Here is a 144,179-nt window from a genome sequence, read left to right as displayed (position 1 = left end):
TGCTCACATCATGAATATGCCCCTCTGCTCACTGCTTATGAGACACATTTGGGGTTCTGTGTCCAGTGCTGGACTCCTCAGTAAATGACAAGTATGGACATACTGGCAAATGCAGCAAAAAGGCACAAAAATGATGAAGAGACTGGGGAAAGACTAAGAGACTTGGGGTTGCTAAGTCTAGAAAAAGATGGAACTGGGGGTGTTTTGTCAATATCATCCAAAGGGGACTAAAGAGGGAACCAGATTATTCTCAGAGGTGCCCAATGACAGGACAAGAGACAATGGGCATGAACTGAAATACAGAAAGTTCCATCTGAACATTAAACACCCTTTTTATTAGGAGATTGGCCAAACAGGATGCTCAAAGATGTTGTCAAGTTTCCATGGTTGGAGATATTCAAAACACAACCCAAACACAACCCAACACACCCCTGAGCTATCTGATTTAGCTGATCTGTTTTGAGCAGGGAAGGTTAGACTAGATGGTCTTGAAAGATCTATCCCACACTAATCATGCTGTAATTCTATGATTTCTTCAAGCAGATTCTAGCTATAAATAATCCTAAAACACAAGAAAACTTGAAAATAAATTGAAGATTTAAAACCCTCTTCTGTTTTCTGGGCAAATCAGCTAGGCACAGTTCTTTGTAATAGTCCCATGGTTAACTCTAATATTCCACTTATATCTTCAATACAAAAGATAGCCAGTGTCAGGACTATCTTCAGACCAAGTACCTTGTTTCCACTCATAATTTAGCTCAAGTACCCTGCCTTGAGTATTACAGCCACCCTCAGGATAAGCCTGGGCAATCATGTAACCTCACTCCAGCACAGAACTGCCACACTGTGCACAGAGGGTGAAATCCAGGCACTTGGCAGCTTGAAGGTTGAGCATCCTATCTGAAACACTTCATCTAGGTAAGTATTCACCAGACAAAACCTAGTGGTACAAAACCTAAGCTAGTTGTCTAGATTCTCACAGTTAGTGGAGAGAAATAGGTTACCTCTCACTCCAAGGCAGATGTCTAAACCCATTAGATGTGGCATTCTTTAGAAGTGCTTTTTTCCCTCCATTGCCTATAAAAATATTCAGAATAATTAACTCCGATAGAGATGTTTATAACATAGATGTCTAAAATTAGATAAGCTGACTCTTGCTTTGTCTGTCAAGGCTCATGAACCAAGGTGACAAGTGAGCCTTGGTGTCTTGCTAGCTTGCTAACTACTCTCAGCAAGCCAGTATCGTCATTAAGTCATCCCTGGAAGTACCCCGGCAGTAACATGACTAGGGGCAGTATCTCACTTATCCTAAAGCCTAGTGTCAGCTGCTTACACACAGCAATATATCAGTACAACAGTCCTCAGCAGTGAATAACCTCAGCTACTTACCACCTAGATGTATCCTGTCTTTTCCATCTACATGAAGAGAAGGGGATGATTTTCTTGTTCACCAACTTTTCCAGTATTCAGAGTCAATTTTTTTTCTCTGGTGCTTAATGTCTCTTTGAACTAAGGCAAGTCTGTCAAACTCCCATTCCTAAATATTCAAGTCTTAGGCTTCTGCTGAAGTTAATGTTGCTGTTTTCCTTGGAAGCTTTGAAGGTCAGAGGACTCCTCTAACACATGTAATCCTTAAAGCTGTAAGAGAACAGTGTTCCTCAGAACTTGTACCATTAGAAAAAAACTTTATTTCACATCTCTGTGAATTGGTCTTGCACAAATATTTTATGGTCAAAGACAAAAAAAAACAGCTGTTTAAATTAAAGGAATCATGGAGGATTTTAGGTAGAGAAGGAAGACCAAAGCAAGTGAGACGTGGCAGATAAGTGCATGACATTCTTGAAAGGGTTAGTCCAGCAATTAACCGGGGACATAAAAGCAACCATTATGCAATTTTATGTCAAATTATTCTCAATTAAGTGTCCCTGAATTTAGACAGAAAGAGAAAATGGAATTAGACAGCTTCCATAGACTAGGTCTCTTTAAAATTATATGTTTGCGATATATATCTGCCAGACACGCTTTCAGATCTGTCACCTCCACTAGTCCACAAGCCAACAAAACAAACACATCTATTAATAATTTAAAAACTTTCCACCGGAAGCTATTTTCAAGACAAACATTTACAACTTGTAGCAGCCTTTTATATAAAGTCCACCCATTCCTATCCTTCTCAGCATACCAAGGGTAGCCTCTTTATAGAAATCTCTCTTCTCATGCATACGGTGTCATACTGAAAATATACCCATTTCTATAGCATTTTTCCCCATATGCCTTCAGTTTGGAAAAGGCTTTATGAAACACCTTTCCAGATAACCTTCATATACAGTCACTTTTCTACTGATCCTTCCAACTCCTAAGGATGTAGCGTAGTTTCTTAACCATGAGCTTTGACTCCTTTCCAGATCATAGCTTTCTATAGCATTGGCTTCTTTCCTTATAGAAAAGACTATAAGGTACTTTTGGAAAGCAAAGAAAATATCTTCAAACAATCTCTTGATTTGCTGCAAAAACTGTTCTGCTCCTAGCCTGTCTTTATTTCTGGTCATGGTACATAGACATTTAATTATTTTTGCTGTATATGTCAACCAAATAGGTTTTGCAAATGAGCTTCAGTGTACAAAATGTCTGCAAAGTATTATATGTCCTTTGAGCTTTATTTTTCACTGTACTAAGATACATGCAATTGTACCCTCTACCTGTACTAGGTGATAGTGGCATCTCATAAATGAAAGTAGTGGGAGTTTTCCAGTATTTTTCAGGCTAAAAACTTACTCATTATCAAGAAATGGTGCAGCAAAAAGCAGTTTTGTAGGAAAGCAGAATTATTTAAGTGAAAAAAAAACATAGACTGCAGTTGGCCCCTGTGGGTTTATTTGCAAAGAGCCTGACGCCAGCACCGCTTCCAAACCCTTGGGTGCTGTTCCTGCAGAAGCATGGCTTTTTCTCTGTGTTCCAACTCTTCATATTGCAAGCTATAAAATGTTCAGTATCTGCAAACATTTCCACAGATAAATAAGCAATTCAGAAAATTATAAATAGCTCCACAGTGTGAAGACTCCATTATTGACCAGTGTCTAACAAGAACCTTTTGCAAGCTAATTTCTCAACACTTCCACACCCCTTGCTACTTATACATTTCCTAGGTACTCAAAACTATTGTATTCCAGCAAGACACACCAGAAAATTCTCAATTTTTCTTTTGTTGTCAATGCTTTCTTTTATTTTGGATGAGCTAAGAGATCTCTTTGAGTGTCAGTAAAATAGGGAAACTTACTGTTCAAGGAGATAGACATGGAAAGAAAGGAAGAGCAATTTCCTGAAATATAATTCCTTCTTAATTGTTAACATAGTCAGAAGCATATTCTTCCTCTCTTTCTTGGGAACTATTGAAACAATAATAATTTCCTATCTCATTATTTAATTCAGTTAATTTTGTAGAGTTTTTCCTGTGAAAAGCTTTTGAATAAGTTTCTCAGTGAAAGGAGTGAGAAAACAAAAGAATACCTGAGTCATTTTAAATAGCTTTTTTGTTAACAGACAAGGATACTCTATTTTTTTACAAATATGGAAGGTTCATTTTGTCTCTGTAACACATGACATTTCAAGAAGGAAAATTAAATCTCTGACTGTCCTGGGTTCAGCAGTAGCAGTCATTTTTCTCCTTCTTGGTAGCTGGTGCAGTGCTGTGTTTTGACTTTTGTCTTGGGAACAGAGCTGATAACAATGATGTTTTGGTTTGGCCAAGGACTTTGTGAGTCTCATGCTCTGCCAGGGAGGAGGGGAAGCCGGGAGGAAGCAGAGACAGGACACCTGACCCAAACTGACCAAAGAGGTATTACATACCACAGCACGTCATGCCCAGCATGTAACTGGGAGTGACCCAGAAGGGCTAGGTCTGTGGGGTTGGAGGAGGTATGGGTCAGTGCTTGGTCAGGCTGGGGGGGGGAGCGAGTTATCAGTCGGTTGGTGCTGAGGTGTTGTGTTCTCTTCCCTTGTTATTTCCTTTATCATTATTATTATTGGTGGTAGCAGTAGTGATTTGTGTTATACCTTAGTTACTAAACTGTTCTTATCTCAGCCCGTGGGAGTTGCATTCTTTTCGATTCTTCTCTCCATCCCTCCGGGAGTAGGGGGAGGGCAAGAAGGGGGGGGAAGTGAGTGAACGAGTTACCTGACTGGGTTTAAACCACGACACTGACCTAGTGCAATTCTTATGGAAATTACGTACTCATCTGAAAGGGAAGATCTTCTGTGTCTTAGGTGAGTCTTAGCTGTTTCCAAGTATCCAAGAGAATGGTTCCTCTAACTTGAGTATTTATGTAGGTGATAGCATCACTGTATCAGAACATTTTGCAAGCTGTAATATCTTTTTTCAAACTGCATGTTTTTCACAGAGTAGAATCTGGAATTTTCTTAGTCTTAAATCAGTTTCCTAATCAACATTTCTTTTTGCTCCCATGGGCAAAAATGATGCTTTAGTTTTCTGCTCTGACAAGTGGTACAGGAAAAGGACTAGAGAAGGGATGTCCATGTACTGAACTCTGAGCACTTCCATGCAAATACAATTACTCAGGTGAACAGGTAAGCTGTGCTTTTGTATAGAGAAAGAAAAGAAGTAAATTTAATACATTATATATTTATGAGAAGTCTGAAAGAATAGTCCTACTTTGTCAGTGTACATTTTAACAGAAGCTAATATAAGATTATATTAGATCTGTATAGCATTCACAATATGTAGAAGTGTTTCATGAGACCAATATTTTGTTAATTGCACGTTAAACCTGAGTTTTTTAAGCATGTCCAGTCGAATTTAGGATTTTTGATCTGTTTTACTATATTCAGCTTCCAGTGTATTCCTCTTAATGCAAGAGAGACATATTTTTTTTATTTAGGTAATAAAAAATATTAGACCTCCCTGTATGTGATAGCTTGTGTTGAAATAAGGAAAATGCCAGCAGCATGTGCAGATAGCAAGCTTCCAGTAGTACAAAGTTACTGTACATGTAAACCAAGGATTACATGCAAGCAGCGGCAAACTGACCATACGCAAAGTGCTAAGTCTGCATGTTCTCATAGTACAGAGACCCTCTCTGACAGTTCAAGGGTAGGTAATGGTGTCAGGCTCACTAAGGACCTTCAGTGTCCTGGGAAGTGTATTCAGATCCCTTGTGCTGTGACAATGTGAGCCAGACACTGGGAATCTGTCACTTAAATAACCAGAAGAGGTAGGTGTAGCATGCTCAAAGTGTATTAGTAGCAGATCTAGGACAAAAACTTGACACCCCTCAGTCTCAAGAGAACACCTCAGTTACTCTGAAGTCTCTGAGCAGAGCTGCAGAAGTGCTGAGGTTTCTCAGTTTTCACCAGTTTTGGCATGGGATGTACTGAGGTAGCTCAGTATCAAGTTTAAGGCTGAGTTTTCAAGACCAATTCAGAGATACTAAGATTTCTGAATAATCCTTTTCCTGGGAAATGCCTATAATTTAAAACTCCTTCTGCATGCTTTTCTCAGCTAAAAGAATCTTTCTGATTCATGTCACTTTTATTTGTGACCTGAGGATTCTGTTGGAATCCCATTTCCTTTTTCTGTGCCATTAGTGCTTAAAACAGTTTTTATGACTATGTTCCTGTTCAGGGAGCATTTTGATATAATACCCTGTTGCAATTACATATCAACAATACATATGTATTACAGGCAGATCCTGCAAATACTTGGTATGTATAAACATGAGAAACTGAATTATAGCAGTTAGCAGCTGCTAGATAATTACTTGTGCCAAAATAATTACCCTGTTTATTTTCACATTTGAAGTGACCAGGAAAAATGGATTGAGATTCTTTCTTTTCTGTCATCTGAAGTTTGCCATCTGACCTTTAACTGGGGCTGATGCACAGAGAATTCAGCTGGTGCAGTGGTCCAGTGTTTCATTGTCTATTACCTCTGAAGGACCTAACTTTTATCTATCACAGGTCACAGCTTGGTGACTTCACCTAAGCCTTGTGGGGATGAAAACCTGTCACTCATATGTATTGTGGATTTTGCTTCAAAACTACTGAAATCAAACAAGCTTAGGGAAGGCATCAATTTCCAAATAAGCTGCGATCTCTAAGCCTGAGAGTTTGCGGTTAATATAACAAATGAGCTCCTTAGCAGAAGTTTTTTACTGAGCAGAGTAAAAGAGGTTACTTTCAGAAATAGCAATGACCATTTACATAAACTTTTAGAATGTCAAATTTAGTGCAAAAACAAGCAATAGGTTTTGAGGCCAAAAATTTTAATACTTAGTCAACCAAGTGTTATTTTTTCTGGCAAGTATTATGGCCTCCTCTCTGATATCACAGAATAAGGAAGGGGATGCAATTTCTCTTAACTGTGAAACCAGTTTTTTATCCTAAATTTGAAAAGAAAGGAAACATTTCCATCCCCAAAGAGCATCGTGATACAAGCCCAGATGCCAGATCACCAGTGCCTCTAGTCTAGTGCAAATTGAACATGCTTATAGTTTAATTTTGTAAATATTCTTTCTAATAAGTAATAAGGAAGAGAGTCTAAGCAAACTAGAGAAATACATGGTTTATGACCGATTTTTCTACAAGTGTCTCATGTATCATTAAGCAAACAAAAGATGTTCTTTGTACCTTAGAACATTGTGATCATAGCTGAATAAAAAGAGACCTAAGATTGCTCTGCCCATCGTCATCTCAGAGCAACACAAATGAGAAAATTGCACCAGGGACCTGAAATAGTTAGAAGTCATACAGCAAGATTTATTCTTTCATGATTAATGCCTGATTTATGCTACCACTGAGCTTCTAAAGTTGAGATGACTCCCATCAAACTAGTCCAGCTCTCTTTGTACTGTGCTTTCCTGTATTTCAGATTACAAGAATAGCTGAGACACCTGTGGTTTCTTAGCACTGATTCAGACTGGTATTTTCCCCACTCTCTTTCTCTATAAAACAGAATCAATATTGTAATCCACCTTGACGGATTTCCAGATTGACCAGTTACAATAATACATGCAACAGTTGGTTGAGCTATTCTGGGTACCAGTCAATTACCATGTAGAATTGAATTACAATTTATTAACATGTAAGAAAGTTGTTTAAAAAATATTCTAATTTATTATTATTACAGGCCACTTGTCTAGGCAAAATGATTTAATCAAAAGAGCTTTTTAATCATGAGGGAAACATATTTTCATCAAAGTAAGCAGCACAGTTTAATTAAATAGAGTAGAAAGCCGAAGACAAGTTCTGAAATGTTATCATTTGCTGAGGCTCCAGGGGACTAAGGAAATCCTTTCAAAAGCTGACCTTTCACAAGGAAAGCCCATTTGAGTATATATCTATTTCTTATCTCTACATGACAGATTTATGCAGGTAAGTGCCTGCTCCTGAGTTGAGAAGATACTTCATCAAGCATTATTATTTCAGTCATTGGCTGACAGATCCAGAGTCTACTGTTGTAAAAAAGGCATTATTCCATGGAAGGTCATGAAGGATTAAAAAGCCTTTACTTAGTACAGATTTCAGTTCAGGAGATTGTCTGTTAAAATCACCACTGATAACAGTGAATTATTTGGCAACAAGAATCAGGAAATATGTCAGTTTAGACCTACTGATGGTTAAAAAACATTCTGCTTAGTTTCATTTGTCTACAAACACATGATGAAAGACATGGTGCTGCATGTAGTGTTGATTTCAACAAGGCATATCATAAAGGATGACAGCTTCTCTACAAAACTACAGATTTTAGAGCACAGATACATGGATTTATGTTTATAGCATGACCCCTAAGGTAATGCCGGTTCCATTATCATCATTCACGAGCTTTTATGCTGAGCATATCAATTGCTATAAGAAAGCGGATGGGGTGACATCATTAAAGATAAATCTCTTACTCTAGCAAGTCCTTTTTTTTCTTGATACACTGGGAGAGAGGCCATGACAGCCTTGGCTGTGCTTATATGGAGTCTTCTGGACTTCCCACCTAATGTCCAGTAACCCAGCATACTGTGACACTTACCTAGGCAGACTACACACAAGCATCAGTGAGTTTCCTGTGTCCAGACACATTTTATATCTGACACTTTATAAAGATAACTCCAGGATTGTGTCCTTTCAAGGCTCTCCATTAACCCTTGCCCCATCCCTGGCAGTGTTCAACGCCAGGTTATATGGAACTTGGAGCAACCTGGTCTAGTGCAAGGTGTCCCTGCCTGTGGCAGGGGGTTGGAACTAGATGATCTTTAAGATCCTTTCCAACCCAAACCATTCTATGATTCCATGATTTTGTGCTATTATTATTGCCTTCCTGTACTCAGCTGGAAAATCTCTATCATCATACACTGAATTTTTGTTTATAAAGTTTTCTGGGTTTTTTTGTTTGTTGATTTGCTTTCAGAAATCTCCTTTTCTGTAATTGTTGATCATTTAATTTTCAATGACTTTGTGCTCTTATTGAATATGCATACATTATTTAAGGCTCAGCTTTTGCTTGAGCATCATGGTAAGGTATCATCTGTGGGCATGGCTGCTTATTTTTGCTGGAGAACAGGAAGAGAGAAACTTTTGGCAAACAGATACTTGTTTAAAAGTTCCCATCTTTGATTCCATTGGATTGGAGTGCTAATTAAACCAGGCTGTTGATTTTACTTTGGCTGCATTTCAAACAACATTCAGTAAGTCCCAGATCAACAGAACCATTTTTGTTGCTATTGTTCTGTTGATGAGAACAGAACAATCAAAACAAATAAACAAGCTTTTTACTTACCATAACAATCATCTCTTTGCAATCACAAAGTCCACATCTCTCAGAAGTAACTCTGAGTTAGTCTTACTGCAAAAGAACTTGCATTCAAGAGCTGGTAAGGAAGGGAGCGGTACTAATGACCATCTTTCAACAGAAACATGAGTCTAACCTCTCATTTCTATTTCTTTAACTAAGGACTAATGAAGGGAGAGGGACACAAAAGCGATTAAATATGAAAGCTTACAAAGGAACTGTTTGTAGCAAATCAAATTGCTGTGCGTACCCTGTTTATTGTTTGCATTCTTCCTGCATTTTTTTAGGGGGAAATTGTTTGTTGCAGTGAGCAGCATTCGTTCTTAAATTGTTTTCTGGCAGTCAGCAAATGAGGTTAAGACACAGCCTCTGATGCAGGCACAGAGGCATCTTACCTCTCTTCAAATATCTACAAAATAAAGACATTTATCTAAGGCAGTTGTTTAAAAGCCTTTTTAGTAAGGCCGCTGATTATAGTAGAGAATCGGTCCTCTCTATGAAGTTAATAATCTCTTCCCCATGTAAGCATCAAAAATGCATTACAGGTGCATATAAGGAGTGCCCAATAAGCCTGAAAAAATGAGAAAACACTGATGAATGAACCGTATGCACTAAAAGGACATTCAGTGCAGCCATTAAAGAAGATCTGAGTCTGGCTGGACCATATTCCACCTTTTGCCCATTTTTGTGAGCTCAAGCTGATATTGTTTTACTGTCAGAACCAGGAGTAGTGAACGCAGCTCAACTTCTTCCTTCCTATGAATTACCAGCATTAATTTTGCAGCTCTTAATATGTAATTTTCTAACTGAACACAAATTTAGGAGAAAGTTGGAAGCCGAATGGATGGCTACAGGAGTGTCAAAAATAAACTGCAGAGAAAAGGGACAGTTTAATTTTTATTCCATTTCAGTCTAAGAGAAGGAAACAAAGTGCTCTGTCCAGGCTGATATGAAATATGAATGTGAATTTTTAGAGATAAAGCTCAGAATGAAACCACAGGTACCAGTTACAACTATTAATGCATGTTATACCAAGACAGGGTATATCCACCTCTACTACAAAACTGGTTAATTTCTCAGTACTGTGCCTTCCTAAATAAAAGAAATGGGTGATCCTAGAAAAGAACTCTGATCCTAAGAATTTATCTCTGGTCTAAAAAATTAGGAAAATATATCCCAAGGCAATACCAACAGCAACCTCTCCCCACAAAAAAAAAAAAAAAAAAAAATAAAAAATAAAAGCCCCAAACCAAACAATCCATCAAAAACCCAAAACAAAACAAAATTGTTTGGGAGAGTAACCTCTTCTACACTAACCTCAGTGAATTCAGTCTGGTAATGACATTGTTCAGGCTTGTCGTGTTCCAAAAATAAAGGCCAAAAAAAAGTGGATGAGTTCATGATGATAATAGTAAAAAAACCCTCATTCTTCTCTTTTGCTTGTTTTCCACAGCAAATCAGTCCTATAAATGTTTGCATGTATTCTGAAGAAAGCATATAGTCATCCTTAATCATTATTCCCCTTTCCCTATGATAGAGCTGAAGCAAGAATGTAAAGTCTACCTACCCATAGTAGTCATATAAGTAATAGCTGAAAACTAGCTCCACCTAGAAGGCACAAGTTGAAATGGCAGAGATGTAAATTCCCACTCAAAAACCAGCAGCTTGGTAGATAGAGGTATTAAAGCAATAAAAACCTTCCTTCAAAAGACCCTCAGATGATGCTCTGATCAGAAAGTTGAAGAAGGATGTGAACAAAGCATGAGTTGTTACCTTCTGATATACAGAACCAGTCTCCTACCCTCAAGGAGAATAAGTATCTAATTGGCAAGAAAAATGGGTGACAGAGCTGGAAAGATGGCAACCTTCTTGGTTTTGTGACATTGTCAAATCCTCTTCATATTTGAAATCCTTTCATTTAAGTTAAACCTAAAAAGAAATATGTATTTTCTTTCCAAATTAAAAACCAAACAGTTAAGAGTTACATAGTGTCTAATTCACTTAACATTAATAGTAAAGACAGCTGTAAAATCAAAAATCATTCCTGATAACACAAAAGTTAAAGAAGAAGAGAATCTGGTTGCTTGAATATGGAAATTGCCTATGCTACAATACTTAAAAGTGAAAACTTGCTTGGTCTTTTCCAGTCACTGACAGGAGATAGTTTACAGAACTGCATACCAATGATAAAACCTTAAGAGTTTGTTGTAGTTTCCCATCTGGCTTCTTAACTAATTTATGGTCTACCCTGACACTCTTTAATATTACATTACCTTCTAATATCATCCTTTAGAAACCTAAAACTAGTCTCTGATGTCTTGAATAGCAAAGCTATTAAAAATTTAATAAAATGAAACACAAATATAATACAATTAAAAAATCCATGTTGCACATTAGCACAACACTGTGGAATATAATCAAATTTAAAACAAATTAAGAAATATGTATTCAGTAAGGTGTCTTACAGTTTCAAAAGAATTTTCTGTAGATCATGCAGTTTACAAATATAAATGATTCAGTGACATCTCATTAGAAGACACAGCAGAATCAGTTTCTTATCAAGAAGAAGTAACCTAACAGCTGGAATGCCCCTCTGCTCTCTCTGTGGGTATAGAATATCACTTGACTTCTACATGCCCTAGCCACAGGAGTACTTATATTTTCCCATTCTTTCCTGCTTATTTTCCCACTCTTTCCTGCTCATTTTCCCACTAATTTCTGATAATTTGCTGGAGACTGTACTTTTGCTGATATTTTGATGTTACAGTCTTACACAGATCAGCTCAATGCCCTGGTTTTATTTTTATTCTTATTCTGGTCTTCAAATCTGTGACGATGCAATGACCAATAACCAAAATCATAGAAACATAGAATAGTTAGGGTTGGAAAAGACCTTAAAGTCATCCAGTTCCAACCCCCCTGCCATGGGCAGGGACACTTCACACTAAACCATTTTACCCAAGGCTCTGTCCAGTCTGGTCTTGAACACTGCCAGGGATGGAGTATTCAGAACTTCCTTGGGAAACCCATTCCACTGCCTCACAACCCTTACAGTAAAGAATTTCTTCCTTTTATCCAATCTAAACTTCCCCTGTTTAAGTTTTAACCCGTTACCCCTTGTCCTATCACGACAGTCCCTAATGAATAGTCACTGAAAACACTCTGCTTCTCAGATGTTGTCTTTCAGAGAGTGACTCCTCCCTGGGATATTGACTCCAGTTTTACCTAGGATTTTTAGGGATTCTTTTGATATGTAAAGAGCCTGTCTTATAACCCTCTGAATTTCTGTGCTAATTTAGGAGCTATCTTTACAGCATTGCTCTAGCTATTTGGTATCTGTAAGAATAATAGAATACTCTTCACTTCCTTAAGAACAAAGCCCCTCAATGAGAAAAAAGGTAATTTTAAGTGATCTTTTTTTTTTTATTTCTGTCTGCTTATTCTCTTATAGAAGCAGCTGAACTGTCATTATAAACCTACATTATAGCATTTTGGAAAATACAACAAAAGTGTGTTGGTACAAGCAGCAGCCTTCCTTTTGATTTCTGCTTTCCTTATACAGCATGACTTCTAATAAGAATCTTTTCGTTGCTTCACTGTTAAAAGTTTCCTATTATAAAAGCATTATTTAAGCAATATTTTTTGATGAACTTGGCAGTGTTAAGTTTGCAGCTGTAATCTATGAACTTAAAAGTCTCTTCCAACCTAAATGATTCTACTATTCTACAGTCCCACAATGAGAGTTGTGTTGAGAAGTTTTCATAGAAGTGATACCCAACATATTAATAGACGAAATGTCTAGCTTGGGATTCCATCAGGGGTAGTATCATTGATAGCGCTGAACTGTGCTTTTGGTCTACAATAAAATACTAGATACACCTATGATGAGAAGCCTTTAAATCTTTTAAATGATCTTACACATCTTTTTTTGTATGCCAAGGTTTTCATATTTCTAACATAAGAAAGACATATGGCAAAGTCCCTCAATAATTATAACTGTGTAATAAAAGGAGATGTAATTATAGGTTCTGCATCCAGATTTAATGTATTTCAGGCTGTCCTGGGTTCAGCAGTAGCACAGGCTAAAAAGATATTACATGTCCTTAAACATCAAATGTTTCTTCATTCATTTATGTCTATATCTAGTGAAATAGACATCCTACAATGGATACACTTATTGTGGCCAAATCTGATTCTACTAAGCCCTGTTCTTGTGTTCAAGAAAAATGCCAGGAAAATTGTTCCCCAAAAGAACATCCCCACATGTATCTTATAAAAAAACCAAAACCTTTTGTTCTCATTACAAGGCAGAAATTTTGCAGCCTTCCCTCATCCCTCCTTTCATAGCCCCTCCCAAAAAACAAACCAACCAAACAAAAAACTACCTCAGTTTTGCTGTCTAATGAAGTGCAAGTTCAAGCTTGTATATGGATCTGCTGATCGCAGCTATTGGTCTGAATCAGTGAAACAACGCTGTTCACGCAAACTTGTTGATCATACTTCCATCCTGAATCATGTTTTTCCGGATATTATTAGTATATGTGTATATATATATATATATATACGCATATGTATATATGCATATGCATACATCTTTTGAGTCTGTTATACTTATTATAGTCCACTCCTTCAAGTGTTCTGCAACATTGTTGGTTGGAAGTTTGCATTTTTCCTGCAAAAGGAAAATTTTCCAGTATTCAAACTAACCCAGATACTTATACAAAGCAACAAATATCTTTACAATATTAGTAAAGCAGTGAGAGTTGGCAATGCGGCTATTCTTAAAGGCCTTGCATAATGGACCCCAACAGCACTGAATCTTCTGAATTCCGCCAAAAGCAAGTAACACAGCATTCCTGCAAATAGCACATTCTTTCTCTGCAGCAAGACTAAGAATTTTTCCTATAGTTTGCATGGTCACTTGCTAAATCTGTTATGACAGACTATTTATCTCAGTCCAAAGCTTTAAGACCTTTGGATCATTTCCCCATCTCCAGACATTTTGATGATAAATCCACCATACCTAGCAAGCATTTTATAGCACCATGGAAAAAAAAAAAAAGCAGGTTAATTTCACAACTGCTGCTTTTGCTTTAAGCCAGTATCTTATTATAAATGACCAGCTGAGACAGGTATGTGGTGGCTTTGCATCTACAGAGTGGCACTTAGGTGCCTAAAATAAGTGACCTCATTTTCAGAGATGCATAGCATCAACACCTCCTACCAATGGTAATGAGAGCTGTGGTCTCAGCACTTTTTAAAGTGAAAAATTTAATTTGAAACAGAAACTTTCATGCCTATATAGGGAGCTCTCAATGCAGTTAGTGTGATCTTAGGTGGAAATAGACCCACATGACATTTTATGGCTGTTTTTCCATCTATCAATCAGATGGTCTTGAATACACATGGACCCTTATCTAATTTGTTGTTTTATAGCAATACACTGCTTCATGTTCTCTTCCAGTTGAGTGTGCAAGTTTCAAGTTATTGGCTGAGTAGTAAAGATCTGTATTTATCACACCAATAAATCTTTCAGGTAACTTGTGCCCTGAAACCAGAGGTGCTAAGAAACTATTCAAATGCAATTTTTTTTTTAGCTGATCTAATTCCTTAGAGCAAAGTTTTATTCCTTAAAGTTATTTCTTCCCAGTCTTAGTCAGCCCTTTTTCTATGTGTAGAATGTGTTCTGTCTTAGACTTTTCTATTGCCCTTTAAAGTGTTGGGAGGCAGAACAGTGTCAATAATATATTGTAGTCTTTGACAGGTGTTGATTTCCGCGCGTCAGGTTAGAACCTCATTGCAATTTGGGTGCAAAGTGGAGCCAGTCAGAGGCATCTCTTTCCACTGCCATGAACCTGATTTTTTAAAGGTATGAATAATTCGCAGAAAGTAATGTTGTATTCTCCAGCATGGAACATTTTGTTCCAAAGTGCTGCTGTTGCCCTTATCTGTCCTGTAGGGAAGCAATCCCTTTTCAGTTTTCAACCATGGACAAAAGTTTACAGCATTAGAAGAAAATGCATGTGTTTATATAGAGAGATACTCTAATGTATTTTTGCTTTTATCTCTGGCATAAATATATGGTTTCCACAATCGTGGTATCTTAGAAGCTTTTATGGGTTTCCCCTTATATCAACACTGGGATAAAGTGATAATTTTTGCTATTTTATTTGCAGGAATGGAAAACACAGATAGAAAGGTATTTAAGGTCACAGCTACAGCTTTAACTAAATTGCTAATTTGCGGAGACGGGAAGTAACTTTTGTGACATGAAGGTTCATATCAATTTTGTCTTACTTCAAATGTCCAAATATATAAATTTAAGTTAATTTTTAAGCTACTTCTGTAGTCAATGAAAAAGAAAGTAAGTAGGACTAGTTTCTGAAAAAACATTTGAACCTGGCTTAGCTCTTTGAAATAGCATGAAACATCCTCTTAAGATGCCTGTAGAAGATCTTTGTCTATATAAAAAGATCAGAAAGTTACTTTAGATTAAATTCCTGGTATCTGGTTTGCTAAAGCAAGTAGTTGCATCCAACTCTGTATGTACGTAGTTGGAAATGCACCTGAAAGACTATATTGGATATCTGTCAGGTATATTGTTGTACACAGGGACAACGTTAATGAGCATGTCTTGAAGTCCACAGATGCACTGGAAGATAATTAAAATGCCAGCATACTTGTATCTTCTTTTCTCTTGCAAAGAAAGACAAGCTGGAACTCAAGTATGTGAATACCAGTAAATAAACCTCTAGCAAACTTGCTTTTCCTGGAAAAAAAAAAGCATTACTTGAAAGGAGGCTTATTTTAAATATGTAATTCTCCTAAATGTTAATTGACTGCTGGATTTCAGGGAAGTGGGAGGCATAATTCATGCACTGGATTTAAATAGAGAAGATGACTGACTTCTTCATCCTTTCAAGTATTTGCAGTGTGTTTTCTCTAGTTCCCTGATATCAGCCAGGAGAGATCATAAGGTGTTATTTTAAATAACCCAAAGAATGTTTATCAATATATTGTTAGGCCCTTTATGTATAAAAATATAAACATATCAATAGAAATATTTTTAATCTATATAAATACATACCAAAATTGTCTAGCCTGAATATTATATTACATCTTTATGAGGATACTGTGTCCCTGCTCAGGGTAGTAATCTTACCTGATTTTTAACCATCAAACCCTTGTAATTCAAAGAAAGCTAATGGTTAGGTTCACCCAAAGGGCTCTACCTAGCTTCAGTAGTGAAATTCTTCACATCATCTTCATTATCTCTGTGAGAGAGGTAAAATGAATCATCACATAGAGCTGCATTTTCTCTCCATTGGCTTTTGAGGATTCTTTGAGGATTAATTTAGGCTAGATATCTAAATGAAAAAATCCTTGGAGCCAGTTGAACCATTATAACTTCATCAGCACCCACCCTTGAACAGGGCAGTATGGATTCTTCAAGACAGCAAGAGAAGGAACCTAGGTTGAAATCTTGCATGATTCCTTCATATTCCTTAACCCAAGATCAGCTGACTTTACCTGTGAGAAATCCAAATGGATTTACACAGTACAATTGTACACAGATTTTCATAAGGTCAATCACTTCACTTAACTGGAAAACATACACGTTTCTTAACTCCTCGGAACAGGCAGTGGCCTCTCAAAGAACAGCACCCAATTCAGACAGTGCATCCAGAAACTCTCTTTAATACAGCTGATATATCTGAAGCAAAAAAGAATGAGAAAACAATGGACAATGCAAAAGACTAGACTTCCCATGTTGAAATTCAGTGTCTCATATTTCATGCCTGAGGTAAGTAACATCATTCAAATACTCAGATATTTTCATCTGGAAATCGAATAGCTTATACAACTTTAATTTTGGATCCTGTCCAGTTCTAGAGATACCTATATATCCATTCCTACACCTATCATAAAGCTGCAGAGGTATACATATTCAGTCTGAGTTCCAGGATCAAGGAGCAATTTCCAGATGTGAAACCACAAATCCTTTCCCCTAGTAAAGCAGAACAACTAATCACATAAGTCAAGATTTACTCTCCAACACCAAGGGTTTCTGTATTTAGCTCTCATTCGTCTTTGACAGGTCCACTTAATTAGCTTATCTTCCATTATCTGTCAAAGTCTGCATAAATTTTAATTTAAAATTTATTGTTTAAGTAGATGAACCATAATTGTTCTTTTCAAATCTACTTGTAAAGTGAAGTTTGATTTTAAATATGTTTGTATTCATGGCTTTTTGCTACTTTAATTAGGGGAAATTAAAAAACAAAAATCCAAAATGTTACAGTTCGTATGGTAATGGGAAAATGTGAAGGATTTTTAAAAGTGGCAAGTCACTAAATGGAAGGACTATAACCAGTAATAATTCCAACCATCTTAACAGTGTACTCATCAAAGTTCTGTATCTGAAAATGTTATACAATGGACGTAAGTAGTGTTTCACCATTTTAAACACACCTCTAAAGTCTTCATAAATGATGATGAAAAGCCTGTTCTTCACTGGTTTCTTGCTTTTCCCTCCAGGGAATCTATAACTGTAATTACGAGGAAGTGAACTCTCCTTTACTATGCAAAGCTTGTCTTAGGTACAGTGTGGGCCTAGCATGCTCTAGAGAGTTAAACTATTGTTGATGGCGCAGCTATTCTATTTTAAACCCCCCAGTAAATCACTTCTTGCTTTTCTTGATTACTTCAGACAAACCAATTTTGAAACCTATACAGAGTTGTTGTGCCTCTGTGGTTAAGAAGTTGACTTTCTCTGGCTCTCATAAACTAATGGCCCTTAGTCATTTTTGTTCATAACACTGGATTGCCTAATTGACTGAGGGCCTTATTGAGAATTCCCATAATGATTGCCAAATTTAGCTTTCGTGAATTCTTCCGTCCATTGACTGTGTGCAGAAATAGAGCTCACAGCTCCACTGGGTTGCAAGCAGCCTGAATGACTCACCAGCCTCTCTGCCACTCGTGCCACAGCAGCTCACGACCAACAACAGGCAGTGTGAACATTCCTCTAGGCTGGGTCACATCTGCAAGTGGAAGTGTGATCATGTCAGAAGTATATAGGTACTCATTCACTTCTGAGTTATACAGTCTCATGTTTCTGGTCTCAATGAGTTTTGCTTAGCTGGAACAAGAAGAGACAGGTAAACATCAGAAGAGATTGCCTGGGAAGTTGGGTTATCTGCAGCCTTAAAGATTCATAATCCCAAATTAGATGGGTAGATGTCATCAATGATGTTGGTGTAGCTGGTACTACCAGAAGGAAAACGTTGTGCTGGGGGACCTGGGAGGTCCTTTCCAGCAGAGCTTTCTATCAGTGTCTGATTCTAGTGCCATTCACATGAGTTTCCAGACCATAGTTAATTGCTTGCTGCAGTGACATTCTCCAAAGGCAGAGAAGAGCTACCCTTAGGTCTTTTTGGAAAATCATTTCCACAGTACAGAGCTATAGCACACACACAGATGAAGCCATTCCTTTTTTATAAAGTCAGTTTCAACATTTCCTCAATGTATTCACCTTCCTTAAATTGTATCAGACAGGCTGTGTACCGTGTTTTGAAAGTTGTTCCAGTGAAGCTAAAATCAATGGAACAATTTCAGGATAAGGGTTTGTCTGACTTGTATCTAGAAGTAATTCAGTCTAGTTCCTTGAATTTTATTGTTTTTTCCTTATTAGACTATCAATTCTGCAAATCACTTTAATTTGAAAAAAATAGATTTTGCCAAATACATTGTGTTTGAATTTCTCAGGGTTAAGAATTCCATTAATTCATTACACTGTACAATTACACTGATTCTTGCTTAAAAGTCAGCATAACAAATTCCACATTACTAGCTTAATAAAACAGAAATTAACTCTGTTTCATTATCACTGAAAGATATCTTGTTCAAATGCTCAGAATAAGATTAAAGAATGAAACGTGATTTCTTCTGTGTTTCTTTTTTTTTCTCTCAATATATTATCTATTATAGAGACAATGTTTATGTCCTAACTGTTCCTGGCAACTTGTAAAGTTTGTTAAACTTTAGAGATAAAGTTTGGAAGAGAGAACAAGTTTAGGGACCAGCCTACCCTACTTGAAGAAATCTCTTCTAAAACATGGGTCACAGCATAGAAAAAGTTTGGTTTCTATTGCATTTGATTAAAGCCTAAGGAAAACATCTATGCTCATTTTAACTTCAAAGACCTTTGTCACACTGAAGCTACATAATTTTCATGAAACTGAAGATAACCCCCCAGAAACAGGCAACCGGCAAGCAGGCAGCTTGTATTTTTGATTTGTAGATAAGCTTAAAATTCACTAGTCTATCAGTGAGTTCAAGATATAAACATAGTTCTGTTTAAAGGTGGCAGGTTTTTTCTTACATTTAACCAAAAGTCATATATTTCAGCTTCCTAGAGATACTGTACTGCTTCATCTCTTCAGGAAAAGATATGGTAGAAATAGCATGTAATTTAAGTCAAAGGCCTTCTGAAATTATGCTTTTTCCTCCAGCTAGGACATGTTAGCAAACACTGACAAATAGTACCCCTATTTTTATGCAGACCTGGAAATCAACTTCTATCTCTTTAATACAGTACTGAATAAAACTGTGAATTAATATAATGCCTAGAGGTCTTTGAGGTCAGAAAAAAGTTATTTCCATTCCAACTTGACTTCAGTTATTTCCACTCTGACTTGATCTTTAGTAGTTTTAAGTTTTTGTGACTTCACATTCTTACAGGACAGAAGATTCTTTTTCACAGTCTTTACTGAATATTGAATTATTATTATTTATCACAACAAGCCCTACATCTTGCTAATGTTAGAAATGCCCAGGTGATTAGCCTTGAAAAAGAACATTTTGAAAGCAGTCAATGTTCAATCAACTACTGTCCTCCTATAACTAAGCTTATTCATCTCCAGAAAGCTCAGAACATGAGGTATCCATGTCTGTCATGTAAATATATCATGTAAATGGCAAATATTCACTATTCTCTCTGGGCCAAAGTAAACAAACAACATCTGAAAAACAGTAGTGCACAGGTTTTAAATTAAAGAAATATCTCACTAGACCAAACCTCATTGTAATGTGTTGTATGTAGTTGTGAAATGAAGATGATCACTTTTGGTAACAGACTGGTTCTCCATACTGGATTATGGATTGTTCTGCAGCCATAGACTATTAAAATGGATCGTCAGGGCCTGCCAGCTCTTATTACAAACTAATCCCCAATTAGCATCTTTATTCAATTTTAAGAATAATGAAAAAAATCAAGCTAGAATAACCACTAAATGGAAAAACAAGTTCATTTTAATTAAAATGCAATAGCATTTTTTAAAAGCCTTAAACAGAGGGGGGGGTGGGAAATTCAATAGACATTTATTTTATTTGGGAACTTCAGAAAGGTAATTAAATAAACTAATTTCTTTTGAGTCCTCCCTGATGATCTCTGAAAGTCAGGGCATGGTCTGTACTAGTGTTATCATCAGATTAATTTAACAATATTTGTATAACTAACATGTGTTCCTAGAATCCTGATAATAGAATCAACAAGGCTGTGGCTTTTGGAAATGTGTCCAACCTGTAAGGCTGTGCAGGGTTCCAAGTTTATTGGGATTCTTTACTTTTACAGGTATGGATTTTGGGATTTCTGCTTTCCAATACGTTTTGCTCAGGCTACGCTTTAATATCTTTGATATTTAGGAGGGATTGTTAGCCCAATAGCATTTGCAGAAATTTGAGAAAACAAGCTTTCTTTGTTTTTTACAGAAATGTGATTTTAATTTATTGGTCAAACTTAAATCAGTCTAAAAGTTGTGTGTCCATAAGCTGGAGTAAATTTGTGGTGATGTAATACATACATATATGCATATACACATATACACATATGCATATACACACATGTATATATATAAAAATGAATGTGTATTATAATAACATTAAATATTTATTATAATATACAGTCATATTATACATGGATACACATACAACCTACATGTCCATATACAAGTGTGTGTGTGAATATATATTTATCATAGAATAGTAGAATAGTTACACTTGGAAAGAACCTTAAGATCATCCAGTTCCAACCCTTTTGCCATGGGCAGGGACATCTCACCCTAGACCATGTTACGCAAGGCTCTGTCCAACCTGACCTTGAAAATATATATATATATACACATACAGATATATATATGCAACACAGTCTGCTGCTTGGCCCTTTGTGACAACACCTGAGATCACATTTATCTAAGGGACATGAAATCTGAAGAGCAATTACAGATTTCACAGGTAACTGTACTCTATATTGGCTTGGGGTTAACAGCTGATGGGGTACTGACCTTTTCAGAAACTCAGCATTTATTTGTGTTACCTGTTTGGTATACAGTTGGAATTCATCTCACTGCATTTAAAACCCACACTGTATATTCAAGGCAACCATCAAAGGTTTCTTTTATATTCAAAATACAGAAAAAATAAAAACAAACAAACAAACAAACCAAACCCAACACACAAATCTCCCACCAAAACCAGCACGTATTTTGAACTTGCTATTTGTCTTATTTATGTAACTTGGACAAATCAGACACCCATGATGTCTGTACCTCTTTGTCAATCATCACTGGAAATTCAGAGTGATTTGCTTGGTGGTAGATGTCTAAGCGAACATGAGGTAGTCCCACTGCTTTTCTTTAATATGAGAGCTGGTCCTTCCAACTGCTAGTGCAATGCTTCATTCAAAGCCTTTTCTAGAAACTGCTGGAAAAATTATTAAATAACTATTATCATCTTGGCAATTGGACCCAGATCCCTAGCAAGAATTTGAAACCTGTTTTCCATTATCTACCTTTGGTAAATATTTAGAAACCTCTGCCTGCATAGGAAAAGGGTCTCCAGTGAATCAGATTCTTTTAATCAACATTTCCTGACACCACTCATTCCTCTGCTATGCTGTCACAGCTGTAGTGATGCAAGCTGCTTTTTGTTGATCTCTTTGGTAATTAGTTTTTGAAGGTTAATCCCACTAGGCATTCCCTGTGTCAGCTTGGAGTTTAATGACTTTCTGAGCTTTAAAGCACTGTGTGCTGGAGATAAAATATTGCACAAAGTTTAGGTCTGTCTGATCCTCCAGCATGCTGACCTGATCAAATTCAGATAATCAAACCACCAGGTTACCACAGTTAAGGCAGTGCGGTTTCCCTGTCATAGGCTCCTTTCTGACATAGGAGGAACCTTAAGGTAACCTGTGCATGCAGCCACTTTCTGTTGCTCACTGAAAATAGAATTGGTCAGATAGAATTGGTTTTTTTTATGCAGATCCAGATCAAAGTTAAACCTTGATTTCCAGCAAGGACTGAAATTTGTTTGGAAACAAAACCCTGCTCTTAAAGTGCCTAGGATAACACTATTTGGCCTTGGGGAGTGTAATAGGTGACAATGCTGTCTGCTCAGTTCTTACGCTCTTCTAGGAGGTACCTCCACTCAACCATTGTTTGAGACAAAGATGAACTGTTTGTCTTAACAAGTGTGACTATGCCTGTCTTCTTATGGCCTCGATAGCAAGATGTCTTCAGAGCTGCCCCATCACATATCACCACAGTAATGTCTCTATTATTATTTGTATAGGTATTGTAACTCAAAACACCAGCAAAGAATAAGGGCCTAATATGACATGCAGTGTGCATATAAAGACCAAAAACAGTCCAGAAACAAACTGCAGAGACCTTGTAACAACTGGGATTTAACGCATTCTTGGTCCACAGTGATCTCATTTGACTGATCTTGCATAAATGCAGTCTCAAAGAGTTTAGACAAATAAGGTGGGGTTCATCTAACTAGACTTGAATATCCACCTTTGAGAGCATCACCCTTCTTTTATAGTCTTCACTGGACAAACAGGTGGTTTTAGGGGAAGACTTCCTCTCACTTCTGACATCTAATGGAGATCAAAAGAGCCATGTCCTTAGTTATCCTACCAATAGTGGAAAGAGGAAGGCAACTGAAATAGCGAGTCTTCCTACCTATACTAAGTGCCTGAGTAAGGAATGGAGTAAGTTTTACCCTAGAGGTATCTTTGTATTTTCAGGTATAAACATTTCCTAGATACCTAGCTTATATTAAATGACAGATGTAAATAAACCTGTCAGGATTGCATACATTATACATATTATTCTTCAGGGGAAACAAGAAAAGTTCTCACGCAGTGGTAAATTTACCATAGAATCAGAGAATCATAGAATTGTTAGGGTTGGAAAGGACCTTAAGATCATCTAGTTCCAACCCCACTGCCGTGGGCAGGGACACCTTACGCTAAACCATATCACCCAAGGCCTCGTCCAACCTGGCCTTGAACACTGCCAGGGATGGAGCATTCACAACCTCCCTGGGCAACCTATTCCAGTGCCTCACCACCCTAACAGGAAAGAACTTCCTTCTTATATCCAACCTAAACTTCCCCTGTTTAAGTTTTAACCCATTACCCCTTGTCCTATCACTACAGTCCCTAATGAAGAGTCCCTTCCCACCATCCCTATAGCCCCCCTTCAGATACTGGAAGGCTGCTATGAGGTCTCCATGCAGCCTTCTCTTCTCCAGGCTGAACAGCTCCAACTTTCTCAGCCTGTCTTCATACAGGAGGTGCTCCAGTCCCCTGATCATCCTCGTGGCCCTCCTCTGGACTTGTTCCAACAGTTCCATGTCTTTCCTATGTTGAGGACAACAGAACTGCACACAATACTCCAAGTGAGGTCTCACAAGAGCAAAGGGGCAGGATCACCTCCCTCAACCTGCTGGTCACACTCCTTTTGATGCAGCCCAGGATACGGTTGGCTTTCTGGGCTGCAAGGGCACACTGCCTGCTCATGCTCATTTTCTCATCAACCAACACCCCCAAGTCCTTCTCCGCAGGGCTGCTCTTAATCTCTCCTTTGCCCAACCTGGAGCTGTGCCTGGGATTGCTCCGACCCAGGTGTAGGACCTTGCACTTCTCATGGTTAAACTTCATGAGGTTGGCATCAGCCCACCTCACAAGTGTGTCAAAGTCCCTCTGGATGCCATTCCTTCCCTCCAGCGTATCAACCGAACCACACAGCTTGGTGTCATCGGCAAACTTGCTGAAGGCACACTCAATCCCACTGTCCATGTCAGCGACAAAGATGTTAAACAAGACTGGTCCCAACACCGATCCCTGAGGGACACCACTCGTTACTGGTCTCCATCTGGACATTGAGCCATTGACCACAACTCTTTGTGAGCGGCCATCCAGCCAGTTCTTTATCCACCGAGTGCTCCATCCATCAAATTGATGTCGCTCCAATTTAGAGACAAGGATGTCATGTGGGACAGTGTCGAATGCTTTGCACAAGTCCAGGTAGATGACATCAACTGCTCTACACCTGTCCATCAGTTCTGTGGCCACATCATAGAAGGCCACCAAATTGGTCAGGCAGGATTTCCCCTTAGTGAAGCCATGCTGGCTGTCACCACGCACCTTATTGATTTCATGTGCCTTAGCATGCCTTCCAGGAGAATCTGCTCCAAGATTTTGCCAGGCACAGAGGTGAGACTGACTGGTCTGTAATTCCCCGGGTCATCCATTTTCCCCTTCTTGAAAATGGGGGTTATATTTCCCTTTTTCCAGTCATCCGGAACTTAACCTGACTGCCATGATTTCTCAAATATGATGGCCAGCGGCTTCGCAACTCCATTTGCCAGCTCCTTCAGGACCCGCGGATGGATCTCATCAGGACCCATGGACTTGTGCACGTTCAGATATTTAAGATGGTCTCGAACCAGATCCTCTCCTACAGTGGGCTCAAGGTCTTCATTCTCACAGTCCCTGCGTCTGCCTTCCAAGACTTGGGTGGTGCAGTCAGAGCCTTTGGCAGTGAAGACAGAGGCAAAGAAGTCATTCAGAACCTCAGCCTTCTCCAAATCCTGTGTAGCTAGTTCTCCTGAGAGCTTCCTGAGGGGGCCTACATTCTCCCTAGTCTGTTTTTTAGTTGCTATGTACCTGTAGAATCCCTTCCTGTTATCTTTAATACCTCTAGCTAAGTTTAATTCTAACTGAGCCTTAGCTTTCCTGACCTGGTCCCTAGCTTCTCGGACAACAACCCTGTACTCTTCCCAGTCCGACAGTCCTTGCTTCCACCTTTTTTTTCCACCTCTTTTTTCATTTGAATTTTCCTCAGCAGCTCCTTATCCATCCAAGGATGTCTCCTGGCTCTCCTGCTGCACTTCCTTCTGGTTGGGATGCAACACTCCTGAGCTTGCAGCAGGTGATCCTTGAATATCAACCAACAGTCTCGGGCCCCTCTGCCCTCTAGGGCTGTATCCCATGGAACCTTCCTAAGCAGGTTCCTGAACAGCCCAAAGTCTGCTCTTTTGAAGTCCAGGGCAGTGAGCTTGCTGCACACTCTTCTCACTGTCCTGAGGATCTCAAATTCGACCATCTCATGATCGCTGCATTCAAGGCTGCCCTGGAGTGTCACATTTCCAACGAGCCCTTCCCTGTTGGTGAGCACGAGGTCAAGCATGGCACCTCTGCTTGTCGGCTCCTCTATTACTTGCAGAAGGAAGTTGTCTTCTACACAATCGAGGAACCTCCTGGATTGCTTGTGCCGGGCCGTACCGTCCTTCCAACAGATGTCAGGGTGGTTGAAGTCACCCATGAGAACAAGGGCCTGCGAGCATGAGGCTTTTCCTATCTGTCTATGGAGTGCTTCATCTGCAGGTTCTCCTTGAACAGGCGCTCTATAACAGATCCCCACAGTAACGTCTCCCATAGCTATATTCCCTTTAACCCTGACCCACAAACTCTGTTAACTGCTCACCTGTCCCCAGACAGAGTTCCATACTCTCCAGCCTATCCCTAACATAAAGGGCAACTCCCTCTCCCCGCCTGCCAGGCCTGTCTTTTCTAAAAAGCCTGTAACCTTCCATTCCAACACTCCAGTCGTAGGAGCCATCCCACCATGTTTCTGCGATGCCTATTATATCATACCCCATAGACGTGCACACATCTCTAATTCCTCTTGTTTGTTCCCCATGCTATGGGTGTTTGTATAGAGGCATCTGAGCCGAGCTCCAAATGAAGCCGGTTCATGGGCTGGAGCAGCTGGGATATCTCTACATTGCTCCAGGCATTTATTATTGGTTCTGGCAACTGAGTGGGTGTGTTGGAATGGAATGATGCCCTCCTCCCCCAGCACATCTAGTTTAAAGCCTCCTTGACCAGTCTGGCAAGCCTCCTACCAAAACTGCTCTCTCGATTCTTTATCGGAGCAGCTCCACCAGCCCCCACTAGACCTGGCCTACAAGCTTGGGTCCCATGTTCAAGACACCCAAACCCCTGACTATGACACCACCCTTTTAAACAGTTATTAACCTGGTCAATCCTCCTAGCTTTTTTTAGGTCCTCCCCTGTACCCTGGAGAATTGATGAAAAGACAACCTGAGCTCCAGAGCCCCTAACCACCTTTCCCAGGGCTCTGTAGTCCTTCTTTATGTTCCCCAGGCTACTACTGTCTATGTCCCTAGCACCCATATGTATCACCAGGAGTGGGTAGTAATCCGTGGGACTTACTAGAGCAGGCAGCCTCCCTGCCACATCCCTGATCCGTGCCCCCGGTAGGCAACACACCTCCCTTGAGACAGGGTCTGGCCGACAGACAAGTGCTTCTGTCCCTTTCAGTGTAGAGTCTCCTACCACTACGACCCGCCGCTTTTTCCTGGCAGCACCAGCAGAGATCTTTAGCAGTGAGTGTGTGCTTCCTCATTAGCCCCCTGAAGGACAGCAAAGCGGTTCTGCGTGGAGACAGGGGATTTAGGGGGAAGCCCCTCGCTTTTGGTTGTCCTTTTCCTTCTTGTTTTTGTTGGTTTTTTTTGTCACTATTTCCCAGCTTCCCAGGTTAACGGCCTCCTTCTTTCCTTCATGAGGTAGAGGTGAAGCTCGAGGCCCCTGCACAGTTTGGGCCAGGAGCAAGCATTCCTGCTTCATCTCAGCTTCCCTGACACCTTGCAGTCTATTAACAGCATCCCGCAGCTCAGCCCCTGCTGCAGGAGCACCTCCACCAGGGAGCACCGAGTGCAGCCCTGCCCATCGTGCACCCTCCCCTCACCAGACCAGCGCAGGCACTCTCTACACCCCGAGCTCTGCACTGCAGCCTCCCCTCTCATCTGCTCTGTCTGGGTGCCTACGCTACCACCGCCGGGGCAGCCAGAAGAGAGCTCCCGGACCAGATCCTGCTCATACTCCGAGTGCTCACCACCCCGCTCGCCTGCCCGCGCAAACTGCGTCGCCGCGCTCCCTGGGGCAGGTTCCGCTGCTTCAGGCTCCGCCCCGTGTGAGTCAGCTGCTCGCTCTCATCAGCTGAGCTGCCGGCTCCTGGGCAGGTCCTGTCGGGGCCTTGAGGCTCCCTCGGTGGCTCTTGTCGCTCTGAGTTGAGGCTCCTGGACGCTGATCCCCCCCCCCCGTCCTCCGGTGTTGAAGGCGTCCTCTCTCGAGCTACTCACCTCAGCACCTTTGAGAGCATCACCCTTCTTTATAGTCTTCACTGGACAAACAGGTGGTTTTAGGGGAAGACTTCCTCTCACTTCTGACATCTAATGGAGATCAAAAGAGCCATGTCCTTAGTTATCCTACCATTAGTGGAAAGAGGAAGGCAACTGAAATAGCGAGTCTTCCTACCTATACTAAGTGCCTGAGTAAGGAATGGAGTAAGTTTTACCCTAGAGGTATCTTTGTATTTTCAGGTATAAACATTTCCTAGATAACTAGCTTATATTAAATGACAGATGTAAATAAACCTGTCTGTCAGGATTGCATACATTATACATATTATTCTTTGGGGGAAACAACAAAAGTCCTCATGCAGTGGTAAGTTTACCATCTGAAGTAAAGTTTGTGTTTAGCTTATCCCTATGGCACCAAAGTTAGGCTACATGGTTAAATATCTTACACTTGTAACACAAGGAATATTTGCAAATGCATCCTCTTTCACGCACAAGTACCTGCTCAGTGAAGACCAATGTAGCTGTGCTGGGGTTTAGCTGCTTTCCATTAGGGCTAATGACAGCCACTGGGAGATATCTGCAGGATGCACCAGCTCTAAGGGAGATGCAGAGATTTTCTGTTTATTTGTTCCCTTTCATTTATTGTACCTCAGGAGGAGAATGTCTGGGTCATTAGTTTTTAGGAAGGGATGTAGCAGAATATAAGAGGGGAAAAAAAATAAAGAAACATCAAAGTGATTTCATGAGAGCTCCAATTAAAGTGTGTACACCTCAGCTAAGTATATTTTTAATGATTGAAACATGCTTGTTGAGTAATCGCCATGTAGACATTTACTCTGGAAATCACAAAACCAGCATGTATTTACACTGAAAAGCAGTCTAGCTCAAGCTCTCCTTCTGTCCCTGACCTTAACTTTGTTGGTAGCCTAGCTGTATAGGTAAAGCAAATTATATTTTTTTTCCTATATCATAGAATGATAGAATGTTTTGGTTTGAAAGGGACTATCAAAGGAGGTTCAAACTCTCCTGCAATGAGCAGGGACATCTTCAATTAGATCCGATTGCTCAGAGTCCTGTCCAACCTGGCACTGAGTGTTTCCAGTGACGGGGCATCTACCACCTCTCTGGGAAACCTGTCCCACTGTTTCACCACCCTCATTTAAAAAAAATCTTCTTTCTATCTGGCCTGAATCTTCCCTCTTTTATTTTAAAATCATTACCTCTTTTCCTATCACAAAAGTTCCTACTAAAATATCTGTCCCCACTTTTTCATAAGCCCCTTTTAAGTAACAAAAGGTCACAATAAGGTTTCCCTAGAGCCTTTTCTTCTCCAGGCTGAACAATCCAAACTCTTTCAGCCTTTCCTCATAGGAGAGGTTCTCTACCCCTCTGATCATCATTGCGGCCCTCCTCTGGTCCTGCTCCAAAAGGTCCAAATCTTTTCTGGGGTGAGGACTCCAGAGCTGGATGCTCTGGGTTCTCACCTAAGTAGAGCAGAGGGGCAGAATCATTTCCTTCAACGCCCTGGCTACACTTCTTTTTGCACAGCCCAGCATACGATTGGCTTTTTGGGCTGCAAGTGCACACTGCCAGGTCACGTCCAGTTTTTCATCCTTCAGTACTCCCAAGTCCTTGTAACCAGGGCTGCTCTCAATCTCTTCATCCCCCAGCTTGTACTGGTACTGGAGGTTGCCCCAACCCAAGAACAGGACCTTGAACTCGGCCTTGTGGAACCTCATAAGATTTACATGGGCTCACTTCTCAACCTTGTCCTGGTCCTTCTGGATGGCATTCCATCCCTCAGGTCTGTCAGCTGCACCAGTCAGCTTGGTGTCATCTGCAAACTTGCCAAAGGTATACTGGATCCCACTGTTGCTGATAAAGATATTTGTCCCACGTTGGGTGCCAAAAAGGAACTGTCATGGTTTAAACCTATCCAGACAGCTTGTTCACTCACTCCCAGTGAGTGGTGCCGGGCTGGAAGCAATCGAGGCCCATGTCTCCTCACCCCCTGGGGGCTCTCCCCTTCCCCGCTCCCGGAGGGATGGGGAGAAGAATCAAAAGAATGCAACTCCTGCAGGCTGAGACAAGAACTATCCAGCAACCACTGTACAACACAAATCACCACTGCTACTACCAACGACAACAATGATAAGAGAAAATAACAAGGGAAGAGAATACAATACTACCCACCAAAAAACGAGTCCGACCCCGAAGCCCGTGTCCTTCCGGGTAACTCCCAGTTACGCCCCCCCAGCATGACATGCTGTGGTATGGAATACCTCTTTGGCTAGTTTGGGTCAGGTGTCCTGTCTCCGCTTCCTTCCGGCTTCCCCTCCTCCCCGGCAGAGCATGAGCCTCACAAAGTCCTTGGTCAGGGTAAACACCACTTAGCAACAACTGAAAACATCGGTGTTATCAGCACTGTTCCCAGGCTGAAAGTCAAAACACAGCGCTGCACCAGCTACCAAGAAGGAGAAAAATTGACTGCTACTGCTAAACCCAGGACAGTATTAAATAGCACTGGTCCCATTACAGACCCCCAAGGGACATCGCTCATCACTGATTCCATCTGTACTTTGAGCTACTCTCTGGATGTGACCATCCAGACAATTTTTTATCCACCAAGTAGTCCACCCCTCGAACACATATATCTCTCCAAATTACAGAGGAGGATGTTCTGGGGGACTGTGACAAGGGCCTTATAGAAGTCCAGATAGATAAACAACATCAGTAGCTCTTCCCTTGTCCACTTTGTTACATTTACCTTTCCATTTCTCACTGTTTTTTTTTTTTCAAAAACAATGTCAAGCTATGTAAAAATGCAAATAACAGGGAAAATCCTATTAAGTAGGAACAATAACCAAGAAATTTTCTTACCAAAGTTATAAAAATATTGTGGGCTTTTGATATTAAAGTGATTAAATGATACATTGAAGGTATTATTCATTTTCTGAGCTTTTCTTCAATTAATTTTGATTTGGAATACTTAATAACTGGAAAACTAAAGATATTTAAAGAAAAAAAAATGTTTCATCACGTGCCATTTTTAAAGCAACCAGTATGACACATTTACTAAAATTATTGTTATTCAGTGAATGGATACAAACAAAACTCTGAATTAAACTGATGAATAAAAGCCTCAGATTTTATGATGCAACATCTATTTACTTCAGAAAGCTTTGAATTGAATCCAAAGACCTGAAGGAGGAAATGTAGCAATTCAAAATGTCTATGACTAAACAGTTATGTTTCTGTTGATGATATTAGAAACACTGCCACATGCTTCCCAGTCTGTGATATGGTCATGTGGGAGCAAATCTACACCAGGGTGAGAGGTTTTTTTCTGGTTTTGTTTTTTTTTTAAAGCAAAGAAAGAAACACTTTCAAGTTTATTTCAAGGGAAATTCAGTGTTCAAATTATTCACAGGAAATTAAACAAAGGAACCATCTTTGAAGAAAGAAAGAAATTTGTTTTCTACAGTTGTGTGCTACATATTTCCATCAGTTAATATGCATCAGATAAATATCTTTCACATGTGGTTGTTACAGTTGTCCAATAATGAGATTCAGAATAATATTCCTGAAACAGAGACATGACTTTTCTGTCAAAAGAGCATATAACATAAATTCAAATGTTTCAAAATCAATCAATAGAAGCTATATTCATCTGAGTTTCGACATAAAAACTTTCAATACTGGCTTTATTTCATCTTGGTTTCTACTATTTCTATCACATTAAAAGTATATATGCTTTTAGGTGTTTTACTGGCTAACATAAATCCAAACTCCACAAGGAAACTGAGCCGTTTCTCATCCTATCTTGGAAATCACAATGAAATAATATCTAATTTCACAGATAATCTATCCTCTGTATAGGTTGTTATATTCCTGATCAGCTGATGTGGGAGTGACAGTACGGCTTTGGTGAGCACCAAGTGAACGACCAGAGTCAACCCACCACACATGTACACTCTACAGAGTAGCTCCTCTGCTACCAAAACCTTGCCAAGCAAACTCAGTAACACATGATTTCAAATAAGTTGCCAATTTGAATCTATTTCCTTTCCTCTCATTACCTGAAAAAAATAAGTACTGCAGTTTTGTATGTGTTTGGAAATACTGACCCCTGAAATCTAAGTGGATAAAATGTTTCATGCTGCTTTGTCTACAACTTGGCTTTTGATGGGCTGGAGCTTTACTCTTCAGTGTTTGGTCATTTTTAATACTGTTGAAAGATCACACTGGCTTTAAATGGCCTTCCCATTTCTATCCATGATGAGGGAAAACCAAATACAGATTATACTGCTGGTGATACTTTTTTCTTCATATTCACTGAATCTTAGTAAATTTGAGCCCTAAACAAGGAATTTATTCTTATATTAAAAACTTTCAGTTGCAAAGGAACCTTACTGCTTTCATTTTCCATATGTTTCTGCAGTTTATTCTAATCCACATTTCCAAGTCTGGGAATTTCTCCTGTTTCCACTACCACTGAGGTCTCTCTCCCTCTTTTCAAGTCCCCTGATAAGAACAGCAAATTCATGTCCTCCCCTCTAGGTAAAGATAACAAATTAAATCATTATTATTGATCACAAACATAGTAAAAAGGAAGAGAATGATAGTTGCCTTACTCGGTAATCTGCTATTCAGAGAGAATTAGAATGCCTTCCCTTTTAAGTCTTTCACTGGCAACTTTTCAGGCATAAATCTTCTCATCATCCCCATGTATCGATTCTCCTGCAAAAATATACTAGACTTATTTAACACTGTGGTCAAAACTAGGAATTTTCTTTTATTATATATATTGACATTTCTATGTCTACATTTTTATTTGTCAAGATAAATGAAACTTTAAAATGTCATAATTTCCTTTGAAACTGCATTTTAGATACCATTGCTTAAACTCATTTAAAAGATCCTGTTGATGAAATTGAAAGCTCTTACTCAAGTTTGACTTAAAATACATCACATTTTCTAACATAACACTCCAAAAAAAAATAATGAAGGAAACAAACACAAAGCTTTCCTTCTGTCATGATAATGAGAGAGAGTACTAATAAATGAAAATGCTTTATCTTAAAAATCCCCGTGGATTATTTCAGCAGAAATTCAATGAAATTGTTCCAAGGGGAAAACAAAACCTCATTCCAAAGCTGTTATTATGTAGTGTGATAACAGGACTCACAAAGGTGAATCATAGCTCCTTGTTCAGTTTTGTGTGCAATTCAGATAAAAGTTGAAGTTTCTCTTCCCTTGTAAGCAAAGTTAAGCATCTGCCTTAAAGTACAATTTTGAAATGCACACTACATTGAATTTCATCCTTAGGATCTCCTTTGCCTCACGTAACCAGAGACATTTAAAAGATGATAAGCCTAAACTAATTGTCTAGACACTCATTTTAATCAATCAACAGACAGGCATCTCTAAAGCATGATTTGTCCTGCTTATCTTAGAAACATAGGTGCAGAAATCTCATTACCATAGGATGAGTTGCCTTTTCAGAAAGACCTCTCTCTCTCCTTTGACTACAAAAAAGGTTAAACAGTTTGGTTAAATTAAACATGCAGGTTTCAAATTACTCCAGTGAGATGAGCTGAATCCCCTTGCCCTTTGCATATGAGACTAGATAGTTTTCTAATATGTTATTCCTACCTTTAAGTTATGAACTCCATAAGTAAATGTCGGCTTTTAACAGGACAGAGGTAGGACCCTGGCTGTGACCTTGAGTTTTGCTTTGAGATTTGGGCTTCTGAAAAACTTGGGACACAAAGGAAGGCTGTTGTTTGACACCAAGAAGAAGGAAGCTCTTAGATGAGCCCCCTTGAAGACACACACCCATGTTTGGTACAGCCCTAGTCCTGATACTTAGTTAAAATTCAGCACAGTTAGTAAAACCTTATAATACATGTAGTTCTTGGAGGCATAAAAACTGCATGGCAATTACAGCCAGTAAATCTTATTATAAAATACATAATATGCATGCATTTTAGCTACATTAGGATTCAATGTTGTATTTTTAATGGCATCTTTTTGCACAAATTTAGTTGGGCATCAAGCCGGAATCTAAAAAAATTAAGCTATACAACCTTTCTATTTGTTACTATAGGGTCTGAATCTTGTTGATGGGCTCTGGGAGTGGAGAGTTTTTTCTTTAGCTGGAATTTTTTTCTCTCTCTTTTTTTTTTAATATATATATCAGAAATGCATGTTAAGTGTTTCTATTCTTGAAGCAATTACAATTTGCAAATGAGAATTCATGAAAGCTTTGTTCTTTACTTATTTCTTAGCCAGAGGGAGAAAATCAACCTTTGAATGGTTTAAGTGACATGACATGAGGGTACTTCAAGGTCCCACTTTTTATTATTGTCTTCTGACCTTATAAGTTCAAGCAAAATTATCAAGGTAAAACTTTTTAATATAAAATGGATAAAGGAATCTAAATCTCTGGGATCCATAGGCTCTGACTGCTAAATCACTTCGGGTAGTGTTAGCATCTTGCAGCTTTAGATATCTATATTGTAAGGATCTCTTTTGTTTTGTCAAGCCTATCTGAAGGTAGACATCTAATCCAAATCAGATGAAATGTAGAAACATAGAATCATAGAATGGTTAGGGTTGGAAAGGACCTTAATATTTAGAATTGGTTATTTCTCACCACTGATTATCAAGAGCCTTCAGATGAAGATTCTCTATGTGGTCAGATGAAGCCCATCCTATGAGAGTATCACAGATGTATTTCAAGAGAGAAAAATGCTTTGGAAAGATAAATTGTCTTACTGACCATTTCTAGCTTAGACATAGGAATTTTATTAGCCCATTTTGAATGCATTATGAAGATCAGAATTATAATTCTATGTTACAGATAGAAAAGCTCAGAGAGAGCTCAGAGAAATTGAGTGATATGTACAAAGGCCAGATGAAGAGCTAGTATTACAACTAGTGTCTTCTGGAGTTCTTCCCAGCTGTGGCATCATTTGGGCAGAACCCAAAAGAAGAAAAATTATAACATCTGAAAAATCTAGCCTAAAGCAATTCTGAAAAATGGAATCTGATTCATCTACAGGCATAGTTTCTTCTAAGGACATTTTACCCTAACCCAGCCATCTCAAGGGAGCCTGAAATAGAAGCAATATGTTTGTATATATGCAATAATTTTTTTCTTTTTAATTCTCTTTACATTCACAAATGTAGCCAGAAGCACTTAAATATTAATTAGGAATTTATTTGTTTCCAGACCTAAACTGAAAAGTAGAAATATTAATTTTGTTTGGCTTTTTTTTTTTTGTGGTGGCTTACAAATGACTGAATATAAATAAAATACAATAAAATAAAATTTGTTAAGTTCTTACAAATAGAGGTTATTAGTAGATGCTGAAGTAATTTGCTTTTGCCTTTGAAACAAAACACTTTCCTATCAAAGGAAACTCATCTCTGCTGGAACAATGCTAGGCAAGGAGCTGGAGTTAGCTGTAGCAAATCCTTCCTGAGGAAATCAAGCTTATGTTACAGCTTCAAGTTTGCCTAAAAATGAGAAGTGCTCAGATCTGGCACTCGTAGCTAACATAGCAGAACAGCAAAACCAGAAGTGAACCATAAATCCATGGGTCCAGATGGGATGCACCCGCGAGTGCTGAGGGAACTGGCGGAAGTCATTGCTAGACCACTCTCCATCATCTTTACCAAGTCTTGGGAAACGGGAGAGGTGCCTGAGGACTGGAGGAAAGCAAATGTCACTCCAGTCTTCAAAAAGGGCAAGAAGGAGGACCCGGGTAACTATAGACCTGTCAGCCTCACCTCCATCCCTGGAAAAGCGATGGAACACCTTATCCTTGGTGCCATCTTAAGGCATAACAAGGATAAGAGGGTTATGAGGGGCAGTCAACATGGCTTCACCAAGGGGAAATCATGCTTGACCAATCTCATAGCCTTTTATGAGGAAATAACATGGTGGATGGATGATGGCAGAGCGGTGGATGTGGTCTACCTTGACTTCAGCAAAGCATTTGACACAGTCTCCCACAGCATCCTCGCAGCTAAATTGAGGAAGTGTGGACTGGATGATCAGGTAGTGAGGTGGACTGTGAACTGGCTGAAGGAGAGAAGCCAGAGAGTTGTAGTCTATGGGGCTGAGTCTAGTTGGAGGCCTGTAACTAGTGGAGTGCCTCAAGGGTCGGTACTGGGACCGGTATTATTTAATATATTCATCAACGATTTAGATGAGGGAATTGAGTGTACTATCAGCAAGTTTGCTGATGACACTAAGCTGGGAGGAGTGGCTGACACGCCAGAAGGCTGTGCTGCCATCCAGCGAGACCTGGACAGGCTGGAGAGTTGGGCAGGGAATAACTTGATGAAATATAACTAAGGAAAGTGTAGAGTCCTGCATCTGGGCCAGGAACAACCCCAGGTTCCAGTGTAGGTTGGGGAACAACCTGTTAGAGAGCAGTGTAGGGGAGAGGGACCTGGGGATCCTAGTGGACGACAGGATGACCATGAGCCACCACTGTGCCCTTGTGGCCAAGAAGGCCAATGGCATCCTGGGGTGTATTAGAAGGGGGGTGGTTAGTAGGTCGAGAGAGGTCCTCCTTCCCCTCTACTCTGCCCTGGTGAGACCGCATCTGGAATATTGTGTCCAGTTCTGGGCCCCTCAGTTCAAGAAGGACAGGGACCTGCTGGAGAGAGTCCAGCACAGGGCAACTAAGATGATTAATGGAGTGGAGCATCTCCCTTATGAGGAAAGACTGAGGGAGCTGGGTCTGTATAGTTTAGAGAAGAGGAGACTGAGGGGTGACCTTATTAGTGTCTATAAATATATAAAGGGGGAGTGTCACGAGGATGGAGCCTGGCTCTACTCAGTGGCAAACAATGATAGGACAAGGGGTAAGGGGTACAAACTGGAACACAAGAGGTTCCACTTAAACTTGAGAAGAAACTTCTTCTCAGTGAGGGTGACGGAACACTGGAACAGGCTGCCCAGGGAGGTTGTGGAGTCTCCTTCCCTGGAGACATGACATTCAAAACTCGCCTGGACACATTCCTGTGTAAACTTATCTAGGTGTTCCTGCAGGGGGATTGGACTAGATGATCTTTTGAGGTCCCTTCCAATCTCTAGCATACTGTGATACTGTGATACTGGGAACTCATTAAGACTGATGGGAGACAAGAGGTGCTATAGGTGTCCCTGCCTGGCCTGCTTCTATCACTATCTTGACACTTCTGGGGCATCTGCATTTGTTGTGGATTGGAAAACTTTACCTGCCATGCACAGAAAGTTGTTTTGTTTCACATCAGCAGTACTGGTACCCTATGGGAGATGACTGCTTTATAAGTAAAATTTATGAATGAGAAGAGATCTGGAGCCTGTCTAAAAGAGAGGGGTCAACAGAATGAAATGAAAGAACTAGGGACAGGTAGGGTTAGAGCTCTCCAGGGACTAGTATTGGACTGATTTTTGCATATCTTCATTAATTTTTCTAACCAAATGAAATGTAGGAATGCTATATTGATTTTGGCTAAGATTGATTTTGCACGGTCAGAATGAAAAATCACGGTTCTTAAGTAAGCATATTTGTATTTGTGAAACACAAAGAGAAAATGTGTACATGCAAAAATTATTGTTTTAAAATTCCAATTTGCCTAGCTGATCAAAAGCTACAGCTGGTTTCATGATGTGAAGTAAAATCTTAACAATTCAAGTCCGCCTTGCTGCAGCAATCATGTTCAGTACTGCTCCTTCTCCCATTTTTGCATGTCTCTCATTCTGCTCCTAATGTTTAGAGAAATGAATGTGTAGTTCGCTGTTGGCAGAGTGAAAAATGTGTGTTGTGAACATCTGGCTGGATTTATAAATTGCAGCTCTTGAGTTTCACTGAATTGATTCCTTTTTGCATGATCAAGATTAGACTTGTTTAAGATAAACAAAAGAACCTCATGCAAGATCTAGAGCCAGTGTCCTTAAATTATTTGAGAATAAACAACATTTGCTGTTAGAAATGAGTGCCTTGCTTCCAATCTGAAAATAATGTATTTAATCATCAGCTATCGCTTCTATTTATGTATATGACAAAATTAACCCTCAAATTTCTCCTTATTAAGTGGATTGAACACTAGTGCATCTAGTCTTATCCTTTCTTAACTCTCAGGGCTTTAGCCAGCTTGATACTGATAGTTGCTGTACTTTCAGACTAAATGTCTATTTTCCTTTTCTGATCAATGAAGGGAAAACAGTTATCATCATCATCCTCTCAGAGCGAGAGAAGCCACTCTTTAGAGGTGTGCCCTGCTCTCCTTTGATCACAGAGCGAGCCTGGGATAAGATTTACATGTCTTACTCTCTGAGGACCACAGAAGGGCAGATTACTCCAATCCTTATTGATATGAACCCTGTTTATCAGGTGATCTAGATCAGTCTGTATCAATCACCCACCATTTTACTTCCTTCTGCTTTTCTGACTTCAAAGTCAACAACAGATTTATCAGCTATGAGACTGCGATTAGTTCCTGGACATTGATAAATAATACAAATAATATAGACTAAATAGTTCATCTCTGTGCAGTCCTGCAGAAACAAACCTGCTCAGCATTAACTTACCACTTATACATTTATTCAGAGGACTGTCACTTGTCCTATGTTTAATCTGCTTGACATGTACTATATTAAAGTTATGCCAAAAAGCAAAAAGTTTTAGACTGCTAGGTCAAGAATAAAGAAATTTATGTCCCCTTCATCAATACTGTCTCTATTAACATATAAAAGTCAGTTTGAAAACATCTGGTTTCCATACGATTTGGTATTAATTATATTTTACTCCTTTAAATCCTTGTTAATCAAGTCCTGAGATCAGTATCAGACTCACAGTAAGACAAACTTATTATCTTATTTATCCCTTAAAAGCAATGGTATAACATTGTCGTCCATACAGTATTTTGAACTTCCTCTTATTAAGTGGTTATTGAAAATTAAGCATGAATGGTACCGAGAGCTTCTTGGCTAAACAAACTCATAGGTACAAAGCCCTGGATTTTATGGCTGAAAAAAAACAGAAAATGAATGTAGTAATCAAATTCTGACCTTACCATTGTCATGCCTAGATGGACATAGACAACATGTAAACCTGTTGGTGATCACATATATATGCCAATAGCTTGAAAAGTTAATGATGTGCTATTATGCTTTTTCCCTAACATGTTGTGAATACTTCAATGTGTTTTCTCAAAGATGATAGTAACAGCAGTCTATATTAATGTTATGACACTAGCAGCCATGAGGAATTCCATCAGGACAAGTCAGGGGGTATGAAATTCATGCTGCTTGTTGTATAGGCTTCCAACCCACATTAACTCCAAAGCTGAGAGATACTGAACTGTGTCACATAACATCTGTAATGACAGCTGTATTTCCATCACTTTTGTTACTTCTTAGAAAGGTCTTCTTTATTTAATTTCTTCTTTCTACTTGATTAGTCATACCACCACCTTTAAGCCCTTAGTGGTTCTTCTCCTTTGACCCATTTCACTTCTCTGGTACTTCTTGTTTCTTGTTATGAAAAGCAGAAAACTCTTCTCCAGGATTTGTGCCTCACATATATATTATTGCTTGAGAAATCATTACTGCTGGACTTCCTTTTGTCTACTTAATTAACATTTACTCGTCTTTTGCACCTATTAGATGAAGTTGTTAGCAAGAATAATTATATACAACCCGTAATAATTACTCCAACCCAAAATAATGAATTGTATATTATAATTGGAAAATTAATGTCTTGCACTGATGGCATATTGACTAAAATCTGTGCTCCCAAGGTATTTTCTTCAAGGAACAATGCACTTGAGGTAAAATGGAGAAAGAAAGAAGTGGATGAGGAGAGGAGAGGAGAGGAGAGGAGAGGAGAGGAATTAAAAAAGGGGGAGGAAAGATGAAAGGGAGACTTATTTATATAGTATCAATATGGAGAATAAAGATGTTTGTTTTCATGCAACAATTTTACTAACATAAATCTATACTGCGTCAGTACGAATCAAAGCTGACTGCTGGTAAGGTTGTCAATAGTTAGCAACCTCTTCATAATACACATATAAGCTCTTGCTCTTGTTCAGTTATCAGCTGTTAATACCTATCTGCTTACCACTGACTGACAGCCTAGATACCCCATGCTAAGTAATCAAGAAATCAGGGAGACAGTAAAAGAAATTCAGACCCTCAACACAACAGTACACTGTGACACACATAAAGAAGCACTTTCTGCTTGTCTTATAAGTGAACTGAAGATTTCAGTTCTCAAGGCTGGAAATTTTTGTACTTTTCCAGATGACAACTCCTAGAGAGAGGGTGGAGGTCCTATACTAACATCAATAAAAAAAAAGCAGACATGAGCAATTTGATCCCCTGGGTCCAACCTCCTGCTGCCAGCTCAGGTCATGGTCCTATGACAGGTATTTTCTTTGGTCTGTCCTGCACTATGGCGGAGCTGTTTTCTCCTAGCTTCAGGATTTTACCTCTGCAAGAGGCAATGTGGCTCTCAGTGACTTTCATCTGCAAATAAAGCCAAAACTACTGGTTGTCCCAGCAGCACGGTGCTCCTAGGATACACAGTATGCGACACATCTGCACTGGCAATGGACAGGCTGAATTTAGCCACTACTTTATAAAACACAGGGAAGAAGAGAGAGGAAGGTTATCATATCAATCTTCAATGTGCAAAAAATGGAGTGTGGCATACTACTGCACCCTGACATTAGGGAGAACATAATGGATAGATGTGTGAAATGGTGCAACAGCCACCTGCTTTGGTCCATGTGAGTCAATAATCATTGGAAGATTAGCCCCAGAGGAAACGGCTTGAAGGTATCTCATGTTGCATACTAACAGAGGGAAAGCTACAAATGAGATTATGTGAATCTGGAAAAGCACCACCCTCACTCTCCAAATGTCTTAAATATGGTATTTCTGGTATCTTTTCCCCTTCTGACTTCTCAGACGTACTGTCCAGAAGCCTCCTGGAGACTGCTTACTCAACAGCTTTTTATGTCTGCTGTTCTCATGTCCTGTAAGAACCAACCTCCAGAGGCACCCAAAGCCTTTTATATGGGCTTACCACATGTACAGCAAAGCAAGTCAGGCTGAGAATATATAAATCTCAGATGCTTTCATCCTTTGAGCAAGACTGGAAGTTGGATGAATCCTGGCTTAAGCCTTTTATCTCATGCCAAGTTCTTCCCTGTCTGTGAAGCCCATGGTATTTTCTGCCATTCATGGTAAAATCCTGAAATGAGATTTAAAGTCCATTCTCTGCTTCTATCCCTTAGCACCATTTCATTTGCAGTTTTATTTCAGATGCACATCAATGCTATTAGACACTCCAAATTATGTGCTACTTAAACATGGCACCCCATACATGCTTCTGATGAAGTTAGTGGCAAATCTCATACTGCCTGTAGGAGTAAAGGATCCAAAGCATTTACAATATGCTGTTTTGATCACTGCTGGGAACTCAGTGTCACAGAGGCCAAAATCAGCTTTATTGAGGTACCACAAGCATAGACATTGAAATATATCAACATTCATGAATAAAACAACAAAGTGCTCAGGTCTGATGCTTGAGCCACCTTTGGATGCAAGGTGCTGAACTGGGAAGATTATGTCACCTCTTTGTTTCAGAACAGTCTTTGACTTTGCAGCAAGATGATCTGGTTCAGGATTCAGTCAATCAGACTTAAAATCAAGCTCCATTTTAGACTCCTTACAATACCTCATGTGGCCCTGAGTTGCTGATGCAGAAGGTAGATGTCCCAGATATCTCAGAGTGTTTCTAATACATAAACAAATGTGCTGAAAACTGACTAGTGCTCTTTTGTGCCATGGAAACACTTATCGCCACTGCCATGCATGAAAATACAGGTCAGAGGAAATTAAGAGACTGTGACTACTGCCTTTGTCTCAGCCATTTATGTGACTGAGAAAGAAAGAGAGAAACCTCTTAAGCCAACAACAGCCATACAAAACCAAGCAGAGCAAAAATAAACCCAGAGGTGATGTAAGAATTAAATTTGCCATGTGTAGATCTGTTTAAATGTTTAAGTACCTGTCTTATGGGAATTCTAAATAGGAAAAGTGTTCAGTTTCTCGCAGCAAAAGAAACAAGAAAAAAAGCAAGAAGAAAACATTCATTGTGACTTTTCTACAGAAAAAGAAGAGAAAAAAAGAAAAGAGAAAAGAAACAAGAAACGAGAAAAGAAAAAAGAAAAGAAAAGAAAAGAAAAGAGAAAAGGAAGACAGAAAAAAAGAAAAGAGAAAAGAAAAGAAAAGAAAAGAAAAGAAAAGAAAAGAAAAGAAAAGAAAAGAAAAGAAAAGAAAAGAAAAGAAAAGAAAAGAAAAGAGAAAAGAGAAAAGAAAAGGAGAAGGGAGGGGAGGAGAGGGGAGGGGAGGGGAGGAAAAAAAGGAAAGGAAAGAGAAAAGAAAAGAAAAGAAAAAAAAAGAAAGAAAAGAAGAAAAGAAAAAAGAAAAGAAAAGAGAAAAGAGAAGAAAAGGAAAAGAAGAAAAAAGAGAAAAGAAAAGAAAAAAGAAAAAGAAAAGAAGGTCAAGAAGTTAAAAAAAAAATAAAATGTAAGGAATGCAATTCAGGTCTCAGAAGTTAAACTCAGAAATTTCCATCTCAGTCATGACACCTGGATCAGCCGTGGAAGACTGACAGGGCTCCAAGAGCCACATAACTCAGCAGCACAGTTTGGACCAGTTCCGTGGTAGTCCTGAAGGTATCCAGACTACCACTGCATGACTGGAAACTCAGTCCATGATGACCCTAATAATTTGCAAACTTCTTAACAGAGTCTTCCACCTCTGAAGACTCCAGGCTGATGCTGCTGGCACAGCTGCCTGCACTGCAGACCTGGAGATGTAGATCTGAAACTTTTGTTTCTCCAGACTCTGAAGACAGATTGAACTTGTAAGAGACAGCACCTACTGCTGAGCTTGGAATCATTAACAGCCTACTGGGTGAATTGTCTTGCTTTCTGTTTCATCAGCAGCTGACTAGGTTCAAGTTGTTTCTATCATTTATAACCTGTTAATACAGTACCTGCTTGCTGGTACCTTATATTTTCTTAGGATGTGGTGCTGCAATACAATTTGGAGAAAGGTAGTTCTACCTTGTGAAATATGTCTCCATTTGATTTGATCTCTTTTGTATTAGTCACAGAAATAAACAAAGAAACAAACACACACACCCCACCCACCCCACCCACCCCCAAATGATTATTTGAAACTTTCTGAGAAAGGCTCATCCTGTGTTTTACCCCTTAAACACCTTGGTATTTGCAGTCAACCTGACCAGAGCCAACGGTTCATGAAGTCCTGGGCTATCCAGCATTTCCTTTCCATTTCCTCAGTACTCTTCTGCAGTCTGTCATTCTTCTTCTTTGAAGAAGACTAAAGGTACTCATCTTCCTCTCACCTTTTGTTATTGCATGGGACTGACTGGCTTCTCACTTCTGACTCCCTTTCTTTTTCACCTGAGGGACAGACAGTGGAGAAGCCAGAGGACTTGGTCTGATGAAAGTCTTCCATTTTGACAAATAAAAGTGGAAAAAGGCAAGCCCAACTTCTCTGAAAGGAAAGTCATCTCTGATGTCTCTCAACACCTGATGCTCAAGAGGTGCAACTAATTTGCCACTCATTGGTGGCAATTATCTTAGTTAGAACACAACCTCAGAGGTAAAACCAGAAGCACCTTAGCATCCGCTCCAGAGACTGGAGTAGTAGACTTAATTTTTCTGATACTGTGTTGAACACTGACTAAAAGCTAAATGACTGGTTTTGGATTTCCAGCAGTTTGGAAATCCTGTTCAAGAATCAAATCTTTCCCTGTGGCCTTCAGAGGTCTTATCTTTCCTCTTTTGCTTCTCTATATATTAGCAACGCTTGATAAGAGTGAAGAGCTGGAAAGTTTTAGTTTGATGTTCATAAGTTGCTCTACAGTTGATTCCAATCTTATTCTGCTCTGTGAAAGCAATTTGGAACCCTGAAGAGCTGCTCTTCTGCCTCAATCCTGATATATCCTAGTTTCACATAATCCATATTGCTTTCATATTAAGTCTTTCTGCAGGGGTCAATGTCATAGGCTTAACTGTCATAAGTGTGGAAATAGTCAGATTCATCAGTCAGCTCCTTCTGAGCCTACAGAAACAGCAGTTGATGTTACTGCTTGATATTCAACCTCCATGTGTATTTCTAGAGAAACAAAATAGTTTCAATTGTTTCTTCACTGACTCGATGGCACTTTTCCTGGTACTCTCCTGAATGGCTCTGAATATGCTAATTCTCTGAGATAGTGTGGTTCTACCCAGTTGTGATTTTCCCACTCAAAACATGTACAAGCCCACAAAAACTGAAGACACCCAGGAGTTATAAACTGAATGTGCTCACATGAGTTTGTCATTGTATCACAGGTTGAAGTTCACACATTTCACGTTATTACAGTCTAAATCAGCTTACAAGGGAGAACGTAGTTTTAATTCCAGCCTTGACAGGCAGAAGTCTAGCACCTAGATTTTCAAAAGATTAGGCATCGATTCTTGGAGATCTGTTTGCTTCAAATTACTGCTATAACATGAGAAAATAGATAAATTTCCAATCATTAATTACTGTAGTGATCCCATAATGAATCATTAAAGAATAATGTGCTCATAGGGTCGAGTTTGTTCTTAACTTTCTGTGTCTGCAGTTGGTTTATGTCCTGAAGCACACAGTTTACAGCTTTATAACTGACATTCTCTGTAAAATAGCTGTTCCTTTTTCTAGGGAACACTAATCTTTATTAGAATCCTATTAATGTCCAGGATGGTAGCATTTTGTGTTAGTGAGCTTCAGGGGGTTCTGTTGTCTATGAAAAAAAGGATATTTTTTCTGATGTTTTTTAAATTTATTGTGTAAACAGGAGCATTCTCACTTCAAAAACTTTAGGCCTTCTAAAGTATGTTAGTCAGAGGTAAAGATTTCAACACATACATATCTCCCAGCTAGCCAAGTCAAGGTTGAATGTTGAATTTCATGTTCAGTGAGCTGGACCTCTTAATGTCTTGTACTTTTATGCTGTAATTTTGGGGAATTATATTTGATGTCAATCTTTCCCACCTCATCAGAAATATTTGGGGGTAAGGAATAAGTTTATTTTCAATGAAACAATCAACTGGCTTCCAGATTATTTTATTTATGTATCTTTCAAAGGCTTTCATCAATTATTTTTGTTGCCAATACCGCAAAAGGACATGGAGAAGGGGATTGAGTATTGCTGAAACCATTATGCATTCTGCAGCTATCCTTTTTAAGACAAGACTAAGGAATTCTTTACGTATCATGGTGAAAACAATACTATTATTCATGAAGCATTTTGCACAATTTAGTTAATCACCTATTGTACAAAAACTATTTTTACTTTCCACTAATGTACTGGTTATATGAGATGTTATAAATAACAATATTGTGTTGCCAATGTAAGCAAGGTAAGGTATGTTGAATCAGGTCTGTCTTGGAAACATAGATTACTCCTGTGTGAATCCACTGCATGGTTTCATGTGATGTTCTCTGAGATGCTAAATTGCAACTTTAGACATTTTAATGGGAATGCAGTACATTTTCCTCTAGTGGGTCCTGTAACAGGTATGGGAGGTCCCTATTGCCTTAGGAGAAAGTATAGACGAGTAGTTTGTATTTAGAACACCTTCATTAATTTGATCAAGCGAGAGATGTGGAATAAAGCTCTAATTAATTTAGGAGTTTTCAAACTGAACTGAATATAATAATAGGAAACTCTAGGAACTCATATATAACTTGTTTAACAAAGACTTACTACAGAAATCCTTTCACCAGAGCAAAAACCTGAATCAAAGTTAAAAGCACAGATTCCTTCACAGCAGGAAGGGGACTGTTGAAGGTCATAGAATTTTCATCCGATCTGAGTTCAAGACGGCAAATACCCATACCCATGTAATTCCAGGAACCACTAGCACATTACAACAAACAAAATGGTTGCATAAGGTCTGCTCTTTAATGTTCTTTTTCCTTCTTAACATTTATTTGTGCTTCCTTGCCTATGGAAATTAAAGTTCCAAATTCCAAAATTCAGCAATATTTAAAACCTTAAATATAACTTTTCCAATTTTACAATAAAGGATCTTTCTCAGCAGATCCTAGCAGTTTGGAGGAGAAAGGAGGGTTACTCTTCAGTTAATAAAATTAATCATTGTATTGAATAATAACAGAGTAGGAACACTTTGCAACACCAAAACCTAAACATGACTGTTCAAAATGAGTATGTCAACACCAAAAACTGGATTACTCTCTGGTCCCCTGTTTGCCCACAGATTCATCAGCCAGGATTATTCTCTGCAGCAGATCAGCTAGGTTTTTCCTTAGTAAAACTGGAGCATGCACGTATTGGCAGGTATACATAATACATTGTGTAAAGAAAGGTCTATGAGGCAGTGATCAAGTCAAGGACGGCTCTAAGTGCTATGCACAGAGGATGAAGCCAAGTCATTAACCATGAGAAACATGGGTGCAAATAGTTCTGCAGCAAGAGGTCCAGAAAATAAATATCATTTCCCTTGGAACAGAGACTGAAGTCAGTATAGACACATCAATTAGCACCATGATTCTGAAGAGAACTGTAGACTGAAAAATGCTGATTTGCTTGGGTGCCTTATGTTCACTCACTAAGAATTTGCTCCAGAATTAAGATTGTGTTGTAAGCTGTGGCTCAACTTTGGTCTGATACCATGCACTTTGTCTCCTGAGGTATCATTCACTCCCCGACTGAGGAATACCTGCATTAAACTTCCATATTTTCAAGTGAAATTGCAACTAAAGTAATTCATTTGAATTGAAGGTTTACCAGGTTCAAGAAGAATGTCAATCATTATTCAAATGAAAGAAGTGTGGTCTGGGCCAGTATATCTAGTAAGCAGAAAGAAGTTAAAATATTAAATGTTTGTGTGTAATACAGATCCAATGTTTTTAAAGTGCAAATAGCATACCTTAATTTTAATTTTAAATACAACAGGTACACAGGGGTTAACTCTGATAATGATGTTCTGGAGTTATGTGCATAAATCATATTAGCATATAACAGGATTTGTGACTGTATCGCCCACACATCAGCAATTATATTTACCACAAACATTCTAAGTAAGTTTGCCTTCCCAAACTATTCTCTAAGTCTGATTTAGTTCTCTGTGAACTGTCACAGGGCCAGGCTGGCTTTCAGGGTTATAATACAGTACAGTACTTTCTCTGCTCTATTGGTGCTTCTATTTCTCATCCAGACAAGGGTTATAAAGACAAAAAAACAGTTTTTCCTAATTGCATCAACATGGTTGTACACACTGGGATAATTTTTGAGACCGCAGCTGCAACGAGAGTTGTAATAAAGGTAAATGATGTACCCTTTAAATATGTGCAATTACAACATTTTCCCAAGGAACGTCTTACCACTCCATGGATATATAACTTACTATGTGAAATAAGTAAGAAGGAGAATTGCTGTAACAAGCATACTCTGAGTATGCTTCTGAAAATACCATTCATGTGTTGAACTATGAGTTCAAAAAATACAATTCATCCTCTTCAGAATGCACATGAATAGCAAGAGCACTACTATTGAGGTTTGTCAAGAAATACCTACTGCACCTAAAGCTATTCATATGGACCCCCTTTTTAAAGCAGTGTAATGGGTTCTCATAGAAATGAGATTCTGGCCCAAACTGACTGAATAACAATCTGCTGTGCTGCCCAAGGGACAGATTCTGCATGGGGCTCACTGCCTTTTCAAGTACAATCAGCCTGCTGCCTACATCCTCTTATTTCACTCTCCCTCCTGCTTTCTTTCTTGGAATATGGCTTGGAAGTCAGCCACCCACTCTTCTCATTGCCTTTTCTGTTTTCCTTCTTTTGATTTCCCTGGGGAAAATATAGAAGGGGGGTGGGAGTGGGGAAGCAAATATAGAACTGTGATTGGCTGACAAACTTTGCCTTTGCTTCCTGCTAGTTGGAGACACGATGCTGATTTTCTAGGTTGTCACTAGCTAAAAGAGGAAATAATACAGCTATAATTAAATGAATTACCTTTGCTGTCTTTCCTTCACAACACATTCACAGAAAAGAACTTATAGGAAAGATTTGCTGCATGCAAAAAGTCAACAAGAAACACTGCACCTATGAAATCCTCTGAATAACTTGAGCATTTTGAAGCACAAAGACAATGGGAAGGAGTAGGATTGCAAAACTGAATAATTCCTCCCCTTGCAGTTGCAAGAATAAACTGACTTGTCTAAATTTGAGATTACTTTTCATCCTCAAGAACAAATGAGAAGAGTGAACTTGAGCTTTTATCTTCTCAGAACTACTTTTTTTTCCCCCTGAAGCAGACACAGAGAAGCTGGACACTTCAAATCTATGGGTGCAACTCAACTGGAAAAGCTGTAATGTAGTTACAAATTATTTTGGTCACAGAAATTACTTGAAATGCATCACTACAGAAAAGGTTACATTGCCATAGTTTATATGATGAGACTTTATGTAGCTAAACCAACATAATTTAAAATTAACCAGTTTGGAGAATAGTATAGGTATGGCACCAAGAAGGTTAGCACACTTTACAGAACACACCCACTAATCTGGCTAATCTCAGGATCATCTGTCCAGCACTGGATTCCACGCTGACCTCTATACCCAAGTTATGAAAAGCTACCTCAGATACATCAGCCACCTTATTCACCAATGAGAAGTTATGCAAAGAGGTGGACTGTGAAATACCTATAACTTCAGTTGTCTATCATCTACTACTACTACTGTTCAGTGGATGGACTGTAAAGATACTCATTAACTGTGCCAACTTCCCAGGAAGTGTCCATATTATTTTTAAACCATTTACATAAAGGATGTATTTAGGGCATTTTAGTTTAACCAGTTCTCCTTTACCTTTGTATACTTTTTTCTAATTTCTTGGTATTAACTGACTACAGACTGTGATGCCAACTAATGCTCTAACTTCAGTGTTAGACTGCCGTCTCCATGAATGTTTTCTGAGCAGGTTATTTGGACCCTCATCACAAACCAAGAGAAGTTTTGGTAGTTCAGTTCAATGGTGGATGATTCTTTTGGAAGGAACAGATTTACTGAGGAAAAAAGAAGTTTGTAAATACCCTATTGAAACCACTTACCGTGGATGTGCTCAGCTTCTGAGGTGAGCACAAGGTCTTTTAATTTTTTCTTATTACCCTTTCTCTTCTTTGCTTTTGTACCCAGTTCTGCACCAAACTAATCTCAGGTTCTCATTTCTACCACTTATCTAATTTACTCTTGCAGGTTAGTTTTTAAGTGAAACTTCTAGGCTCCTTGATTTCCTGGAATGTCGGATTGTCCTGGAGAGCAGTTTGTTTGTGTGACTTCAAAAAGAGCACCTTCAATCACTCTAGGAAAGTAGGTTGGGGTGTTTTTTTGTTTTCTTGGGCTTTTTTGGGGTTGATTTTTTTTTTGTTTGGTTGGTTTTTATTCCTCATGGCCTTGTACAAACAATACTTCTGCAATTTGAAATTTTTCCCTGAATGGAATAATATTTCTATTCAGGCCTTACATTTGGGATCTATATTATTAAAAAAAAAGGGGGGGCTTGAGCCCTTTCTTTCTCTTTCTTGCAAACACAAATATGAAATTGTTGTAGAAGTCTCCAAACTGAAGTGGGTGACATCTCTTACATCTCTTATCATGCTAATGCATGACAACTAACATATGCTGTATTCCTATTTATATCACCATTCAAACATTAAATAGTGAGTTACCAGAGCAACCAACTTGTCATCCAGTGGGTACTGCAACAATAGCTCAACAATTCCTTTATCTAAACCTTGTAGCTGGACACTTACCTAAGATGAAAAGTATGTTCCACTGTCATCAATGGAAAGTCAGTTCTACCTGGTTTACCTAGCCTGGATTTTGCCTTTGCTTTTTAGTTAAGTGAGTAAATAGACTTGGCTCACAGAAGCGAGCTATACTTTGCAGACGTCCACTTTGCACTGACATTCATAAGAGCTGTGCATGCTCTGTTTGGTAAATATGTTGTAAATAGCTATTCTGTTCATTGTCATGGCTTTTTTAAGCATTCTTTTGCAGATAGCTTAATTAAAATAGCTGAAAATCATTTAATGGTGATAACAGACCATACCTCAAGCCCAGGGAGCTGTTCCTGTGCAGCACTTTGCAAAGTCAAGAGCTTGTCATGCAGGTTCTGTGAAGTACAAATCCTATATAAGCATTGAATAGAATTGCTACAGCCTCTGTCAGCAACCTCCTCTGCTATGCCAAATATGTTTGGATAAGGATAATATCTAGTCATTTTTCTAGATGGCTTTAGGGCACATTCCATATTCAGCAACTATTGCTTGCCTTCTTTCTTCAGCATACACAGCACAACTACAAACAATATGCAAACATAAAACCTGTATGTAATATCTAACATGAGAATCATAAGCTGCTCCAGGATATCTGTCATTAAATGATAGCACTAAACAACTCTGTATTAGAAAACCACCATCAAATTAGGAAGAACAAGGTGCCTGCAGCTCAGATGCCCAACCTGAACTTAAAGACAGAAATTCCATAACATCTGGCTTGGAAGTCAGAATATTCTAAGTCTGAATAGATCCAGAAATGCCATACAAACAGTATAGATACTGTCTAACATATGGATGTGTCAAATCTAAATGCATAATTTGTAGCCAGTTAGCAAACAGGTAATGCAGTCCCTTTGAATGTATATTCTTCTTATAAAAAGTCATCTTTGGATCTCTGTCACATTTACCACTGTGTCTGAATAAAGACTTCTGTTTAGAACACAAAAGGTGCAGCAGCAGCACTGCCTAAAGAAGTTTCTCTTTCCTTCCACCACAGCAGTTACTTTTGGTTCTGGGGCATGCTCTTCAGCTGTGTCAGGGGATTTATTTGCCTGTAAAAACCTTGCATACTCATGCAATGTTTTTTGTACATGCACCCACACACTTTTCTAGCTTACTCATAATGTAGACCAGTTCCCCTTGGATCTAATGCAATAAGCAAATTTTGAGGGAAAACCAACAGGACACCAGTGCTCAGAATCAGCGTCTGAGGTACATCACTTCTCTAGAGCGTATTAACTATCTGCGCTTCCAAATTTAAATTCTCCGGGAAAGAGAACAGAAATCAGAACAGCACAGAGCTTTTCAGTAAAGAGATCACAAATAAACATCCAAGAGTTATTGGTCTCTGACACCAACATAAGTGCTGAGATTAATCCTCTGAAGTCTGACTTCAGCATGCCTGTGGCTGTGAGTAGCATTACAGGGCACTGCAAGCTGGGAGGAATCCTATCTATCAGCTTTCTCTTACTCTTCCTTACTTGCATAAGGTAGACTTCAGCAGTTCCCCATTCAATCTGTTTCTAGATGATGTGTTGACTAGGACAACCTGTGTCTGCTTTCTTTGTCACCATCACAACACAGGGTAATACAGGCATGGACAATAACAACATTTGAATAGGGAGAATTTAACTATACCTTTTTAGACACTAAAATGGGTATATTTAGGTAGATTAACTGGGTTTGTGCTAAACAGTCTTTAATCTTGTCTGGCACCTTGTTTTTTATCTTTAGTAATTACATTTGCAAACTCTCATTCTAATCCCACTGCTTGCACTGGCACTTAGCAAGGAGTCTTGTTAAACTGACTTATTCATTTAAGAGGTAACACAGCTTATAAATCAGCGTGACATATTGAAGATTATAATCATCTTGCAAAGGGGTAGAGAGCTTGTGACCAGGCAACCTCTTATGATTTAAAAATAAAAGAAACCAAACCAAACCCAACAAACCCAATAAAAACCAGACTTAAAAAAAAACCAAAACAAAACAAAAAAACTGTAAAAATTACAGTCAATATTACATAGCAAACCTCAGCCAATCTTCAGAAGAGAAGGGAAGAAAAGAGATACAACATCCAGGTCTATATGAGAGTCTAAAGGCTGGAAGAGTGTTTTTTTTTTATCTAGATAACATCAGTTGAGCAGTGTGAAGACTTGTTTTCAGGAAATCTATACTCTTACTCAGCCACACTATTAGGGACTAGTAGCTGTAAAACAAACTGGGATCAGTCTAAAGATCTGTAACTGTGGCTGGTGAGTTAAGAAAGAGAGGATCCAAAACCCAAAGACAATGTCAGATAAAAGGGCCAAAGACATCACTGCTCTCAAGATGTGGTCTGTGTGTAGCAAGTGCCTCAGTCCCAGCCTGTTCACTTTGAGATGACATCTGCCCTGGTGTGCTCATGGAAGTCAGACTTTTGGGAAGCTGAGTATATGAAAGGCATAGGTCTATTCCACATATACAGTTCTTTGAATCTTATGTTGAGGTCAATGGCCTAGGTAGTCTTATATGAGGAGTTCATCAAAGAAGATTGAAAGGGTTTTCAAATTTTTAAAAAGCCAGGCTCTGCTAGATAAAAACTAGGATAAGTAACTTATCAAAATGAAAAACATGTGCGACAATTAGACCAAACAGAAAAGACAGAAAGGGGTTTTACACATCCCTCCTATGACCATAGCTGACTTCTTGTTTTCACACCTAGCAGGCACCAATTTTGGGTTGGATTTGGTGCAAGATTAGACACATAATTAAAGTATCTGCAGGTAACTGACAATGTATGAGCTGAGTATCTCAGTTCCGTTACAGCTGATGGAGAGATAGTTAATGCAGTCTAATTGGAGCCTAGGGAACATTTCAGATCAGGACAGGAGACACGTAAGACAGGCTTCAGTTATGCAAGCAGAAACACCTATCTATTGCTATTTTAGACACATGTAAGAATGCAAGATAATTTAGTTACAGCCAGCAGACATAACAGACCTCTAAGAAGACTGTGGCCTTCTAGAGCAGTACCTGGACGCCAGACAGGCTCTCAGGGCATCTCAAATAGCTGCCACTGCTTTCAGTCCTTGGATCTCCTTTGCCATAAACAGGATGAAACAGGACTGATCTACCCTGTCAGGGATGTTCCACTTGGCCCAGTAACTACATAAGGAATCTGTAATCTCTGTCTGAGAACACCAAACCCAAGTGTCATGGTTTAGATCCCTCCAGTAACTCAGCGCCATTCAGCTGCTTGCTCACCCCCTGTCGTGGTTTAAACCCAGTCAGGTAACTTGTTCACTCACTCCCAGTGAGTTCACTCCCCTCTCCCTGGGTGCAATGGGCAGGACAATTGAAGAATGTAAAGCCTGCGGGTTGAGATAAGAGCAGGTTAATAACTAAAGTACAACACACTACTACTACCATTAGTACTACTGCTATTAATAATCATTATAAGGGAAATAACAAAGGGGAAAGAAAAAACAACAATAAACAAAAGTGGTGCACAACAAAATTGCTCACCACCCCCAGACCGATACCCAGCCTGACCCAAGCAACAATCTGGGCTTTCCAGGTAACTCCCCTCAGTTTATATACTGCGCATAACTTGCTGTGGCATGTAGCTCTTTTGGATAGTTTGGCTCAGTTGTCCTGCCTCTGCTTCATTCTGACTTCTTGTACGCCTCCTTGCTGGCAGAGCATGAGACTGGAAAGTCCTTGATCATGGTAAACATTACTTAGCAACAACTAAAACGTCGGTGTGTTATCAGCATTTGACTGAAGCCAAAACACAGCACTACACCAGCTAGTAGGAAGCTATTACTGCTGAAACCAGGACATTAAGAGAAAAGGCAATGGACAGTCACCATCACACCTCTGATCCTCACTAGTTACTCGCTGTCACCTGAACGTGGTTAGAGCTAATGAAAGCCAGTTTTAGTAAAGAGTACAGATATTCTAGAGAATAAAAAGAATGGAAACTTACCTTACCACCAGTTACAATTATGTAGCACTGTGCCATTTGCCCCTATAACCTCTTTTTATCTCTGACTGGTATAAGAGCTTCAAGAATTTGTCTAGGTAAAACTAAAGAAATTTAACTGCTAATGAGAAGACACTGCTATGAAAACTGCTGTATCACCAGACTCCTTTCAGAGCGTTGGATTCAACATTTTATGACAAGGCAAAACATAATCTTTCTCCATGACTGAATGCAGTAGGAAATCATTAAACTTAACAACTGCACACTGGATCAAATAATTGGTTCTCGAAGGAAGCTGGTTGAAGCCAGAAGATGCCATATCCTCTAGTAGTTCACAGAGAGTGGAAAAACACCAGTCCAAAAATGAGCCAGGATCTTGTTTAAGACGTATAAACTCAGAGGACTTGCCATGGTCAGAAGGAAGCCTGTCCAGAAGGAAGGAAGACATACAAAAGCAGCAGGAAGCAAATGTTCTGTACTGTCACAGAGAACCCTACTCCAGCCTAAAGGCAGCATTCAGAATGATGAAGCTATTAAGGCAAGAATACACGTGGAGAACCTATATTTTTTTTTGTGCAGACCACTGTATCTCTGGTTTCATGCAGTAAATTGCAGCAGTGATTTAGAAGTCATCTGGGTAAAGGTATTTCTAATTTAGTCTCTAGCATATTATTGAAAGATTAAATAGCAAACCTCGCTGTTAGCCTTACAACCTTGATGAAATACTGAGGGGTGCAAAAATCATTGAGAGTGAGGAAAGCAGCATTAACATTTTGGCCTGATGGAAAAAAAAAACCTCTACTGCAGATGGAGGGTATCAGGTAAATTTTATCCAGGTGGTGATTTTTTGCACAATTTGAAATATCATTTTGTACACCACTCACAGCTGTAGGTAAAAAATTAGACCTTTTCTGGATATTAAGAAGTTCATTGGGAAGATACATTGAATTTAAACCTGAAAAGGTGGGGAAAAGCTGGGTGCAAAAGAGAAAAGCGATTTATCAAAATTAAGACTACAACTATACCAGTTTTTGTTACTCTTTATGCAGTTCTTTGGCAGAATCTTCTTCTCATCAATGCATGTTTTGTTCTCCCTCTTCCATTGCCAATCTCCCTCCTGCAGAAATATACTCATGGAGTCTGAGTTCCAAGATGCAAAACAGGTAATTCTGCCTAACTGCAGTGTGCTAATATCTCATATGATTCAGCAGATGGATCCCTTCCATATTCAGTGAGTGCTAACACAGACAGACAAGCTGCAGAAACCCCATTTGTGGACTGCAAAAAAATCCAGTGGAAATTGTTATTTAAAAAGTATGTTCCCTTGATGTTTAGAGCTAAACACCCCATTTGAAAGCCTGCTTCTGTATGAAGAGCACATACCTGCATGACAACATGTATAAGAAGCATTGTGACCTCCATTTTCTTTCTTATTGTTTGATATTGAGGGCTTGGGGTCATAAAGAAAACTATGACAAGCACTATCACACACTCTTGCTTCAATGCATTGAAAAAGAAGAGTCATTTAAATATAGAGTGGGATTTTTTTTCATCTACTTTTTAAAGGACCCCCAGCAAGAAGCGATCAACAGAAGTTTAGGGTTTTTTTTCCCCAGATCAGAGCACTGTGCTGATTAAATATTGTCTCATTAGAAGGCAACATTAATTTTGTTTCAGTTTGTTGTCTTTTAATAAGCAGAATAACACCCAAGGTTTTCCATTACTGACTTAATCTTTATCTTTCATATATTTTTGGCATCTCCGTCTTGGTTAATTCTTCCTGCTAGAGTTCTTATCCCAATTTTTTTCCCAAAATTCTATATGCCATATGATTTTTTCACCCCTCTGAATTCTATATGCCACTTAAGTCAGTAATATCATGGATAAGTAAATTAGTAGGGGAGTAATATCATGGATAAGTAAATTAGTAGGGGATGGCAAAATACTTGTTCTTGGCATTGCTATCAAAATAAAGGAGGTCTGATTTTGTGTTTAAAAGCGAAAATGTCAAGGGAAAAATATTGCAAGGTTATTGGTTTGGGGTTTTTAGTAATTGCAAAATCTATAATTTAAAATGTGTTATTGAACCCTATATATTTTAATTACATCTATCCAGGCTTCTATTTTTAAATTATGTCTGAAAAATAAATTTAAGCCAAACAGGATACATTAGAACCAAGGTAACAGGATTTGAAGTCAATTTCCAACCTGCCCATCTAGATGAATGATTTTATCAACCAGAAAGATTAGCACGCCCACAATCTGCACACAATGAAGTTAAATTAAGTGTGAATATTTTAAAATATGAGCTACTAAGTAACTGATTTTTATCTAATGCACAGAATGTTCTGTCTACATAATTCTCCTCCCTCCACCTCCATTTTTATAGTCATCCAGTGAGGACATGAAGAATGTTGTGATACATTTCCATTATTCTGAGAAGGAAAAAAGAGAAGAGTTGTAAAGGGTTTGTTTTATATATAGGCCTTCTTTCAGCACACATATCACTGTAATAAAAAGTGCCCTGGGATTTATTGTTCAAATGAAAAATTAAGAAATGAGGTAGAAAACAATCACAACAATGTTTAATTTTATTTCTTTTCCCCTCCCTTCCTCCCATCTTGTATCCTGTGTTGTTGGAGAGAACAGATGGTTAAGTAATCAACTAGGTGTGAAAATATACAGTAATGTTGCTTCACACATCTGATAACAGCAAAAGCCTGTTTATGGATGTCTCTTGGAAAAAAAAGAGAGTTGACAGGATTTTTAAATTGGATTTATCTTGTTAAAAGAAAATCAACTTTCTATACCTAAGTAATCCAAATGGACCTAATTAATGAATTATATTAATTTTATTGTACCAACTGAGTTTAGATGGCTCTCTGTGTCAAGAGTTAAGATGCATACATCATCTGGATGTTCCCTGACACAAAGATCCTATCATTTCCTGTAAATAGGTGAAGAAAGGACTGCTGCCACTGAAGTGCACAGACACAAATGCCTCGGAGGAGGTTTTGATGCCTACCTGTCATTTTGGCTGAGAAAGTACAAAATTTAGAACCTCAAAATCACTGGTGCCAAATGCAGAGGGACTTCTATGACTAGGCAGAAGTGTCTCGGGTGTCTATATTTCTGCTGCTGGGTTTGCAATAATCCTCAAAACTGTGACACTTCCAAGCTGCTTGGTGCCTGGAGACCAACACTATTAGTCTCTCCTCTTCCCGTTTACCTCTCTGCACCCAGAAAAAGAGCCAGTGGTGGTGCTAGGGGATATCCATTTTTTTTCCCATATAGTCATAAAACACATGGGATTGCAAAGTAAGATGCTCCCCTCTTTCCTCTCCTTTTTGCCTTGGGAGGCATTAATTTCAGTTCAGTAATCTGAGCACTAACTCATCTGCTATAGGATAAATTGAGGGGGATGGTACCCCTGTGATCCATTCTTTGACATGAGGGGCTGTCTTCTATAGCACACCTAGGTGGTTTCAAACCTTTTGTCTGAGAGGAGCAGAAGACACAAGTAAAGACATTTGTCTTAATATTTTAGATGAGACAGTAAAACCACCATAATTTCTATTCAATATGAGTTGTAAGAGGATAAATTCTATTAGTTTGTGATTTCCTTCAGTGTCATTGTTGGTCCAAAATCCAGATTTCCCACTTTCTGAGTAATCTTACCAATGGTGAGATATCTAAGACGTAGGTAAGATTCCACCAGGTAAGATTTAAGACAAAATCATGACTCTATTATTTCTACCATTTGTCTGATCTCTGTTTTCTTCCATATCTCAAACCTTTGGGCTTAATTCCCTCTTTATGGTTAAAGTACTCACTGTGAATTTCAGTTCCAAGGCTAACATTTACCTTTTAGACTACAGAGGCTGAAACATCTGTGAGAGTGGTACTGGGGAGTCAAATCTGCAGATACGCGCCTCTGAGAGACCAAAATGAAGGTCAGATGGGGTCAGAGACAACATCAATCTGACTCAAGCTCTGAAAGTTCTTGGATCTGAGCTCCAGACAAAGTATGAAAAAACAATAGTGTTTTTCAGTTGTTCAGCCTGTTCTGTCTGACAGCTCCTGGCTGTTTCCTGGAAAGCAGTTGCTTTACTATTAGTTCATGGCACATATTTTCCCAGCACTCTGGAACAGGGGTTAAAAATGGACTAGTCAAACATTCATCACTCCTACCTGGAAACGTCAGCTCCAGGAAGCTTAATTCCTATCCTTTGACAAATTTTAAGGTACACCTTCATGCACACTGCAGATTATAGCATACAACAAATCATCTCGTCCAGTCAGAATCAGGGATACTTACAATATGGCAAGGAAGCTTTAATTTCTTTAATTCTACTAATGTTTCTCAAAACAGACTGATGCCAAACTGAGAGGGGAAGTGGACATTTCACAAGGGAGAGCTACCCTGCAGGATGACCTGGATAGGCTGGAAGAGTGGGGTAACAAGAAACTTGTGAAGTTCAGCAATGACAAGCACAAGGTCTTACTTCATCTTGCACCTGTGTAAACACAATCCAGGCTGAGATTTACCGACTGAGGAGCAACTCTGTTGAATGGAACCTAGGGGTCTTGGTGGACATAAGCTCAATGTGAAGGAACAGTGTACTGATGCAGCAAAGAAAGCCATCAACAAGGGCATCACCAGAAGAGATAAGGATGTCATTGTCCCACTCTACTCAGCACTTTTCAGACCACACGTGGAATATTGTGTTCAGGTCTGGTCCCTGCTATGCAAAAACGCTGTGGACAGACTGGAGAGGGTCCAGAGAAGGGCAACAAAGGTAATCCAAGGACTGGGAAGCTGCCATAAAATGAAAGGTTGAGAGAAACGGGTTTGTTTGGCCTTGAGAAAAGAAGGCTCTGGGGTGACCTTATCACCATGTTCCATTATTTAAAGGGTGGCTGCAAAGATGGAAACTCCCTTTTTACAAAAAAATTGCATGGAAAGTAGGAGTAGTGGGTACAAGTTACTCCTGGGGAGATTCCAGTTAGACACAAGGGGGAATTTTTTCACAATGAGAACTGTCAGCCATTAGGAATAATCTCCCAGGGAAGTGGTGGATTTCCCAAAGTTTGGCACTTTGAAGATTTGGCTGGACAGAGTGCTGGGACATTTAGTCTAGGTCATGCTTTGGTTAGACCAAAGGTTGGGCCAGAACATCCTTGAGATCCCTTCCAACTTTCTATTCTATGTCGTGAAAAATCCTTTGCTGAGGAGACTGCATAACATAAGGGACTGCAATATGATAGTCTTTCATCTGTATTTCCCTCAAATAAATCTAGCATGAATATGTTTTAGCGTTAATACTTCTGGATCAGTTTGTTCATTACAATGTTACAAAAGAAAACTGGGAGAATAAGAACATCATTTAACAGACTTTTCATAAAGAAAGAAAAATACTATCAGGCAGGCTACCACATACTGCAACAACTGGTCATGTAATGATTGCTCAGTAAGTGGTGCACAGTAAGAGCTCTGAATCATCTACTCCAAAGCAAACACCTGCAGGGGATTAGGACCTTACTACAACTCATTATCTGACTCTTCTCTTACTGGTGATTGACAGAAGGTACAGACAGGGGTGTGTCCATGTGTCAACATAGACAAGTTAGCATAAACATGTCTTTTCAGTTGTTTAAGCTGCTAATGGACTAGGTAGTGCAGCACAGGGAAAGTAACCTGTGGCAGATAAAACCTTGATCTTGTTAGCTGCTGTGGTTAGCATGACGAGTGGTCATCTGCCAGAAATAGGAGGCTGATGTCCTCACTCTGATTACTAGGGAAAAGCCAGGACCATCAGCATGAGTGGGGCTCCTTCTCACAGCCTCCCTGGAAGAAACCTACAGAACCCTTGCTGGTAATGATACATTTTGTTCTTTTTTTTTCTACTACAGGATGTTATTGTGATATTTAGATCATTGTTTCCACTTTACCTTTGAGTCAGGCTAGATCTAGTAAAAGAGAAAACACTTACTGAAAAAAGCAGATTAATGAACATGGTAAAGTAGACATAGCCCCAGTAGCTATGCAAATTTCTGGATAGCTGAGCTTGTCCAAAACAAAGGTGAAGGTTTGTTGTTTCTTATGGTATTTCCATCAGTATGCATTGCAGTTCCAATCACTTCAACCATGAGCAGCAAGCCAGGATATCCAGGTTTCTTGTGACCTCCAGGTCTCAGCTGTCCTGTCCTGTGGCTAAAGCAGCCTGTTCTTGTCTCCAACCTCACCTTCTCTGTATGCCAACTTCATCTTTGCATACACCAGCAAGAAACTTTGAGTCATATACCATGGTAGCACTAGACATTTGATTGCTGCCCATTCACCTTCTTCACATACAAACTGAACACCTTTCATAGAACCAAACGCAGTTCAGTGCTTCCCTGTAATACTATATCCATATCTTTCACACACATATCCTGTGAGTTTCAGCTGATAGCCAAAGTTGTGGTACATCACTGTCCCAGTTCCCTCAAATCTGACATTCATTCCTTTATCTCTATTGTCTGCCCTTGACAGCTTTTCAACTCCCCATAATGTCAAGGGAGACATCACTTCCAAGTATTTTCTTTGCTTGAAGGAAAAATAAAGTTGATATGATCACAGATAATGCAAGAGGCAGAGAAGCTGCCAAGAAAATTCCACATGCTCATGCACACATGCATGTTGTTGTCTTTCAGACTGTTTTCCTACAAGACATCAAGGCTTTTTTCAACAATACATTATAATAATATTGCTCCAGGCAGAGAATAGGCACAGCAGTAATGAAAGCTGGCAAGAGGTGATGGCAAAATGCAGTACAATGCATTTCCTTATGAGAACATATTTTTACTTTGTCCTTCAAAGTGGGAGGGCGTAAGCAGGGCAAGGCAAAAACACACATATCTGAGAGAAAACATTTTCCAAGAGCCAGAGGAAAGAGCAAAGATACAGACTTTCCTGGAGAGAAAGAAGAGTCATATAAAAAGTGTAGACTTGATGTGGTTTAGGCCTACCATTAATCTTTTCTAGTACTGTTGGATTCAATGAAAAACTTCTCAAACCATGAAGGTTTTGAAACAGAGGGGACACCTACACACACACAGAATGCCATTTATCTAAATCCTAACTAGCACAGTCTTTTTAAGGCAGTCTTGTGATTTAGGGGAACACAAATCTTAATTTTTAAGTTATTGAGGTACCTTGAGGTAAGTGTCTTTACTCATTGCAATCTATTCTAAATTTGTTTTTAATAAGGTAAAGGAAAAATGTGACTGAGCTGACCTCATGCGAGTTTGCAATGGAACATGAGTTAATAGACTCAATAATTTTGTCAATGCATCTGTGTTTTTTTTTTTCTGCCAAGAAGCTACCACAGGTTATTGATCTGACTGGCCTTTCCCTTAAATGGGTACAGAACAAATTTTACTTCCAAACCTCCAGCTGAGACCTGAAGAGAAGAAATACAGCCCAATATGTAAACTTGCTAGAATATCGAAAGATATTTCAATGATCTGTGAGTAAAAATATTCAGTGTTTTTCAGTGATAAAAGAGTTCAGGAAAATGTGCTAAATTTGGAAAATAAAACCTACAAACATTGTTACATACAAAAATAAGATAATATTCCCTTAAAAACTCAGTGAGCGCCATGCCCTTTGCATTTTCTGATCTAGAAGCTGTCAAATACTAGTCAAAGCAATGTGTTGAGTATGTATACAATTCATAAATATAGTTTATATGGGCCCAGATATGTCTATATGGTTTGTTCCCAGAAATATGAGTAAAAAGCAGCAGACACAAAAACCACATTCATTATAAGCAACATTAGCTTATCAAACTGGTATAATTTTTTCACCTGCACCACTGCTATACATAGTCTGTCCTCTTATGAGCATTCTGACTATGTTACCTGATGTAAAATGGTGCTTCAGAAGCACATTTTCTAGTGCAGTGCACACAAATATTTAGATGTTACCTTCTTTTCCTAAAAACTTTAGAAAATTGTACTTGATTTGGAGGAAAATGTGTTCTGAGCACCAATTTCCTCAGGTGCATTACCAGTCTCAGTGAGAAAGCTGAAAGACAACCTAGGCAAAAAGAGAATTCTGTTTGTCTCCCACTGGGGTGCCAGAAAAATGAAAATAGGGTCCTGTCATCTCTCTATACCCTCACCTGAATTTTGGCAGTGGCAAGAGGAGAATATGGTGGTAAGAACAGTGAGATGCAGTCAACATGGTGCATGTGTGACAAGGTATCTTCTGTGAAGCTTGAAGACTGGCATGAATGCTAGCAACATTATAAAGGATAATGAACTGTTCTGAGACTACTATGTCATTTCTGCATCAAAACACATGGGTATTATCACTTTGTTATTCCTGCTCTCTCTTAGTTATCTCACGCATAGCTGCTTTGAAGATGTTGCTGGTTGATTATTGAGGGGTTTATGTAGGAGGGAGGAATCTCTGAAAAACAATGGGTTGCTCACTGTTTCCTATGAGGATTTAATGTAGTGCTGAGCAGGGCAAAAGAGGCTCCCCCAGGCTCTGGATTTTCAGACGTATCAGTCAGGGGAACAAAAGCAATGACTTCTCCCTCCTAGTGGGTCAGAGTTGGACAGAGAAGTGTTGCCAGGGTGGTTAACAGGCTGTCATTCTCCATCAAAATGCCATCAACTGTCCATTAATTAAATGCTATTTTTAAATTTAAAAGAAATGCCATATTTTTATCAGTGTCTCCATATCAGATTATCCTACGTAGTCACATTGAACAATATTTTCTCTAAGAACAGGTTCCATTTCATTCTTTGTGATTTAGGGATGTCGGAAAGTATAAAAAAATGCACAAATTCTCCTTAGCCCTCCTTTTGTTGCTGAAGTATTCATAGGAACATTTTTTTATTGTCTTTTGTGGCAGATTAAGTCCTAGTTAGGCTTTGGTCCTTCTCATTTTCCCCCTGCATAACCTCATGTCCTCCTTGTAGTCCTACTGAGTTGCCTGCCCCTCCTTCCAATGCTCATAAACAAAGCTCTCTGCTCACCCAGGACAGTCTTCTTCTCTGCCAGCTCATCTTTTAGATGTAACCCTCAGGAAATATCATCTAAAATTTCATACATATTTAGTAAGTGCAGATTGAAAATGCAGTCTGAAAATTTGTTAGTTAACTCCTTTGCACACCAACGTGCTTAGATGAGGAGCACAAATTGCAGGCCCCATTTCTTACACCTATGATAAACAAATCAGATTTCTGCATCATAGAATCATAGAATCACTTAGGTTGGAAAGCACTTTAAAGATTATAGAGTCCAACAATTAACCTAGCCCTGCCAAGTCAGGTAAATCCAACCTCCAGTTTTGCTGCCTCTGCAACATCCAGCAATAGAAGATAAAGGAGAGGTTGCTGTTTGCTAGGTAACTGATGAATAACAGATCCCGAGAGTCATAAAAATAAAGCCTAGTGCTGCACATAACCCTCCCTTTGCCTTAGTAGCAGCTGTCAATGATGTAAAAGTAGTTCATGCTGCTTTGAACCTCAGTAGCTAGAGGTTCCTGTGGCCCTTAAAGAAAAGGGCAGCCTTCTGCCCCAGTTCACGTTTTGTGTAGCCCTCCATACTCAGAGGGGCTGCCCAGGGCAGTAGCAAACAGCTCTATTTTGAGCTGCAGAGTGCATACAGAAAATAAATCTAACAAGTTACTGGGTGGGCTGGAAATAAATGCACTTTAGAGCATCTCATTTTCATATTATCAGCCATAGGCCAATTAAAGCAGCAGCGGTACAGACCATCATTGATACCACAGTAACTCACTGAGGCACAACATTGACTGCTTCTCCTGGAGCCTCTGGATTTTTCCAGGGAGAATTCAGACTCTCTGATCAGCTTTATTTATCTTAGGACAATTGAGAGGGTGTATCCAAGGTGCATCCATCTAACCTGTTTTAGATATCTGCTCTAGAAAATGAGCGTCCTTGCTGGGAAGTAGTTGCTGTATTCATTGACTGCAGAAAGAGGTGCTTTAATTTTTTTGCCCCAGTTAATCAGATAAACCACATCAACTCAGTGTCAGGTTGAAGCTGTCTTCAAGATCAGGAAGGTACCAGTGGAGCAGACCATGGGAAGTTTTTTCAGGTACCAAAGCATCTCTTTCATAAATCTTTTCCAAAGTGGTTTATACCTCAGAATTGTAGAAGTCAGGTTGGTAGTCCACTTCCTAGTCAAAGCAGGCCTTTGGCAGCTTTCTCAGCCTCTCTGGGCAACCTGTTTCAGCATCTGACCACCAATGACAAAATATTTTATGTGAACCTTTCAGATTACAATAAATGTCCCAAATGAACATTTTTTTTCTCCTTATAACCAGAGAATTCCACTTGTTGCCACTTTTGACAACTGCCTCTTGTGCCTTTCCTCATGCACCTCAATGCATGGCTCCATCTTCTCTGTGAACCTTGTGGAAAACTGCAATTATATGTTCACTAGCTTTCTGTTATCCAGGATGTCTAACCTCAACGGACAGAAGAGGTGTATAAAGTATCCTTGGGTGTGATTCATCTGATGCATACAAATATCGGTAGTGCAAGTGTCTAATTGTTTCCACAGATGATAACAGGAGCCTAGGTTGATCTACTTATACATAGATGTCTACACCAGGCTTGTCCAGTGTTAGGTGAAATGGGCCCCATCTAATGTACAAAGTAAATGATCTGGGTAATAGATAGCAGAAATGCAAAAATTTATGTGCCATTCTCATTGTGGCTTTCAAAAGTGGTTGGAAAATGGGATTCTTTCTGCCTTGCTCCATATATTTCATTGTATATGTCTAAATCAGGCATGGTTTTCTGGAATTCTTTACAGTCAGTGGACATAAAAAGACACTTCTAAAGTGCAATTTGTTAGGCTTATTTTAGCTGTCAAAAGAAGATGAGAAGAGTGATGTTCCTTTGGCAAAAAATGGAATCTGGATAACAGTCTCAGGTGTGTCTGTGAACAACCTGTATACCTAAAACTAAGGTTAATCCCAATGCTTCATTTTTCAGTGTTATGTTATTTCCAGCATACAGAATTTTATTGATGTTAATTCCATTATTTTTTTAATGATCATTGTCTTAAAATTACAGCAGTTATCCAATTGTAGATATGTCTGATTCAAAACTCATTGAAGCCACCAAAAACCTCTGAAAGGACACAGATGGGGTTTGGCTTCTACAGGTTGCTGAAGTAATTGAATGGTTTGCATCCAAGTGCATTTGTACTGTGTACGAGTTGCAATTCATTACAGCCATATTAACATTCAGCAAAGACTCAGACAAAGTGACCTGGAGGTTTTTTGTCACCAGGCCTTATTACGATGCAAATAAGCAGGCATATCACTGGGACAATTCCACAAGGCAGCCTCTTCGTTCAACATGCTGATAATGATGTATTAGCCTTCATCTGTGCCTGCAATGGGTGATGCCACAGGCAACATACATTAATAAAAAACCTATGATGAACACCACCAGATCTTTGGAACAGACTATCTTTAATTTAGACTACTAGGAGGGGAAAGAAAAAAAGAAACATAAAGTGAAAGGCAGAGAAAATTCACTGAAAATATAAACAAACAAATGGAGGAAATTCAGAGATATAATTCTCTGTATAAAATTTGTATCCTTGGTTTCCTTTGCAGGCACAGTCATTTCATTCTTGCTGCCACAGGCAGAGATTAAGGCTGTCATATGAAATGGGAATGGTAATGCAGTTAAATGGTTCATAGACAAGAGAGAGCTAAATTTCAGTCATCTCAGAGCATGGGCAGAGGAAGTCTAGGACAAATCCAGCACAGCAGCGCAAACTTGCTTGCAGATTCATAGAAACATATGGCTGACATACACCTTAAGAAGCTTAAAGGTGTGTAATTTTGTATAGGCAGTATGACAGCTTGTAGCTTATTTTCCAGAAATCAATGTTTAAGAGTATGGGTAGATTTTCAGTCTGAAACTGGAACCTTTGTTTCTCTCAAACATGCCTTTAAAAGTACTTGTTCTCCAAGCTCCTCATTTGTCAGTCCCTATTAAGAAATATCCAACATGTATCATGTTCTGACACTTGTGCCTGTAAACTTATGTCAAAACTAAGACGGCCCCTAAACCAGCCCAACAAGGCTGTAACCAGTTAAAAGATGAGATGTAATGAGAAGAGGGAGATTATGCACTGACTGAAGTGTTTAGAAGACATTAGTTTCTTTCTACATAGCATTCATAATTCCTCTGAAGGCAACATTTAGACTTTCTGTTCTCAGTCTATCATCTTTCACTAACAATAATAAACTACTCTATACCATACAGGTGTAGGACACTTACTCATGAAGGCATATTCTGTGGCTGCAATGGACTGCAACATAGAAATACCTCCTCTAGATGGGATGGTATCACCTTGTACATGGGGAGGACACAAAGCTAATACGGGCTAAACTTGAGCAAATGAAGATGTAAAAACTTGATCCAGGACATTTGTTTTTTTGTTTTCTTTTGTTTTTTTTTAATAAATATTAATTTGTTGGAAACAATCTGTTCACTCATTTTCTAAAGAAGAGCATTTCAAGCCCAGAATAAGGTCTCCAAAAAGTGTTATGATTAAGGCATTTAGGCAATTTATAGTTATGCCTAATGCTCAGGCATAACTGCTGAAGACTCACATCTACTGAGGTCAAAATCACAGCCATCTTGTTTTTTCTGGAGTGAAGCTTCAGTTATTCTATTCAAATAAAGAAGATGTTTCTCACTCCTTCTCACCTTCCTTCTCACATCTCTCACTCACCCCCCCTCCTCCTTCCCTCTTTCCTTCCCTCCCATCCTTCCTTCCTTCAGTTACAGCACCAGCTACTGTGAGATGTAAATGCTCATTTTTTTCCACAAAAGAATAAAAAATATCTCTAGTCTCCAGCTGAACAAATGAAGTGGAAAAACATGCACAAAGATGTAAAAAATTGTGATTAAGGTTGAGATACACTTCCTTTAATTCATCTATGTTAAAATAAGCAGTTCAGTCTAAGCAAACTAAGTAACCTTATAAGAGTACACAGTGGACAAAGACAGCTCTTACACATAAAATCTTAAAATCATAGAATTATAGAATAGTTTGGGTTGGAAGGAACCCCTAAAGGTCATCTAGTCCAACCCCCCTGCAATGAGCAGGGACTTCATCTGACAACACACTCAATCCCACTGCCTATATTGTTGAGGAAGATATTAAACAGTACTGGTCCCATAAAAGTACTGACTAGCACTATAAGGAGTATTTAAAACACAGTGTTCCCAAATCTGACCCTTTTTTTGGCCATGAATCATCAAGCATCAAAATGGAGCAACAAAAAGGGTTTTGTCAGCATTCACATGATTCATTATGTCTTGGATGTCTCTCCTAGGTATAAGAATTCATTACTAAAGATACTACTTTTCTCTGTTGGCTATAAAAAGCCCAGATAAGTTTAGGCAAGATGCTTGCCTTTAAATCAAAGTAGATGAGGTGGTCTAAAGCATGACCTGTATTATATAGTAACCTTGTAGCACTGGCATAGACAAAATTTCCTCTCTATGAATTGTCTGAATGCTCTTTCTGCCTGCAGTCTTCTGCCTTATTCATGTAGATATTCCATTTGACAGTCTTTCTGGGTGAATATATTTAATAAAATCTCTTCAACCCATACAATCCAGTTAAAACTCTCTGGTAATTTCTTACAGTATTGTCCAGCAGCAATAGTAGCCTTCTGAAGGGAAAGATCAGAAAGAGAACTAGGGCTCTGTGATTTATTATCTGTTCCCTATATTGTTCCTAAATCAGTTAACAGGACTTATGGTAACTTGCTCACTTGAATTTAATAAAGAAAATCCCACTGAGCAGACAAGCCCTGCTGTGGCCTAAACTGGTTATTTAGAGACTTATAATATGAGACAACCTGGCATTTCTTTGAATTCATCCTGTGTTTCATTGAGAGGAAAGATTCTGAGATACCTGGGGCTAGTATAGGAATTACATTTATGACGTCTGGGGATTTTCACTTCTGGAATACCTAGAACAAATTCTGATATTGTTGGCATGACTGTAAACACAGACTAATTTCACTGATGTCAATGGTGTAAAAGCTGCATGCTGCTCCTCCTGGAGCTGACTTCAAATGAGCTAAGAACTGATGGGCACCATGGACCTCCCTGGGTACAAATGACATCAGAATCTGTCTGGTAAGACTTTATTTTATCATGTTACATTGCCATAATACAGAAAAGAACTTTGGGTAACACTGCTGAAAAACTTGTTCATTCACAATTAAGAGATTATGGAATCCTTCAGCCATCTTTCAAAACGTAGGACTAAACAAGAAGAGAAAAAACAGCTGTAAACAAAGGTCAGAGCTGTACAATATGCCATTATGACTACTTGCTAGCTCTTCCATACCTGGCCTGGTTTTGGAGTAACAAGTCACCAAGGCTTCACTTCTATTAGGCTTGTTTTAGTCACAGACCTTCAATAGACAATAACAAAGACTGAAATCTTTTTATAGTGAATTGTTGGATAACATTACACTCTCGTCTTTCCTCAGCACTTTGAGGTTCATGGGGGAAAAAGGTACTAGTCAAGTGAAATGAAGAACTGTGATTTCAAGATAATCAATCCTTACTTTTTTATGTTCTAGAGTTTTACCATGCAAACTGATGTACAACATCTTAAGCAAAGACTAATCTTTGTACGTCTTCAGTCACAATTATTTCTGTTCAGCAAGAAAGAAAGAAAGAAAATTACTAGCTATGACAGCTGCTAGTTTGCTCATACTGGTGTACATCTGCTGCCATGCTGTTGAAGAGCACATCAGGAAACCTATGCAAAAGCACTGGTTTCCAAAATCACCCTTAAACAGTTTTACAGCTCTTTTATTTACTCAGAAATGTCAGCCTTACAACTCAGCATGCTTCTCTACCCAGTGTGTCTAGAAATTATAACAATAATGTACAAGGTATGCTGTTGTCACACACTTCTTATTGTGTACAGGATCAGCTACTGAATTAATTGTTTTATAATTAGACCTCTTGTACACAGCATGTCTTTGGCCAGATAGAAAAAATTTTACAGTGCAAGTTTTACACCTGAGCCACATATACATGGAGCAACCTGTGTCGCTGTTTTTCTTTAACTGATCTCCTTTAATTATTGACTTCTTCTACTAACCCATATTAAGCAAAGAGATGTGGGTGGCCTGGAGGCTGACTGACTTAGATAATGCAGGAGCAAAAGTTTAGTGCGACTCACAGATCATCAGTGCTAACCCTTGTGCTTGAAATCTTTAGTTTAGTGGGCCTTTCATACGTCTCCAAGTCCTCACTCCTTTTACCTTGAAAGCCACCAGACCTTTATATGAAAGATTAAATGACGCAAAAAGGTGTATGCCAAAACTGGAAAATAGCCTGAGAAATCTAGGGCATTCCAGATTTAAAGGCACGGAAGACGCAACTAATTACAGATATTACAGATAAAAAGCCTTTCTTGGAAAACACCTAAACATAACTAGGGAAACTTTTCATGCCTTGTTCAGTATGCACCCATTGGTGCTGCAAAAGGCAGATTACTGAGACACTTTTGTTTTATGTTGTTATTTTCAACATTTTAGATTCCTGCAACAGCAGGTGATTTGCAGGGTGAATCTAGAGGCAAATCAACATAAAAAAACAGTCTGATTGTGGGAAAATTCTCTGTGAACTGTGACTGTGTTAGTGTGAACTAATCTCACTGACCGTGGTCATGACACATTTCTCACTAGCACTAGAAGCAATAAGACTCTTCACTTAATGTCATCTTTTCAGCTATGCTATTCATCTTTTTAAAGGGGGAATAGAAAAAATAATGGCAGTCGAAAAGATATTCCTGGCCCTGGGAGGCAAACAAGAGTTATCTGGATTTATTGTGTATAAATATACCACAATAGATAGCCATTATGCATCCTTTCTTATCCATCTGCCGCCATTTGGGGGATTATCAGTAGATTAAAAATCCATAACTTCTTCTCACAGACTTAAATTTCATTCCAGGTTCATCTCTTTCCTGTTGTTCTTCCCCATAATCTTAATTTTCAGGTTGGTATAATGCAATACTCTTACCTTATCTGTCTTGTTTGTGAAGATATTTCAACACTTGTAATGTCAGTTAATTTTTGATGTAAACATATCCGTGATGAGTTTGTCTATATGATTTTCTGCCAGAAATATCTTCTAACAGAAACATTTCTACTCTATCGCTACTGTCAAATGTTTTCTCCTCATGCCAAAATGTACTTATAGGAACTAATTCAGTTCCCTCTCACCAGACTAAATAAGCTAAATTCTGCGGATTATTCTGTTAAGATGTGTTTATTATTTCCCCAGTCCTTCAAAGAGACTCTTTTAGTCTCTGATATCTGATCTACCCATATGGCTCTACACCAAGCCCTTTTAAGTTTTATGCAGTGGTCTTAGAATATCACTTGTAGTGAAAAAAAAACCACCAAACACCTGATTTGATATATCCATTGGTGATATTGTCCTTTATCACAGCCTTACTACCCAAATAGTTCATAGCTGTCTCAAGAGCAACAGAGATCCTAATGTATCTGATTTCTTTTGTGCCACCCAACCGCTACAGAACAAATTATTTGATGAATCTTTAAATCAAGGACTTTATATATATATTTTCTATTTTTCTGGTCAAAAAATCTTTCCTAGTATGATGACCTGATCCAGCCAATAGCTTCCAATTTAGAGTTACGTATAGGTTTCATTCCTAATTCTTATACCAAGGTACAAGTTTATGCTTCGTTGAATATACTGAGTAGGTCTGTTTCTAAGATCATACCTGAAGGAATACAACTCATAACAGTTCTCTAGCACTCACATCTTATTCACACGTCCTTGAACTACTGGGAGTATTTGTTCAGTTTCAATTATTTCAAATTATGTTGCATATGTGTTCTGAATCTATAATTAAACCAAAACAAAGGTTTTGCAATTGCAGTTCTATGCTTCAGCTTTACTTTTCAATGGTTCTCCAATACATAAAATGAAAAAAAAGTACATTAATATATGTCTTTATATTTGAATGGTATTCCAACACTCAGGGATGAAGGCATAAATGTAATACCGTCAAATTGTGTGTTATTTTTGTTTTATTGTGCTGTAAAGTGCCAGCCCAAAGCAGAGGCTTAAACATAGAATGTTGGCTTGTTTCTATTGCCTGCTCTGTTATATTGCAGCTATTGCAAAGGACAGTCTGACAAATTTAAGGATACCTTTGACTACGTGATGTTTTTTTAGTATCTGCTTGACAATCCACAAGGAGAAAGAATATTGTTGCACTAACACTAAATGTGCACCCCATGACCCACAAGTCAAGAATGTCATGGTTTCTGGTTTAGATTTATTTGCATGAGCTGTAAAATAACTTAATCACTGCATTTTTTAATCTGTCTTGCTGTTATATTAAAGCCAATTTTTGATAATAAAATCTATCTATCTGAATAGGCCTTGTAGGAAAGATAAATGGTATAATAAATTTGAGTAAGAGATGCAAGATGCATAGTTTCATTAAATTCTCATCCAAGTCCATGGGAGTTCATTAGAGATTAAGAATCTGACTTCTTTAAATATACAGTTCTTCACAGCTCACTATCTAATCTTTGTAATAGATTTTTCACTTTTGGGATGCAGTTTCATGACCAGTTTAACCCCATCTATAGATGGGCTTTTGATAAAAAAGGGATGGGTCTGCCTTTCCTTACATTACTAACTATATGTTTCCAAAGCTTCCCAGAAGGACATCTGATTAAAAATCACACTTATAAAAATGGATTTGTTTTTAGCCACATTTCCACCTTCCTGGCCTGACTGACCAAATATATGTGCTGATATTAGGAAAGTGGGTGATAAAATGCATGGCTGAGACCCAGGGAAAAAGGGGCAACTGCTTCCATCAGCAGTGATACAAATCAGCGGCACTGAATGTGAAATTTAGGTCACACTTCTGTCAAACTGGTATGCAGTTTGATTATTTGCCATTTATCTTATTACCTTTAATTAATGTAGCATTTGCTACCACAGCCTGGAGTCCATTCAGTTACTGTTATTTTAGACAATGCTAAAGGCAGACATCAATTGCAGGCAACTGCTGCAGCAGACAAGAAGGTACAGTCAAACATCCCCTTCTGCATTGAAAGTAGAGGAGCTACTGCCCAAAGCGCTGGTCAGCTTGACAGTGCTTCAGCAGCAGCTAAACCATGTGAGTTAAACAGATTCTTTCTGAGGACTGATTGCAAACGACAGGGGTGAGCTCTGGATCATCTGATTTGGAGCATTTGTTTGTCAGAGGCAGGACAGAAATCTCAGAGTACTACAGGAACTGGAAAATCACTCTGAATAGTTAAATATGCAGCATGGAAACACCCCATTTCTAAAACAGCTTCCTCTCTTCATGGAATGAATTGGAATTGCACCTAAAATATTACAAAGTCTCAGATCTTCAGGTAGAAGGATCACATCTTAATTACCCACTTCTTATATTGAGATCATATATCCCTTTTCTTTCTACTGGCCCATATGCCTCATCTGACCTTCATCTGGTTTCTGTAATATTATTTGCTAAACCTCTATTCCTACCCTTAAATCCTGTACAAGTTATTCTCCGCTGTTTACTGCAAACCTGGAGCTGGTCAATCAGGTAGCTGTTGCTCTCACCCTTCTCCTTTCTCTACTGACTGCCTGATCTCATGTTCTGACAAGGATCATCCACTATTTAAAGGTACCTAGGTCCTGACCTTGCTGAGGTTTTCTTTTTGCAATACTTCAGTGCTTTATTTTGAGTACAGTTTAGGGCGATATTTAAACAAATCTCAGTGTTTTGTGGTTTGTGTGTGTGTGTGTGTGTGTGTGTGTGTGGTTTGTTTATTTTGATGAAGTTTTTTTGCTTTTTTGGCAACCAGAAACCAGCATATTTCTTGATCTTTATTAGTTTGTACTCTTTAGACTTAAGCTGTTTGACATCACTTATCAAAAGTCTACATGCTGGTTTCCCTGTCAAAGTCTGTTATTCTCACAGTGTTATATCAAGCAGCATAATGACTCTTTAACAACAGTATTTCAGTTCCTTGACCTTTCAAAAAAAGAGCCATATTTTCATTAATTGAAGAGATTATGCAATTCCACTTTAGGAGAACCATCTTTATCATATTGTCACCCCTTTGCAGGGTGAAAGGGGATGAAATCACCATTATCTTTTGGAACCATTCACCAGGAGGTCTTAAATGTTCACTTTCTTTTGGACAGATTGTGAGGCTCCTGAATTAGGAGTGTAATCACACTAAATTACTGCTATAGTCCAAGAGAGGAGAGGGGCACGTTCCCAAAGAGTAATTCAGAGCTCTAGTGCTTTGAATTGAGAGGTCTTTATCTCTCTGTGCTGGAGACACAATGGAGAACAGTACCACCAACTTTACAGAGAAGGCTGAGCAGAGAGGGGACTTGCATAGGTCAAGTGACTGAACAGGCTACCAGACAGAAGCCATATTGTTTCATTCCACCCCAGTCATAATTAAAAGTGCTTTGTAGAAAAATATCATCCAAATTACTTTGGAGGCACGTTTCATTTCTATTTTAGCAAGATTGAGATATTCAGAACTTTTAAATAGCCTGGAAATTTTCACGTTATATGTACATTAAACATAAGACGCCAACAATATTATCTTTAAATTAATCCTGGCCGAACGCTCAATGAAATGAGGACTGAACTAACACTGGTGAGCCAGCAAATATGAACAGTCCTTATGTATTTTTAGAGATCACTAATAATCTCCTCACAGATGGAAGAATGTAATTTTAAAATAGCTCTGCTGCTTGGGCAAGCAAATATCAATAAAGAACAGATGAGTCTATATTTTGCACCTTATGCATTCTTACCGAATTCACTATTTAAGAAGTCTTATTAAGGATGAATTGAGTATTTATTCAAATAAAATTGAAAGAGAAGCAAAGTCCTAGAGAAATCAGTGACAAAATTTCCTTTGACTTACAAGAGGTCAGAACAGTATTACTCAACAGATCTTGTTCCTTGAACATTTTCTGTGTCTACTCATTTCAGTTACTTAAGTGTCACGAGTGATAATTGTTTTTTGTTCCTCTTATGCCTTAGTGCTGTTGAAGTGGACTAACTAATTCAACCAGACTTCCACTAGAAATTCTATCCTGGTCCTGAAACAGCTTAAAAAATGGCCTTTTAAGGAGTAAAAATATCTCATTGAAAAATATCCAGTCAGTTACAGCTCTTACATCTGAAAAGGGTCCAATATGCCTAGAAGCATATGGGTTGATTACACAGGATGGCTTTAAGACCCATGCACATAGGGATTTTAGTGCCACACAGAAATGGTGTCATCATCTCGACACCATCTTTTCCTGTACCATCATTACAAACACACTATTTATCTCTAAATACAGTTCATGTATACTTCAATTCTAATGTGACCAAAATTGATCTTGTTTTGAGCTAAGGGCTGGACCAGATGGCATCCAGAGCTTACTTCCAGTTGACATTATCCTGTTATTCCCTGTTCACTGTTGTGTTTTGTTGTTACTCTTTCTTTATTGTAAAGTACTTAGTGTGATTATATGTTACTTATTAGTCTAATAATATGGTATTAATATTGTGAGAAACAACTCTGCAAATACTTTAGCACCCTGTTCTTGATCTGAAGAAAAGCCCTGTAATAAACCCGAAGCCAACAAAATCAGTGCAGGTATTTCCTAATGTGGCCAAGTCTGCTTACACTAATAGTGTTCAGAAGATTATTTATAACAAATAAACAATGTTTTAGATATTCAGAAAATGTTTCTCATTCTGTGATTTTGTGCTTAACAAACAGCTTTAACAAAGAAAAAAGGATTTGTATTTCTGGTCCCTTGCTATATCTCTCTCTGTTGGTTTGGTTTTTTTTTTTAAAGTTACTTCTTTGCAGACTGAATTCTAATTTCAAAAAAATATAAGAAAGTGAGACTTCAGGGACAGAGATGCCTTTTACTTTTTAGCAGTTCTGCCCTATGGTCTGCAAACTCCCAGACTTCTGACCTCCTGTCAGGGAAGCGCCATAAACTGACAAGGTAGCAAAATCCCAGAAGTTTTTATGACTCATAGCCATGCCTTAAGTCCCTTCGATCTGTAGTCAGCCTGACACCTTTGCCTTCACCTCAGCTGTTCACCTAAGTGAACAACATTTCACCAGGAGAAAAACATGACGATGATTCTTATGTTTTAATTGAAAACGTGTGAAGTTAATGTTCATGACAGCAGCTAAGGCTAAACTCTACATGCACTCTGAAGAGTAAAGGAGATTTAAATACTGTCATAAGTTTGCAAGACTCCTTCAGGGGAACTTGGAGAGATTTCTTGAATCTCTGAGGCTGCCTTGCTTGTTTTTCATGCTTGATTATTCATTAGCATTCGTACTCCACTAATCCCTAGAAGTTCCAGTTATGCACAAGAATAAACTACACAAACACAGACATTCTTAAGCAAAATTTTAAGGCAGCTCCTTCACAGAAATAAGAACTTTAACAGATGGAGGTTTTCTGGGGAAAATCTTCCCTTTTATCCTCACCTGCCCAGCTGGGAGCAGTGGGATATCAGAAGAGTGGATTTACCCATTCCCAGTCTCCACAAGAGCAGTTACACAGTTGTACAGTTCCACATTCAAGCTTGCATACCTTTTGAAAAACAGTCTTTTATCTGTGATCATTTCTCTACATGTGTATTTACACAGTTGTATATATCTGTGTATGCACACTTACGTACATAGGCAGAATTAGATAAGCGCACTTAAATCAAAGTGTAAAAAACTTACATACTGATAATTCTTACTCCTACTAGTAGTACTCACACCCCTTATTTTGATGGTCAACTTTTAATAGCAGATGAGTTAGATGACTTATGTGAGTTCATATGATAATGTGCTATCCTGGCAGGGTTATTTAAAGGGAAAACAAATTTTGTTGGACTGGAAAAGTCAGATACCCAGCATTATAGTTATGAAATTCTATTCAGTCCCTGCCTATGATACAATTATTAAATTTCTTTTAAGCAATAATAACAATAATAATGCCAATTTTTAATAATGTTAAAGTAATGAATAGACTAGTTTCTGACTTATAATGTGCTACAATGCCTGAGTAATCATTTTCATACCTTTGGGTAACCTCTCATTGCATATAAAAGGAATATTGTTTTGAAAGGTTTAGGAAGCATAGCATGTTACAGACAAAAAGAAATACTTGCATTTTCAAACCACTATGCACAAGCATTTTGTGCTGCTGCAGATAATAGAGCTTGTGTTCACAGGTCACTATAGCTTCAGCTCAACCTTATAGCCAGTACTCCTGTCCCCCAGATTAATCAGGGCTGCACAATTCAAGAGCAGCACAGAATGATTAATTAGAATCGTTTGTTGGCAAACAAAAGAGACATACTGTGTGGAGGGAAAGAATGGGAAGACAACAGGAGGAAAAACAAATCCTGATTACACAAATTACTGTGACATCTATCCTACTAAGAAACAAATAATATCAAGAGCAGCAAAACTGAATATGCTGAATGAGACTGATTACAAGCGTTGGTTCAAGCTTTGCTTGTTGATTTGCACCCAAGCAGTTTTTCTGAGGTCTAATAGTGTGTGAAGTCAGTCCGGAGCTCTCCAGGAGAGCATGAAGATTGCTTTCTCTCCTGACCATTGCCTCTCATGCACCTTCACAATGGTTAGCTTTGTGACTTTTCCCTTCTCTCAGCTAAAGCAGGAATTATCCAAAAGGTTAAAAAACTCTCAATATGGACAGATACACAAAGCAAAAGTGATCAACTAAGCCCTATTCTTTCAGAAATGCAGGCTTAATGTGTATGCTGCAACTGTACAACATAGAAAGAAAGGCAAAATATATATACTGTCTTTAAATAATCTCAAATATTTTAAATTTGGTAACCTTTTTTTTCCTGTGGTGGTGGTGGTGGCTGGTGGTGCCTGTCCTAGCTCCATCTTGCTTCAGTCCTACTCTGCACTCACTTTTTGGCTTCTCCAGAATGCCTACCATAATCCTCATTTATCTTCTACTCAACAGAGTGGGTCCTGACTACCCATTTCCTCTCCACCCCCTATTCTGATTTCAGAAGAAACTTTGCAGTCCATTATTCTCCCTCTATTCCCATCCCAACTGACCTGTCATATACAACTGCCAGAGAAAATCCTGACAGAGGAGAGGAAGGCGGACAAACAGAACAGATTTTTTTTCCACAAGCTTTTTCTACCTATTTATAAAACAGTCAGCTCTGTTAAGGAGATCAACATACAGTTTTCCCCTCCCTTTCACCAACTGACTTTGACATCTACTATGCTGCATGAAGGAGGATATTTTGGTTCTCTGCTAGACCAGAAAGGCATCATGCTTGATTTCCTGACATGCACTGGCATTCCTGTAGAGCCTCGCCTTTTTCTCCCAAGGGAACATGCTGTCCTTTGGCATGTGGGTCATTGCTAGTTGACACCACCAATGCTTTGCCCAAATGGTCTGCGCTGTTTTGTTCTGAATCCCATTTGTGCAGAAAACCAGACCTGACGAAGACAGATCTCAGAGACACCACAAAGGACATAAGCAGCAATAACACTGGTCTGAGCTTCTGTTTCTTAGACTGAGGCTCATGTAGCATGTGTGATCTGGTTTAAATGAAAAAACTCAAGTTGCCATTGCAGGAGGCTAAAGCTTATTCATATGAGTTCTGCTTTTTACAGCCACCTCTCCGTTGCTGGCTGCTGATCAGTTTTGAGTACAGCTGTTACCCCAGCTGCGTTCACAGCAGTTACAGCAGTATACTTGTGCTCTGTGAGTCATATTTATGGGATTTTGGACAAAATCCCATAATCCAATCTAATCTAGTACTGAATGTACTGAAATCTTATCCATTGCAAGGTACGTATGTGTTGGTAAAGCACTGGAGTAAGCTGGAGTGGATTGCAAGACTAGAACAGGCCCTAAGGAAGAGGTTTTCTAATCTCCCAATGGGACGTAAAATAGGGTTTTTGCCTTGTCTGTTATTTGAAAAGAACACTGGTCACTTCTGCAAATATTTTTTTGGATGTGTGTGTGTGGAAGGTGTTCTTGTTTCCTTCAGCATGTTTTTCACTCTAGAAATTGTGAAGACATTTTTTGATGTCACATGGAAAATTGAATATGTGACAGAATTATTACAACAGAGGAGGATGTCATGAAAGGCAAATTATATTTTTATTTGAATGACTAAAATACAGATTTGGAAAACACAGTGGGGAAACTGGTACTGAATCTTGATACACTGAAATTTTACCATAACCTCCATTAGAGCTAAGACTACCTGCTTGCAAATGCTTATGTAGCAGCAAGAGAAGTTATGCAATATTGATTTTCTTGAAAGCCTAAATAATACTAGTCAATGTTTCTAGAGTCACAAACTTATTAGTACCTTGTAAAAATTTGCCTGTGCTCTATGCTGAAACAAAGAAGGGAAGCTGTTTTGTTTCCATGGTCCAGTAAAGGTGAAGAATCACTGCTCTAAGGAATAATGGGATAGGAAACAATGAAGTTGATATGACTAATGTAATAAAAAGGCTGACTTCCATTTATATTAATGTTAAGAAAACTTAGCTGCAAGGGAGACACGGCTGATCTTATATTTATCTGAATGAGGATGGCAGGTGAAACTGTCTTTAAAGGAGGCTGAAACTAGCCATTACATTCATGTATCTTTTGTCCTTTATCCATGGAAGGGAGTGGGCAGGATGTTAGTGGCAGTTGCCTCTTCCCAGGACCCTCATATGTCACAGCATTAGCACAGTCACCATGAGCATATACAGCCGGGCTGCTCATCAGACAGGCAGGCTCTGCCCTTGTTCTGCTCTGGGCAGCAGTGACTTTCCCCAAAACAGCATGTTACTTCTTCTGCCTTAATAAACTTTCCTACTTGCTCTCCTGTTGCACCAGATTAAATTGTAGACTGAATCATAAGACTCAAAAGCAATAAAAGTACTTTAATATACTTGGACATGTGCTTGTTGCAATTTGTTGAAGTTGCATACTAGGTGTGCTTGTGCTAAGAATTGTAAAGGCAGTGAATACAAGTGTATGTTGAAATATTTCTGTGTAGGCTTGTTGAATTATGACCAAAAAAGGGTATGGAATATCCAAGCAGTGAGCTAGCTACCACAAGACTTGGTTTAGTCTTTGATATGCTTTTTTGAGTCCCATGATACATGGGTACAGGAAGGAAAAAAAAGTCTTCTGCTTCCCATAAAATATTACAGGAAAAAGAAAGGAATTTAGTTTCTTGGAAATGAAGGGGAGGTAACTCAGAGGTAACTTCTTAAGCTGATGGAAATTAGATAGAGGGAAACCAAGACAGGGAATCCAGAGCTTACTTGTGAGCTAAATCTGCCGTTTCCTTAACCGGGAAGGATTTCAGTGGTTTATATGAGTTTTAAATCTCCATGAATGCTGTTATAGGTGCTTGTCAATGAAAGCTGTTAACTGTTGTGGGGTTTTTTTCCAGAGAACTGCAGTCCCACATATCCATGTCTAACTGAAACTGGAATCTAAGCCTTGATTCCAGTTCAGGGTAGGAAGAATCATGGTATTCACCTCTCAGAGAGACAAAAGGAGCAAAACCTAAAGCTTGATGAAGTGTGCTCAGAAAACATCAATCGAAGCAGCAGAGTACACTGCAGAGCTTCCAAACCAAACATCAACTTCAGCTACTGCCTCCACATGAGCAAAAGTCAATTCAGATTTGAAAGCAGTATGTCATGCAAGTATGATCCTGAGCCTAAGCTTCTGACACTCATCAGAGCTCATTAGCATGGCCATAGTTTTATGACTACTTGGATATTCCATTGCTGGTCATGGATCTAGCATGGCCTTGTCTGGCTTGGGTGTCCCTACACCATCCTCTAGAGTATGCAATGAAAAGTACAGGTATACAGCAGTATTCTGACCATGACAACTTGTTTATCCTCATTCATTAACACAGCCTTACTATTTGCAGAGGTGCACACTTGTTGATTTATCAGTTGATGATGGCAGCTTTACTCAACCTTGAATAAAAAGCTTGACAAGATTGGTCAGCCTAGATCATAACTTAGCTGAGAAATAACCTGCAACTAGATTACTTTCCTCTGAATCCTTGGGTAGGATCTGGGGTGGTTTATGTTGTTGTTTTAAACTATAAACTTATACGATATATTTATCAAGGATGCTTGTCGCATTTCGAGTCAGACACTAGGGGTAGGATAACCCAGTTGTTATCATGGCTCAAGAGAGTGACTCAACTTTTATATATCCATACTGCAGGAGCCACACATGGCAAAACCCCCCAAACGCATGTCTTTGGCAATCAGTGTGCAAGTGCACACAGAATAGGCTCATGAGTATGTTCAGTACTCCTTGGGCAGCATTTTTGCCTGCTGCACTAATGTCTGTGCTGCTGGGGTTATCATGCTTACTGTCTGAAGACCTAGCTAGATTAAAACTGGCATGGAGTTATCTATACCAGTGCATCTGCCTCAGAGACCAGCTGTGGAATATGGCTGTATCAACCCAACTCTGAAAGAATTAATGTCAGTGCATTAGGTGAAAATGTAGGACCATAAGTGCCCATTGTTAGTCTTTTGTCATCCACCACAAAGATGCAAGAATGCTTCTGAGTGCCATGAGACATGTATTGGGATTTCTTTAATCCTGTGGATAACTGCAATTAAGCTCTGGAGGGAAAGTCTGGTGAATTTGAGGCAGAAAATTAACAGTGGCTGTTGGCAATTTTGCTGCAGTTGTTGGAAGCTGCTTTCAGTTTTTCATATAAGGAGAAAAACTGATCGCCTCAAACACTGTTCTCTGTCTCTAAATTATTTTAACACCTTTCTCTCTCTCCCCCCCACCCCCAAAATAGCAGCACAGACTGAAATACTAAAAGCAATCCTTTTATTCTACAGATTTTGAGCCCTGGTAGTGTACTGGAATGCAGCATTTATCCAAGACTTGGCCAAAACTGAAGAGATGAAAGGTATGCACTTAGCAGAACAGTATCTTCAGTGACTTTACAGCATGCATACACTGGCTAACTTGTGCTTACATGGAAACTACATAGGCTGCCAGACATGAATAAATAAGTAGCATTTTTTTGTTGTTGTTTTCATGTGTTAGTGCAAAAACCAATAATATTAATGTCTTTATTAAATTTTCCAAATTTTCAGGAAAATTATATATTTTATTAGTATTCATTCATAACAAAAAGCTTTCATTAATTTTGCTTTTTTTTATTGTGAAGTTCATGTTTCCAAGGTTTTCTTTACCCTTCTACTTGTTTTTTTTTGTTGTGGCGTTTTTTTTTTTTTTCTGGCAGAAAGAATGGCAACATCTTAGAGTCCAAGACTGAAATCTCAGGCTTTCGGAAAATATCAAATGTGAGTCATGAGAATAAGTCACATGTGTTGGAGACATGAGAAATATAACATTGCAAATACCTTTCTAAAGTTCTAATATGTGTAATGACACATTATTTATCTCATCATATTTTCTGAGAATTTGATAGATATTGGAAATGCAGAATACAGTAAGAACTACTGTCACCAACTACTATGGTGATAAATGCTATCTGTCATCTTAATCATACATGATTAACTGATATTAAAACTGGTCCAGGAGAATTACTTTATTAGGATTTTTATCATTCTTTAAAGCATGAAACTGTTCAAAGCCTAATAACTGCTATTCAAACAAAATGAATGCTATCAGATGGCTCTTTGCAGCTAGATAAAACTCTTTGTTTTTCAGTAGATTTAAATTTTGAATCATTTTTCACCATACTTTTGATTAGCTGAAGTATTCATGAGTGTATTAAAATCAGTAATGACAAGAATATATGCTCTCAGCTAGTAGCCGCTATGACTTAAAACCTGAATTTTTTTGTCTCTCAAAATGAATAGAGGCCAGGAATGATTTTTTATGTAAAAAGTCCATGCTTTAAAATTCCTAATCACTCAAACAGTAGAATGAACATTTTCACCTCTATCAGATATGTGGAAATGTAAATGTGTTAAAAACATAAAATATGTGCATCACCATGAAAACGAATGGTAAATTACCTTTTCAAAAATCTAGAAATAGACCCTTAATCTGCTGAGAGATAATTAAACATGAACAAGACCTTGTGGCTGAAATGTCAGTTACTTATTTCTAAAACCCGACTTCAGAGGCTCAGCATAGCAACTGAGCCAGGCCCATTTTACAAAATGGGCGCTTTATTCATGAATGAATCTTTTGCACCATGTTTCATTTAAGTATCCATAGAAATTCCCTTGATATCAATGAGATTTCATGTGATAGTCAAGAGACCCTTTTTGTGTTTGTCTCAAAACAGCTCAGAAGATAGAAGGAATTGAGAGCGCATTGTCTCTTGGGTAAGGGTGGCAGAGCAGGGGATCTGCTCCATCAGGATGAGGGATGTTTTTTTGTGCTCCTGAGGCCATGAAGATCAACTGCTCAGACAACAAACTGCCCAGAAACAGCAGCACAAACACTGCAGGCCTATCAGGGCACAATGTGAACTGGGTCTGGTGCTCACCAGATCCCCTGTGAGTGAGTCTCCACCAGTGGGAGGATTACAAGAGAACCTATAAAAAGGCAATCAACCTCTAGCTCTGTGGTGGATGCTTCTCTGCTCTGGATCTCAACAGACTCACTGGCTATAGGGATCACAAGGACTTCAAGGATCACAACTGAAAGAATTTCCACTTGCTGACTGAGAAGACATTGCTGGATCCATGGGGTGATGATCCTGTTTCTCTCTTTTCTTTCCTTCTTTCTTTTCCTTCTCTTTTTCTTCTTCTACTTCCTATCTCTTATAAGAACCTGCCAAGGCTTTTGTTCCTCCTGACACAGTTTTAGGAAAGCTTACAATAAAACTAATTGTTGTTTCATTTTTTAACCTCTGGAGAGCCTGTGGTTTCTCCTATGAACTGTGCACAGTATTGTAAAGGATCACCTCCCCCTGGACAGACACTTATGTACCTGTTTAGAGGTGTTAGTTACCAATACAAAGCACAACAATGCTATGGGGAAAACTAATTCCATCTCAATGAGACCCAATGCAGTGAGCTAGCTATAGAAGAATATAATTGCATGTACAAATGCTGCTGTTATCTGGAGTAACTTCATTATTTTTTACCATCTGGAGGATATCTGAAACACAGGTGAAAACTGCTGATGGTTGCAGAACTTTATGATACAATGATTTACTTTTCATTAATACTTATAACTTGTTAGTGGCTGATCACGCACAAGAAACAGAGTATGAATCCAGATGGAGTCAAACTGGCATATTTTGCTTATTTCCTATTTGGGGAACACTTTCCTGATCTGCTATCATCCACTATAATCCTCAGGTTGAAGATTCAAAGAAGAGAGTTCGGCAGTAAACACTAAGAGCATTAAAAACAACGCTTTTTCTGCCTTGAATAACTTTGGTGAACCTAGAGATTTCCCTTGGTATCTATCTACCCCTTGGTTTTCCAAGTGTAACAAGAGACACATGAAAAATGGGAAAATAATGCTGCCTCTCAAAGGGCCAGCACAAATTAGAGGCTATTAAGACAAGCTAGCAATAAGTTGCTGATTGAGTCACTCATGCATTACTCCAAGCCAGTGTAACTCTGATGGAATAAAGCTTTATTCATATATTAATATGAGCATTAAAATATATTCATTTATTCAAACATATTTATTCATATTACAGCAGCACCAAAAGATCTCTTAATGAGCCTGGAGCCATTATAGCAGGGACTGTGATAAAATATTGGAAAAATGGTCTCTGCCACAAATAATTTACTGTGGAAGTACTGCGGATGAGGGAACTGATTCATTTGAGATGATAAAGACAGTAGTGAGACTGTAAAAGATGCAAAAGCTAGCTAATTACCCTAACACCATAACTAAGACTATAACTCATGTTTTCCTACTGCATTACTCTGTTACTCAAGGCACAGCGTCTCTGATCCTTTCCTTTTTTTTTTTTGTCACCCTCAACTATTCTGTTGTTTCTGAATGAGTCTCAACCATAGAGAGAGTTGAGTTTTCTTGGTTAGCAGCCACCTTTCCTAAGCTTATTTTCATTGTTTTTCTCTGACTTGTAGTAACCTAACTCTTGAGAGAATGTCACAGTCTCAGCAGGAGAGGTGTGAGTCACTGGGAGGAGGAGGAGAGGGAAGATGCTCAGAGGGTTTCAAATGCTGTCAGTGTGGTGCAGGTGTGCTAGGGAATTGCCCCCAAAACTCATTTTCGGACAAGTGGTGTGAATCTGAATGTGAATGACCAAGAGAGTCTGTTTTGTACTCAGGCTCAGTTTGGAAAGATCGTTGATAAAGTCAGCCTACGAAGAATATGCATTACAAACAAGATTCAAGCTCAATGCAAAACAGTTTCTAACTCATGCATGAGGAGTATAATGGAAATGCCAACACAAGGGTAACAGCAGCAGCTGTAGTAGTGAGTGTTGCAGCCTCTGAACAGTACATTATGCCACAAGGCTACCTGCCTCAACACTATCATTTGCACCAGCAAAGATGAATTGTTATGTGAAGGACAGATTTCTGAGTGCTTCCACAAAGATACCATTGTGGAAGCGTTCTCTTGATTTCTTGCTATCTGCTTGTCTGAACCTGTCTTCTTTTATTTCCCTTTGCCATTTAGGAGAATTATTTGGGGTATTATAAGGTAAAAGCAAAAACAATCTAAGAAGTTTTTTCAACTTTGTATTGAAAATCCTGCCTGAAATATTTTGTTTTGGATTAAGTCAGCATCTCTTACAACACACACAGAGGATATGGACAAAAATGGCTATCATCCTCTTTAAACCAGCTAGTTCCATTTCATATATTATTTTGTTTCTACCTGATCTTTTTGTTTTACTGGATAAATAGAATTTTCCTAGCCTTTTGACATAAACTGTTTCTATTCCTTATCTTTTTTCTCTCTTTTAGAAATTGCCCAATTTATTTACACCTATCTTAATGGCTGTTCTCAGACTAGGGACAATATACCAGCTGAGGTCTCACCACTGCTTAGTACAGCAAAATAATTACTTCCCTTGTCATGCTGTTTATATAGCCCAGAATGAGATTTGCCTTTTGTGCAACTGCATTATTTTGTCAACTCATATGCAGCTTGTGAGCTGTGATGACCTTGGACATCTACTGCACTGCTGTTCCTCCAGTTATTCTCCCATTCTTATTTGTGCACTTCAGGTTTCCTCACAGACATTACTATTCATAGCACTTGTTTTCACTGAATTTCATCCCCATGTTCAAACGCTTACAAGAGTTCAGCAGGACGGTTATGAATTCTGATCCTTTCTTCCAAAGTACACACAATGCTTCTCAGCCTGTCACCCAACAACTTTTTTATGTGTGTTTTATTCCTTCATCCAAGCCACAAATAAAAAGACTGACCAGAACTGGGAGCAACGCAAGCCTCAAGGGTGCCCTACCCAAAACACCCTCCCTGTTTGACAGAGAAAGGATGGAAAATTACTCCCTAAGTACCATTTTCAGGCAGTTACAGGTACACACGCAATGGCTGCAATTAATTCCTTACTTTGCTGGTATAGAATGCCAAAAAGCTGAATAAAGTCAGAACACTTTTCATTTTCTGCCTCTCCTATATCTGCTAAGCACGATCATTTATCAGAGAAGGAAATTAGATATAGGTTTAACATGATCTTCTTTTGATAGATCCACGTTGGTCATTTTTAAGTATTGCATTTTGCTCTAGTTTCTTATCTACTGACTATTTAGCAATCTGTTCCTGTAACCTCCCAGCTATCAAAGTTAAAACGATATATCAGTTTTTTAGGTCTTCCTTCTTTATGTGTCAGAGTAGGTACCACGTTTCCAGTAAATTCACACTTAGCATACTAGAGAAGTGGCCACATTTTCAAAATAGCTAAACGCAGCAGGAAACCTCTCTGTTAGGCAGAATTTCATCATAAATGTTGCAAAGGGAAGCCAGGACTTGAAAAGCCACTTCTGCATCATTTACCATGAGTCTTGAAACACATCATTAACAGTCAGAAATCATGGTTGTCTTAACTCACCTGAGATGTTTATATTATATTAATTCCATTCTTCCTTATTCCCTCTCTCAAGGATCAGTGAGGATTTCCACCACTTCACGTGCAAACTCAATGTGCTTTGTGGTCAAGGGAAGCAAAGTAGTTCAACATCCTTCAAAGCACTGAAGACTGCTCCACATGTATGTTTTGTTTGAATCTCATCCTTCCCTTGCCTACATAAGCATCATTCATATCCAGCTGTTTTGGCATTAGTCTGTTTATCGTTGTATATAATAATGTCTATTGAAAGCATGAACTGAACCCATGTTGATCTGTTTTTCAAATAAATTTTCAGACAATGACAGAAAGTACCTTTGGAAGATGCATCTGACACAGCACAGGCACGTACCATTTCAACACCTCCATCTCAGCTAGTAGCACTTGACCTCCTTTTTAAACTGATGATAAGAAATTGGTGGGTTTACACATCTCGTTTTGGATCATCTGACTCGTGCCTTTGGAGTAGTGTTTCTCTCTGCTGGATAGAGAAAGCTGAGGCTCACACATTCTGGTAAAGACACTGGGGAATAAGGCTAATTACAGCCTTTCTGTCTCCTCTGAACTGAAAACTCTCACCAGCACAACAGGAAGCTTCTCTGACAGAATAAAATTTGTCATAATTAATTGATCTATTCTGACCAAAAACTTTGGTTTGACAAATGTGTATTTTTGATGTACGATCATGTACTGAGAAAATGCCAGCTGTATTTACTCCTGCACATTATTGAAGCAGAGCTTAAAATAAATTCTTAAAAAAGAATCCTTGCAGAACGTTACAGTGTGCATCTATGAAAAAGTGTTTTTATGATTATAACCATGAAATAACCAAGGCATTAAAGGAACCTACTCAAGAAATCAAAAATGAGGTTAGAACAAAACATATTCAGCTCTTTTTAAATTATTGCTATGAAATATTTCTGATCAGCAGCCAGGCTGAAAAATGTAGTTTGGTTTTTGTCTGAAGTCATAAGCATCTAAACCAGTTTTACCCAGATCTTCACTCCTCCCTAGAATTGCTGCTCAGCTGTAAATAAGACTTGAAAATTCCAGCTCATGATTAGATTTTCAAAATGCTACAAATGACTGACTGGAAATGAATGCATAGAAAGAAGGGAAAACGAGAACAAAAAACAGATTTTAAACGTAACTGTACCTTTTATTGTATGTAATCTATCATTATAATAACCCTCATTAAATGATTAATCCATCTATAAGTTTAAGAACAATACATCTCATTTCCTAAATTTCAGTTTAAATATTGAAGTGCTTTGTTTGCATACCAGACCATAATGCTCCCATCCTGAAAATTATGTAAAAGGCAGAAGGTTTTAACATTATTGTGTACAGCCTCATTGATTTTTTCCGCAAAAATATTTCACTTAACAGTGCAGGTATTTATACAGATAAATTAGAACCTGAAATTGCAAGGAATAATACTGCCTCAATTGTCTGATGGGACTCGGATTATTTCTTACCTTCTCTCTTGCACAGCTGAATATAACCTTTCTAAAGAGGACATACATTCAGTGCTGAATAGAGTGAACTGTGTTAATATATTGAACTCTAGGAAGCCCCTAAATTAAATGGTACAGAGTATTAGAATTTTTCATCCCTTTGAAGATTAACGATGCGTGCTGTTAGTTGTATGGCATTAGATTCATGGGCTAAAACTAGGTGGGTGCTAAGCTGATATTGCAAGATTAAGTCTTACTGAAGTACATATCTTAGAATTAAAAGAAAGGCACAGGGGCAGGGATTTTTTATTATGTGCATTTTCTTCTCCCGACATGCCACATAATGTGAAACAATTCGCAGGTGTTGCCTGCCTTTTATAATCTTGCACCTAAAATGTGCAATTTCTGCTTCCATTAGTGGATGTTGGTGCAGCTTTAAAGCAAGAGAGCTGTAGAGGAGGTCCCTATGCTCTGGCACAGTGTAGCTGTCTGAAAGGTTTGGTATGCCCTCAATGTTCAGGCATAATTCGTTGTGCTGCATTTAAACCTACAGCAACTGTCGAAGACTCTCTGTGAAATTCAGCTTTGGAAGAAAAGCCCATGCCGTGGGTGCAGAGATGGGTGAACTGATTACAAAACCTGAGCAAATAATCTTAATCATGTGCATGCAATGCACCATGAAAGCAGAAGTACCGTTTCTGGATGCAAGAGGAGGTGTCAGTGTGATGCAGTGAAGATCACCATAGGGGCTGTGATAGTATCGGGGTTTCTGTTCTGTGCTTTTAATGCAATGCTGCTGTGAGATTCACAGTAGTGCCAATGTGGGTGGCATGAGGTGTGCTAGGTGGGATGCTGTGCCAGGCGCTCCAAGAGTCAACACCTCAACTTTTTCAATAGCCACTACCTAGGCATTTAATATAGAAAGCCTGTCTGTTCCTGTAGGAGTGTAGGGTTTTTTCTAGTAGTACTTAAACTCTGGAAATAGTTGATAGCTATGCATGGAAGGCTCAGTAAGGATACATGAGTGAAAAATTAAGGTTCAAACTCAGGCACTTCCCACTACAGGAAGGATTTTCCAATTAATGTGGAAGCTTTACTGACCTGGAAGTTGCAATGCGAAGGTGTAATACAGCCCTTTGGGGATGACAGCTTCCTCACACAAGAAAAGTACTCCAGTGTGTAATGTAGATGCCCAAGTAAGGTATCCCAGGGCTGGGGTATCCCCAGAGATAGTGTAATGTATACCCAGAGATGGATAAATCATTAAGTCCCAACCTGTGTGTTTCTTTAGAAGTTTTCTGGGGGCATGGAAGTAATTACCTGTTTCTGAATTTCTTCCCTGCACATCCCACAACACATAATCAGCCCCGTGCAAACAGAGAATATTAATGAAATAGTTCTCAAAAGCCAATACCCAACTGTGTCTCTAAATGTGACATTATTCCAGACACGTGTCAGCCATTCATTGTGAAAGGTAACCCTGACCATCTGAAATCACACAGGGCAGCTTTTGTCCACTATTTCTTCCTCCCTCTGCTCCCTTTGATCGTTACAAGCAAACAGTCATTTTAGAACACCTGCGCTCTGCAGGTGCCTAGAGCTTCCCTGTGGTACCTGAGCCTTTGAGGGGCTGTAACACCTCTACCAGTGTGCTCAGAACAGATTGCCCCAGTAATTGACACAGAGACATGGACTGCTGCATGGGGAGAGATGATGTGGGAAGTAGATGGAGTAAGACATGTTTTTCTTAGGGCTGTAACAAGCTGCTGATCAAAGAAGCCAATTCTAGTAAAAAACCCACCAGGCTTACTAGAGAAAGTTTGTAGATTCAATGTTGGTTTCAGCTGGTAAGGAGCACTAAAATCTGTAACTCTATATGGTGTGTTTGCTAAGAAAATGGTATGTCTGAGGGGAAATATTGAATATTCCAATAGCTTCGCTGTAATTAGAGAAAAAAATCCCTTATCCTCTCTGTTGCATTCTCTGCTGCGCCATTTGATCTTGTTAACTCCGCAATTTCCAGAGAAGGTTTCTGTGTCATAATTACAGATGTGCTCTTCACCTTGGCTTCCTAGTGAGTGTTGGGCACCCTGTCACAGGGTAAAAAACAATTAGTGTCAAAGAGGGCTTCCAAGTGTCCCTTCTACATCTTGACCCTGTTCTGTATTTTGTCTGGGACCCAGGTATCGTACATGTGGTTGCTGTTTTGCAACTCTGAGCCACTGAAAACTTGTGATGGGAAAAACTTACACAGAGAAGCCATCAACCTTTCAGCCTGTGTTTAGGCAACTGAATCCAGCCCCTCACCAGCAGAGCCCAGAGAGTGCAGTTCAGCTGCTAGGCAGGGGACCTGAAAATCTGTCTGGTTACCCTTAACCATAATGTTTGATAGGCCTGTAACCACTTGCATATAGAGAATAAAATTTAGGTGTTTCAACTTCAACCTGAATTCCTCCAATGAGTTGCTTAGGGGACAGGTTTTTAACACATATTTAAAACCTAAAGATTTTGTTTCTGTTCTGGTGCCTGTCCTCAAAGTTACCTACTTTAGGGAGGGAAGTGGTGTGTTGAGTCTTAAATATTTTACTAAAGACCACCCAGGAAAGGCTGTATTGGCAGAGAACTGAACCCAAACAACCTGTGCCTTAGATATCATGGTTACAAAACTTTCTCTGAGTATCACAGTCCACTATGAGATAAATAGTCCTATTTCTACCATTCCTTGAAAAAACCCCAAACCTACATATGTTTGAAACACAGAATCGGAGAAGGGCACTCTATGTGGCACTTCAGTAGTAAACAAACTTCCTCTTTCTATGATAAGTGTGGCTGCCTTGACCATTTCAGAGAGAAAAATTCACTTAACTTGAAGAAATGTTCTGTATTTTACAAGCATCCACACATGAGCCAGAGAAAAGCCAGGGAAAATGTAATTTTGTTTTCTACACACATGCATTCAGGGAAATCCAGGTGCATTCAAGCCTGACTTCAGACTTTAGGCAACTCCTTGTCTAATTTCAGTTCAAATCCTTGCTTGTTACAGGAGTTTTGTGTGAATGAACACTGCTCATCAGTGTCATGAATATGATTAAATTCAGGCCAACTGCTGCCCTTGGAATTAAGATTAAAGTTCCTCACCTCTACTGAGAACTCAACCATAAATTGTCAGTTAAGACCTGGCTGAGGGTCAGTGAAGCATGAGTGGAGATTTTCTTATGTAAATAAGATAGCAGTCAACTCATTTAACTAAATGAGCAGCAAGTAGCTCATATTGCATCTTTCACCTCATCTTGTACTTGATTAAATTAACAAGGGCTTGGCTGCATTCTGCCTTTGTTATAAAGTCCTTACTTGTCTGGTACCATTTGAGGCCTGACAATGGTTTCTGATGGAAACTTGTATCAAACTAATTGTACGGTTTACATATAGATCCTTATTGGACAGCTGCTAATTTTGAGAATTTTTTTTTTGCACTAGGCAATGAAGGCTCAGATCCAAAGACATTATTTTGCAGAAATAGATAAATACCTGTTCTAAAATGCTGTCATGATATTAAAGATGCTACCAGCCATTGGGTTTGTTGTTGCTGTTATTTTTCCAGATGTGTCATCCTGTTTTCTTTGGAGTACTGAGTCAGATGTCTGATTAGTGCAAATTATTGTAATACTGATGTATTTACAACAGAATTTATGTCAATGCATATGTGCTGTCTGTCTGTTAGGCTGTTGCGTAAAAGCAATCATGTATGTGTGCTCATGTATATTTTCACTGTATAACATATATATAACATAACTGTATAGCATTGTGTATAAAAGACTCCTGTAAAAGAAAAAAAAAAACAAAACAAAACATTTGTGACACATACTGACACTCCAGTACAAAACCTCCAACATCTCCAAAGTTTCTGCACATTTTTATAGTCCAGTCTGTCTTTCACATTAATGCTTTGGATCGGCTCATGAAACTGATATTGAGGGAGAGCTAAGAAAAGGACTAGGGAGATAAGAAAAAAGGTTTCTAAGCTGAAATAGCTAAAAAACCCTCCTAAACAATAGTTTGAGCTTATGCAAATGTAATGTCTCTTTTAGTGTATTTTTAAAATTACCTAAATGTTATGCTCTAAAATAATGGAAAGTGTAATAGGCTTCAACAGCTGGACTAAATTGTTCAGTTCAAAAGAATGTGTGTGTGAGAACAAGAAATAATGCAACACTACGTGCTTTAGTAAAGGCTTGATGCTTGCTCTGTGCATCCAAGTTATCTAAACCACACAGGTTTGCAAACACTATACACACTTAAAAACAGATATATGCCCATCACTCAGGAGGAATTTAAGAATCTAGTTACACTATTTCTTTAGATGGTCACACAACTTTACCTATTTGCAAAAAGCTGACGAAGCAAAAGAGTATTTACTAAATTAAGGTCTATGTCAAGAATTAACGGCATTAGTTGAAGGTGTGCCTACAAGAGAGTTGTCTGAAGATTTTGAAGGGCTTTTTTTTTTCTACCAAATTGATAAGCAATATCTCTTTTTTTGTGGTAAGACCGACGTCTTCTGATACATCGCTATCTATCACAGCTTTTGGACTCAGCAGTGTTAGATATGGCATATGAATTAAAATACATCTTTTTTCACTACAGATGGATAATGAATTTAAATCATATTATATAAAAAACAGAAACATATTCTATAATTAGATTTGGATGGCACCTCCTCTTGCAAGAATATTTCCCATGTTTTCAGTTACTAATAGAAATGTTTTTAAATTTGACTGTTCAAGATGACATATTCTATGCTGGTATCTGCTTCTGGCTGCTTTTTATAATTATAACCAAATTTATTCCACTGTTTCCAAGAATGAAACTAGGGGAAAAAAAAATGTTGGTTTTGTCTGTATTAAAGCTCCCCTAATCTTTAAGAAGACCCAGTGTATTTACACTGTGGAGCAAGAATCAGAGACCTGGCAAGGAAGTAGGTTATTATATCAGCCCTTTTAGTGTCCTTCCATTCACCTTGCTGAGGAATAATTTTAGTCAGCAGGTCCTTGTGGGTTGTTCACATTCAGCTCCTCTGTATTATACCTATTCAGAGGAATGGCTGGAAGGAGGAAGCTGTTTCTCCCATGTAATTTTTGGGAGCATGAACTCTGCCTCAGTATGGTTCCCTGTATTTATTGGGATTGGTGATATGAATGCAAAGAGGGAGAAGAGCTAAAGAAGGAAGACAATATTATGCAAGGAGACATTAAGAAGAGCAGTAACAGGAGCTGTATGAGGGAAAATAACTGTGACAAAGAGTTGTTGGAGTAGAGTTATAGCCTGGAGCTGACTGAGAAAGGGTATCAGGGAATTACATAGTAATGAGCTGGCCTGGGAATCAATGAGGTGGCAAAATAAGGACAATCTGTTCAAGCATGGAAACAGTAGCAGGTAGGTAATGAGAAATTAGTCTAGTTAACTGGACCTCTCTGTCAAAAACAGGACTAAAGAGTTGAAGGTGGGGCCCCAGACAAAGGACAACAAACTGAGAATGGGTGCCAAAGGGAAATGTGAAAGAGCTTGGACACAGTAGTGAGATTTGGCAGGATAAGTAGACAGGGGCAGGGTAAGGATAGTGGGAGCAGACAGGGAGATATAGGTAGGGGCGACCTGAGAGGAAATCCATCATGGGAAATGGAGTAGCAGCTAGCTGAGGAGAGAGCTGTCTTAGTCGCATCTTAGTATCACCTACAGCCACAGCAGTATAGCTGAGGAGAGAAAACAATTCACTCTGAGCGCACAGAGGAAGACCTGTTTATTCCTTGGTACCGCTCAGCTACTTCTGGTGCTGAGTAGCTTGGAAGAAGATAATGCACTGTTGCTACCAATCTTCTTTCTAAATGGGAGAGCCAAATGTTTCCCTTTTCTGATAGGCTTTTGGCAAATCAATGTTATACAAAACTGTGGAGTAACTGTTTCGTCTAATCATAGTGTTGAGTAAATCTTTACACACAGACAAAACCTATAGAGATATTTCTGTTTCAAAATCAAAACCCAGAAATCAGGGGTTTGCAGAATTAACACTCTATTAAACACCTGGTGGATTCCTTTAAAGCACTTTTTGAAGATGGACAAAATATTCAATATTACCTACCTGTAGCTTAACTATGAGCCCTCCAATTTGATTAAATTTTGACCTTTGTTTAAAATATCATCATGTATATTTGTACTGACCCAGGACTGAACCTTTACTGTAGCTAAAACTGAAGACTTACTTTTTCCCAAACTGGGTCATGACTAAAGCAAATATTTTATTAGCAGCTTTTTTTAAACATATAACATCTTGCCAGATAGATAATATCTTTCCAAATATTTACAGACTAAAAAGAGAATTATTCTTTAAAGGTATTTTGAGAGGAGGGGTCAGGGAGTGAAAATCTATACAAGCAGTTCATTGAATTTGGTGAACTCTTCCAGCTTTATTGCACAGAAATGTATTCTCTTGCTTAGTATCCAGAGTTCTTGAAGGGAACAGACAAGGGTCTCCAGTAGTAAACATGATATTAATGAGTTCCTATGCTACTGTGAGCTATAGAAGTTGTTCTTTGCTCCTATGCTTGCCCTAGGGAATATAATATGGAGGAGCAAAAGAGCTGGAGCATAACAAGGCCTCATAGCTTTCTGATTATTTGTGCTTCAGGGACTGTGGTGAAGAGAGAATAAATTATAAGAAGCCTTTAGGCATGCCAGCTTCTGTAAGTATGTCAGCATGTGCTGGGGGAGGCTATGTAGCTGTGGTGTTAGACATTTTGCCTTCAGCTGACCCATGGTGTGGCCATTCTGTTCTTAAATTCCACCTCCTGGAAAATCTATTGAAATCACTGCAGAGTTCCCAATGCCCTCAGTTGTGCCAACAACTTAAAAAAATAATAAATTAATAAGATCAATTTTTCACTCACTGCAACACACCATTTATTTCTTTGTTGTATTTCATGGGATGTTTAAGGGACAAGACACTGGAGAGTAGGTCTCCTCCTGCAAGTATTGTAACCCACAGGCACAGGTTTGCCTTCTTTTTCTCTCATTCTCTTAAATTACTGTAATGATGCCATTGTCCTAGCACAAAGGATTGGGAGCACTATCTTCCATCCAGACTGGTGTTGGAGTCAGCTTAATCATTTTGAAGATATGGCTTTAAGTCCCATTTGACAGACATGGTCAGGTCGAGTTCATGGGCTATACTAGATGAGTGGTTGAAGCCCTGAAGTGCTGAAATCATTATCTTGGAGAAAAGGAGATGAAGGGGCAGCCTCATTGCTCTCTACAGCTTTCCCGAGGACAGGAGGTAGAAAAGGAGGTGCTGATTTCCCTGGTATCCAGTGATAGGACATATGGGAATGGTTCAAAGTTGTGTCAGGGGAGTTTCAGACTTGACATTAGGAAATGTTTCCTTCAAACCCTGTTAATAGGTTTCCTAGACAGGTATTGTACCACATCTGTCAGTGTTTCAGAGGCATTTGGACAATGCCCTTGACAATATGCTTTAACTTTTGGTCAGCCCTGAAGGAGTCAAGCACTTGGAAAAGGTGATTGTTTTAAGTCCCTTCCAACTGGAACTATTCCATCCTGTTCTGTTCTATTTTATAGACTCAGGGTCTTGCCAACAGCATTATTTATCTTTTTTTTGCACTCCCTATGTTTTCTTCAGGAGCCTTTATTATGTATATTTGGAGGAAGAATTTTCTTAAGGTAAGTGAAAGGACAGTTAGAGGTATTCCGGCACCTGACAGGGTTTATCGTGGCCTGCGTGCTTAGCTGCTCCAGACTGTCAAGATATCCACAGAATTTCAAGACATTGTTAGGCTCTGTAGATTTCAGTTCTTTCTGATATAGAAGACACATCAGAAGAAGTTCCGAAGACTTGGGATTTAGTTGCCTGATGTTGCACTTACACCCTTTGTTCTTTTATTGTCTTAACCACATTGCCTTTCTGAAAATTGTAAAAACTTTGGCAGAGGGATTTCATGTGAGTAGCATATTCTGGCTAAGTATACACTTACATTTCAGATTAGCCCATCCATTATCTATTATTAGCTCCAGGACCAGGAACTACACCTCTCTTTTGGTGTCATCACTTGACAGCTGTCACAAAGCCAATCCCAGTAGATGGCAGGTAATGTATAGCTTAAACACATCCAAAGAAGTGATAAATGCTCCATCCCTGGCAATGTTCAAGGCCAGGTTGGTCAGAGCCTTGGATGACATGGTCTAGTGTGAGCTGTCCTTGTCCACAGAAGGGGGGTTGGAACTGGATGATCTTAAGGTCCTTTCTAACCCAAACCATTCTTTGATTCTACAATTCTATAAAGTCTTTTCACCAAGAAAAGACAAACCATTGGTCTGCAGATTCAATTCTCTTTACAAGATGGATTCCACATGCACATATTTGAATGCTGGTTCAATTCCTTGGAATTCCTGCAAAAAGAGAAGATAAACCACTGGGAAGTGAAACTGTGCTGGACAGTGAACAGTAGGGTTTGTACTCAGATGTTCAGCTCATTCTTATGGATCCTGTTCTTCTTGGATGGCTGGGTGTGGATGTATGCATGTTCTTAAGGGCAGATAATGCTAAAATCAGAAATACCCATGGATATAGAAAGAGATCATCAGATCTCATGCTTGACCTCGTGCTCATCAACAGGAAAGAGCTGGTTGGAAATGTGACGCTCCAGGGCAGCCTTGGTTGCAGCGATCATGAGATGGTCGAACTCGAGATCCTCAGGACAGTGAGAAGAGCGTGCAGCAGGCTCACTGCCCTGGACTTCAGGAGAGCAGACTTTGGGCTCTTCAGGAACCTGCTTCGGAAGGTTCCATAGGATATAGCCCTAGAGGGCAAGGGGGCCCAAGACTGTTGGTTGATATTCAAGGATCACCTGCTACAAGCTCAGGTGCATCCCAACTAGAAGGAAGTGCAGCAGGAGAGCCAGGAGACCTCCTTGGATGGATAAGGAGCTGCTGAGGAAAATTCAATTGAAAAAAGAGGCTTATAATAGGTGGAAGCAAGGACAGGTGGCATGGGAAGAGTACAGGGATGCTGTCTGGGAAGCTAGGGACCAGGTCAGGAAAGCTAAGGCCCCGTTAGAAATAAACTTGGCTAGGGATGTTAAGGATAACATGAAGGGATTCTATAGATATGTAGTGAATAAAAGACAGACTAGGGACAACGTAGGCCCCCTCTGGAAGCTCTCAGGATAACTGGCTACACAGGATTTGGAGAAGGCTGAGGTTCTGAATGACTTCTCTGCCTCAGTCTTCACTGACAAAGGCTCTGACCACACCAGCCAAGTCTTGGAAGGCAGACACAGGGACTGTGAGAATGAAGACCTCGGGCCCACTGTAGGAGAGGATCTGGTTTGAGACCATCTTAAAAACCTGAATGTGCACAAGTCCATGGGTCCTGATGAGATCCATCCGCGGGTCCTGAAGGAGCTGGTGAATGAAGTTACGAAGCCACTGGCCATCATATTTGAGAAATCATGGCAGTCAGGTGAAGTTCCCGACGACTGGAAAAAGAGTAATACAACCTCCATTTTCAAGGAGGGGAAAATGTATGACCCAGGGAACTACAGACCAGTCAGTCTCACCTCTGTGCCTGTCAAGCAGATTCTCCTGGAAGGCATGCTAAGGCACATGAAAATCAACAAGGTGCTTGGTGACAGCCAGTATGGCTTCACTAAGGGGAAATCCTGCCTGACCAATTTGGTGGCCTTCTATGATGTGGCCACAGAACTGATGGACAGGGGTAGAGCAGTTGATGTCATCTACCTGGACTTGTGCAAAACGTTCAACACTGTCCCACATGACATCCTTGTCTCTAAATTGGAGAGACATCAATTTGATGGATGGAGCACTCAGTGGATAAAGAACTGGCTGGATGGCTGCATGCAAAGGGTTGTGGTCAATGGTTCAACGTCCAGCTGGAGACCAGTAACGAGTGGTGTCCCTCAGGGATCGGTGTTGGGACCGGTCTTGCTCAACATCTTTGTCGCTGACATGGACAGTGGGATTGAGTGCGCCCTCAGCAAGTTTGCCGATGACACCAAGCTGTGTGGTTCAGTTGATATGCTGGAGGGAAGGAATGCCATCCAGAGGGACTTTGACACCCTTGTAAAGTGGGCTGATGCCAACCTCATGAAGTTTAACCATGCCAAGTGCAAGGTCCTACACCTGGGTCGGAGCAATCCCAGGCACAGCTACAGGTTGGGCAGAGAAGAGATTCAGAGCAGCCCTGCGGAGAAGGACTTGGGGGTGTTGATGAGAAAACGAACATGAGCCAGCTTCAGTGTGCGCTTGCAGCCCAGAAAGCCAACCGTATCCTGGGCTGCATCAAAAGGAGCGTGATCAGCAGGTCGAAGGAGGTGATCCTGCCCCTCTACTCTGCTCTTGTGAGACCTCACCTGGAGTATTGTGTGCAGTTCTGGTGTCCTCAACATAAAAAGGACATGGAACTGTTGGAACAAGTCCAGAGGGGGGCCATGAGGGTGATCAGGGGACTGGAGCACCTCCTGTATGAAGATAAGCTGAGAAAGTTCAGCTTGGAGAAGAGAAGGTTGCGTGGAGGCCTCATAGCAGCCTTCCACTATATGAAGGGTGGCTATATGGATGCTGGGGAGTGACTCTTCTTCAGGGACTGTAGTGATAGGACAAGGGGTAATGGGTTAAAACTTAAACAGGGGAAGTTTAGATTAGATATAAGGAAGTTCTTTACTGTTAGGGTGGTGAGGGACTGGAATGGGTTGCCCAGGGAGGTTGTGAACGCTTCATTTCTGGTGGTGTTCAAGGCCAGGCTGGACAGAGCCTTGGGTGACATGGTTTAGTGTGAGGTGTCCCTGCCCGTGGCAGGGGGGTTGGAACTGGATGATCTTAAGGTCCTTTCCAACCCTAACTATTCTATGATTCTATGATTTATGATCCTTGTTTCCCACCTCTTTTTTATGAATTTACAGCTAAAAAACACCCCTGAAAAACTCAACCAAAACACAGAAAGTTGAGCACTCTTACTAGCTATGCTGCTTGTTGGGCTTATGTAAGTGGACCATAGTATACAGGATGCTCATGTACTTATAAAGGAAGTCCAAGTTATGAACAAAAAACATAGACCTCTGGCTTAGATAAGAACTAGTTTAACTTTTTGGGTTTTTGCTGTATGTATACATACGTTATGGGTTAGGCACCACTTTTTAAAGGGAAAGGAGAAGTGTGGGGGGGGAATTGCAGCAGACTAGTTGAAATTGAAAATCCTGAGCTCAAGATAAAGCCAACTGGGACTAAACTGAGAGACACGTGGATAAAAAGACCATGGTATTATTAATGCTTATCACTCTCTATGTCCATACAGTTCAATGGCAGTTTCAAAAGGATGTACTGATAAAAGATTTTCTGGTAGCTTGACACAAGTATGTGGTGCTTCCAGTAAGCCTCCTGCTGAACAAAGAGCACTAGGGAACTTCTGAATCCTGAATGGATGACTGACAGTGCTGAGCCCCAGAAGGAAGCACTTTATCCAGGCTTTTGTTACTTTTTTCAACTAACTGCACTAATATTCAAGCTGTCACTAAGCAATTGCCTCGTTAGTAAGAGTATGAAGAGAAGTCCTAATTGTTTGTAAAGTTTGTGATGTTTTCTTCCCAGGTCTTGGGATGCCCAGAAACCTGTGTTCAGGATTACTGAAACTGGAGCAAAGACAGCTTTCTTGGGGGGGGAGGGGGGGGCTGGATTCAAAACGTGGGATCTGGCGATTCTCCATCCCTCTTCCCATGCCCACTATTCACCCCAAAAGTGTGGTGGGATTCAGAATCAAAGAAAAAACTGCTACTAGCTATGAATTTTTCAAACATTATTTTTCTTCTTGCACTGAATCAACCTAAAATCTGTGACACTTAAGTCCAGAGTGGGATGCAGCAGACCAGTCCTCTCTCTGGCTTTGCCAATTCTTACATAAATGAGGCTGCATGTCCCTTTTCTCTAGCAGGGTCCCCTCTGAGCTTGTGCCTGCCTTCGCCTGCAGCTGGAGTCTCCCTGCAGTAATCAACCTTGCAGCACTGAGAAGTGCTGATCCAGTGTGATATGGGAGATGAAAAGATAACTTGACATGAAAAATTCCTGATTGCCTCAGGGGAGCTGGAGGAGGATAGGACTGCTCTTTCCGCAGGAGGCTTGGACATCCTAGCAATAGATGGAAAGAAAGAAAGGGAAGATAATTAAAATAGTTCCTCTGCAGATTCACTGAATCGTGACAATTCAGAACTAGAGACACTGTAGGAGGGACAAGAAGATTTACTGGATCAATGAGCTGCTTATACAGGAGGAACAAATTAAGAATATTTAGCATGAAAATTAATTCTGGGAGCTAAGCTTAATACTGACCCAGATACAGCTTGAAAACTACTCCCTGAGTAAAATAAAATAATTATTGGCAGTATGAGACTTTTTAATTTTAGTCATATAGATTTAGTTAAGAAGTAATATACTTGGAGAGCAGGCGGGGGAGGGGGGAGTGGGGAAGGCAGAATCATGACCTAATCAAATATAATTCCTTAAACAGGAAAAGAATTGTGAGTCACACAGTATTGCCCCAGGCAGACAGAAAAGCAACATAGCCAGATGAACAGAAGCCCTATGGGGGCAGCAAGCACCACAAGCCAGCCTGATGTATTGGCTTAGGCTCAGAGCCACAGTGGTGTGGTCAGGCAACTTTTGCTTTGTGCTTGCCAGCTCAATAGCATCAAATGAGTGATTGAAGACCTGAAAAAACTCTCTCATGGAGACATACCCTTTTCTTCTTCTGCAAGAGCCATGGTGGAGTCTGGCTCTGACTAATATGCTCTTGGACCACAAGTTGTTGCAGTGCAATCACAAATGTTGCAGTGAGGTATATGGCACACTAGAAATCAACTTTAAGAGACAGTTACTGATTTTTCCCCATATAACCTGCCACGCTACCACAGCTGCATGATTTGCATACTCGATATATGATGCATACTTGATATGCTTGAGAAAAGAAAGCCCACCCACAACCCAGGAATGACCAACACACCAACACAAAGCCTGGAAAGTCTCTTTGGGAGGTTGTTAGGGCCCTGCATGTTCCCAGCTGCCATAATCAGTGTTATGTCCTTGACAATACCCTGTCTTGTCACCATATCACAAGTATAGATGCTATCCTGCCTTTTACACACTGAAATAAACCCACTTGTGTGCTAATCGAATGGTGATTCTCATCGTGAGTCTGCACCACCTTTATGGGCAAATTATCTTAGTAAAATGCTCATCCCCAGGAGCCATGGCAAATACATCCTTTGAAGCTGATAGAAGATAATCATCTCAGATTAGTGGTGAATTTGAAAGCACAGATAGGAATCAACCTATTCTTTTGTGCTTTAAGCAAATTTATTTCATTACAACCAATCGTGTCAACAATTGCCAGCGCTTTGAACAAAGTAAATGCTCTCTTTATCATTGCTGTGTATTCAAACGTACTGTATGAGCTGTCTGGCACACAAACATTGTCCACTGCTTGCTTTCACGGACTTAAGATGTCCACTGTCTGTCAAAAAATACAAGTAATCACTGCCTCAGACTAGTGGTCAAAGGATCAAATGTTTTAAGCCTTCGAGCACTTAAGTTTTGCTTGGCCTGCAAATTGTCAGTAAGTCTGCCTTGCCTTTTCTATTGTAGCAGATCTAGCAGCTTCAGCTGACTCAGATGTCAGTCACCGGAGTTCACTGTGGGCTGCAACACCTCCCACTGCACTAAGAAAAGGTAAATGCTCACAGTCTGCTTAGTGTGTTCTGAGCTCTCTGCTACCACTAGCTTCGTTAGCTGTTTCAAAGACAGCTTAGGTAAAACTGCATGGCTCTGCAGTGATGAAATGCCCTCTGTTATTTCCTATTGAAAAATGCATGACCCTCTTTCTTCATTACACAGAGCTTTAGCATATACTAGATGTTACTTCCACCCTAATAACACCCAAAGGGTTGAGCATATTAATAGGTACACATATATATTTCCTGTAGCTCTGAATTTTCTTGTAATCTTCCCTCTTTTAAGTAAGTCTCTGGCAATTCAGCTGTGAAATTAAAGAAACAGGGGATTCTGTAGTGAGCTCTACTTTCTTCTTCCCCTTGTGAAGAAATCTTAATAATGATAAGTTTATGGCTGCCTATATTAAACAGGAAATGCAAAGTACTATAGTTTAAGATTAAGAGTCAAGCTTCTGTAGTCAGTGATGGAAAAGTTAATTTTTTCTCTTGAATTAATCAAGAGAAGGACCTGCAACATGTTAATCAAATGTCCAACACTCTTCTTAGTAAATAGGAGAAACCTGATAGTGCTGCCTCTATTTGTGATAGCTGTGTTTTACCCTTGATTTTGGTACTAAATCATCATCAAACATACTAACAAATGCTCCCAGATTCATCCCACCTGATTTAAAGCACCTAAATTAGGAGCATACAGTGAATCCAGGACACCTACTCACCTTAGATCCTCTGTGTGGTAGTCTAGGTGGAAAGATAAGCACCACTACAGGGCAAATCAGCCCCTCCAAGGTCTGGAAAAAAACTCCACTAGGGCTGGAATTATCCTACCCTGTCTGGGTTTCTAGTGGAAGCACTTCATCAGCTACAAAGCTAAATGGGGGAAAAAAAATCATGTTTGACCATTTGCATTTACATGACTTTTAAATATTGGCTCCCCATCCTTTAACAGACTTTACTGATGCTGTTACAGTTTGACTGGTTTTGATGTTCAACAGTACATGTCATATTCATAGTCTACAAAACTCAAATCCCTTTCTAGACTACAGAGCAGCTAAAGCAACACAAGTTTGCAGTTAGAAAACTAGGCAGTGTTCTAACACAAATTTGAAGGTTTATATTAGCTGTTAACCTGCTCCTGGATGTGTAAGCAGCGGAAGTTTTATGAGAAGGTTGTTGTGAGTTAGGGTTAAGTGGGACTGGTATGCTTGTGCATCTTCTACCAGGCTCTTTGCATCTCTCCAATACATTAGTGCAGCTGCCACTGGGTTCATACATTTAAGCAACTTCTCTAAACTGTTAATAACACAAGCACCCAATGCAATTCATACTGCTTCAAAATAGGTATCTAAGATGACTCAGGTTAGTTACTCATCCAAACTGCCTTCTACTTGCCATTGGCTCTAAAGTATAGCTCACTCAAACTCAAGCATTTACCTATTCAATACAAAAAGTTAAGTGAGATAAACCCCACTTTCTGGTTTTGGGTGTCTGTCATTCCAACTGTAAAATGAAGCTACTATTGCTCATTCTTATAGCATTTCAGAAACAGGGATGAAGTTCTGCCCTGCTGTTATACATCTGACTTCCTACCTAGCTCTGGTGCATTGCTATTATTCCTCATTGAGCTCACATAATGCAGACAGTACTTGAAAGCTTGTGTTCATTATGCAGTGTCTTCCACTTGCTGAGGGGGGAAAGCACTTAAAATTTTGTTCAGTACTAATTAATCACTGAGAAGACAGCAAGGAAAGTGGGTGACAATAATTAATCCAGAAAATATTGGAGGTTAAAAAAGGATGCATGTTTAGCTCACTACTTAAGGCATTAATATATAACAAAATGGAATTGTAGGACTATCTCACTCATGGAGACTACGATAGTTTGGGTCTCATCTACTTATATGCTGTATAGCAATGCATTTTGAAACTAATGGAGTGCTATGTCTTTATGAGACTTTTCATGCACAATAAGGCTAATTAGAAAAAGGGGTATTAAAATAATGACTTTACCTTCATGTCGGTAAACTATCAAGGAGAATTAGAAAACTTTAGGGGCATTGCTTTGTTCAGCAAAGTTTCTCACTTTTTCACCTTAATATCTTATAAAGATCTGAAGGATGCTGCTTAATACTCTGGATTTAGAAGAGGTTTCTTTAAATATTAGAAACCTTTGTATTTTTTTCTACCAGACCTTAAAGGAAAATTGTTCCTACTACTTGGCACTGTATTTCCTTGATCAGAAGAAAGTAGAGACTGAAAACCATTTTTTATGTTGGTGCAGTCAATTACAAAACCATTGCTGGGGTTAAAATGTATAGATAGTTTATTCAAATAATTCTGAATGATCTACTGTATCCTACCAAACCACTGGAGAAACTGTTTTGGCCTGTGACACATAAGAGGTAAGACTGGGCTGTTGAACATAGAACTAGTTTTTAATTATTAACAGAGGTTTCTGCTTTTGCCCCTTAACTTTTCTCTAGGGAAAATGCAAGGTAATTTCTCTGAAGTCTTTATTTACTATACAGTCTATCGAGCTGACACTGGAACTCACTGGCTGCAAACTAGTGTTATACCAACTGATGATATTATAGCCTTTTATTGGGAGAGAAGTTTTTTGGTCACTACTTTTCTACGAAACATGAATGTCCATCAATATCTCAGTTAATTAAATAAATGAGAACTGAGTCTGGCCATGAACTTTGGCTGTTCTTGTTGAGATGTGGCACAGATCTTTTACTTTTTCAATTAAGAGAAAGAGATTAGAAAGCAACATCTTCACTGAAATCTTTAAAAAATCCAAATCTGAAAATAAAGCTATCATTACATTGGTGTGAAAACTGCAAGCAAAGGCAAATCTTCTTTGAATACTCAGTAGAGACAAAAAATAAAACTATAGACAACATTTTAACTGTTCAAACTGTATGAGAAAAGACTGACTGTTTTGAAGAAGATTCATTAAGTTTCACCAAAGTTTTAAAGGATCTTGTTTGTTTCTAGTTTTTCTTTTCTATAAAAATAAATATAACTGCCCTGAGGATATGGCAAAACTGGAATAAGACAAGCAAACAAAAAAAAAAAAAGGAAAATGGATGCTATGATTATTAGAGTCACGGAAAAAGTGATTTGTGCACAGCTATTCTGGATAGCTGATAGTAGGATCTGTGATTTGTGCCTATTCACATTTCCCCAGGAGGCAAGTAAAAGATATGATTGATAGTGAAGAGGGGCATGTGGGAAGTGTCATACAATTTTAAGGCAAATTTTATAGTGAGAAAAAGAAAGCGGTTTACTAGTCAAGTAATTAATCTGTGCAAGTCATTGTCACAAGGTATAATGGAACTACGTCTACAAGAAGGTTTTAAAATAGCTCAGGTATTTCTGTGAATATTAAAATCTTCATCCTTTATCAGACAGATTGTATAATAAAAAGCAGCCTCATTTCACTGATGCTGTCCATGCTGGGCTCATCAGGCTAGTTTAGACTCTTCTAACTTAATATGGTAGTTCCTATGTGCCTTTTTGCCATCTGGCTCATATAAGTCTGACCTTGGTGCCAGGGAAGGTTATGGAACAGATTACCTCACGTGCCATCCCACAGCACATGAAAGACAACCAAGTGATCAGGATCATGGGTTTAGGAAACGCAGATCATGCTTGACTAACCCAGTCTCTTTCTCTAAAATGCCCCACTTAGTGGACGAACAAGAGGCTGTTGATGTTGTCTACCTAGATTATAGTAAAGCCTTTGACACCATTTCCCACACCACTGTCCTGGAGAAACTGGCTGATCATGGCTCAGATGTGCACCCTCCTTACTGGGTAAAAAAAATGGCTGGATGGCAGAACCTAGAGTGGTGATGAATAGACTTAAATCCATGTGGCAGCTGATCACAAGTTGTGTTCTCCAGTATTGGGCTAGTGCGGTTTAATATCTTTATCAATGATCTGGATAAGGGGATTGAGTTCGAAGTAAATTTGCAGACCACACTAAGTTTGGCATGCGGCATACAACATATGTCTTCTTCCTACTCTATATCCTTTTTGTTCCCCAATCTTTTCTCCTTTCATCAATTATCTTATTTATGAATTATGGTAAATTAAATATAAACACTTTGCCTAGGGTCTTGAGGCTCTGTGTCAGAGAAACACATGGGAAGTTACTCTTTAGAGCCTATGTCTCCAGTGCTAAGGTTGAGAAGGACTCCTGAGGTGTCTCTGGAATCCTAACATCTGCAATTGAGAGTAAACCAAGACTTCTTAATTTTCTCAAAGGACACCATGCCTCAGTATACTTATGGCACTTTGTGCCATTCCTCCCTGCTTTAGGTGAGAATGGCAAGTCATTTTCCTGTTATTTTAAATGATTTAAAAAGTTCTCTTTACCTTACAAAAAATTCAAACCACACCTTTTTTCCCTTTGGTCCACACAGCTGAAGGTTATATGCATGAAACTGTTTTCTCTATATGCTATTTTTTGCCCATATTGTGGCTGATAATATTGGACACAGTCTTTCAAATCTACAAAAATAAAATAAAATCACAGCTTCAAATTGCACATGACAAATTTGGGTTGAAATAATCAAAGCTTTCTCAAATCTATAAGCAAACTGGTCCTACAATGGAAAGTTTTTAATAAGCTTAATAAAAGCTGATGCCTGCCTGCTCTGCCTTGGATAAGTACATAGGGAAGTTGCATTGAGAAAAAAAAGCATGTTAATAACCATGAAATTCTGTTTAGCTTTTAAAAGAACAAATCTCCATCTCATAGTGTGAGACACACTGTTAGGGAAAATTCCAGTAACTTTCTCCTTAAAAGAGAGAAATGTAAGAATATATGGATAGAGGGAACAATGAGGTGGCTATAAAATTAGGGCTTGGACACACATATCTGCAGGGGAAAACAAGCAACCTCTGAGGTAATTCAAGTTTCCAAATGCCAATAACCAGCTGATGGAAGAGTAAAAAAAAAAAAAAAAGAGGTAGCATAAATCCCTCTATTTGGTTTATAAAATAAGATTATACACATGAAATTATCAAAATTACAGGTGAATAGACAGTCATTTACGGGAAAGTTTGTCTAAAGTTGCATTAATGCAGGATTGGTTTCTCTATTCATTATTTTCTCGTGCTTTCACCTAATGCCATTAATAACAGCAGTTGCTCAATCGCTCTTTTGCTTTTTGACCAGAAGGGACTCTTACTTGAATATAGAAAATTGCTTTCATCCTTCTATTAAACTTTCTAAACTTGTCTTGTTTTATTTCACTTTGTTAATTGCATTTTTTTTCCTTCTTGTCACTATCAACTATTAACTCAGTGTTTTTGAGGGGATTTTTTAACGAGCCTTTTGGAAGAACAAGGCTAAATGTTAAAGTTGGCATAGCGTATAAAACCATGTCATGCTCACTGCTTTACATGTAACTATCAAGTGCCAGTCAGGGAGCCAATACATCTGTATTCAATAGAACAGATTTTTGTTCTCTGTGAATACTGCCTGTTTTGTGATAAAAAATTAAAAGGCTTTGATATAATTTCTCTTCAGAGGTATGTGTGAAGGCTCTTCTGTGTGTCTCCCAAACTGAGTTTCCTATCAGTCACTTTCTTGAAGAGGAATTTGGTTTAGTGTCTTTGAGACATGTCTCCTCTGGGCTTTTTTTAGTTAGAAAACAAATCTACCAGCATTCAGTATAATGTAGTATTGAATTTCTAAGAACTCCCAAACAAGGAATACTGGTTTTAATTGAAAGAAGCATATTTTTCTCTTCTTATTACAATTCTATCCTTCTTAAATAGAAGCTTCCACCTAATTTTAACTTTTCATTCAAAAAGTAGGTTTCTTGGGGACAATTCTACAATTTCAGCAGTAAGAATTCCCAGTTTGTCTGCCACATGATGCATTGATCTTTGCACAGTTAAATTTTTTCCTCTTCTCTTTCATCCTTTTCACCTTGTCCAATATGCTTGTGGTACCTAAGTTTGAGGTGGAATCACATTTTCCTTGTTCTACTTTGATTGTTGATTCAGGGTGCTACTCCTGGCTACTCAAGATAATTGGACCCACCTCTCTAGCTGAGATCTCTCCACTTCTGGATGGAGATGAATTGGGTTATGTGGCTTGCTCCTGATTATACTGATTTGGCTGGAATTTGTTTGGTTTTTTTTCCACCACAACCTGTCATTTTGTGTGTCATCGTCACTTGTGAGCAACAAAAATTTCTAAGTCTTTTTCTATAGACCTGCAACACAACCATTTCTTCATTATGCTATATTAGGACAACTGGTTTTGCCCGAGAAGAGTATCTGTGTCCCAGTCATGTAAAATTCAGCATATTTTTTCAGTTCTCACTCCCAGTTTCGCAGTATCATTTGAATTTGTGCCCTCTAGTTCTTCAGGTCTTCTCTATTCAATGCCACCTGCAAAACTGCAAAGCTCACAACAGTTCATTAACGACAATACTGAATAGAAGCAGAATCAATACAGGTCCTATTATCCTACCATTTTCTAAACAGGTTTCCATCTACTGTGCGTTAAATTGTTCTCTTCCATATTTTCTTCTATTTTCATGAATTACTGAGGAAGATTATCAAGGTGCTTATTCTTGAACTTGAGGTGTGTGATGTAGGACATTTTCCACATGCCCTAGTACTCTGCAATCAAGAAAATTAAGTTTTATTTGGTATTATTTACTCTTTTTCAGTTTATGATTGTGAATCTTTTGATGACTGTCTTTCAGGTGAACATGATTATCTCGTTCTTCATTCTAGGAATTTATTTCCTCCAAGCAGCAGCAATTTGCAACTAGTGCAACAATTAATCACAGTTTCCTCATTAACTCTGCTTCCTCCTGTAATCACCTTTGATCTAAATACTTCACTACTACCACACTTTTCTATTTTTCCATCATGCAGAGCAAAATGTATGAGGATCAAGGAATGCACAATGTAGTATCACTGGATGCTACTCTGGGTATATCCACAGAGAGGTTCTCCTAGGCTCCAAGGGGGAGGGAAGAGGGTTCATTTATGTTAGGATTCATGTGGAGCCCTCAAAAGCCTTGAGACTTGCAGAACCCTCCCTGAGATTGTCCAGGCACTCAGGCTTGGGAGCATTTGACTCCTGCCCAGGCTTTCCCAGGAAGACAGCATTGGAAGAGGCTGAGAGGTGATACTTCCAACCCTCAGACTGGGTTCCTCCTCTCTAGCATAGTTCCCAAAGAGGAGGAAAGCTGATCAGCACTACAGCGTAAGCAGACCTTTGTTTGAAGTCCTTCTCCCTAACCAAAGGCTTTTGAGAAATGAATTAGAGAACTAAGGTGTTCAAGTGGTCGAATATATAGATATTTTTGCATAGCACAGGAGTGTTTTAAACAGCAAATTGATACTGAAGTGGTGCATATTCAACCCTTCAGCCCACAGGAAAATCTCACAATACCAATATCATAGTTATTTCTAATTTCCCAGTTGCTAACCTGTTTTCTCTTAGTACTGCTGTTAGCCGCATCAGAGTTTCCTCAGGCTCTTGCCACTTGCTTACAGCAGTTTACTGCATCTCCCAGATTTATTCTATCATTTGCATTCTTCTCTTTTCTGCATGGCTCCACATTGATTAGTCTTGTGTAAATATCTAAGTCCAAAGTCAATGCATATAAGCACCAAGAAGTATTCCCAGTGAAACCAGCATGAGGTTATACTGTCTTTTCAGAATCTCATTATTTTGGCTTTTGATTAATCATAGGATCATAGAATATTTTGGGTTAGAAAGGCACCTTAAAGGTCATCTAGTTTCAAACCTCCCCTGCTATGGGCAGTGGCACCTTCCACTTGTCCTATTTCCTGCCCTTTGCATTCAAGTAACCTTCTTCCAGTTTGCTCTATCTTTTTCTATGAACATCCTAAATAACACATATACCTTTACTTTCCTCTCCATGAAAATAAAGCACTTTTCTGGATGCTCCCTGCTCCAACTCAGTTTGGAAACATGGTGGTAACAGAGACACTCCTTAGCTGTCTATGTATGTGCCTGATGTAACTCTTGCGGAAGAGCTCAGAACTGCAGCCATAGTGCTCTGCCCTTCCCAGGACTAGAAATCTAAGTCAACATGACTAAATATTACCATTAAAAATATGTGAATCATTATTATTTTCTTTAAAGCTGTGAGTATAAACACCTTTGTCCAGCATTTGTACATGAAGAGAAGCAACATTTATCTGAAACAAAGGCTAGCCACTTGCCCTTCATAATTTTTAGTCCTCACACCAGACTTTAGGAAAATTAGGTACAGCCTTAATACAGTGCTTTGAAGGCTTTTCTTTACCATGAGAGCAGTGTTTAACAGCAAGCACTCATACCAGCCTCACCTATAATATGGCTCGCTGCCTGGAGATACTGCCCACATACGCAGCCTGGAGAGCAGAGCCCCACAGAGACAAAGGCATATGACAAACCCTCACATAGCTTCAAAGCTGCTTAAAGAGAATCTGATCTATTGACTTGTTCTGAAAATAGCACCCAGTGGGAGGTGACTGACTGGCTAATACCTGTGGTGTTTCCATCACCGATTGGGATGAAGTCCGTTGCCAGGAATCCTAGGGCAGTTTCCTTGACAACCAGAAGAAATGCACAACTGTGATGCACATGACTTTTCAGGTGCTTTTTTAACTCCTTTGAAACAATGAACTGCCACAACAGAACCTTATTTCAGGTAAGTAAAACCTAGCTGTACATCCAAATGATGAATAGATTTTATGTTCAAGGGTAAATTTGAGCTGAGCCTGAAATCTCTCATGAAACAAACCCTCAAAAGAGCAAGCAGGACAGAAGCATTTCAGTATTCAAGATTACAGACGGTTTGCAAGATTAGGTATTTCCTTATTCTACAAACATTTGATGAGAAATTTAAAGAAACTGAAGATATTTCCTTGAGAAAGATAGATGAATCTAACATGGAATTAATTTGGATGTTCCTATTAAACCCCAAACCCTCAGATATTAAAGGTGATTGCATATAATATACTGTTCACCAGAAACACTACGGGCAAAATTAATATATTTTGAAATTATTTTAACAATTAAGTATGAAATCTAAGCCAAAGCATACTGTATACAATCATTTATTGTTTCTATGTAGAGTTGGCCATGAATTTTTGATGGACAGCAAATTCACAAAAAAAAATCACAATTTTGTAGAATCACAGAATGATCTGGGTTCGAAAGGACCTTAAGATCATCCTGTTCCAACCCCCTGCATGGGCAGGGACGCTTCACACTAGACCATGTTGCCCAAGGCTCTGTGCATCCTGGCTTTAAGCACTGCCAAGGATGAAGCAGCGGGCAATCTGTTCCAGGGCCTCACCACCTTCACAGTAAAAATCTTCTTCCTTATATCTAACCTAAACTTCCCTTGTTTAAGTTTAAACCTGCTCTCCCTTGTCCCATCGCTACAGTCCCTGATGGAGAGTCCCTTGTAGCATCCTTATAGGCGCCCTTCAGATACTGGAAGGCTGATACAAAGTCCCCACAAAGCCATGAATTCAAGTTATACTGAGAAGCAGTTTCAGCCCAATGTGATTCAACAAAGAGTCAAAGAGTTCTATTGCAAAATACTGAAATCACAGAAACAGAATAGTTGAGGCTGGAAGGGACCACCAGAGGTCATCTAGTCCAACCTTCATGCTCAAGCAGGGTCACCTACAGAACAGGCTCAGGATTTTCAAGACCAGGTTGGGCTAGGCCTTGGGTGACATGGTTTAGTGTGAAGTGTCCCTGCCCATGGCAGCTGGGGTGGTACTAGAAGATCTTAAGGTCCTTTCCAACCTTAACTGTTCTGTGATTCTATGATTGTGTCCAAACGGCTCCTGAATATCTCCAGAGAAGAAGACTCTACAACCTCCCTGAGAAACATGCTCCAGTGCTCAGTCACCCTCACAGGAAAGACATTCTTCTGTCTGTTCAGGTGGAACTTCCTTTGTTTTAGTTTATACACATTTCCTCTGGCACCACCAAGAAAAGTCTGGCCAATCCTTTTACACACTCCCTTCAAATACTCACATACATTGACCAGTTCCCCCCTGAACAGGCCCAGCTCCCTCAGCTTTTCCACATAGGAGAGATGACCCTCAATTTTTCTAGCAGCACTTTGCTGGACTTGCTCCAGGAGCTCCATGTCTCTCTTGTACTGGGAAGCCCAGACAGAACTGGAAGCAGTTCTGCATATGAGGCCTCACCAGGGCTGAGTAGAGAGGGAGGATCACCTCCCTTGACGTGCTAGCAATGCTCTACCTACTGCAGCCAGAGATAGCATTGGCTTTCTTGGCAACGAGGGCACACTGCTGCTGGCTTGTGGACAACTTATTCCTCTCCAGGTGAAGGACCAGGCACTTGCTTTTGTTGAATTTCAGAAGGTTCTGCCCTGCCTGCCTGCCTGCCTCTCCATCCTTCTGAATGGCAGCACAGCACTCTGGAGCATCAGCCACTTCTCCCACTTCTGTATCACCAGCAAACATGTTGAGGATGCACTCCATCCCTTCTTTATCCACGTCACTGATGAATATGTTGAACAAAACTGGATCCAGTATTGACCCTTAGGGGACACCACTGACCACAGCTCTGTTAGCTCTGCCATTCAGCCAGTTCTTGATACACCTCATCCAGTCCACTTATCCAGTCCACACTCCCTGAGCTTGCTTGTGGGGATGCCATGGGAGACATTGTTGAAAACCTTGGTGAAGTCCAGGTAGACAACAACCACTTCTCTCTCCTCATCAGTGCAGCCCATTTTCCCATCATCCATCATAGAAAGCAATCAGGTTGGTTAAACATGATTTCTCTTTGCTGAATCCATGCTGAGTAATTTTAAAAGGAAATGTTCTTTTAGGTTCCAAAATCAGGATTTTAATAAAAAGACAGAAACATTCATTCTCCTGCTTTGTGATTGGGTGGAATAAGCTCATGCAAGGAAGGTAAGGAGAAGCTGAAATGTATACAGTAGATAAAATAAACAAAGTACAGGAAGTGAAGAAAGGGACTTATCACAAGTGACAATCCAGATGACAAATGCAAATGTTTTTTAACTCTATCTGCTGACATCTGCAGGCTGAATCTACTCTCGCCTTATTAGTATTGATGGAAGACAAATATTGGAGGATCACAAAGGACCACAGCTAATCCTTTTTGAGTTAGAAAGCAGTGTCATCTGAGGTCTAAAATCCCAGATGAAATTTGGAAGTGACCAAATTATAAGAAATTTCAGAAAACTTCCCTAAACTTGTGGCTGAGAGAGTGAGTTGCTGGGAGAGGAAGATATAATAAAGTGTTACTGTGGCAAAAAATAACTATAGAATACAAAAACTGTTGCATAAGGAAATAAATCAGCCCAGTCTATCATCAGTGGGAGTCAGGCAAAAAAAGATCTGAAACAGAGTGAGACTGGAAGCAAACCAGTTAAGATAGTACAATATGCACTATTAAAGTAATCACAGAAATGTGGATTGACCTGGACATTTTAAATGAGGACACTGCATGCATCTGAATGAATCATTAGAAAGATTTAGGTGCTTCCCTAAAACAGATTACATTAATAATAAATAGATTTGAGTACAGAATTTTAAAACCATATTAGTGGTAAAGGTTGATGCCTGGGGCCACATTAGCTCAGCGTCAAGCTCTGATCTGTCATAGATCAATGAAATGTAGCAAGCCTGAATTGCTGATTTAATTTAGTATTCATTTACTTCCAGAGCAGAGCATAAATAGTAAGGAAGAAAATGTGAAATGATCTATGAGAACAAGATCATGTTCTATGAGGAACTTAGCATACATGCATGTGTTTAACTTGTGAATAGTCAGGGAACTAAGTATTGAAAGAGCCCAATCAGTTCTGAAGCTAAATCTGCCTCAGTGCCCCGAAGGTCTTTTACCACTGAGGCTGAAAGAAACTTTGCCTTCCTCCCCAGCAGATACTGAACACAACCATGCTGGGTGCATAAGCAAGAACAAACCTTGGCAGAGTAGTAGTGAAACCCTCCAACAAGGATGTGGTGATTGTAGCATCTGATTTAGAATCATAGAATATCTCAAGTTGAACATGAAGCTGCGAGTGCGATCAGACACTGGCAGTGAGACAAAGCAGCAGCTTAGAGAAGTATCAACACTTTTCCAAAAGTTTTGAAATCTGTTCCAAAAAAGTATTTAAAGTTGTAGCCCAGTCTCACAGCAGTCATCCTGGGACACTTCTGCCTGAGCCAACTCATGCAGTAGTATTAATCCTTGAAGACAGAATTATACTGGACCCTTCCAACTGCTCTGTTGATAGTGTTGACGTTGTGTTTGTTGACAAAATATGATCTGTTTATCCCGACTCTTCACTATGTATGATCCTGCGATGCCTGAATATTCCTACTACCCCGATGCATTTTTAAAGCTTCTTCTGTTTTTTTTTTCCAAAATATCCTGTGCTGTCTAGTCATAAAAATAACTGACCAAAAAGCTGTCACCAATCATCGACATATCCTACGAAGTTTAGTTTTGCTTTCAAACTGTTTCTAGTCCACTTCTTATTGTGTGGCAATAAACAGCTTTAGATTAGAGTTGCAAAGCTGGTAGAGTGTATTTATATTTAGCAACTGTCTATAGAAATAGAGATTAACATCAAGGCTTTCCTGGCTCTTTTGTCAGGATGCTGATCTTTTGAAGCTACAATGTACCGAGCAAACTCACATTTACCTACAGAATTAGCATTGCCGTTTCGCATAAGAATATACTAACACATGGAATAGGAGTAAGAGACTAGTTTTCTTTCATGACCAATGCTGAAGTAATCTTCTGTGTCAAAATAATTTGAGAGGGGAATCCTACAGTGAAAAGATACAGTTACCGGTGCATACTCAGAAACAAGAATTTAACCTGACATTTTTTATTCAGGCTTAATATTCTTAAATGGAAAACGTAAAAAGTCTGTAAGGCAAGTTTTATCTGTGTCTATTATGCATCCATTTCTGCTTGTACGTGAGCGTGGGTGCACACATGTGGAGGCACATGTATATGTGTGTGTGTTCCCACAGGCTTATATATATATATATATATATATATGTATATATATATTGCACTTAGAATGCATTTTAATGCTAACTAAATCATAAGAAATTATATTCTTTACCTTTTCCTTCTGGACTGATATCTCATTGTTACTCCAGTCTGTAAAGGCTTTAGGATTCACCAGTATTCTCTCATTTATGTGTGTTGTATTTATTCGGGATCTGACCTAAATCACTGAATCCTCTGGGAGCACAACTGGACAAAGTTTATCTCTGCAGTGTTTGGACAGGAACACACTGCTATGTTTACAGTGAGAAGACTAGGAGAGCCTTGATGTCAACAAATATTCTTGGCAATCTCAGCAGTATCAAAGCTGCATAGTAATTACTATTACTGTACTAGGTAATATTGATTATAGTATTTACTATGCATGGTAGCAAAATAAAGATATGCATAAGTGTGCAGTACATGTTTTTCTCTAATGACAATCATAACAACCTCTATAAAAACCTCCAGAAACATCTCTGTTCTTCTAAGGGTATGTGCAGAGCTCTTCTTTTTTGCTGCCAATTCCTTTCTTCATTTGTTTGGCAGCAGTTAACAAGGGTTGTTATATCCTCTGTGCTTGGCAAAATGAAAATTTGTGTGTATTTTTCACAAGCAGCAATTAACAACACAGATGTTAATTGTGGTGGGGTTTTTTAATGAAAAATGCATGCATCGTATCCAATATGCACTACTTGGAATCACGTTTGGTGGGTACTGAAGCTGATCAAGATTCAACCAAAGATTTCCTCAATCTAAATATCCTGGCAGGCAATAATTCTCAAAACATATTAAACTGTAAGGGGCTGACTGCTCTGTATTCAGTCAGTGTAGCTGTTTATCCTACCAGCCATAGGAATTTTGATTTGCATCAATCATAACCTTTCCACCATCATTTCTTTTCTGCTGAATTAGCTTTTACATTAAGACTAAGGCGGTTTGATGTTCATTCTTTTTCCTTCCCAAGCAATCATCTTCCACAGCATTCTAGACTGGATGCAAGGCATAAACTCCCAAAAAAACTTCTCAAATAAACCCTGGGATGACACCGCCTTACAGTAGGCCTCTGGTGAAGAATTAATTGTGATAAAACATATCTGAACATCTGTGATGAATTGATCAGGTACAGTGCTAAGTCTTTCCTTTATTATTGCAGTACCAGTCCTGAAGCTGCAGCTACTACGTGTTCCCACAGAACTTCAAGGGGAAATATTCCCTCATCCATTGCACTGCGGTATTTTAAGGAACACAGTGATTCTTGAACATTGAATTGTACAGCCACACTCTTGTCCAGAGCATGAAATAAGAGAGCTATACATACTAGTAAGAGTTATTTTTCATCCACAGTGCATAATCTATGTAGTTATATGACACCTTACACACCTATTAAAGCCAGTTAGTCCCAGAGGAAAACACTAGCATTGCTCCTGAGAAGCTTTTTTTATGTAGGTAGAAGTGACAACTCTGCTGTAAAAACATCATACATCAAACCATAAAACCTGTATCTGACTGGGATGTGGAAGAACACTTCTGGTTCTAAACCAGAGATGCCAGAAGAATGTAAGGGATCCATATAAAACTGTGTTGCAGAAATATTCAGCTTTTTCACTTCTACAGACCTTCCCATAAAGGCATGATCTGAACTACTAAAATGTAGATATTCTAGAAAGTGAACAATAAAAGCAAGTGATAAGTTCAAGAAATTGAGATCACAGTCTGTTGTTTTTTTTCTGAGAGCCTCAGGTGGTCAAAGTTCAACTCTGATCCTTTCTGCCAAATATTTGGTGTGTGTGTTTGGGAAATGCTGATTTAATGCTACTAAAATTTTGAATTTCTCCATTTTCTATTTTTTTTTTTTATATTGAAAAGACATAGGAAAAAAGAAGCAGGAGTCTAATTCATTTTGATATTTTCAAAACTGTCTTTTTAATTCAGAAGTGTATTTTTAAGCATTAAATTGTTCCCTTTAAAAAAAAAAATTTATAAATGTAGCTCCCTCATGGATCAAAATAATGTTTTCTTTGGATGAAATTAAATTGCCGTGTGCCATTTTCAGTTTCACCAGTGAACACTAAAATTAAAATTATTGGTTGTTTCTTTCAAAACCTATCATCATTTCATCCACATCAAATTCTAGATTAGCTGTCTCGCATTTCACACAATTTAAAGATTAAAATTAATATACTTAATATGATACTCCACTCTCTTCATAACAAAGAGTATGTTCTTCACTAGCAACTCTTTTGCACTTCCTACTCAGTGCTAAAAATACTTGATATGAAATTTTACCATTAAAACATTTCCTGATAAGAAAATAATAAATAAAAACCTTTCATGTGTTTCATTCCAAAGGAGCATTGAATTAATTTAGAAGCAGCTGGTAATGAAGGAAATAAATATTTTGACCTTGATAAGGTCAAAATTGAAAACAAACATTATATATGTGAATATGTGATAAAGGCACAGAATTGAAAAGGTTTGTGTTTAATTCCTCCAGATGTGACAGGTGTACACAATAATAGGCAAATCTCTATGCCTTATAGCAGGTTCATTCCATATCAGGCTATGGTCAGTAATATGCGGTCCTTCAGAAAACACAGAAACTTTCTACTACTGTGGGTGCCTTGAGATCCTCAAAGAGAAAATAGAACAAAATCATTCATGTTGGAAAAGACCTTTAAGATCATTGAATTCAACCATTAACCGGAAGCTGGCAAGTCCACCACTAAACCATGACTCTAAGTGCCACATCTACACACCTTTTACATCCCTTCAGAAATGGTGACTCCACCACTGCCCTGAGAAAACTGTTCCAGTGCTTGACTACCTTTGTGACAAAGACATTTTTCCTAATATCCAATTTAAACCTCCCCTGGCACAACTTGAGGTCATTTCCTATGCTTCTATCTCGTTACTTGGGAGTAGAGACCAACACCCACCTCAGTACAACCTCTTTTCAGGTAGAACTATCCAGGATGATTGTTGTGAGACTGGGCTACAACTTAAATTACTTTTTTGGAAAAGATTTAAAAACTTTTGGAGGAGTGTTCATGTTTCTCTAAGCTTCTACTTTGTCTCACTGCCAGCATCTGATCACATTCGGCAGCTTTGTGTTCCCATGCCAAAAGTTGCAGTATTCTAGTATGTATGCTACAAGAAGGATGCCTTAACAACTGGGTGACCATGTTTATGTTGTACTGGCTTTAAGTTCAGTACCTGATTTAGTATAAATATAAAATACGTGTAGCTGAATATAAATGGAAGTTTAATCTATCTTTCATAGCTTTATTAAAAACATGTCAGGTTACATCTGTAATGCATCAAAACAGTTTAGATGTCCACACAGGATTATGAATTGCACCCCGGAGCTGTTTACTACTTTCTTCTTACTGCAAGGGGAGATTAAATGTTCAATTATTCAGTTGCCTACATAAGTGTGTCTAATGACATGGTAGGTACACTGGAGGATCCAAGGCGTCTGTGTAGGATTGATATATGACACAGAAAAACTACAGAAGAGTTGTGTTTTTCTGGACTGGCAGGTAGAAAAAGAAGTGATACTTGAGGACATGTCAAAGGATACTATGTGCCTGCATCATGCATCTCAATGAAGCCCTAGATGGCTTCCTCAGATGTTGATAGAAGAAAGAACATATGCACATTTGTTTTTTAAGTGTATAATAGGTAAAATTTTTTTGTTTCCTTACAAGAGTGTTTTTAGACCAACTTTTAAAGTATATTTCTCTTCTGCTTCCTTCATAATCTTTAGATTTGGCAGAATTTTACCCACAGAAATTTTTACTATTTGGTAGTTGCAACTCAGTAACCCAGTCACAGAGATGATCAACCAAAGAAAAAGAAAACTCTGGCTGCACAGCCTGTGTAATTCCAAATTTGCCTTAAGTTGCAGTTGAGCTCTGCAAGGACACTAGTATTGAGAATTCAACATCAGCATTGTCATTCAGAGCTCTTGGGTTTATGTGTCAGAAAAACTACTTGAAAGGATCTCTGATTCTTTTCTGTATGTGCTAGAGAACTGATTAAAAATGAAAGCTTCTAAAATCACCTCTCTTCCTGATTTTCCAAATTGAAAACTTCATATGAAGAACAATCACAGCGTTTCTGAAGGAAATCTCTTTAGAAGGAGAGATTTATTTTTTCCCTTTTCTTTGTAATTAGAGTAAATTACATTGGAATGATAATATTCAGCATTTTTATGTCTTCTCTCCAATGAGATTCAGAACTTGAGAGACTTAAATCTTCACTGTAATGCACCCCTTAATGTTTTCTTAACAAAAGCATTTTACTCGCCCTCTGATTTTTAAATAAAATGACTACTATGTTCTAATCTACTCCAAGATTCAAATAACAGAAAACTGATTGCACAGAAGACAGTTAAAGAGCATTTTTTTTCTAAAGACAAATCAAAACAGGCATAGTATTCTCTAGTATATCTGCATGCTCCTTCTCACACATGCCTAAACACACTGTGAAGTAGGTGGAAAAAATTCATATCATCTGATGAATCTTGCCTTTATGTACACGTAACTTTCATGTGAGAAGTGATATTCATCATCTCCTGATTAGGACCAAAATTCATCTATATAAAAATGTACATATGGTCTGGCTGTACAAGCTCCAGCTACAGTCAGATTTCAAGAGCTCAATATAAGTTGCCAGCATTTAGTGTTAGTGGCGTTTGAGATGTTCTACAGTGCCCAAGGATTGTGAGCTTATGGGATAATTCAGATGTGAAGGGACCTCAGGAGATCTCTAGGCCAACCTTCTGTTAATCTATGAGGCCATAGTGTCATCCATGAGGTCCTATCAGGCTGCTTATGGTTATTTATCAGATGCGGTCTTGAAAAACTCCACAAAGGGAGACTATACCCTGTCAGCAACCTGTCCCATTCTTGACTGTCCTAATAAGTGAAGAAAAAAGTCCTGCTATCCTATCTGAAGCTTGCTCACATTGAGTTGGCCCATGTAACACAGGAACTATAAGAAAACAGCATTCTACAGAAGTGGCAGCTGGAGACAAATACCTAGTAAGATGTCAGTCATATGACTTTGCAGGCTCCATGAATTGTTCTGATTAGAACTCCTCCATTTATAGTAGGAGCTTAGACACCTATCTTACATCTAAAGATTTAGAGGTGAAATTCCATTGCTCAGCTTTAATTGCCCAAAACAACTGTTTTCCAGCCAGAAGAGTTCTGATGTACTTTAAGACTAATGTTGCACTTGCCAGTCTCTCATAGAAAGCCTGAATAGAACCATAGAATAGTTAGGGTCGGTAAGGACCTTAAGATCACCTAATTCCAAACCCCCTGCCATGGGCAGGGACACCTCACAATAAGCCATGTCACCCAAGGCTCTGTTCAACCTGGACTTGAATGCTGCAGGGATGGAGCATTCGCAACTTCCCCGAGCAACCCTTTCCAGTGCCTCACCACCCATACAGTAAAGAACTTCCTCCTCATATCCAGTCTAAACTTCCCCTTGTTTAAATTAAACCCTTTAATAATAATCTAGGATATATCAAAGAACACTAAAAGTATAAGTATAGGCAACTGAAATTAGGCGAAGAAAGATACCCAAAAAGCATTTGACAACTTTCACTGGATTGGTTGAAATAAATTTTATAGTATTCCATTCTTGACAGCCCCATCATGCATTAGCCTCACAGGCTTCCCATACACAGAAATCAGACTTTGCAATGATTCTTCCAAGAATTCCCAAGAGCTTCTTGAGGAAAAAAGGGCATACCTTCACCCTCAGCTGTATCAGTTATCCAAGACTACCTGCCAAAAAAAAAGGAAAGTTTAAACCAAGTCTTATCTACTTATCAGTTAAATAGGTAGAGAAAATTTCCATGCAGCTGAGAATGACCACTCAAAACACTGAAATAATTACAAAGTTTTCTATTAGGCTATTTTAGACAATCCTAAGTGATTAGATTATCATTTTGCTATCACACAGCTGGATAGTTCTATAAAAATGTTAGAAAAGGGCATTCAGGAAAGTAAATTGAGCTACACATTTTTTTAACTTTTTAATAAAAATAAATCTTTTGTTTGCAAGTCACAGATATCTTCCTCCTTCTTTCCTAGAGATGAAGCACTATAAATATCAATTTATTTTTCACTGGGAGGTTAATCTTTGGAGTAATAGAAAATAATTTTCCTCAAATTTAATGAATAAATCTTTGTAGGAGGCTCTGCATGATAGTTTGATCCTGCATAGCTATTTCTTCTGATTGTTAGCAGGGTTATACATTTTAATTCCTGAAACATTATTAACTCATAATCATTTGCCTTTAGACCTTTCTGATAACTTTGCTTTTTCATTAATTCCTTTTCACTGAGGTAATAGAGAATTACATTGTTTAATGATTCTCTAAAATCCAAGAAGGCCGAATAGCCTAATAGAGCAATTTTATTTCACAAATAATATTGCAGCCACCAATATAGTAACATTTTAATGTTTTTTGCAGTAGGCCATGTCCCTAGCAATAGGGAATGTAGCATCCTAATCCAGAAGCAATTTGGGCAAAATGAGCTGGTCCTTTCCCAAAGCCAAGTATCAGCCCATGGAAATTCATCAATTATATTGTTTACTCTGAGAGAATATTTAATAACCCAAGAAAAAGACAGAAGAAACATGATCACTGGCTTCCTTTGGAGTAAAATTCCTCATGAGCTCTTCTTCAATGGACAGTTCAGCTACTGAATCCCTTGAATACATCCTTAAAAGTAAAAAGCTCATGGCCTAAGGTAAGACCCTCCAATGCAACCTTGCGCTGTGACTGAGCCTTCAGGCTACTTCATGGCCACCAAGACTACCAGAAAGTTCAGTGGGTGCTGTCTGTGCCAGAGTTTGGCCCATGGAGAGTAATGGTGGCAGAGAAGTCCTGCAAGAGAAAACATGACTTGCCAAAGCAGCGCAATAAGGCATGGTTTGACAGAAGAGGCAGAGGCACACACTGCAGTAAGTCTCTTCAATACTCCCTTCCAGCTCCTGCTCTGGTATGATTTATCCTTAAGAATGAACTTCTCTGGATGCCCTGTTTACTGCAGAATTTATGTCCTTAAAATTTTTACTGATGTGCCCTGTTTTCTATACTCAGGGTGTTACAACAGTTACTATACTCCTTTGATTGCAGGTGTAGCCTCAGGAAAAGGAATTATTCTCAAATTGTTTGTCCCCTAATCAAAAACCTCCTTGTCTTCTGTCAATGTGCTCAAATTTTTTCATTGTTTTGCCTTTCCTACTTGGTCCTTTTAAACAATTTTCCCTGATTGAAGTAGTTTAGATTGAAGATCCTTAAAAAAAAACACCAAAGAAACAAGCAAACTAAACCGAAAAAAGCAAAAGCAAGAAAAACCTTGCTTTTTGCATGGTAAATCTGTGAGTTTGGACTGCAATTAACAGAGATCCCCTTGAACTTCCACATGTATGTCAGAGCCCAGGTAAATGAATGCATTTTCAATCTGTGATATGAGAATCACAGTCATGGAAATTGAGTAGCAAATTAACTTGAAACTTTGATATATATTTCCTGCCCTACCTAAAGAATTAATCCACGTGTCAGGCAGAATCACCTGCAGTTTAGAATAAGCACTGGTTAAGGGTAACACACCAGCTTTTAACTATTTGCTGTTTAAGGTTTAAATGGGGCTACTGCATTACCCACAGGTACTATTTTAAATAGACACATCCTATTACACTTTTTTACTTTTTTTAAATAAAAACTGCCATTTTACCTCATAAACAAAGAATTCTTTTTAGGGTAAAATAAGAAAGTCAACTGACTGAATGCATCACACTCACTGTACAAGTAGCTCAGCTGAACCTTCTTAGAAGGGGGGATTGGACTGTTTCTTTGAGTGTCGATTTGGGGTGCAGCTTCAGGATGACACCAAATACACATTAATATCTTTGTTGGGTCACAGACATATGATAGCCTTGGGATTATATCGTATCATAGCATGAAAGTATTTTGGTATTTGACTTAAATGCTATTTATTTTTATCTTTCTCAGAATCATTCCCTGGAACAAGCTGAAGATGTCTCCCAGATAGAGAGCTTATAAAGCAGATCTTGGCTTCATTTTCTCTTGTTTACACAGAATATTAATAGTTTTCAACCATCTAGATAAATCTAAAACTAGTGGCTACGGATCCTTGATTGATCCAAGTTATGACAGGACAAGTTCTGAGATGGGCAAAATTTCCAGGTACCTGGCATCCATAACTGTGGCCTGCAAACATATTAGTAATCTGGAAAAGTTTAGGATATGCTGCTGTAGCACTCCAGCCTTTACCAACAGGACAGCACTTCTAATGGAAGGGAAAACTGCAGAAATCACTGCTAAGTTAAACAGCTTGATCTGGTAAATAATAAGTATTTTATAGGAACATCAGGGTATTTCATGTATGTGGTGCCATAAACAGTCCAAGGACATTCTGCATGTGTGCAGTGTGTTTCTATTCCCTGTAGCTTTTATAGTGAAGTTTCCAAGCTGTGCATAAGCAATAGTATAATAGGATCTCTATTTATTTCTCTTTCAGGAATGCTGTGCATATTTACTTGCTCATATTCCTTCTATTTCCCCCAGTAGCTTTGCTGGAATACAAGTACTCACTAATAATTTGCCTTTTCACATCAGTTTATTTTAGCAAACAGGTTTGATACTTTTATTTTGCTCTGATATTTTTCTTCCCTTCTTTGTGACAGCAGAATAATGGATGCAGACCCTGAACCAAGTGCCCATCAATGTCTTCAGTGTGCCCTTTATTAGTAAAATGTCTCATTCTGGGAAGGATGGTCCTGGAGATATTCATTCAGAAAATTAGATCCAACATTTGGTTCTGCTAAATACCACTTAATTGTATGCAGAGCCAGATCTAAAAGTGTGAGGTAACTGCAGCTAGAGCTAAATACCCAAAAATCCCCCAAAAGTCTGTCAGTTCACATTATGATGCCTGAGGCCGGACTCTGAATGTCATATTATCCTGATAATGTTGATGCTTATTTTGATCCATAAAGAAGAACAAAGTCCTCTGATCATTCTCATGCATTTTCAGGATTATTTAGAGGATTGTGTTTCAAATTCTTATGGGTCCGAGCATCCTGCCAGTCAAAGAGGGTCTCCTCTTTCACTATTAACTCTTTCAATTATTCAGTTTGTAAAGATTTCTGTTTCTCGTTACGTCAGTGAGCAGCTTCAAAGCCTGTAAACAGAGATGTGAATAAAACCATCAAATCATCAGATGTTGGAGGACATTCACATCTTGTGTGTCTGGGTTTTTTTCCTACCTACATTTCCCGGAAGTCACTATGGAGGTGCAAACCCTGACCTTAGCCTTCTGTGAAGAGTATGGTCATCCACCAGCTTTACATAAAGAAAAGATGATTTGCTGAGCTACATCTTAATCTTCTCTCAGTTAGAAGGGTATGTAGTATGGTCAGTGACAAGGATAAGTTCCTTGACAGATTTCAGGGTAACTGACCAGCCAAATCTATCTTTCACCCCTTACCAAAGAACAAGGACGTAGCATGTATATGATAAGTTTGAATACAAGAATGACAGCAATATTGTCTTCTATTTTGATTTCTGAATTATTAGGAAGCTCCACTTCTGAATAAGCCAACAAAATCCTTTTGCATTCTGAAAAAACAAATACTTGTCATGGCTCAGATAGTCACATTAGGGTGACAAAACCCAATCAAACAAACAAAAAAAAAACAACAAAATAAACAAACAAACAAAAAAAAACACACACACAAAAAAAAAATCAAACAAAAATGGGGGGGGGGGAATGGGACACACAGATAAAAGAAAAGTGTCAGTGCAATTTCCTGGTACATAAAAATTTGCTGCATTTTTAGGGAAAAAGGGATGAACTGGAATCTGAGACATCTGTGAGGGATGCTGTTGCACACCTTTGACAAAAAGGACCTTGTCTCTGTGCTTACCTCCTGATGATTACAGAGCTTTCTGGAGGTAGCACATGTGAATTTGATGAGAATAGGCTCTTTTCTCACTTGCTAGGCACATGCATAAAACCAGGTGGGCAGTTTACAAAAAAGAGGAAATAGTGCCTCTTTTGAAATCTCTTCTGAGTTCTTGGTAAGAGTTTCTGTAGAGTTCTTCCCAGATGGTCCTGGATGCTGGATATTGAATCCATCTTTCCATTTTTGCATCAGCTCTGAGTTATAAGTCTAAGCTGCAAATAAGGGGAAGAATTTCAGACACTCTCCTATATTAAGCAGTTTTGCAGTGGGGTCTAAGAGGTATCGACTATACTGTATGGTCTGAGCAATTCCAAGCACAGCTGCAGGTTGGGCACAGAAGAGATTCAGAGCAGCCCTGCAGAGAAAGACTTGGGGGTGTTGGTCGATGAGAAAATGAATATGAGCAGGCAGTGTGCACTTGCAGCCCAGAAAGCCAACCGTATCCTGGGCTGCATCAAAAGGAGCGTGACCAGCAGGTCGAAGGAGGTGATCCTGCCCCTCTACTCTGCTCTTGTGAGACCTCACCTGGAGTATTGTGTGCAGTTCTGGTGTCCTCAACATAAAAAGGACATGGAACTGTTGGAACAAGTCCAGAGGAGGGCCACGAGGATGATCAGGGGACTGGAGCACCTCCCGTATGAAGACAGGCTGAGAAAGTTGGGGCTGTTCAGCCTGGAGAAGAGAAGGCTGCGTGGAGACATCATAGCAGCCTTCCAGTATCTGAAGGGGGGCTATAGGGATGCTGGGGAGGGACTTTTCATTAGGGACTGTAGTGATAGGACAAGGGGTAATGGGTTAAAACAAACAGGGGAAGTTCTGATTGGATATAAGAAGAAAGCCCTTTACTGTAAGGGTGGTGAGGCACTGGAATGGGTTGCCCAAGGAAGCTTTGAATGCTCCATCCCTGGCAGTGTTCAAGGCCGGGTTGGACAGAGCCTTGAGTGACATGGTTTAGTGTGAGGTGTCCCTGCCCATGGCAGGGGGGTTGGAACTGGATGATCTTAAGGTCCTTTCCAACCCTAATTATTCTATGATTCTACAGAGTATTCTGAAATGGCTAACACTTCCCAGGCACTGGGAAATTTCCTAAGTTCTATGTAAAATCCTCTGCCTTGGGTTTCCTCTTGGCTGGCTCTGTGCTGCCAGGGCATGTAGCTGGTAGGAATCATCAGGAAATTGCTAGAAATTAGGCCAGAAAAACTTGAAAAACTTGAGCCAAGGTGCCTCAGGAGAAGGGACTCTTACCTCAGGAGTTTCAGTTACTGTTTTTGGAGCCAGGCATAAAGGATTGCATTCCTAGGTATTTCAGGCATTTATAAGAGCAAACATGATTCCATTGTGGTGAAAGTTGCCAGAAAATTATAGGCCAAAGTATAAGACATCTTTCAAAGATGCAGATACATATTTTTTCCATCAGTAATTATTCATCCAGTTGAGGATCCCTTTTAAGTCCTCTCCAGCTACTTCATTGCATCTCAGCTACGAAAAAAAGACAGCATATTGAAACTATTGTGTATTTTGAAAATTGACAGTTAGGAAAACTCATGAAAGATAATGCAGCAACAGCAATGAATCAGATTAATATGGACAACATGGGGAGCATTCCACCTACTCAAGGAGCAGTGTCTGATATCAGAGAGTTCTTTCATCTGCAATAACAAGACCCAGTGGCTAAGAGCCAAAACATCAAACTGGAAATGAGATGCAATTTCTTAGCAGGAACATACTTAACCATTTGAACTGTATACTAATAGATACAGAATATCTTCCTTAATTCAGAGTCTTTAAACCATGGGTGATTGTCTTTAAAAATGAGAAGCAAATGTGTTTGCAATGAACTGAAAGTTTGTCAGAGTGATTGCAACACTTCCTGGGTAAAATCTAGCTCTGAGTTATGCAGATGGTTAAATTGATAATGGGCTTTAAAAAAAACCATGTCTTTACTAGGGAGAAAGCAGCTAAAATGTATTTGTGCTATGGAAAGACAGAATTTAGTCTGAAGATTTTCAGTGAATTTTAGGAACTTGCATATTGTAGGAAAACCTACACTGTGCTCAAGTTATATGATTTTTCACAAGAACAGAATCCTTTAACATTTTCAATTTTAACATTCTTAATAGACCAGATTTCTTCAGAGGAGACATACTTTTAAAAATATGTTTTTTCAATCAGTTACAACTTTCATATTTTCTGCGCAGACAAAACATTCTTCCTCTGTTCTCATGTTTTACTTATTAAAAACTTTTACTTAATTAAAAACTATTTCTGACCTTTGAACACTTGTTCAGGTGTTGAAAACAGATAATACATCAAAACACACTTTACCTACACAAAGAAATCAACAACATTTTTAAGATTAGCAAGACCTAAATACCTAAATCAACATACATACTTGTTGTGGTGAATAAATGACAATATCTCTAAGACGTAACTGTAGCAGGATCATATATATATATATATATATATATATATATATACACAAATATATAAAAGGCATTGAAAGACCTGGAACTATCAGTGAATGATAGACTAAAAATTCTCCAAATCCCAATTAGTATGAAGATAGTATCTTCTGCTACATGACCCATTTTATATTTATCATTGCGTTCAAGTAATTTTTCAAGGTTGGCTTCAGATTTTCCAACAGACCTTGCAGATGTGACTCTTTTATGGCAAGTATTTACCACCAGAAAAACTTGCTAATTGGCAAACTTCTACACATTCCATCCTTCCCAAATAGATTAATTAGAAGGTGCCACCTCATGCATTGCCACTGACTCTACTGCAGTCATAAGTATCAAAATTACTTCCATATACAGACACTGTGTAATTTAATCATGCTCAGAGGATTTTATAATTGTATCCACAAACACTACTGCAAGATCAGCTTTCTGCTCCACAAGTTTCAATTAGAATGTGCAACACACCAATGCATTTGAAAAAAATAATTAATTCCTCTCATTTTCAAGGGGTTTTATACAAATACATAGAGAGTGCTGCCACCTCCCACTTTCTAAATACTGCCTTTTAAAGTGTTGTTCCCTCCATGTCAACCTTGTAATTTCTTGCATTTTGCTAAAGGCACAGGGAACACCAAATGATGCTGTAGATTACTAATGCAATATAGAACCTTTCACTGCTAAGTTACACATTAAATGTCTGGCTGGGTTACTCATGGAGCAAAGATGTAACCACTGGCTTGGCTGTTCTCTAAGCTATATGAAAACCACTGTTAGTTTCAGTCTGCTTCTTACTGAGTCAGGGGGAATTAACTGACTGAGAAACAGACAAATTTAAGACATCTTTGGAAGTTAACTGCCGAACGCCTGAAAATCAAATGGTTTTCTCAGCAGTGACATTGTGTCAAGGTGCTAAATTTCCATATCCCAGTCTGAAAAATGTGAATTAAAAATCTGAATTGCTCATGATATCTTGTCAAGTCTTGGTAAAAATGGAAAAACGAAAGATTACTTAAATACTTCGTGCTCAAGAGAAAAAAAATTTATAGGCTTTAAATATACTTAAAACACATTTTAAGCTAGATTCCCAAGTATCAAGTATTTTTTTTTACAGTTTAATCAATACAAACTCCAAATTAATGACTTGTAGTGACTAATAGGTCATTCTGTTTAATACACAGCTATATTCTGTCCTACATGAATGTGTTAAAACACTTATATGCAAAAAAGCAAACACTAGGAAAATTATTTAAAGTTCTGAAGAAACAATGTGGAATATGTTATTCTTCTCATGATGATGTTGTCACATCTTGGACTAGCATACATATTTAAAGGATAGAAAGAAAAGAATGAACAAGGGCCTAGTATTAGTGCATTGAAAGAAAAATTATTCATGAAAGACACATTAAAGACAAGAAGGTGATAGTGAACCGCCACCATAGATTTACTGAAATCGGTCAGGTTTGCTCAATCTGTGCTCCTTCTTTAATGAAATGTCTGACTTTGTGAATAAGGGGAGATAAGTAGATATTGTTCACTTTAAATTAAGCAGGTCTTTAAATACACTATCTAATAAGGTCCTAGTAACCAAACTGAGGAAATGCAGGCTGGGTGGCTGGACCACAAAGTGTACAGAAAGCAAACCGGACTGCTGGGGCCAAAAGATGGTGGTCAATGATTCCAAGCCTCGCTCAGTGTAAAAGATATTCCACAGGGGCTGACAGTGGGGCACAGCAATAGCTCAGCTGGATAAGCCTCTCAACAGCCTGAACTAACTTTGCAATTAGCCCTGTTTTGAGCAGCACACTGGACTACAGTCCCTAACCTGTGTGCTTCTAGGAGAATACATATTGAAAATTCATAACCAGTAGTTGGCTAAATCAGTAATCCTGTTCTTCTCCTTTGACTCTTAGTATGCTCATTTTCATAGCTAACTCCAATGTGTTGTTCAAAATACTGTTTTTCCTGCGGTTGCATGTGCCCACAGCAACAACAGTTTCTCCCAGATGTCTGAAACAGGTTGCTTTGAATAATGAATTATACACCTTGGCTGATAAGTGGGAGGCTGTTGTCATGTTACACACCTGTCTAGATATCATAAAGGGAAATTATGGGAAGAAGATCCGTTCTTAAAGGAGCTGTAGATTTTCCAGCCATTAGAATTAGATAAATATGTGATTCTTCATCAGATTTCACCTCATACATCTTAATCAGTAAAAGGTACATGGGAATATAGGACTTAACCTTCCCAGAAGGAGTCCATCAGGAGTTTTCTAATCTTCAACAAAGCTCACAATGGGAAATAAGGGCAACATAATCCAACTGTAACAAAAAATTTACAATGGTTTGAGTGCTTGATCAAAGTCCATGGATACTGCTACTAACTTGAATAGGCATTGGATCATGGCTGTACTCTGCAAAGAGATAATTTTTGCCATAATCTACATTTGTAACACATTTCCTGAGATCTGTTTTATGATGAAGCTGAGACGCTGCCTATGTGTTTACAGTGTTCACTAATTATCCTTCAGCTCAGTGGGTAACTATGCTCTAAAGAGCGTGATCATAAAGACACAGTAGACAAAAGGGCTCTGAAGAGCCAATGAGGTAGTGACATGCCACAGTGTCTCTTTCACAAATGTGGAAGTACGAGGTACAGAGCAATGTCGACTTCCCAATTCTTGCAAGCTTAACTAACTCCTTGAATTGCATAAAATTGCACCATCTACTATATTCTGAATTGGTGCTTGCTGTGATGGAACTTGTAAATATTTCATTTGTTATTTTAAAGAACAATCTCAGCAATCCTACACAAAAACGGATGATCACATGGAAATGTACAGATTTTCCTCTCTGCTTTCCTGAGGAACACTGAAGACAAGCTGCAGTACAAATGCTGGAGGCCACCTATTTCACAAATTTTGTCTCAGTAGTTTGAAAGTAAAAACATCTGCTTAGTGGCGTCATTATTCTCTCTCACTTTTTTTCTCCTTTTCATTTGTTTTCATTTTTGCCAGTATATTCAATCACTTATAGTGGGGCATGTCAGAAAAAGAAATATCCAAACAGCTTTGAAACAAGAATAATTTGAATATCTGCAATATCAAACTTCTTTGCATATGCTCAGAAATTCAGGAAAAGAAATAAAAATGACGTGCTTTGCCTTTGCTCTTTATCACCTCTATTTTGGGGGTTAATAACCAATCTCAAATAAATATTTACATATATTTTAGAATTAAGATAGTATTTTTAAAGCTTAATCATTTTCATGCAGTATTAGAAATACAAAGTCCCAATTCATCAACTGTGGCAATATGACAAATTCTTCACATTCAGTGCCCAGTGCTTAAAATGCAAGATGTTAGGCAGAGCTGGTGGCATTTTGAGCATAGATACGTGCTTGCAGTGTAATTGCTAAGAAAAATAAATCAATTAGTATAGTTTGCTAACATAGCACCATTAGATCACATATTTTCTATTCCATTTACAGCCATATGGTGAAGGATTCATTTTGTCTTGGCATAAGGATATTTCTGCAGAAGAAAAATTGGATTGACATTTTATTTTTACACCAAGCTACATTTCCTTGTAAGATAATTATTTATGATATACAGTGTGTAATTTGATGCATGATCTCTGGAAGAGGTTACTAAAGAAGGAATTAAATTGATATTTTTAGCAGTAGTACATAAAATATATACTCAGGAGTGTTGTAAAGAAAATTGTCTGGTTACCAACATAGGAGCGGCTGTTGTGATAGCTGCTCTGAAAGCTGATATATCTGGGATTTAACCCAGTACCTCCACAGAGAAAATCATCAGCTGGTATAGCTATACAGCTCTCATCCTGACTGAATGAGTAGAGAGGGAGGACCATCTAATATACATTTTTTGTAAATGTAAGTTTTATTATGTCTATGATATTATACATATTGATATGGAAATGACTTGTTAATGCTGATGATAGGCCCCTGAGAATTATCACCCTGCTAGTCAGACTTAAATCTTGCCACAAGCCTAAAGCTATTCAAACTGAGATTAAAGCTGACACAGCCAGGATCTGATCCAAAGTTGTTGGCTTTCTGTCAGCTGTGCAAGGCTTCCCCTTCCCATAAGCACCTCTTTCTATACCAAGCAGCATTATATTGTTCTCTAGTCTGAAATTTTTCGTATCTCAGATATCGGTGATTCCTCACATTATTCCTTTGTAGAGTGAACAGCTTGTCTGTGACAAAAACACATCCACTTGGAAGACCTCTGATATGGAGAAATCAGGAAAGAAGACTCCACCATGATTTTATTAATTTCTCAAGTGCATTCACACCTAATTCCTGATTAATCAATATATTAAAACACTTTCTTTTCCATCTGACTTACTTTTAGTGTCCCGACTTCTCAGTGAGCCTTTCCCTGCTGGACCAAAAATAGCTAAAATCCTGCAATTCGTATTCCCTAGATCTTGAATAACTATCATAGCCTTCCAATTTTGTAATATCCCTTTGAAATTATAGACTCTAGAATTAAAAGCAGTTTGATAATATTCATCTCATCAGTACTATAGAAGGAGATATTTTTTAACTGCTGCCACATATAAAATTTGGCATGGGTGTTTTTTGATGCACAAACCCACTGGAATATCCACTGATTCTTGTTCTACTATGATCGTTAAACCTTTTAAATAACACCATCTTCTGGAGTCCTACTCCTGTGGTAGGAATGACCAGCATTCCTTGTATTTGCACGGATAAAACTTTGCATTTATCTGAACTTAAAAAGGATTTATTCAAAACCAGTTCACCTCCCAGTCTTGGTCATTGCATCCAACTACTCCATCATTTTTCACTGTTTCTTTAGTCTTTGTGCCAACTACAGATTTTATTGATGGCGATGTTATATTCATTACTGTATCATGCATAAAAATCTTGAGCAGTATCAGGTAGATGTTCCATGGTGAATTTTCCCACTAGAAAAATCTATACTGAAAATCCTCTATGAATAACAACTTCTTAACATTTCTCAGTTATATCATTCATCAAGTCCTTGGTAATGCACAATGCTGTATTTTTAATTAGAATGTCATAAGGTTCTAAATCCTTACAAAAGTTTAAGTAATGCAATAATTAATAATGACTTGAATAATTCAGGTACTCTTGGCATCCAAAGTTTTAATCTCCTCAAGAATATTTTTTTTTTACAACCATAAAGTACACTGACATTACTTAAAATTTGAAGCCTTTAATCTTCATTAATCAAATTCCATTTTTTTCCCTTTGGCTTGGAAAAAAAACAGAAATTTTGTTAACCAACTATCCATGTTGAATACTTAGCGCTTTTACAGGTTGCTGTCACTTTTCTGAGCTTCTTCTGTGTTTGCTCAGGGTTTGTCAAAATATTCATTAACATTTTGGACTGTGATGCATAAGTCATCCAGACCACACAAATTCCTCATTGTTTACCCTCAGTAGATGATATGTGGACTGAAAGGTACTTCATCATCTTTACATTGTACAAGCACATTATTCTTGCCTGTTTCCAGTTATGGAACAGAAATATTTATTGTCTGCTTCTGCTTTCTGTACATGGTCATTAATTGCATCATGTCCTTCTACAAATTACCCTTTATCGTCTCTCATGACACATCTAATCTACTTAGAAAATGCTCCTGTGACACAAGTAAAAATGTTCTTTCTCTTTTCCCAGCTTCTACCAGCTGGAGAAGTACCACTGAGCTTAGTGCAGTGTCTCAAACCTCAACCCCCACCTCCAAAGAACTAAACAAAACCCCACAACTAAACCAAAACAGGACCTAGTTGCTTTGATGTTGCTATCTCTGTGTGTTACTTCATCTGACCATCTTCGCTCTTGTGCTCTTCTTTCTTTGCAAAATATTTTTTCCTCAGAGATTCAGACATAAAAGAGACATCGTGAAGGCTTTCATGGGATACACTGTGCCTTTGTATTAAGACTTCACAGTAGCCTTTGTCTTATTTCAAGATTCTCTACTCCCAAATGCAAAATTATTTTTAAAGGTTTCTTGCAAAAAAAGCTACCAAGGAAACGGCTAATAAAAGTCTTTGTCCAGATAAGCTGAAAATTCACAGATATTTTCTTCCATTTCTTTTCATTTTTCCAAAATATAACTTGTATGTAGAATTGGTTTTGTATTAAATCCTTATAATGATAGTTTTATCTAAACTGTAACAGAATAGAGCAGCAGCGATAATAATGTTAGTTGTTGTGCACCTATATAATGAAAGGTTTGCTGAGCCCATACAGATACAGAACTGGGGAAATTAAGCCATTTGCCTGAAATCCAATGTGAAAACACATGTGAAAGGCAGGACAGGAGCATTTGGATTTCTCTCTCAGAGCCCAGCACTTTTTCCATGGGGGAGGGGGGGAAGGGTCGTTGCTTTTGTTGTTGCTGTTGTTGTTGAGTTAGGGTTTTTTTTGGTTACATTGTCAAGATTCTTTGAAAACATTCATCTTTATGGATGAAAAATGTCATTTTTCCTGAAAGTACTGGGGGATGTTGGGGTGTGGAAATTCTTCTGCATTTTCTAAACCTAAAACAAGAAGAAAAGTGACCCAGAAAAAAGCATTCATTTTCCATCAGAAAAACACCTATGTTAAAATCACAATTCAAGCTGTAAGCACCAGACTGAAGCACATTCCACTTCAAAGTTCAGCAGCTACAATATTTATCTGGGCACCATTAGTTTTCTTCTGAGGATGAACAGAGGACCAGCAGCTGTAGAACCAGACTTTCTCCATCCTTTCCTCTTTAATAAAAGTCTGTATTTCAAAAGAAGTACAAGCAAATCCAAGTAAATTATAGTAAGGCTTACAAGGGCTCTTGTTTACTATGAAGTTGTTTGCTTATGAAGCAATAAGAGTGTGAAACAGAGAAGGAACATTTTATGCTGGGGGACAAAAAAAAAAAACCAGTGTTGATTCAAATTATTTCCATAGGGGAGCTATGTTTGGAGGCTCCATTAAGTTGCCTGGTACTAGCTGGCAGAAAAAAGAAATGAAAACACAGCTTTAAGAACACTGCCTTATTTACTGATGACCATAAATGGAGCAAAGCTGGAAGGTGTTCAAGATCGCTGGCTGGCTGGCTGATTGTCACAATTAGTTGTTTTTGACATCCAAGTGTTCTACACATTGATTTGCACAACCTGCCAAGCCACAGGCTGCAACTACTGGGGAGTCAACTCTATAAAGGCTCAAAGCAGTCATTGATACTCCAATGTATAGTCGTGAGTTTAGGCATACCATTTAGCATAAAATGTTTTCCATACCCACTGTATTATTATCTTTGTAAACAGGTATGCTATGTGACAAATTAAAGTTCCTTCTGTAATATAAGATGACAGTTTTGCCCAGAAATGTCATTCTCGGTTTGATATGCACCAACAGAATTTGAACTCAAGATTTGGAGAAATACTATAAGAAAGGCTTAGAAACTGAGTGGTGGTGGAAGCACAGTTGGGAAGAATCAGTAGAACAAACCTAGTAGCTGCTGCTTTCTGTGATTGCCAGTACAACTTAAGTACCTTCAGCAAAATAGTGGCACTTTCAGGTATGAATTCAGAAGAAGGGAGCCAATTTCTTGCTATATTTTCTTGTTAGTTTTATCACCTACATTAACAATTAGTTCTTCCAGATTTGTGATTTTTCCCTGAATCTATGTTAGCAGATTATATTTTACAATATAGTACACATTCATCTATAATAGTAGTCATGTAAGTACAAACAACATGAAGACAACTATGTGAACCTACTGTCAAGTAAGAGTAAAACCCATATTATTAAATCTTTTGAGAGCTTTATAATCACTTCAAGATTTGAATGTGCAAATCAAAATATCTTGCTCAGATTTAATGTCCTGAGATTAGGTACTCCTTACTTTGTGAAGATTTCTTGGTTTCTATTAGAATACGCTGAAACTGAAGCACATGACTTCACTGATGATTTCCAAATGCCTGGACCTAAATGTCTTAGTAATACAGATTTAAGCAATTATAAGTATTAGGAATAACTAATATATCTACAAAAATTGAAGTTGGTTTGTTTTTTGTTGTCCTCTGCTCATCACATTTCACTCACTTCCAGGTCTGATTTTCTCATCATACGAATGGAAAACAAGTTTCCCTTCGCAGCCACTCACCCAAAGTGCCTTTATTTTGTGACAGTGGGTCTTTCTCTCTGACACAACATCAGTGATAACAGAGGTTTTGTTAGACAAACCATGATCTGATCTCCTCTTCAATTCTACCATTGTGCTCAAAATGTGATCTCAGTGACACCGGGGCAAGTGACTATCGTATTCTTTGGCATAAAGCAAAACCTGAAAATTCTGCTGCATAGTTGGAGTTCAATGTTTATTTTATCCAGCCAACCTTCTTCACTAATCTGGCTGTTATTTTTCATTCATTATTTCCACATTCTAAATTGATTTTTTTCTTAAATTATTCTAGGGTTTTTTTTTTCTTTTTGAGGCATCTTGAACATTTGCATTTAAAATAAACAGTTTGTCTTCTCCCTTCTCCCATTTCTAAGCTCTAGCAATCAGAATCTGAAGCCATTCTTCTGTCTCCTTTTCACATCTGTGCAAGTACCCAAACATACTATTACAAAAATAAGAATCCCACCCCCCCAAAATAAAAAGAACTACAATTAGAGTGTTTTCTAAGGACACATGTTGAAATAAGTGTTGAAATTCCTGCTGGGCAACGCGCAGCTATCTCAGTTATTTCTAATCCATTGGTACCTCTTGTGTATCATTCCTTTTACTACAGATCACCTCCACAGATTTTTTTTTTTTTTGCTCTTGAAAGTCCCTCTAGTTTCTTGCTATCTTTCGAGGAAAATATGTGTCTTTCAGAACAGCCATAAACCATTTCAAACATAATATTTCAGGAGGGCATGAAGAATAAAAGTAATGAGAACTTAGAACTACAACTATGAGGAGATATGACTGAGACTAGGTACAGTTTGTGCGCTGCTGGGGGAAGCAGACCACAGTAGGCACCCACATACAATATGCTGTCTACCATCATTCACAAGAGCTTCCAGACACCTCCCACCCATCCAAGGTATTTGTCTTAGGTTTTTTTCCACTCTTGATGCATTAGTGCTGCCACTTTGTGGTTTAAACTTTCTCTCTGCATACTCCTCCAACCTGCAGTAATTTGTTCCTTGCTTGTTTTCTCTTCTTCTCTTTATGTCATTCCTTCAGTAGCTGTGCTTTTAAAACAGACAGAAACCTAGTCACATGCTCAATGGAAAATCTTGTTCAAAATTCTGGAGATTCAAAGAGATTTAATGATCATAGAAATTCAGCAAATATCCATTGCAAACATAAGTATTATGAGTCCTCCAAGCCTGCAAGACCCAAAGCTGTTGCTGCACCATCTAGAAAGGGGAAGATCTTCCCTTCACTTAATGGGTAGCAAAACAACGCCTCTTACTTAGGTCAGTGACACAAAAAAAACCTTATAATAGCATTAAAATCCAGTCTGCTTCACAGTAGAAGAGGTAAAAAAGTCCCTTGCGTGCAATTATGAGTAAGACTGCCTCCAGGACTGTTATATCAAAGTAATTCTAAATGGGCATCATAAAGAACATTTGAGAAAGTAAATTAAATTTGCTGTTTTCCTTGCACAGGGGAAACATCAGTGCTAACAATAATTTGAAATCTCATTGATATTATGAAGACGATTTGAAATGAATGTCATTGATAAACTCTATGCTAAGACCAGACTAAAGAGACTTCAGGATAAATAAATATGTCTATAACTGTCTTCCTTAAAATGTCTTTTAAAAAGCACAGTAGTTCTTTGGCTTAGCAACTTCTGATCTCATTAGTTACTGAGAAAAATCAGATTCTAACTATTTGGAAAGTAGAACTAGAAACTAGGAGTAACCCACCAAAAAGTCAATTCCAATATGTTTAAACATACTCTTTCACTGGACAGACCGCTGAACAAAATATGAGTCAAAGTCATTTGACAATGCCATGACTGAAGAGACTACAGCAGACACTATGACCATTTAGGACATGATCGAGATTTTTAATTGATGGTCTAGATAGCTGTTGCTACCGTACACAGTCCAGATTCTTACTCAATATACAGTGTGATGAATTCCTGTTGGATGGAGTACCTGACATGCTTTCATGTGTCAGTTTTCTTTGAGTTAAAATTCATCAGCTCTCCCCTTATCACAGACTCATCAAGGGTGTAGACCCTCTGCAGGAGCATGAAAGTGGCTTTGAGAGCAGTAAAGTTGATCTGAGTCATTGTGAAACATCACAGGTGACCCTGGATTCCCTGTTTCAAGATGCTGGGATGTACAGGTGATGATATTTAGATTTTGTCCTTCAGTTGCTTAAGTTTCAATGACCTGAAATGAGATTCAAGACTCCTGACTCTCAAATCAATTCAGGAAATGGGATTTGGGCAGGTCTGCTGTTTTTTCTTACTATTTTTATCCTGAAATATTTGATTTAAAGCTTGAAAAACACTGTATGCACTTTAATTTACATGTGTCATTCTGCTTTGCATTGCTAACTAGTGTCTGCAGCTTCCTACACATAGCTTTTACATTTGATTCTTTTATTGCTCAGGTTGCTCACAATAACAAAAACTATCTTCATTTACTCCATCAAAGATGGATGTAGTGTCTTTTACTTCATAGCAAATAGATTAGTCAATCAACAACTATTTGTTTTTCCATTATAATAGTTTCTTAGTATTTGATGCACACTTTGACACAAACTTTGCTAGCATCAAACAATTCAAAATAAAAAAAAAACTAAACTAACAAAAAATAACATTGATCAAAATATAATAAAAATATATCAAAATAATTAATATATGGATCAAAAAATTGTCTGTTTACTAATATAAGTCATATTAAGTACAAATTTGGATGTTGTTCCCATTTGACATTTATTTCACTTATTTGAAGCTGCCAAAAAGTTTATGGTGTTGATTATTTTCTTGGGAAAATGGTTCAGCTGATGAGAAACTAGCAATGGATATAGGAAATTTGTCCCATGAACAGTGAATTTGATCAGAGATACTGCAGACCATAAGACCTTGGCAACAGATGGGGTATGACTGAAATCTGGTATCTAAGGGAAGGATTTTAAATGCAGCTTCAGATTTGCAGTGCTACAATTTTGTATGTTTAATTTGAGCTGTCTGGAAGTGGATTTATTTATTTAGATATAGAATTTTCTGAAAATCAGGCTCTTTTAGAAAGCAAAACTCTCTGCCAAACTTGTAATAGTGAAAGTTCTCAAAACTGGCTGCCTTCCATTACCAGCTTAAGGATATCTTATTACTTATAAATCAATCATTTTTACACAGATTTTCCAGAGAAACTGAGATGATACACAGAGATGACAGCTCATGACTTCTTGACATTTAAAGAGAGAAGACGCATTGCTTTCCTTTCCTTGTCAGATGTTTGAGAATGATAAAACACACCAAAGGTTAAGCTTGCCTCCAGAGCACTGTGTCTATAGAAAAGATTCAAAAGCCAAAGACAGAGAAGAGGAAGAGAAAATACATTTCTTGCCTTAATGACATGAAAAGGAATCACACATTTAAATTTCAACAGTCTCTTTTTGATTCTTGGCCGCAGTTTTCTGGTAACACTTCTATCAGTCATATTCATTTGAAGCATGTGGCGACACATATTGGAGATATAAAGACACAGTTTCAGCATTTTCAATTTTCCATCCTGAAAGTGCTTGTCAGTTTCATCATAAATCTGGAGAAAACCCAGTGATATGTAAAAGATATTTTATCCCTTCTTTTTCTTAATTCATCACTGTTATTTTACTTAGTTTCTCCCTTAACCAGGATGCTAATATGTATTTACTTCTAGAATTTCTCTCAATTAATGAAGATAACCTCAGGTATCACCTCCAGTTAAGCCTTCACTAAGCATCAACATCAACCACTATACTTCAATAAAAAAGGAAAACTCATGTAACCACTGCAACAAAAGAGCTTCCGCTCTTCACTCTTAAACCTGAATGGATCTGAACAACATATAAGAGGACCCAAGAGCTAAATTAGCATAGTACTGAGTCACCAATATTGAGCTCCATCAGTTTCAAATATCATTCTCTTTCAAGTACCCATTAGATTAAACTGATAATTGCAGGGAAAGGAAAAAATACCATATGAAAAAATATCAGTTATATGTAAGAGAGCACTGGAACATCCTAAAAAAAACCTGAAAAATTAGTTAGGATTTAATTAATCTAATTAATTATACTAGGATTTTTTTTATGGTGGAAATGTGAAAAAATCTAAACAGACATTGTGTGAGTAAATAAATGTTGGGTGCACAAGTTCATTTATAAATATCAACAGAAATGGAAACACAGAAACTCTTCCAGAGTATTATGGAAAAGCAGAAATGTAACTCTAGGTATTTTTAAGTTCTTCCTCTTCATCCTGTTTCCCACACATGGGAAGTGCCAGTACATGTGCTTGAAATGCTGTTGTGGCAGACTGGCATATAATTGACCGTGTAATGACTTCATACTGGGGCCTGGTCCAGAATCTCAATAAAAAAAATTTCATTGAAATGAAGCCTTATTTAGGTCAGTTGTGCTTCGCAGAGGTATCCGAAGGCATTTCATCTGTGAAATAGTACTTTCAGACATCAAAATACAAACTGGAGATTTGGTTTGAAATCAGCAAATGGAAGTTAATAAAAACAAATCAAAATTATTATATTTGAAAGAAGGAAATCCAGCACTGAGGTAACAAAAACTGCTTATGCTACAGCAAATCAGTATCAAATCTGAAGGACTACAGCGATCACAAACACAGTAAGAAGCAAAATTTTAAAAGCAATATAACAATGTGAAATGTGTTATTAGAAGACTTGTTTATAAGGCATAGACTTTATTTAATCCGTAAGACTGAAGGACTATAAGAGGTTCAGGAAGCACAACCTAAAAGAAAAGGTTAAAATAATTGGATTTATTTCATCTACAAGAGATTAAACAAAGACATGATAGCAATCTGCTGGTGGTTGTTTTTACAGTAACAATAAAGAATGTTAAGAGGAGTGATCAATTGTTCAGAGAGTTCAGTAGGGGTCAAACAAGAAATAATTGGCTTAATGTGCAGGAACAAATATTTGGGTTAGATACTAAAAAACTGTCTAACTAAAAGTGTAAGGAAGCACTACAGCAGGTTACCTATGAGTTGCAGAATTGCCTTACTTGGTGATTTTTAAGCAAAAATCTGTGAGGGGTGGCCTCAACGCAAATTACTTGCCTTTTTCAGTGTGGGGTATAAGATTAAGAGGCCAACTAAAACCATTCCCAGCTTTGCTTTTTGAGGATTTATGATATATGAGATCATGGGCTGTAATATAGAAACCCTTGTCTTAAAGATGTATAATTGAAACTATCGCACAACCTTTCATTTTTCTTCATTAATCATCTATCCTTTATAGTTAAGCAAAAAATCTTACTTTTTGTGATCCAAGAAGCAATATTCAAACCTCAGTTTAACTGGATTTGGCTTCCTTTCTGTTGGAGATCTGTCGTGCAAAGAATGACCTATTCGTTAGTTCTTAGAAACACAAATGCCAAACTCTGCTTGAGTGTTAGAACATTAAGTAGAAATTAACATTAGCATGAACAGAGACTTTACAAATTCCCACAGAGACCCAACAGCTTGACAGAAGTCAAATACCACTGTAATCAGCAGGAAGTTACACACTGTGAGGCAGTATTGTTCCTAGCCCACTAGGTTCATTCTGCAAAGGAATCTTACCTTGCATCATACTACAGTGCTACATGAATATATGGGAATGTATTGCAGTAAATTGAAATTCACAGAGAGGAAAGAAGCAAATGATTTCTGCTGCGTTAGTAGGAACTGGGTTTCTGATGCAATGATCCTTTCTATCTTGAGTGAAGCCTACAGGCTGAAGAGGAGGATAGGACACTAAGTCCTAAATCAGGCCACTGTCTTCAGCCCCTCTGCTCCATGTGTACACCCCAGTCAAAGAGTACATGAGCATCTCAACAGCCAAAGAATGTAACCAAAAAATGCCAAGACAGAGACAGGAAAATATACAGCATATACTTTGTTTTGCTTTGTTTTTTTTCCAAGTAGTTTATCGCTGATTAAAGATCTTCAAATTTCAGTCTCTGATGCAGTCATGTTTTGGGTACAGTTCCAAAAAATACTTCAGACTTGTGTGAATAATGAAGAATCTGATTTAAAAAAGAATAAAGTAAAATAAAATATAAAATAAAATAAAATAAAATAAAATAAAGTTACTAACTATGTAATTTCCTGGAGTAATGGTTCAACTTGATGATTTCAAAGGTCTTTTCCAACCATGTTGATTCTATGATTCTAAAGTACTGTCTACATTTTGTGTATTTTTTTCTGCCAAATCTTCACTGCTGTTACAGTCCAATCATCTACTGTGATGTGGCAAGTCCTGTAGTTCAGGTGGAGGATGAATGTGAGAGGTGTCCTAGACCAGGGTGGGACCAGCTGTAGTCTCCCCACGGGCTACTGGGGGCATCTCCCTATTACCTTTGGACAGGAGACACTGAGACCCTATAGGCAGACCTGACCTCCCAGAGGGACAAGGGATGGTCTCACACCCTCAGATGTGACTCTAAAAGGAGAGATGTAGAGCACCATATATTAAAGACCAGTAACAGACTGAGTCACCATTCCATTCCTCCAGCTTTTTGCTGTTTTCCGTGTTGTGACAGAAAAGCACTTCTGTGTCACTCACAGGATTCTGCTCATGTCCAAGCAGCTCCCCAGCACCTTATCAGTGTCATGGATCATGTTATGTCCCATTAAAGAGCTCCTAGGGCAGTTTGGAGAGCACAAGCAGACAGCTGTGTCAATCATTGCTCACGTATCTTGACATGAGAGTGGCACTCAGCTCATCTGTTTTCATCAGAACTAGAAACTCATGTAGGATTAACTTTTTTTAAATCAAAGTCACTATTTCAGGATCTAGCTATATGCAGCTGCTCTACAGGATCTGTGAAATTCATGTCCCACCTCCTCCAAAGTTCTCAGAGTTGTGTCCCATACCTATTAACGAAGATTACTGATTCAGGAATTCCACATTTGCTACATACCCGGCATAAACACATTTTATAGCATGCAACCATTAAGGCAAGTTTTGGGAAGTGCTGATGTGCAGAGAAATATCCTCATGCATCTTTTTGCAACTTCCACCTTGGATGCTGACAGCAACAATCAGCACCTTCATTCATGTGCTGCCTCTTATGAAGAATATTTACAAATGGACCCAGAATAGAAAGTGCACTGTCAGACTCATGTAAGGACAAGTTTTATTCAACACAGTTTGGATGTAAATACAGCTGCCTCTCTCCCTTCACCCCTCCTTACCTGCATTTTGCACTTTGAGAAGAACAAATGGTGTCAACTATCAATCTGTTAATTCAAACATAGTTAAGACACAAGGTCAAGCTCTGCCCTATTGCCTCTCTGGGGAAAATATCAGAGTAAATGGATGCCAGTGTTATATTGCACAGGGAAAAAAAGAAGGAAAAATATAAACCTGAGTGTTATATATGCGTTTTTCCTTCTGGTTTTAGCTCCTGGAGTAGCATGAGTGAGTTTTAGACATCTGCAGTTGGTGGATATACACATACTACAAGTTTATTAGAATTACGGAAGCCTGAAGTGAGCTATGGGCCAGAGTCGATTTGGTAGCCAATACAGTGAAACTGGAACAATTAATCTTGGGTATCATTAGAGAAAAGTGTGAGCTCAAAGATCCATAGAAGTGATGTTTCTTCCATGCTGTGTTAATTCCAAAGCACCTAATACTTTACCACTGTAAATCCATAACACATTGTGAGATTGAACGTTTCTATGGCGGATTTAGTTTTACCACTTGAAGTAAATAATGAACTGAGTGAGTTAGGGGGAAAAAATAAAAACATTGTCCCTGTATTTAAATTCTTCAGAATTTCTCTTTATGTGTTTATATAAGAACATTCCACTGTCTTTTACATAGAAAAATGTCATCTACTATAATAGTTGTAGAAAAGAGGTATGAATTTCTTAGTATTTTGTATCTGATACCTTCATGGTGGGCCCTGTCCTAGGCTATTCTCAAAGTCAAACCAAACTAATACCTTTCACTTTCAGTGGGCATAACCAACCCACTGACCCATGGGCTTGAGCATACTTGACCTTTCACGGTCAACACTTTTCTACTAAGCCTGTCTGGATTTGCTCAATGATCAATGGAGAGATGTGCAGACCTCTTGAAGGCAACTCGTACCTGTGTGAGACAGATGACTAGAAGACAGAAGATTAATTACTCTCTAGATGTTTTCTCCCACTCTGTACTCAATATAGAGATCCAAGAAGACTGCCTTAATTTAGACACTTAAATTTCAAGGAGCTGAAGTTAGGTTGCATGAATCCGACATTTAATTTCTGGTTTCTTTAGCTTTCCTACAGGTAATTATATTATCTGTGCAGATGAAAGTTTTCTTTCAGTGGCAGCTTCTAGGAGTGAGCATTTCACAAACATTTTAACCAGAACTATTTTTGTTCTTTGTTTACATTTGATCTACCCGTCAGTGTAAGCTATTTACATGGCTCTCTTTTTAGCTTTTTATTATGAGCCTTTTCTCTTTAACACAATCCTCTTTAGCTCACTTCTGTGAGGAACCTTTAGTATCTGGTAGGTAATTGAAAAGTTGGAGATACAGTTTAGGTGATGAGTATTATATATCCTCTGACCCACAAAAACTGTTTTGACAGCTATGAGGTAACTTCACTGCCCTTACTCCCCAGTGGGAGACAATTATAAGGATAAATTATCTTAGGGTACTCCTATTCATACATTAATCAAGATTTGTAAAGCTAAATAAACTTAAGATTTCCTTAAATTAAAACGAGTATCTGCACCCAAGTTTAATCATGGAAAATGAGATGTAATTGTAAATCCTTTTTTAGCCGAGATTTAGTCTTTCTTTATATCAGGACCAGGGTGGTGGTGGAGTGGTATTCCTAATTTTTGGCAGAGCTTTCAGTAATATTCATTTTGTACAACTTGAAAAAAAAAAAAAGAAGCATTGTGCCATTTTGTTGCATTTTGTTTCTGTAATTTTGTTAATTCAGTTAATTAACACCATATTTGCATAACAAAAAAATTAACTTGTGTCATATGTTTCTCTGAACTGAATCCATGTTGCTCCAAGTAGAATAGTGTCATTTCCTAATTTGACTCCTCCAGCAACCTCTCCTTGCAACTCAGTGTTACACTGCTGATCCCATCTGCCTGAGTAGGATACACCACTGGTGAAATGGACGGTGGATTGGAGACTGTTTCCTCTGAGCACTCCCAGAATGAAACTTCTTGTTGTGTTTTCCCTCTCTGGGATTTGACATGAGACAACCACAGTTTGTAAGGAGGAGAAACAAAATGTCTCCCTTATCCAATTTTGTTTTTTCTCAGTTTTTTCATACCCCACTCTCACCCTCTCCTGACACAAGATAGCAACAGCTATTCAGGTTCCATTTTCCAGCTGGTGTGCTGTCTGCAGTGATTACACAGCATGTAATTAAACTTCAGGATGGAAGCGCAAGTGGGTGTCAAGAAGGCCAGAAGGAAGAAGGTGGTTTGCATGGTTTAACTTTATCCTTCTTCCTTGCTAATATTAGGACAACAGCTTTTTTGTAATAGAAGGATGAGGAAGAAACTTCTCAAAAGCATTTCCAAAGTATTTAAACAGCATCTGCTTCCAGGTGTCTTATAATCTTGACAGATTTACAGGGGTCAAAGTTAGAAGTAACACACATCAGTGGGGTGGCAGAACTTTTAATACAAAACTTGTACAGAAATGTCATGCTTCTTTCCAAGAAGTAATTC

This window comes from Pezoporus flaviventris, unplaced genomic scaffold (assembly GCF_033815535.1).
Source record: "Pezoporus flaviventris isolate CSIRO_AGI_PZ_B2104156 unplaced genomic scaffold, CSIRO_AGI_Pfla_v1 ptg000045l, whole genome shotgun sequence".
Lineage (NCBI taxonomy): Eukaryota > Metazoa > Chordata > Aves > Psittaciformes > Psittacidae > Pezoporus > Pezoporus flaviventris.
Note: the sequence above shows the minus strand (reverse complement) of the source record.